At 39.3% G+C, this 101,467-nt stretch overlaps 1 protein-coding gene across 3 annotated transcripts; it reads right to left on the bottom strand.

Annotated features, from left to right (window-relative positions):
* Positions 1-5,988: 5,988 nt before the first annotated feature.
* Positions 5,989-81,918, bottom strand: LOC132142566 (neuronal membrane glycoprotein M6-a-like). 3 transcript variants are annotated; one of them, XM_059552526.1, is made up of 7 exons: positions 81,835-81,918; positions 13,735-13,927; positions 12,482-12,638; positions 11,954-12,107; positions 10,913-10,989; positions 10,197-10,262; positions 5,989-8,128 (listed from the first exon to the last, which is right to left on the bottom strand). In XM_059552526.1, the coding sequence occupies exons 1-7, from the start codon at positions 81,836-81,838 to the stop codon at positions 7,976-7,978; spliced, it is 804 nt and encodes a 267-aa protein (XP_059408509.1). In that variant the 5' UTR covers positions 81,839-81,918; the 3' UTR covers positions 5,989-7,975. The 3 variants fall into 3 exon arrangements, with proteins under 3 accessions (XP_059408509.1, XP_059408508.1, XP_059408510.1); XM_059552525.1 differs by lacking the exon at positions 81,835-81,918 and adding an exon at positions 51,089-51,531; XM_059552527.1 differs by lacking the exons at positions 5,989-8,128; positions 81,835-81,918 and adding exons at positions 8,135-8,629; positions 51,089-51,533.
* Positions 81,919-101,467: the final 19,549 nt, after the last annotated feature.

The following is a 101,467-nucleotide window of genomic DNA, read 5'->3' on the forward strand; positions in this document are numbered from 1 at the left end:
TATCCCTCATACAAAGAAAATATATTTATTTATATATTAACAATGGGTATATAAATGAATGTATTTGGAATATATATTTTGTTAATAAATTACAATATACTGAATAATACACAAGGAATTTACACTTATGACAATAAATGTACTGTACTGTTATGTATGTGATTTTATATTCTGTAATACACTTCATAATACTGTATATAGATGTGCATGTGATAAAATACTGTGTGTATAAATTTATTTGAACATATATGTATTTTATATTATCATAATTATAATGAAACATTTATGTGCAATATATGTACAGAATTATCAGGAAGTTGAAAATATTATATTTTGATATTACACTGTTAGGTTTTAAAATCTCATTTTCTACCCACCATGTTGCCATGATTTTAACAAGGCATGCAATTGTCCAGACATCCTAAAATGTTATTTGTTTTCAGTAAACACCCCCCCCCCCCCCCCCACACACACACATATTTTCATATATCAATTGTGTAACTATGCAACAATTAACAATAAAATGAAATAAAATTGTATGACTATGTGTTTAGCTTTATGCAAACTCATGAAAGTAAAATGAATTAATTATTTCAATAAAGCTATTATTTGTAAATAGATAAATAAATAAAAATAAAAATGTAGCAGTTTTTGTCTTCATTGCTATATATTTTTGATCACACTTCATATTAAGGTGCAATTCTCACTGTTAACTATTAAAATTTTGCCTCAATAACCTGCTAATTTGCTGTTTATTAAGGTTGTTGTTAAGTTTATATGGGGTAGAATTAAGGTTTTCAAATGTGCATTATAAATACTAATAAAAAGCCGATTTGCTAGTGATGTGCATGCTAATAAGAAACTAGTTACTAGTGAGAATTGGTCCTTAACATATATAACCATAAATGGTCCATGCATATATTACAGGTTTTTAATATAAGCACTAGGTTCCCGTATATGTTAATGCATTACTTAATACAATGCATTATATTTTCCAGTATATTCCCATGTGTTTTTGTTTAGTAAGGATAATTTTAAATCAAGTCCTTGAACTACCATCTTCATTTGATAAGGGAGCTTGGAAAACATGCTGGTTTGCTTTGTAGAATATAAACATGCCTATGCAGTGGTCTTCAACATTTCATAAGACGTTCCATTAGAAATAACTTGGACTGGGGAAATGGATCCCATGGATAGTCCTATAACACCAAAAGAGACTGTTGCCAATCTCAGTTGCAAATGAACATGCTAATTAGGAATACCAACATATATTATTCTCTGTCCTGCTGTTGCTCACAGGTGATCCATTAGAACATACACGCATCTCTTTTGACTCAGTATGTCTTTTGGCTTGAGGGATGAATGGCTAATCAAAGAACTAATGAAGCAAATTCCCAGAAGAGATGCAAGATGTATGGTGTACGTACAGTTATTACACTTAATTATGTCTGATTGTCCATTTAAATGGGAAGACATTTTCACAGTACATTACAGTAAGTGACTAGTCAGTAAATCTGAAACTTATGTTTGGTTCTAACACTATGCCATTTAAAAACCAAACTATATAGATTCACCAATTTTGCCTACACAGTGAAATTGCCTGTTACAGCTTATCAGGTGCTCTTGTTTAGAAAATATGTTTCTCTATCTGTGTGTATGTGCATGTGTGCGTGCACGCAAAATCTTTACATTTCAGCTAAATGCTGTTCTTTTGAACTTTGCTCATCAAAGAAATCCTGAAAAAAAAGTTCACAACTGTTTTCAACATTAATAATAAATGTTTCAGATATCAAATCAGCAAATTAGAATGCTAACTGAAGGATCGTGTGACACTGAAGACTGGAGTAATGACTGCTGAAAATTCAGCTATGACATCACAGGAGTAAATTACATTTTAAAATATATTCAACTAGAAAACAGTTATTTTACATAGTAAGAAGTGTTTTTTGCTGTATTTTTGGATAAAGATCTTTTTCTTAAAAACAATCTTACAGATCTAAAAGTTTTGAATAGTAGTGTGTATATACTTTAAAACTGAAATAAGTTAAGGAAATATTGTGCTAGTAAATTGGTCAATTAAATTAATGGCCGTTACCACACACAAGCATTGTTTTATTGTAGGTATAGTTTCCTTAAAAATAAAAATTCAGTCATGAATTACTCACCTCTTTATGATAATAATCAAAAAAGGTTTCTTTATACAATATCAAAACTGCTCTTTTTTCAATATAACGCAAGTGAAGGGAACACTGGTTCCCTGGCGAAGAGACAATGAATATTTGACACTGTTAACGTTGTAGAAAAAGAGCAGGCTGGTTTTCTGGTTCTGACATGTACATGAAGCATGAGTAAAAGAAATTCGCCATTGATCTGACAAATACTCGTGGATTAAGCGCCAGCAGCAAAGTGTCTGCTTCCACACTGGAGAGATGTCAGAGACATTGCTGTTAGTTCCTCCACTAGCCAGCAGAGGGCGCTCTCAGTGGAATCCAAATGGCTCATGGCCATACCACATTTGTGCATTCTACATTTGTTACTAAATTTAATTATTTTTATTTTTTTTAATTTACAATAATTTACAATAACATCACATGAAGATAAAGAGTAATAAAAGCTGCTTTATATTACATTATGGGCAGCCTCATTTGGAACATCATCTTGAGATCACATGATCCAATAAATTATTCTTAATGATTGAACTGATCTGACATTTTTTTGGTGACTAAATACATTAGAACATATAAAACAAAGAACATTTCTACAATGGGTCTCTTTGCCAAAAGCTTTGCTTTGTGTCATATGGAATCCACACCACTAGCACTAGGTTTCAGAATGAGTACAAGTATGCTGTAATATTACCTTAATATACCTGTCTGCATCCGAAATCACATACTTCCTGACTATATAGCACGCAAAAAACAATAAATGAAAAGACGATGTCTGAATTCACATTATTCATAAAACAGTAGGTAAAAGGTCCCCAGATGACCTTCTGAAGTGGACATCTGATGAACACTATCCATGAGGTCACTGGAGAGGAATTTTGAATGGCAGTCAGGAAACTGACATTGTGAGTCACATGACAAAGACAACATGGCAGATGTAATACTTAAAATTATACATTTTTAAATGTTGTACCTTCTCAGATGGTATGCGATTTTGGATGCAATTGTTGAGATGACTGAGTTGTCCATTTAAGGAAAAGACTCCCTGTACTGCAGTAAAAGTGATTGTCCTCTGACAGGTGAAGTACATTAGCAATAAATAGTGTTAGCACTAAAGATCCTGTTGGCTTCAGTTGCACTTACAGACTGAACTGTAATGTCTCCGCTTAAATGATTGAAAACACATGTCCTTTAGTTTTGCTCTTGCTATTGTTGTTAATTCATTGCTATAGAAGTGAGGGCTATTCTGACAGAATGCACCCAAGGCATTTCATGACATGTTCACTCATGCAACAAGATGATGCAACAAGAATCTGCTGTTGTTTTTTTTCTCCATTTCAAATATTACACTCTGTATTCAAGTTAAATGTCACTCAAGAACATATGTGGCTTCTGTTAGAGAACCATTGCTTTTAGTATCAGTTGAGCAAAGGACAAGCAAATGCACATTGTTGACTCCTTAAATGTTCTAATGCTGCTATTAATAATCCTGCATAGCTGTTAATGGATCAAATTGACCTGAAATAACAAACCACAGTTCAAAAGTCACAATTTACTCTGAATTTGTGTTCTGCATTTAACTGCATTGTTTTTACTGTGGCATCCCCAACCTATACTATCCCTGCAGATGCCGAGACTCGAACCCAGACATTTTGGGTTAGAAGTTCAACTCTGGATAAATATGTTAAAGTCTAAACCATGTTCCATATGACCCACAACAACTGTGAACCCACTTGATAAAGAAAGTGATGCATATTATTTATGAGCCTCTTTAGTTGCACAATACATTTGTTATGGTTAACTTATTATTATGTAATTTATTATATTGCTCAGTGGGCTCAGTAGTCTGATATCAATGCATGTTTGTATGTGCCAATGAATCTGCCATGTGTCCAAGCGCAATAGAGTGAGTGAGAGCACATTTATGAATCTGTTTAAGTAGGCTGTGTCTTATACATTTTTCTTTCTTAGACTTTTTCACACCTGTTAAACTGGGCACTGAGGAGTCTGGAGACATTCAGTTTGTGTTTTCTGACCGGTGTGCTGTATGGCCAGGTACAGTACAAATTGTGAGCAGAGGTCACTGACAGAATACAAAATGTTCAGTGTTTTGCAAAGGTAAATAAACATTTAAAATGTTTATTTTTTTAGACATCTGGTAACCCATACTTGGAATTGGTGCTCTGTATTTAACCCATCCAACAAGCACACACAGGGGAACACACACCCAGAGCAGTGGGCAGCTATTTGCTATTTTTGAAAAAACACTAAAGCAATATTTTTTAAAATTAGATTTTTGTATCTCGATTTTCTGTGTGTCAGTCATCAACAGTGAAATAAAATGTTATCTGCCGCAGACCATAGGTTAAAAAAATAAAATAAAATAAGATTTTTAGAACGTCACTGCCACCTACAGGTAAACGATTAAATTGCAGGCTCTTAGAGACATTACATTGTCACGTGGACAACCATTCAGTGTTGTTCAGTATAGCGCAGCTGGAAAACCTATGTTGAAGGAATAGTTCACCCAGAAATGAAAATTTGCTGAAAATGTACTCACCACCAGTGTATAAAATCCCTGTTGAACTCTTGCTCATGACATGCACAGACAAGTTCAGTAAAAAGACCGTTCTGCCGCTGCAACGAGACAGATTATAGTTTGTTTTGATATGTGTGCGTTCATGACAACGTAAGTTTGCCTCTAATATACATTATTATGTGAATGTATATTTATATAACTAATGATTTCAGTCTGCATGCATCAGTTCTCAATTTAGTATTGCTCTTTATATTGTGATAGTTGCAAGCATTGTACTTGATATTTGAGAAGTTTATTTAATTGATTATTGTTATTTATTTCAGAGACCACGCACAAACACACATCTATGCAAACTGTATCTAACCCAAACTGCTAGATTATTGGATTAAATCAATGCTTGAGAACAGAAGCTGTCTCGAACTTTTGCCTATAAACCTTCTGATCGAGGTTGAGGATTAGATGTTGTAAAACCAGTGCATCCAAGCACATATATCTTTAACAACCAGGCGTACTCATCACAAAGAGTTTTATTTATCAGAACAGATTTGAAGAAATTTAGCATTACATCACTTGACCACCAGTGGATTTCAGTTCACAAGACATTAATTGATGGGCTGGAGTTGTGTGTGTTCTTTTTAATTATTGTAATGTTTTTTTCAGCTCTTTGGGCTCTCAATCTGATGGCACACATTCACCGAGTATCCATTAGTGAGCAACTAATGATGACACAAACCCATCCACATTTTGGCTGTCCTGTGAATGAGTAAATGGATGTTAGATATTAAGTTTGCATTAAAATCTGTATATAGATTTTTTTAAATTCTGCTTTCATGTTCACAGATATAGATCTGGTTAGCACAGACTATAGAACTTTCAGTCCCTCCTTTACATGCAATGACTGTCCTTGCGTTAATATTTATAATAATAGTTAATAAATATTAATTTATAAATATGTTGTTAAATTAATGATATCATAAAAACAGTTAATATTTGACAAATTACTTTAGCTAAGAAGATTGTCTTGAATGATTTATAGATTAATGGAAAGACTAACAATTTTGGTCAAAGTCAGGTTAAAAATTCACAGACATGGGTGTCCCTTTAACCATGCTATAGGTCAGCATTTCATTGTGCTGTAAAAATCAATGCATTTTTAACTATGGATTGTTTTAAACTATACAGTGCATGCAAGAATAACAGGCTTTATAAAAGGTCACTTACATGACCTCAAAATAAAGTACATACCAAACCCATAACAAACGAGAACGATTTAAACAAAACGAATTAACAAGTACACAAGTGTCTTTATTTACGCAAGCAAATTTGTTTCTACAGTTCGAAAAGAAAAAAGCCATTGTCAAGCTGTTGGCACATTTATGTACAAAACCAGTTAATTTCACTGCCTGCTACAAAGCATTCTCAGTGAAAGTACAAAAAACTAGTAAAGTATGTGGATAAATCTGAAAGCAATGTCAGGGTAATACTGGATACGCAACATCATAACAAGAATAGGTTTAAGACATGGTTTGGAAAAATCATCACAAACTAGAAAGGACAAAACCCAAACACTACAACCTAATAAGATATTTAGCTTAATATTGTTAGCTTAGCAACTGTAATACTGCACATTTAGAAAAAAATATATATAATCGACCCCAGCAAGACATTCTTAAGTGTAAAAATCAGTTTATTTTTTTATTTTTTTTGAGTTAGTTAAAACTATTACCATTGGATGCATAACCATGCCACAAATAACAACTATATTTTTATATAACTATGTTTTTCACTTAATACAAGTTTCTTTTGTGGTTTTAAAAAAGCTGCAAGACTAATAAGAGTACAGGGTTTCAGAGCTGATGCCAAATGCACTTACACCAAAAAACTCACAATGGTCCATAAGTGCACAAAAACTAGGTTTTTTTTCTTCTTTTTTTTATTATTATTTTAGTTTTTTGAGACACTGACAAAAGTACTTTACTGCAAAAGTAGGGCAACTGAAGTTGGCAAGACCGAGCCAAAACACTGAGTTTTGAGAAACACATGCTGGTACATCCATATCTTTCTTGTATTTATTCGGAACGTGTTCGATTTTTACGTAAATACCTTGTCTATTTAACCTTCCACAGTGTTTGGCAGATTCATTGCAATCAACTTTTCCACTTAGATTTATACTTCTCTGATATGAACGACAATCTCAAGAATATCAACTAACACTGACTGCCGAGATGAATGGACATGAAATGTGTAAACATTTAAAGAGATATATACAGTCCAGATGAATGATGAAAAAATTTGTTTTTGTTTGAGTACTTGCATTTAAAAAGTTAAAGCTAAAACTAAGCAATAAAACGCCTGTAAATATTATTTGCATGTGAGAGTATGGCTTGAGATGGATGAGAGAAAACAAATATCCCAAGACAAATCCTACTTGAAAAGAGCGCTCTAGCTGATTTCTGTCCATCTTTCCCAATCAGCAGCCATCTCTGTCAAAACTAAACAAACGTTACTGAGCACCAGTGTTACATCTTCCATTAATACTGCGCGCTGCTAGAATATACAGTTAGGCCAAGCTACAGTATAGCAGTAAAAGTCACTTTAAGGTACTTTTTGAAATCCCTGGCACTCCAAAACTGAATTAATTGTTAAAAGAATCTGTACATTGTTTGTGCTGTTGCTGCTGTAAGTGTGGCAGCTTGAGCAATTAACCTGTAAATCATAAGTTACAAGTTTGGTCACATTTTGGTTTTTAAAAAGTCTAAAGAAAATCTAAATCATGACTAGCCATTTATAGGGTGAGCTTGTAGAGCGCAAATCATCAATGTGTAATACAAAAATGTGTAAAGTGTTCTTTGATCCCTTTCGCTAAACCCAAACCCCCTAACAAGACCCATTGAGACCTAAAAGTATGTGATACAAAAGAGGAGTCACTCAACTTAGTGTGCTCTCAAACATGTCAACAGAAAAGGGAGGTAGAGGAGAAATGAAATCAGAACAAGGACAAAGAAACAAAATCTAAATCCTGGGTAGTCAAAGACGTTGCCATTGAGATGATAAGCACGTCCCTAGACCAACATTCTGGGTCACCCCCGTACATACCAAGTGGTACAGTTATTTACCACCCCATCCCATCCAATCCCTTACCCCTGGAAACCATGGAAATTAAATATAGTTAAGTTTAGTTAAGATGTGTGACTTCAAGGAGGGGAAGGGCATGCTTATGTGTGTCTGTGTGCATGTGTACATATTTATATGTGTGCGCATGAGCGCTACTTTATGTGTATGCGTTCAGACGCTCTTTAGAGCGAGTAGAGTGGATATCATGAAGCTCCTGCTCCTCCTTGGACTTGATGTCCTCGTATTTCTGCATCCGGCAGGCGTCCTTCACGTAAGCCCAGTTAGCCGACAGCACCATCAGGTAGTGCACCTACAGCAACACAGTGGTTAGAGGGGAGGGTTAGTGTTAGTGCTGATGACCCATCTGTACCCACAAAGAGGTCAGAAGGATTACTTTGGAGACTGAGGCATTTAGACTGGAGATCAACTAGATCAGTTGTTTCGCTTGTCAGACGATGTGGCGACCAGATCAAGCTGAATATAAGCCAGGTTAGGTTGTTCAATTACACTTGTTATCACTTGTAACTGGTGGGTTAACTTGGGGAGACGGGGGAAGAACAGGGACTGAAACGATACTGCAAAATGGAAGAGCCTGGGTGTCATTTTAATCAAGCCAATTAAGGGATGTCATTATTAAAGTCGCTGTCGTGGTTGATGGTGGTGGGCTCCTTGGTGGAAAGAGAGCAGTTTGTCGGGAGGTAGGGAGGGACACCCAGAGCGGGAGCTGGCTTCAGAAACGCGTGCAGTACCTCCCCGTGATCTTTGACGTCAGAATAACGTGGTTATGGATGAGGATAGACACGGCCACCACCTGTCACAGTAGGGTTAGTCATTGAAAAAGAGAAAGCAAGAAGGTTACATGCTGCCTCCTAACAACCCTATTCCTAACTCCTGTTCACCCTCATATCGTTCCAAACCTGTATGATATTCTTTCTTCTGTAGAAAAGATTATGAGATGTTTTACTTACACTGAAAGTGCAGTGAAAGTGAATGGTGAACAAGGGCACAAGAGCTGTCAAGCTCCAAAAAGCATACAACTCAAAGTCTTCTGAAACCATATCATACCTTTTTATTTACAGATAATCTTGTCCTTAAAGCACTTAAATGTTATTCACACTATTTGTATATTTGAATATGTGCACCACAATAAAGGGCCGTTGGTTCCTGTGTGTCTCATAACCATCTGTGATGTGCCACATTTCTTCCATATTGCTCCATATTCATGTGCATTGTTAAATCATACAAACGAGGGAAAGACTTATGATGCCTTTTAGTATGCGTTTTAGGAGCCTTTGGTCACCACTCACTTTCATTGTATGGAAAAGAACTGCAAAACATCTCTGTTTGTGATTGTTTAGAACAACAGATTAAATAATTAATGCCAACATGTTCATTTTTGGAATAACTATCCCTTTAAATTTTGTCTGGTACAGAAAATTGTGCTACAATTATATGCATTTCCTGGACAAAAATGGCTCCTGCGGTTCCATTGCAATGCCACACTAGTTACTTTTTTCTGAAGTTCCTCTGAAAACCAATGGGTGGCATTATTGCTGCACAAACCAGCAAACTGCAAGCATTCAGCAGTATTCTCTGAAAGGTATGATGTAATTATATAATCAAAAGAGCACAAATTATGTAGAGGTTTTTTTTCTAAGTACTTAATGTCCAGGCTGTTTTCTCATTTCAAAACCAGTGTGTAATGCAATTAACTCACATAAATCATGCCGGACTGTTGCCTCTGCAGAAAACCAACAAATTGTGCTTTTCACACACATTGCAAGCCGAAAACAAAAGCACAATGCAGTGCAAAAATACTTAGTGTATTGACCACATCAAATGAATTTAATGCTATATTATTTACCCTCTACATAAGCTTGTATATTAACCAATGAAAAACAGCTTTCCAAGGTTCAAACCAAAGGCTAGAAAAGCTGCCTCACAGAAAATGGTGTCTCACAATCACTTATCGCCGTTCCAAACAAGCTTCTCTCCTTCCTTCCATCTCCTCTTCTGTTTCCATGGCAACAACACCTCCTGCAATCTACAATGATGATGAGCATTCCTTTCCCTCTCTCTGTCGTCTTCTCTCTTCGCTCATTCACTATGAGGCCTTGGATGTATATTGCATTTTAGACAAGCCTGCACATTCTTTCCTGATACACTGAAATTCTGTAATTCACTGTAATTACACACTTGTTGTGCTTAGATTTCATATTACTTGAAGGTGTCACTGGAATCATATGATTAATGAAACTCATAAATCAATCTAAACTTCATGTATTGCCCTAAATATAGATTTAGGGAAAACTTGTGCAGTGTAGAAGCTGAGCAATCAAGAAAGAAAGGCAGCAAGAGACAGCAGTGGAAATGCTCACCATGGCGATAACGGCTGCTCCAGCCCCCGCAAGTGCACAGACAAACAAGTGGAATGTCAGATCCAGCTGGAGAAAAGACAAAAAAAGATTTTGAAGAGGAGAAAACGTGGATGGATTTTCACCGACAAATAATCAAGAAGTAAAGATATACCTAAGAGCCAGATTTACTAAACAAATAAACTACCGGTAAACTGACTACCACAAACCTTAGTAAATCATGTTGCATGATTCATTTATATGCACTCTGTAATGGAAAACTCCTACAAATGCATCTGCAATAAGGTCAGTTGAAAAAAATAACAAAATAAAAAATGCATGCCTTTGGTAAATTCTGACAGTAAGTGTTTGCAATGGTGCAAGCTGTAAATTTGGCACTAGATTGCCAAAACAATTTAAAATGCTAAACTCCAGGCTGTAGTGACATATTTATTATAGTAATAATATTGCATATGACTTGTGGTACTGTCCTTACAAGGAGCTGCAAGATCTTGCAAATAAATATTACATTTTAACTATTACATATTTATATGATGGAAACCCCCGCTGCACTGTATGACTACAGTCATAAAAGCATGGAAATGTTCACAATTTATTCATATTCTCTCCCTCACTTCCCACCGTTCTTTAATGCTATAGGTCACTGACTGTAATGGCAGACTGAAATCTGAAAAAGGCTAAAAGATAAAATAAGCCCATCTTCTGAACTGGCAACTGACCTCATTAGATTCACACATCTTGATGAAGTTCTCAGAAGCAGTGCACAGTTTTTTCTCCTCACCGATGGACACAATTCCTGCAATTTAAAGAAAGTGAGATGATGACGATGATATTGCTAAGATAGTACATGCATAAATGTAAATTAGGTATGTCAAAGCTGGCATTTAGTGCCTTATCAGGCAATGACTTTGTAGGCAGCGTTTATGCATTAAGTCACCTCACAAAAATAATTTCAGACAGGTTTCCAAGGCAGCATAATGGTTTAATGATTTACAACAAAGTAAAGCAAACTTTGGTGATAACTAAGCAAGTTTAATTACAAAATTAAATTTATCACTGCAAAAAGTGCACATTTATATGCAAACTGACCACCAAATGCAAATTTCAAACACCACCTTTATTTTATTTTTTTTATCTCAACCATCACGGAATGGAACACACAGGATTGTGGGATATCAAAGGCAGCAAAGGAGACATCTATGTTACCTTCAAAAATCAATCAGATGAAGTTGCAATACTGTTTTAAAATTGCCTTATTATATTTAAATGTTATAATGGTGCTTCCAGCAGTGATGATACACCATGGTGTTCTGTAATATGTAAAAAGAGTGTTTAATGATGTCTTAATAGTCTATATATATGCGTTCTGTCATTTAGATGTTGCAAAAAATCAGTTTTTATAATAAATGTGTTATTTTTCAATATCCTCTGCCCTTGGATGTCTAATGCATGTAGTCTGTCACATTCAGTAATTTCCGCACTAAAACATGCAATAAACTGCAATACAAAACAACTTCTAAGTTGTTTTAAAAAATCTCAGCCATTTACAGCCCTACAGCCAGCTAGACTTGGTATTCATTAATACTTATTTAGTAATCCAGATCCACTTGAATGTGACTAAAAAATAGCAGTCCTAGGCAACGCTCCATGGATCCATATTTTATTTTGCAGGATTAAGTATTTGGTATTTTACACCAGAATGCATGGAACATGAGAAATGACTGAAAAGGTGTCAGGTGTTGTTGAAATGAGCTACACACCATACTGACGCAGGTCGAAGCAAACGTTGGAACTTTCCACCAGTGTGGTGTTCTGACAGGTGTTCCAGATGTTGAAATACATGAAGACTGGCAGGGAGGAGAATGCTGTAACTCCCAGCCAAGCCAACATGAAGATATAAGTAAGCATGATGAACTGAAGGAAAGAGAAAGAGATATTTATTTAGAGATATTATTTGAAGTTTAAACTTCAAATGTGGCACTGAAGTGTCTTTACACAGATTGTTTAAAGCTGATCAGAGGTGGCATAAATGCATACACAACAATTACAAATGTATGATCTGATATTAGCATCTAAGGTTGGTCAGGACAGGCATAATTTTGCCTTGCTTTAATGCTGCATTTTGTCTTCACACTGAATTCTTAACTGGCACAGAGCAGTCTTATCTTGGCTGTGTAAAGACACCTATATAATTTCCATAACTTCAGTAACTCATAAATTTTGGGATGTATGGTATGCATGATCTCCTGCCTATGCATTAGTTATTTTAGATGGGTGGTTGATCTTACCCAAGCACTGACGCAGCGTCCACAGGTGGTGATCTTAAAGTCCCCATAGAGGTCCCGAATGGCCCCAGTGGTGAAAAATCCCTCCACCATCAGCAGAATACCATAAACGAAGAAGGCTGCTGCCACTCCATAGATCACATACTTAAAGATGTCAATCCTGAGGAAGCAAAACAATAAATAATTAGTCATTTCCTTATGAAGAGTGTCTGTGCTAATCTTGCACACAATGGCAATTCAATTAGACAATAGAGAGCATATGAGAGGCAAAGTATTTTGTGAAGGTAAAAGGGCTGAAAAATGCTGCTCCACACACTGCAACTATTTATTTCTCCACTCACTCCTTTCTCTTGTTCTCTCTGTCCATCCTGCTCTTCCTCACACCAGTGGGGTTCTGGGGAGCAAGTGTGCTTGGCTGATCTGGTGCGATTTCAGAACACTTAATTCTCTGAGTGGGACTGATGCCTTACATGGTAGATCAGTAAAAAAAAATATATATATTTATTCTAAATATATTTCTAAATAACACTCTCCTCAATCTCCACTTCCTGGCTGAGTGAAGGCTGAATGATGGAAACACAAGGATCAATGAATTCAATTTAATTCATTATAATAATTATAAAGTGCATTTCTTTACTCATTCTAGATATATCACACAGACATTATTCTGTATGATCCCTATTAATTAATCCTTGAGCTGTGCTGAAAATCCTTTACCTAATTTGATGGCACCATACAAAAATGACCAGCCTTCTAAAAATTGCTTGTACATCTCTCATTATGCTCATTATCACCAAATCTCAGTCTTTAAAACAGAGGTTCATACGCCTACAGAGGCCTACAGTACAATCAATCACTTCCAAAAAACACCACAAATGTAACAAGGTCGGGGGAGTACAAGAATTTTATATATATTAGACCAATGCGATGACATTAACTACTAGCATGTTCAGGAAGAAGAAAATCCTCTCTGGGTCAAAATGACTTGATGACAGCATGAGGGCTAAATAACTTGAATGAAGGCAAAGTTTATGCAACAAGTCTGCATCTTGCTTAATGGTAAATATAAACCACAAATGATCAATAAATTGCTTTCAGCACAACATTGTTAAGAACTGGTGACATAAACTGAATTAGATACATGTACATTAGAAGTAGGGTGCTACTAAAACATCATATAAATTATGCTCAACAGACTGCAAAGCCTGACTGTTTGTTCTTTTTTTTTATTATGATTTTAGTATTGTGACACTCACATGGTAAAGACATCCAGGGCATCAACAGGTGACCGGACAACATCAAAATAGGTCTGCAGAATGGTGACCGTTCCAGAGAGAGCCTCATGACCACAGCCACAGAAGAGCGCCACCCCGGCATACAGCAGGATGGTGGCAATCAGAGATGCGTAGGGAATCCCACTCAGGCATTTGAGGCAGCATTCAGAGCCCCCTGGGAACAAGAGTAAGAGTCAGTCCATAACTTCTTCATGAGCAAGTGTGTATAACAACCAATAGCTCTGCTTTTGTGTAGAGGTGCGAGAGAAATTCAAATCAAATAGAATCAAGGGAATGTGTTAAAAATGTAATTATTTAATGTTTTTTTTTTATTATTATTATTCATCAGAGAATCAAATAAAAAAAAAAGCTTAATGGTTTACATTCATGCATTTAGCAGACGCTTTTATCCAAAGCGACTTACAGTGCATTCAACTAAACTAAAGTTGCTAACTAATGTTAACTAATGAACCATATTGTAAAGTGTTAACAACAATATACAACAATGTATATTTGTTGTATATTAATTTACTGCAGCAGCACTGCAAAAGCATTATTCCTTGAGGGTTATAAACAGCAAGGTTTAAGTAAAACACATGAAAATGATGAATTAGAGTACGGTCAGTCCATTACCTAACTCAGAGTGGTAACAGTTTTACTGGATGAAAGTGCAAAGCAATTTCTATTTGCACAGTCCAAGAGAACATCCATTCCCACATATGTCACAGGGCAGGAAGTTTACTGTGACTCTAACCAATCATAACTGCCACAGCTGAGAGATTCATGGACACACTTCAACAGCACACAAGCAATATTGACTGCACAATTGCAAGCAAAAAATGGCACCAATGGTGTCTATTCTGCAGCATGGAGCAGCAATGATTTATGGGTTATCATAATCAAAGCCCACCAGTACAGGAAAACACAAAGAGCAGGTCTTCAGAGGATGTCCAGAGGATCATGTATACCTTAGAAGAAAAATAAGAGTCCTTATTTTGCAACTCAGTCAGTCAAGCAGGGTAAATGTTCACTGCACAAACTCTTAAGCCCTGATAATACAGCTGATGTTGAACGCTTACGGTTCTTAAGCTTACATCCCATCTTCCCATTGAGCGGAGTTGTGATTGGTGCTGTGGCATTGTATCTGCTTTCACCTCACTCCTTGGAGCTGTGCCCCAGAACCTGTTGTTTACAAGTGTGTGGATATTGTGTATTTTGGTGCACTGACCCAGCTGTTGAGAAGACCCTGCAGCTCTGAACACAGTATAAATGCTCTAGAGAGCAGGCGACTGTTACTGCATCAAAACGTGCATTATGTAAGCCAGACTGATTTTTAGTATTGCACAGATGATAAAAAAAATTATAACAGTATTTATTTATTAAACACACAGTGCATTAGTAAAGTGTACTGGAATTTCAGTCAGTGCTCAGACATTTCATATCCGTCGATCCTTCATGTTTTGTCTTCTATTCAAACATGAGTTTAATATGAAAAACAATTCAAATAAAAATGTACGAATAAATCAAAATGTCTAAATGTCAGAACATTTAAAAAACATTTACGTTAAAAACTTAATAAACTTAATAAACTCTTTTCAAGCTTGATGATAATAAGAAATATATATATATATATATATATATATATATATATATATATATATATATGTGTACATATGAACTGTAATAATATTTTCACAATATATTTTTTACTAGATAGTCTTCGTGGTGAGCATAAAAGACTTCTTTCAAATACATTTTAAAATCTTTTGAAGGATACTGTACCTGTAATTTGATAGATTTTGGCCAAAATAAATTATAAAATAAAATAAAATAAAATTTGTACCATTATCATGCCAATGAACAGCAGCAAACTTCCATCCCTGTGGTGTGCTTAAGATACAGTGAGTCTTAGGATCGCTGACACAGATTAATGAGGAAGCCAAAGTATGTTCTTTTATCTCAGTGGGAAGAGGCATGAGATCAATACTCAGATTGCTCATCAAATGCATCCCTCTCAACTCATATGTACTGGCAAGAAATCTATAATATTGACACAGGTAGGAATCTTGTACGGTTGATTCAAGCTCCAGAAACAATAGCTCAAAAAAGGCTTAAACCATCTCTCTGTTCTTGGATCACAAACAGATTGAAAGTCTCATAATCAAAAGTGACTTGAGTCAATAATGCCTCAGTGTGGATGTGGTTCTTTCACTGTTATTTCACATTCAAAAATGGTGGAGAGTGTTTTTATCATTATAGATGCCCGCAGGAGGTAAGTCTGCACAGCTAACGTCTGCAATTGAAAGTGCTTTCAGTTATAAGAATGAAACAGTATGTTTGAGATAAATCAGATACTGCTGAAAGTCCTCCTCGGATACAATAATGATTTTGGTGACACTTTAGCAGGCTATAGGGACCGATTCTTACTATTAACTAGTTGCTTATTAGCATACCTATAATTAACATATTGGCTGTTTATTAGTATTCACAAAGCACATATTCTGCATGACCATATTCTACATCCTTAGTCCCTAGATTTAGAAACGAATTATTAATAAGTAGCAAATTAGGAGTTTATTGAGGCAAAAGTCATGGTTAATGGTTTGTTAATAGTGAGAATTGCACCTTAACATTAAGAGTGACCCTATACATACATATATATATATTAACTCCTTAGAGTTAATGAAATTGCGCTAAGGGTTCAGTGGTTTAGTTGATGGCAATTTAATTCTGCTACAGTTACTACTGGCAGCTCATATAAATAATTGTAATTAATCATAATTAATTGTAATTATTTATATACATTTCCCTTTTGAGCTACATCCATGATCCTGATAAGTTAAAAAATACATTTTATCATTAATTAATCAGTCATTATGTGACACCACTGATAGAAAAATAAATAAAATAAAATAAAATAATAATTACATTACAAATAGTAAATGAAGCATTATAAGAGACCTGGTGGCAGGCACTTTCATGTGAACACTAATGGAGGAAGACAATATTAAGGTTAAGAGAGGTAGTGAGCATTTTCTAATGCATGAAGAATCTTTTCTCTCTTATAGATGAATTGCTTTCTGCTTGGTAGTTTATAAGCAATACCATCTGCCTGCTTGTCCACCTCGTCCAGGAGATCAGAATCAGAAACCATTAAAATGGTAATCTCCTTTCTTTCCTTACACAGCCTTTCCTATGTTTAGTCCAACAGTTATTATAGTTATTTGATTTGTAATAATAATAATAATAATAATAATATAAAGATTGCATCAATTATTTTCTCATAAATATACAGTGCCCTCCATAAGTATTGGAACAGTAAAGACCATATTTGTTCTCGCTGTGGAGTCAAGAAATCTGTAAATATGATTAAAAGATGAATATGAGACAAAACTACAGAATGTCCCATTTTATTATTGGGTGATTCAAGACAAAGATGTTTTACCAGCTAAGAACATCAGCACTTTTAGAGTTCCATCTCCCTGTCTGATGTGTGCATAAGTATTAACAGTTGCCTCACAGGTCTTTCTAAGTGTTCAGCTGTGTTATGTTGCATTAATTCTTCATATATTAAAAGCAGGGAATGTGTCTTATCAGGTGTATCCATTGCTTCTGCATTCTAAGTCTTGCATTCGATGATGAAACACACAAACCATGGTGAAGACGAGGAAGCTGACTCTGAAAGAAAAGCAAGCAATTTGGATGCTGAAATAAAAGAGGAAGTCCATTAGAACAATAGGAAAGGGCAATGAGAAATCAAGGGATATGAGAAATCAAGAGTTTGGAAACTACCAGCGACATCAGCAACCAACGACAACCTGATCGTCTGAGAAAAACAACAGTAGTTGATGACAGACAAATCATAAAAGCTGTGAAAATGAACCCTAAAAATAAATGTCTGTAAAATCACCAACAACCTCTAGAAAGCTGGGGTGATGCTCTGTAAATCTACAGTCCGCAGGGGAATTTGACACAGAATTACTGAAGCTACACAGCAAGATGCAAACCTCTGATCTCTGATTCCTCACAAATGTGAGCCAGTAGAGTTTTAGAACTAAGTTGATGGACCAATGAGACAAAGATCAACCTTTATCTAAGTGATTGGAAAACAAAAGTGTAGAGAAAAAGAAAGGGAACTGCAAATGATCCTACGCATACAACCTCATCTGTAAAGCTTGGTGGAGGTGGTGACATGGCATGGGCATGCATGGCTGTCTCTAGAACCTCTTAATTTTAATGATGACTTAATGTATGATGGAAGTAGCAGAATGAATTTGGAAGGGTACAAAATCATCTTGGCTACCAATATTCAAGAAAATACCACCAAACGCATTAGAAAGCAATTCTTATTGGATTAGGATAATGACCCAAAACACCCTGCCAGTTGAGTCGAGGACTTTATCAGGGCAAAGAAATGTAAAGTCTTAGACTGCCCAAATCAATCTCCAGATTTAAATCTGATTGTACATTCATTTCACCAGCTGAAGAGGAGGGGAATTGGAGAAAAGCATTTCAAAGCATAAGACCAAGAGTCTGGTCCTGCGCTGTACTTTTTATTTGGTAAAACATGTATGTGTCAAAAGACCTAATAATAAAATGTGACATTCTGTAGTTTTGTCGCATATTCATCTTTTAATCATATTTGCAAATGTCTTGACTCCACAGCAGAGGAAGCAATTTTTTCTTTACTGTTCCAATACTTATGATGGGCGCTGCATATTTATTTAAAAATCATCTTAAATCATTCCATGTTTGTACAAAAAAAAGAAAAAAAAACATTTGTGTGATTTAATATTTAAAATGGGTTAATATAATTGTACTATAAATGAAACGTAATATCCAAACATTTAATTTGTAAATACAAACAGATTAAATTCCTTTCAAATGGAATGAAACCATAGAGCAGCCCAAACCTCAAAAGCACATTAGAAAGGCCATCAATGCTGATGAGGAAAAATGATGTAACCCAAAAATAGACAACACACTTCCAAGATGACTTATTTCAACATAGTGCAGCACTGTTGGAATAATGTAGGTTTACGACTGGAACACCTGTCTCATTTCCTCTCTGTCCAGTGTCTTTAATCCACTGTCAGAGGAGAGAATGTACCACATCTATCAGGCTAGCAACAGGGCAGATGTGAAAGATTATTGAGAGTCGCTTCTCTCTTCGTTTTATCTGGTCACATTTAGTTTAAGAAAGCATCTTGTACTTTCAGCCAATGTTCCAAATCGAGAGAAGACATCTTGGGATGCTTAAGTGAGAAACTGAAATTAAACACACCAAAGGCTTCTGAGGAGAAATAGCATATTTTCCCCATTGGAAAACAACACTGTATAATAACTTAAGTTTTTAAGTTGAAGTAGCTAGAATTAAATACCCCAATATGTAATATAAACCCCTGAAATATGCTGCTTGCATTAGTATTCAGAGTCTGCAAATTCACACTGAAGAAAAACTATTGCCCTAATGAGAATGCAAATGGCTTACAAATGTGAATCATTAAAATGAGCACTTTATATATTTTGATTTATGAGCTAATCATCCTGGAATGCCACGATATAGCATTACAAATCTTAAGACAGATCGACTGAAAAGTGTACCATTACTGCTGCCACTGATGCAAAGCAACTATCCTGATAGCAGACAGTCCATAATCCACCTCTCCCTTTCTTTACCTTATAAAAAAATCAGGTTTAAACAGTTGTTTCTATGAGAGTTGTATTTGTTGTAATGCATTTCAATGCCCTCTCCCACACTCAAATATTAAACAAAACAGCACCACATGCAATACTCTGAACGGCTCTGTTAGCCGCAGCCAGCTGCTAGCCTGACCAGAATGTGAAGCAGTTCCCCAGCATGCAGCTAATGGCATGTTAAATGACCGCAGATCAACCAGAGAGAGATAGAGCATGAGCTGATGCATCACATCTGTGTAAATGACTCCAGCACCATCAGACAGATGTGGGTGGAGTAAGTCAATGCTGCAATGTATTACATGTTTATATGAGCCACTCAACATAGAACATTTATAATTGATCTTTCTTAGATTTTACTTTGAGCAGGTGTGTGTTTGACAGACTGCATTGTGTTCCATCTCTTGTTTGTGGCAATTTGCTCTACTGGATAGGCATGTCCAGGCTTGATGTATTAGAAAAGACAACAATTAGAAACAAAGAATGAACCATCTGGACTGCTTGATAAGAGATTGCAGCTCTTCACAGAACATTATTTTAAAAGATCAGAAATTAGAACCAACAATGGCTGTGTTTCCTTCAAAACTTGTGAAATTAAGTTCTGCAAAAAAATGTGAATATTGCATTAAACATGTGCGAATAAAGCACATATTCCATCCTAAATATTCAAGACAACATAATCAGTAGTTTCCTGGGAAACTACCACAAAGTATAAATTAAAATGATAGTTGCTTTCTTTTTTAAAAAACATAAATTACTTAAATCAAACAGACAAAACACAATAAACTGCATCATGTTGCTTTGTGTTGGGAGCCCAATGATGTTTGGGAACACAACTATGCAAGAAAGTTCTGGGAGGTAATTATACCAAATCATTTTGATTAAAGACTTTTACTCAGGCTTTTCAGACTGATTGAAACAACATTTGAGATTTTGTGCAATGATATTGGTTAACTGGTTAGTACAGTTGTTCAGATACATTATCTGTTAAGGCACAGTTTTTTTTGTGCATCAAGGAATCTATTCGGTAAATGTGTTTCACCATAGTTTTCACATACATGTTTTCTTATCGGACAAATAAATAAATAAATTATAAAATTGTATTCATTTATTTTATTATTATTATGTTTTATTTTTATTTTGCTTCAATTTTTGCTTGGTGTAAAAGGTTTTTCTGTAACCTACACATAGCACTCTACTGCTGTGTGTGCATGTCTGATAGTGAGCTCTTTGCTAACCACAAACATCTGAAATCTGAAACCCCACTCAAAAGACATCAGGGACCAGGTAGTGTTTATCCCCTCTAAAGTCTCTCCATTGCTCCGTTTCTATTAAATCAAGCAAAGGGGCGACCCAGAGGGAGGCATTTATGATGTTATGGACAAGGGGCACAACTTAGGGCTGGACGATTATGGCCTAAAGTCAAAACCTCGATTAATTGAACATTTTACCTCGATTACGATTATTGAACGATTATTTTGTTTCTGTTTTATTTTTTTTTGCCCTCATAGTTCACTTACAAGGATTGTACTGTAAACAGGGCCGTAGCTGGGGTTTGCGGGGCCCCACTTCAGGTTGTACCAGTGGGCCCTGTTTGAAAGTGTTTAATTTGTATGTTCGCTCTGTTTATTTGTTCATCAACATGCCTGCCACGTCTCAGAATGCAACGCGGCACCCAAGCCCTATTAGGGGCGGTCACTTTAAGAGACAATGAATGCATCCAATATAATACTCATAAGATTTTTTTCTCAACTGTTTACTTTAACTTAAGACATAACTGACAGTTTTTTCGAACATACTATCCAAAACGGGTATTTTCACATATTTTATGTATTTGTCGGTACAAGAGCAAAAACAGACCAATTCGCTGTTCAAGTGTTTTGAGACGCCTCTCTCTGCATGAGCCTGAACACCAGAACACCGCGGTGCTGAAGTGGGCTCTTACACATATTTTCTGTTTGTTTAAACCGCAATTTGTTTTTGTTCGTTCAGGTGCAGGAAGAACTTAAAGGAAAACTTTGCAAACGAGAGCTCGGTTTAGTGTTGCTGTCCGTGAGACGCGGCTCTCTCTCCCCGTGCGCACCGAGCACAGCGCGTGAGTAATAAGCTACTCAGTTCAGCTTTTCCGCGTCTTGTGTTTGAATGCTTTAAAGTCTTTTGAACGGTTACATTTGCAAGTGGCAAGGCTTAATAACACGTGAAAATGAAACGCTTTCGTGTCGACACGCAGCAGCGTTCTGTCAACTGTCCTGAGCGTCTTTTTAGACTGGCCTCAGCCAGACGGTTGAGATCGACTATTAAAGGTGGGATATTTTTTCCTATTGAAAGAGCGATCATTGCTCACTATCAGCAGTTATTTTATCTATGTTTGTAACATTTCTTACAGATTATTGCTTGGTGTAAGAGATAAATAAAGATTAAAGGTAAACAGTACCAGTACGAGTGATTGCGTGTGTGAATTAGTCATACCGTCTCTATATTATTGTGAAGCTGGGGGTTGTAAATGGCCTAGTTCCTTAAAAAGTAGAAAAATATGCTATAATAAGTTTTGAGATTCTAAGATACTTTAGTGATAAATCACAGGACAGCGCTGACAACTGTGTTCCTCTGTGTGCGCGATCTTCACAGCTATGAGTTTCCGTGCCACAATGCAGCTGCGTGAACATGGTAGCTCGATATAATAATACACATCCGATCGTCTAATCGCTTGCATGTCCAAACCATAAAACAAATACAACTGACAAAGTTTAGTGAAGACACAAGGCTCACTGTTCGCGCGCCATCACTATGTGTTGAACCAGCGTTCAGCTCCGTGTTTTGCTTTTATGCCACTGACTGGCAGAATCATGTGGCTACACACGCTTTTAAGGGGGAAGTATTAACAGGAAATAACCGAAATAACCGACATGGGAAAATTACATCGGTTAGAGGTTCTAAATTTAGGTTTTGATTACTTTTCGATTAATCGTACAGCCCTAGCACAACTCATTTGATTTAAAAGAGTATCTACCAGTAAATATAATTAATTCTAAAGGATAAAAGTACATACAGGTACCGTATAATGTTTACTGTGTTTTGATTAATATATACATAATGAATGGAATACTAATCATTGCTTTTGGTGTTCAAAAAGCAGTTTGGACTATTTCAGCTGATAGCTAAATCCATAAAGGCCTCTAGGAGTGTTAAACAGTGTAGAAAGAGTCTGGGATATTCCTTCAGAAGTGATACCCAGGTTGCACTGCTCTCTGATGCAACTTGCTTTAATATATTCAATTAGTCACTCTTACAGCCTTTTCAGCATTAACGCTGCTAACACTGCTACTTTATCATGACAGCTAAGCTAGCAGTAGCTTTAATTTTACGCAAAGGATGCTCAAAGTTGACCAAATACATTTCCTCACTCCACTAACTGTACACAGTGATTGTAATTATTATTATTTTCTTTTTTTATAGAAATATGACTAATATCACTCTTTAATTTCTGCCTACAATCAATGAATGAACTTGTAGTTTCCTGTGGCTCCAATGAAAAATCATATGCAATTCAAAGACTTGCCACAAAAATTTACTGAAAAAAATAGGGCATGTCACACCAAACGTCTTTCGCAGCGCCCTCGCAGGTCATGAATCAGAATACAGACTCTTCATGTTTAGATAATGTTTGTAAATTGCATTTACATAAATTAATTTCCCCTTCACAAAAGAATGAGTTTGAAATTGTGGACTGAAGCAGGCTGTGATATGGTTTGTGCTTATTGCCCACAGGCTTACTTCTAATCACCACTTCTTAAATGATTTATCATCATCTTGGAACAATAAGGTTGTATCTGCAATATTTTTTGGGGTGAAATTGAGTGATTCACATATTCTTATTCTGTGATTTACATTGATTATATTTTGTTTTTTTATTATTGTTTTTGTTTTTAAAGACTGGTGTATTTGTATTTTCAGTAATATAAATATCACAGCTTAGAAATATTAACAGAAATATTCATCTTTATCCTTTTTTTTATCACATCATTATTTAAACTCAAATAAGCATTGTTCCCCATCGAGGGAGAGACGATGCGTCGAAAACGCTTTGGGAACACATTCTGCGTGAGTGCGTCTGAAGCATCCATGTCAACTAGTCCAATGGCGAGAGTGAGCGTCAGGAGTGACGTCACGACCAGGAATTGATAAAAACCCCAACCGGAGCAACCGGTGTTAGCTTTCTGTGCCTCAGCAAGCGATCTGTGTCAAACCTGTCTGTCATATTTACTGTTGTCTTGTTCAAAGTTTATATATCATGGTGAAGCAACTATTCAAACCGTGTGCTTCTCCCTGCCCGCGTTATTTAACACACGAGCTTTGTGTAGTTTGTTTGGGAGTGGAGCATGCGTTATCAGCCTTCGAAGAGACTGATTGCCCGCATTGTGAGAAGCTTTCGCTTCGCATGCTCCGCTCCCGCTTGTCACTCTTTGATGAGAAGAGCGGCGAGCCTCGCGCTCCTCAGGGTGCAGGACCCGCTTCTGCCGAGGCAGAACGGAGAATTCATTCCTGGGGTTCGCAAATGGATCTCTCAGGGGGGGTTGGAGACGGGTCCGAGGGCTCTTTCTCCTCCCTTACCTGGGAGATCCATAGCTCAAACTCCGGTGTCGGAAGCCCGCCCCGCGGCTTCTTCCGCCCGGGGGGAGAGCTCATTGCTTCGTTGCTCTAGCTCCAAGGAGTTAGATGTAACGGGCAGTGAAGGTGACACAATCAGGGGGGAAGAGGATTCGCCATCTCTTTCCCCAGCATATGAGGAGTTGGTTGATGTATTAACACGAGCTGTAGATAAGTTACATATATCTTGGCCATCTGAAAAACAGAGCGCTCGTCCTAAAAGCAAATTAGACGAGCGTCTTCTGTCTTCTAAAACATCTCCTACATCACGGGGTCTCCCTTTTTTCCCTGATCTTCACAGTGAGCTGTCTAGATCGTGGAATAAGCCATATTCATCACGTCTTTTCAGCCCTAAAGGTGCACCATTTATTCTGAAATAAGAGGGCTGAAAGAAAATGGTTATGAAGCGATGCCCCGGGCGGAACAGACGCTCGCGAGCTATCTTTCCCCTGGTTCAGCGTCATCTATTAAGAACCCGACTTTGCCCACGAAGCCTTTAAAGATCACATCTAATTTACTGGGTAAAGCTTACACAGCAGAAGGTCAGGCTGGAGCTTGCCTTCACTCGATGGCTTTGCTTCAGGCTTATCAGGCTGAGCTGTTAGGGGAGTTAGATAACAGTGAGGGAGTCAGGCGTGACGAAATTCGCGAACTTCGTCGGGCTATGGATTTATCTCTCAGGGCGACTAAAGAAACAGCACGTGCTATTGGTAGATCTATGGCTGCTTTGGTTTCTACAGAAAGACACCTTTGGCTTAATCTTTCAGATATTAAAGATAAAGATAGATATTTTCTTTTAGACGCTCCCATTTCTCATGAAGGTCTGTTTGGTGATGCTGTGAATGAAGTGGTTGAAAGATTTCAAGAAAAGTGTACAACTCATTATATGGTGCCCGTCCGGTCTCGGTGCTCTCACGGGGCCATCCTGCCAACCCCGCCACCCTTGGTGCCTCGGGGCGCAGCGGTCTCCAGCGGGTCTCTGGCGCTGTGTCTCTCAGACGCTGCGTCGGGCTCGCTCCCTCTGAGGGGGGTTCAAGAGCAGTTAGCTCGGGTGGTTCCTGCGTTTCGGCTTCAGGTCCCCGCACTAGCTGTTCAAATTACACCAGAGGCCAGCCTCGAGAGGCTGGTTCCCTTAGTAGAATGTCTGACAGAATGGAAAAGTCTGCCGAATATATCTCAATGGGTCCTGCAGATAGTAGAGAAGGGTTACAGAATCCAGTTCGGTTCTCGTCCCCCTCGCTACAACGGGGTGTTGCTCACAGTAGTGCATCCCGAGCAGGCTCTGGTCATGGAGCAAGAAGTGAAATCTCTTTTAGCGAAAAATGCTATAGAGCAGGTGTATCCTCCCGACAGGGCATCGGGTATTTACAGCCGTTATTTCATTGTTCCAAAAAAGGATGGAGGGCTGCGTCCCATTTTAGATCTTCGTCTGTTGAATCGTACAGTTCAGAAATTAAAATTCAAGATGCTGACACTCAAACAGATCGTGACTCAAATCAGATCCGAGGACTGGTTCATCACGATAGACCTAAAAGATGCGTATTTCCATATCTCCATCCTCCCTCAGCACAGGAAGTTCCTAAGGTTTTCTTTCGGGGGCAAAGAATACCAGTATCGGGTACTTCCCTTCGGTCTAGCTCTCTCACCCTGCACATTCACGAAATGCGTAGATGCAGCTCTGGCCCCGCTCAGGCTGCAGGGCATACGTATTCTGAATTACTTGGACGACTGGTTGATTTTAGCGGAATCAGAACAGTTGGCGGTTCGGCATCGAGATGTCGTCCTCGCTCATATGCAGAAGTTGGGTTTGAGGCTCAATACCAAGAAGAGTGTGCTATCTCCATTACAGAGGACCACTTTTCTTGGGGTGGTATGGGATTCGGTCACGATGCGAGCCACTCTTTCGCCCGCTCGTGTAGCCAACATCCTCACAGCCACATCAGAGCTAAAGCTAGGCCAGTCACGCACTGTAAAACAGTTAGAGAGATTGTTGGGTCTCATGGCAGCAGCGTCCAATGTGATCCCCTTTGGCTTGCTGGGCATGAGACCTTTACAGTGGTGGCTCAGGACCAGAGGGTTCTCCCCGAGGGGAAATCCACTTCGTACAATCAAGATCACGCGGCGGTGTCTCGCGCCTCGGTCATATGGAGAGAACACTGGTTCCTGTCCCAGGGTCCGGTATTGGGAGCTCTTTGTCATCGGGTTACCATCTCGACAGATGCTTCCCTTACCGGCTGGGGAGCGGTAATGGAAGGCCGCTCAGCTCAGGGTCTGTGGGAGAGCCATCATCACTCTTGGCACATCAACTGCCTGGAGATGATGGCGGTCTTCAAAGCTTTGAGGCACTTTCTGCCAGACCTGAGGGACCATCATGTGCTGGTCCGCACAGACAATATCGGTGGTCTCTTACATCAACCGTCAGGGGGTCTGCGCTCGCGCCCACTCTGCAAATTAGCGCACCAGATCCTCCTGTGGTCCCTGGGGAAATTACGCTCTCTGAGGGCAATGTATATAACAGGGACTCAGAATATTGGAGCAGACACCCTGTCGAGGCAGGTGCTGAGGTCAGGGGAATGGAGGCTTCACCCCGAGGTGGTGGAGCTCATATGGGAATCTTATGGCCAAGCAGAAGTGGATCTGTTTGCGTCTCAGTACACGACGCACTGTCCACTATGGTTCTCCCTTACTCATCCAACCCCCCTGGGGTTGGACGCTATGGTACAGACGTGGCCGAGGCTACGTCTGTGCGCCTTTCCCCCTGTTGCTCTGCTCCCAGGAGTTCTGGAGAGAGTCCGCCAGGACGGAGTAAGTCTACTTCTCGTAGCTCTACACTGGCCGAGTCGAATCTGGTTTGCGGACCTGATTCATCTCCTCGACGGTCCTCCCTTGGAGATCCCGATCAGGAAAGACCTTCTATCTCAGGCCGGGGGCACTATATTTCACCCCCGGCCAGAGATTTGGAAACTTTGGGTGTGGCCTCTGAGGGGGCGCAACTCATAGAGAGTGGTCTCTCAACTGAGGTTGTGGAGACCATTCTTAGCTCCAGAGCTCCAGCTACGAGGAAACTTTATAGACTCAAATGGAATGTTTTTTCTTCTTGGTGTTACCAACATCAATGTGACCCCGTCCACTGCTCTGTTGGCTCAGTTCTTGAGTTTTTACAAGACCGCTTCACTTTTGGTCTATGTCCATCCACCTTAAAAGTTTACGTGGCGGCCATTTCGGCTTTCCACGCCCCAGTGGGTGGTGCATCTCTGGGTTGTGACCCTCTTATCTCTCGTTTCCTTCGTGGCACCTTGATTTTCGTCCCTAAAACGAGTTGGAGACCTTCAGGCTCTCTCGGTTTCTCCCACCTGCCTTGAATTTGCACCTGGGATGGTCAAAGCATTTCTCTACCCTAAGCAGGGATACGTCCCTAAGGTACCGACCGTTGTTCCAAGACCTATTGTTCTGCAGGCTTTCTGTCCTCCCCCGTTTGGATCATCGGACCAGGAAAAGTCTAACCTCTTGTGCCCGGTGCGAGCATTGGACACTTATGTTCATCTGACTTCTTCTTTTCGGAAATCCGATCAGCTGTTTGTTTGTTTCGGGTCACCTAAGATAGGTCTTCCTGCCACTAAACAGACACTTAGTAAGTGGATAGTTGGGGCTATCCTTCTTGCCTATGAGTCTTCTGACTTACCGTGCCCTTTGGGGGTCAGAGCTCATTCTACTAGGAGTATGGCGGCCTCTAGAGCCTTATTATCTGGGGCCTCTCTTCAGGATGTTTGCGATGCGGCAGGCCGGTCCTCGCCACTCACATTCATCAGGTTTTATAGCCTAGACCTGGATGCTACTCCCGGGTCTCAGGTTTTTAATTCTTGAGCCTTTGTTTTTTTCTGGCTGACACTCAGGCACTTGTAATATGGCGGTTTGGGTATTCTCGTTCCCAAAGCGTTATCGACGCATCGTCTCTCCCTCGATGGGGAACGTCTCAGTTACGTCTGTAACCTCGGTTCCCTGAGAAGGGAACGAGACGATGCGTCTCCCTGCCATACTTCCTTCGTTCCTGTGATCGACTTGCTTCAGCACTGTCGAAGCTAACACCGGTTGCTCCGGTTGGGGTTTTTATCAATTCCTGGTCGTGACGTCACTCCTGACGCTCACTCTCGCCATTGGACTAGTTGACATGGATGCTTCAGATGCACTCACGCAGAATGCGTTCCCAAAGCGTTATCGACGCATCGTCTCGTTCCCTTCTCGGGGAACCGAGGTTACAGACGTAACTGAGACGTTTTCCCTGTTACCAAGTGAATTAACTGTGGGACAATTATTAGGGGCAAAAATATTGTTTTCCCCCACAAAATAAATATTTTTTCACACTTTGTTTACATTAATATTGCTAACATTTTAATTACATTGCATTAGAATTGTAATAATTGTCTTTAATTTTCGAGAGTTTAAGACAAAGTCTAAAGCTGGTATTGTTTAAAAAAAAACCTTGCATTTAAAAACTAATCAAAATAAAACAATTAAAATTAACTTTTTTTTTAACAAAAAAGCAAGTATGATTAAAAAAAAAAAGAAAATTATGTGACCTTCAAATAACCAAATAAATCTGTTCATTTTAAATGTTTTGAATATGAATTCACATTATGTGCATTAGCCAATGATATACAATATGAAAGCTTCAATAAAGAGGATGGAGGGACTACAGCGAGGCCCACGAGCAGACCAATGCCATGCTCCGTTATTCTCCTGGGATTGACAGACGTTGGATCTCAAAGAGGCAGGCCTTCATTAAAACCTGCGAATTAGCAAGCAGTCTTTGTTTTGATTGCTTTGTGCACTTCTTATAGTCACACCAAGGTCGTTAATTGGACAGCTCCATAAGGGAAGGGTGAATAGAGCCACCCTCTGAGATTAAATGAATTAGTGAAATATATTTAACAAGCTGCTGTTGCACCATTGACTGAACTGCATGTGTATAAGAGCAGCTCTTGCAAAATTTATGAACAGTCTGTTCCTTGATGGACTTAATATAGTTGCATTCATTACAGACATCATGACATACTGAATTTTATGACCTGTAAACGAGTTTCTAAGGAGTGCTTGACACAGAGTAGTCAACAATTTACAGAGACTAAGTGCTCAGATATATAAAGCCATAAACCGGGACCAAACTTTCACTTTGTAAGTAAATCAGTGGCTATATGCATTTGCTGATATATTAAAATAATATTTTTTCTCCCCCTCTTTCCTCTTTTCTGTCCTTTCCTCTCATTCGGCTAGTGAGACAGCACACTACTGCCAGCTGCCAGGCATCACAGGCATAAATTTGGCTCAGATGGCAAAGGGTCATAAACAAGGGCTGCGCTGAACTCAGCTGACATCACCTCAAAAGACACATGATTCAGTCATGCACAAAAATCTTTTAAGTCCTTAAACTTTAGTAACCTCAACAACTAGGGCTGGGCGATATGGAGCAAAAAATATATCTCAATATATTTTGCTATATCTCGATATACGATATATATCTCGATATCTTTACAGGAAAAATAACCCCCCAAAAACTACTGTAAAAACAAATATGCCAAATATTACATGTTTAGGGCCCTATGAAATGTTTTATTTTTTTCTTCACCATATGTTTTATTGTCACCTAATTCTGTGTTTAAGCAAGTGTAATTATTTTAATGCATAAAAACAACTTAATTTGTTACATTTTTTCTTAAAATAGCCTTATGTGAATTTTTTTCCCCCACTGAAATTCTGTATATTCAAATTTTCTGGTTATCAAATGAAGGCATAAAACATTCATTTAATTTATCTTTTAATTAATGAAAATTAAGCAAACTTTATTTTTTGGTAAACAAATTTGGATTTTAATAGTAGTATAAAAAGTAGCTTTCTACATTCTGCTGAACAATAGGCTAATAGATTTCTGGCAAATACTTTTATTTTGACGGGTTTTTATTTTGACTCAGTGCAGTTCTGGAGATGTTGTTCATGAGTTCACGTCTTTATTTAGTGAGAGGACAGAAGCTGAAATCACCGGAGCGTTACGCGTGCTTCAGTGTGTGTGTAATAAAACAAAGACGCGCTATTCATTAACACAGACATGCAGGATTCATATTTAAATAGACTTTTCCGGCTTAATATTTGTAGATATTAGTCCATATCGCGATTTGACGTGAGTGCAATGACCTACTTTTGATAATTCATTTTTGACAAATTCCGTGACATTCCACGTTAAACTGTAAATTCTGTTTTTATGACTGGATTCCGCGATTCCGTCCGCGTTTTTTAAATCGCGGAAATCATAGGGCCCTACAGTAGACATCTGCCTGCTGTTCACCCGACGCCTTAAAACCGATGTATCTCCATATAATGGAGCCAGTTGTCTTTTTTTTTTTACTAGATCTGTAGCCTCTGGGCTTGTTGAGGACACCGCCATGTTCAATGAGACAACACGCGAGGGGATGGGGAACAAAATCAAGGAGGCGGGGGCGAGCACAGCACAGCACAGAGAAGACAAACAAGCAAAGTGGCGGAATCAGAATTAAATATAAACAATATATCGATATATACGATATGTCAAAATCCATATCGTGTTTAAAAAATATCTCGATATATTTCAAATATCGAGATATCGCCCAACCCTATCAACAACCCAAACACCCAGCTGAATATATATGACAAGACAGTTCTGTTTTAAATAAGTGCTTTCTATTAATCAAAGAATCCTGAAAAAAAAAAACATTGTAACATTGTTTTCGACATTGAAATATTACTGTTTGTTCATTGTTGTATTTTTTTTTTTTGTTGGGGGGGGTAAAAAATATTGATGTTTTATTTATTTTTTTTATCAAATAAATGCATCATTGGGGTGCATAGACTTATTTCCACAGCATCTTCAATAATCCAAAGCATTCCTCACTAAAATTTGACAATTAAGTACAATTACAAGTAATTGAATTAAATGTAACATTTTGAAGAACGACTAAAATAGAATTTGCTTGTAAAATGTACTCCAATCACCTTTTGTTTTTTTTACTACTTTGATCATTTTTACAGTGTATCACAAAAATAAATGCTCCGCTAGAATACATTTTGATTTCGTTAGGTTATAGAGCTACTGTATTTGTCTACAATCACTTATTTTTTTATTATTTGTTGTTAAGAGTTGAAACTTTGATATTAGCTATACTTACAGAAGTTATGATACATTCATTAAACCGACGCTAATTTAGTCTAGTCCAAGCATACAACATTAATACAAGCATACAAAAAATAAATTATTACTGCTAATAATAAATTGTCTGCATATTTGAAATATTTGAAATCTGACCTCAATATATCACTATATAAAAATAAAACTGACACATTTTGTGGGTTGCTGATAAACCTGTTGCACCTTCACTGTAATCTCCATTGTCTAATTTAGTAAAGTGGTTTGCCTTGTTTTTTTTTTGGGGGGGGGGGGGTTGGATAGCTGAAGTATTCTATGAGAAGACTCATCTGTTCTGCCCATTAATTGTGGGCCATAAACCAAACAATCTGCGGCTAATTGCTTGCAAAGTTCCACAGGCTAAACTTAGAAGATTGCCGAAAGGTGAACCCCATTGTTATGAATATGTCAGCAGCCACTCGGACGCACTTTAATCACTGACCTGTTCCTGTCACACAGTGACCATATGTTGATTGTTCAGTGTTCAGCATTTCATTTTCCCACCAATGGGCTCAGATGAGCATACGTTACAGTGGCAAGACAAATGGGTGAGTGAGCCTGTGCACATGCAGGAAGCTTCATCCATTATTCAGAAGCAGTGCAGTGCGTCGCTGAGAGGGGCCTGCCATCACTATCAATAATTCAACTCTCCCACCACATGCCCCCTACATTTCTCGCTGTCCTTCCCTTTTTTTCTATTTGTCTGTTTCTTTCTCTTGTCTCCTGTAAATGAAGAGTGTCCACGGATGCACAACGTGCAAAAGCAGTCTATTAGCACTCCCGACAACCAAAAAACAAAGAGTGCGCCTAAAAGAAGAGTGACAAACAGACAGTTATGAAGAGAGAATAAAGGTGATTTTGAATACAGATCGAAGCATCACTGGACAGTGTGTCCGTTTCAGCTGGCATGGGACAGTTGCAGTGTACAAAGTAGATTTTCACTGAATGAAAAATTTTAATATATATATAATTTAATATATATTGTGATGCATTTGTTAGGATTTAGAAAAAAAATACTTTTTAACTCTACTGTACACCACTGTTCTTAAAGTCATCTTTCAAGTTCAATATTGACACACTAGTTCAAATTTCATTATATAATTAAACATTTACACACGTAACCATCTAAAAGTTTGGGGTCATTAAGTTTATTTAGAAGTTTTAAGAAATTAATACTTTTATTCAGTAAAGATGCATTACGTTAATGAAAAGTGTTTTTTAATGATTTTTGATTTAATGATTAAAAGTGATTTTTAATAAAAATTTCTATTTTAAATTCTGGCAGTTTTTCTTGTTTTAAAGAAATTATGTGATTATTAGTTGTATTCTTTAAAGTGCATTTATCTGTTTAATAGCTGTTTAATATTGTTACCCTAATTTTATTAATTTTACCCTAAATTTAAAATATAAATACACTACCATTAGTAAGATTTATTTTTATTTATTTTAGTTTTTTAAAAGATAACTTTTGTTTAGCAAAGACGAATCAAAACTGACAATTAATTCATTTGTAAAGCTACAAAAGATTTATATTTCAAATAAATGCTGTTCTTTTGAACTTTATATTTTTAAAATACTCCCGAAAATACTCCCGTTTAAAAAAACAAAACAAAGATCAGCACATCTGTTTTAACATTGTTAATAAGAAAAGTTCCTTGAGCAGCAACTACGCATATTAGAATGATTTCTGAAGGATCATTTGAAACATTTTAAAATATACTGTATTATTACAGAAAACAGCTCGTTATTTAAAACTAGGGATGGGATGGTATGAAAATTTAATATCACGATTATAGTGACTAAAATTATCACGATTATCAATATTATCACGGTTTTGTTGAAACGAGATGAAAGTGTTCAAAAATAGTTGATGCTCACACTGAAAACATTTCAGCAAGTTTTATATTTAATAATCAACAAACAACTAATAAAACAAGCAACTCTATGCACTTAATTTAAAGAAAGATTAAATTCTGTGGCATTTCCTTCCTTACAATGAAAAGTGTAGAAGCATAGAAAAGCATAGAAAAGTCACTGACTTTCGCCATTCCTTCTCGGAAAAAAAACAAAAAAACATTGTGCGCTGCGCTTGCGTCAGACTGATGCTGGCTGGACATGATTTAATAGCGAGTTATTAAAACCACGATAATCAAACACGGTTTTAATGATAATTCATTTTTAAACGATATTACTAACCTTCAGCACATTTTATCACGGTTATCGATAAAACCGGTTATCGTCCCATCCCTATTTAAAACTGTAATAATATTTCACAATAATACTGTTAATACTTATAGGTATTTTTGGTTAACACAGACTATAAAACAAAACAAGCAAAGCTAACCAATTTCCAAAAGGGGCTTGATGAGTTGAGAAATAGCCCATTGTCCCACTACAACCATACAACAAGAAAGGGACTCCCTATCGATCCAGCCCCTCTCATCCATATCTCTCTCGTTCATTTGCTCCAACTGCCAGACTCTTGTCAAATCCAATCCTAGCATGGGACATGTATAGAGGGTTCCAAATAGCAAAGCAAAGATGATGACCCAGTCTCCATAGGAATATTAATAAAATAAAACTTCTACAATTTATTCTAGCAATAATATCTGCAACATGGAATGGCAAACAAGGGCAGATTGTTTCTTTTTTTTTACTTAAATGGCCAAAACTGTTTTTTAAATATTTTAATTTAATTTTAAAACCATAGTCATTAATATGGAGTAAGTCCACTCATCTGGGAAGGCTTTCCAGTTGATGTTGGAACATGACTGCAGGGATTTGCTCTCATTCAGATTCAGTGGGTGATTGGACCTGGATCACTGAAGTGTGTCATTTCTTTATGGACATTTATTTGTGCACAGGTATGCCAGTGAAAAAGAGCAATGTTATTAATGACTGCAGCCACAAAAGTTGGCGTCCAGATCATTTTTGGCCATGAACTGCTTTTTATCATTTAGCATCCTGCAGATTTTTGAACCGACTCATCTGCACATTTAATTGACCAATGATTTTACCATGCCAACCCAAGCAAGTTCTGCTTGAGTGCAATGACCCACTTACTGTACATCAACAAAATCAGTGGGACAATGGAGAATCTGACACATCTCTCATTCACACACAGAGCTCAAGGGTTACTAGCGGAGAATCAAGGAAGGAAGCTGAAGAATTCAAGCTACGGCTCTGGGTTTCAGGGTTAGACTAATATTATTTTGTTCCCCAATGGGCAACTTCTACAAATGTAATGTTGGATCAGCCCACAAAAGGAAAATAACAAGTGCAAGGACTTAGCAGTAAGCATTATTCAAGGAGATGAAGAAGAAAAGCATGCGATAATTGTGGAAAATGGTAAAAAAAAAAACTGTGAAAACACAGGAACAAAGAAACATGATAGTGGTAGGAAGGGACAGAGGTGACCCAGTGTTTTTGCTGTTAGTTTGTTTCTTTTGACCTGCTCAGTAGCTCTGCTAATGCGGTTAATGTGTTTTTAAGAGCGACTTCTGAAGATTCACACAGCAATACACATATACTGTACAGACAATCACACTGGCATAAGGCCTGACAGGAGCATTTAACATGCTGAAGCCCACCCTTTAAATGAGTTATAATTCAATCTCTGCTACAGTGTGCAAAAATTCAGTTCAGCACACCCTATTGAATAAATATAATTCTCAGACTGCTTCTACGGTGTGTTAACAATAAACCCATTGGCATCCATCACACTAGCTTGGTTTGCTTGGCAACAGCGGAATACAGTCTTAATCATTTACTGAGTGTATCTGAGGCCATGGTTTCTTTTATTTGGCAGAGGACCCTCATCCAGTCATGCCTATTCAGTGGTGAACAGTTATCCAAGACCTGGCAACCACATTTGAGAGTGTCTGCAAGTGTATGAGTAGGCAGGGATCAAAATTATGTTTGGTTTTGCTGCAAAGGGCTTCAGGATGTTGAACATCCATAAGTGAATTCTAACATCAGTCAGTTACACTCTTAAAAATAAAGGTTTCACAGGGGGGTTTTAGCATCAGAACCATGGTTAACCATTTTCAGTTTCACAAAGAACCTTTCAGTGAATAGTTCTAAAAAGAACTATGTTTTATAGTGTGAATTAGAACATTTTAATAATATGAAGAAACCTTTTCCACTATAAAGAACCTTTTGTTCAGTGAAAAAAAAATTCCAAGGATGTTATAAGGTTCTTAATGTAACCATCAATGCCAATAATGTCAGGCACTCTAAGTCTTTGAAAGAATATAATGTAGGGTTGGGCAATATGGTAAAAAAATATAATCAATATAGGGGTGTCCCCGACTAAGGATTTTCATAGTCGAATCGGACATTTTCGAATCTTGCTGATATTCGACTAATAGTCGAATCATATTGAATCATATCACATTGAGTCAAGTCAGACATTCGACAGCCTTAATTACTGATGTTAAGACACAGGGAAAATGTGTAACAAATGCCTATACAAACGCGGTAAATAATGTTTTCATGTTTTGATTAAAAGATAGTTTACACTAAACGTCAGCGAAACCCTGACAATTCACAATTTTTACAATAGTGCTCTCATTATAAAGTTAGCCTATATGACAGTAGTTATTAATGTTCTGCATTTCTGTTTTGAGCTGCGCGCGCTGAAGATGACCAGTAGAGTGAGCATTATAGCAAGTTTTTAATCAATGGGATTAAACTCATAATATATATATATATATATATATATATATATAATAATGTAGAATATGCTTTGTTATTTATACAACAGAACGTTAATATTAGGACTCATAGGGTATCTGCAAAAAGAGCCCGAATGCAAATTAATGTGTCTTCGCGGCTCTGAATGAACTACTTTTGTGGACTCGTTCTTCACGAAACAATGTGCTGAAACACAGCAGTCAAATTCAAAAAATTCACAGCGTTTTATTATAATGGTGTTCTCGTTATAATGGTAAAGGTGTGACAGTCCAGTCATAGTTATTTATATTCTGCATTGTAGTTTGACCTGCTCGCGCTGTGTGCTGAAGAGATATCACCATAGTACTACAATGAAGCACTTGACTCAAAACCAAATGCATCTTATATCAGGTAAATAATATATTCACGATATACATACACCGGCTGAAATGTTTTGAAATCACTTGTAGCCTACCTCGTGAGACTCAAAAAAATCCAGTCTCTGTCTGTGTCAGTTTGAGTCTTGGTAAAGTTTTAAATCCCTGCCGCCAAGATGCTCCTCTGTCGGTCACGGATTATGCAAAGTGAAACATAAATCTAAAGGGGTGGTTGGATTTATTCACGAACTTTAAATTATTAATTTGAAGCTCATTTCTTTTTTTAGATTCTTATTCACTGCTTTATCATAATAAACTGTATATTAACTTATTGAAAGAAAACCGCAAGTTCTATGTGAAATCAGACAGTTGAGCGCTCACATACAGTACACATACAGAATGGCATAATCATTACAGCCCGCGAATATTCGACTGTGAGATAGGTAGTCGAATCAGGCTCCTCGAATCGAAGCATCGAATCATTGACTATTTGGGGTCACCCCCAAATAAAGGTTTTTTTCCAGAACGTTTAACCGATTCACGATTACGATGTAAACAACTTAAAATGTAACTACAACATTCTCTTTATTAAAAACTTACAAAACCATCTGGTTAAAGAGAGCTCTTTTCTAAGTGCAAAACACATGAAGTGTTCAACATGGTGATGACGTAAAACAAATTCACTTGGTAATTATCTTTGCAGAAAAAATGCACGAAATATTAAGGCAAATACTTTACAAACTGTTCTATAAAATATCCTATATGTTCAGAAAAAATATAAAATAAAAAATTGCTAATTATTTCTTAGCCATAATGTAGATAAATTTTTAGAGGTAAACTAAACAAAAAATTACAAAGTACCAGTAGTAGGTTGTTGTAAAAAGTACATGTTTTGTAAAATCAATAAAGAAAATAGCAGCACCTTTTAGCTCATCCTGTAAACATGAAATATCAAAGATACAACCGCAGTTCTTTACAAGTCGTTTCTTTTTGCATTCCGCTTTCCACTGTGTTTTCTATGTGAACCTGCATTACATGGATATGTTTGACCGTCGCACTTGCATCTCGCACATGAAGTGGCATTCTAAAAATGCGGCTTTCAAGTTTAAACTCCCGTCTCATAACCTTGAGTTTTTCCTTTTCTACTGCCCAGGTCTCATCTTATTTTTCAACGCATTCTGTGTGTATAGCCGCTTAGGATTAGCGATATGTTCCATGTTATGGTTTTTCAAAGAGCGTGTCACATGTGAGCGATGTGACCATCATGTGGTTGGATAATTTTTTTTCTCCTAATTTTTATCGTTGGTCTATTGTATATATATATATATATATATATATATATATATATTTTGCTGTACTTTTTATCAGTATGTTTATTCATAATCACAAACTCCAGGATTTTCAACATCAAGCAGAAAATTCTGATTAAATTTTGTGTGTGTGTGTGTGTGTGTGTGTGTGTGTGCGGCCCCATCATCCCAGTGGGTCTGAAGCAATCGGATCAACCCTCAGCTGAGCTGCCCTGGCCAGACAGAAAGGAGGGAGTTTATGGTGGGAGGATGATGGGGGAGGGGTGTCCAAGAGAAAGTGGCACGCATACTCCCTCCCGCATTACCATACAAAGGGCTTGGGTCACCCATGACATCACACCACCACCCTTATACAACGGGGCTTTGTGTTAGCTGTGAGCACCATGTGATAAGATCACATGTTAGTGTGTTCATATTGGCTTATCACTAACTAATAAGTGAGTGCCAAAACAACATCACAGATCAGTTTCTGACGTAAACAAACATCCCATCTCTCGGCTTTGCACATAATTGTGTTTGCTCTACACAAATTTTAATTATAAAAAAGCAATCCACAACATGGCTGCATTCTAACACTCTTTAAATCGCATTGTTTGTGCATGTTTTAGTGCTGCAAGAAGAGTATTAAATTGCTTGTCTGGTAGGAACAATGAGGATTAATTAATTGTCTAGCTGGGCCAAAAGAGAGAGCAGGATGGTTCATCTCCTGATTCTGGAGAAATGTGTCATGCAGTCATAGTTGGAACTGGAGCTATAAAACTGTAGCCGAAATGACTCGAACCAGACAAATTAAAGAGTCGATCAGGGCTGTGTTTGAAAAACGAGCCGAATTCCTCAGGAAGTCATAAAACATTCTATGCCACAAGTCCCAAGCAAGATAACCAACCAACCAAAGCTTTCACAGAACAGCTTTCAACATTAACACCACTAGAACAATTATTGACAATTTCAATTCGGAGAAGAGATTTGTCAAATTTGTTGTTCGTAATTGAAATGCAACGCTGGACATCACATGTAAACCCATGAGAGTTTAACACTTGCATTGACTCCCCCCCCCCCCACCACCTAACAGAACCAGACTGAAATTCCTAAGGGGGAAGGGGCTTTGAACCTCTGGTCTCCACAGAAGTCTTTGTGTTAAGAGAATGGCAAATAAACTGTCTTTTGTACATATATATGGACCAGAATGAACTCAAAAAGACTTATAAATGAATCAGTCCATCACTTAACTCCATATTCATTTATATGTAACCCACACATTTGACTATCATCTTATAATCACTTATTGTGTATGTCTTTTAATAACTATGGGATAGCTTAAAGATACATAGTCATGTCTAGTATCTACGTAATTGAATCTGCTTGCTTGAATTAGTCCAGACAATCAAATATTTATCAAATGTATCATATTCGTGTTATAAGAATAATGTCCAAAATTATACCCTACAAGAGCGGGAAAATTCGGACCACATGCTTGGTAAGATAAACATATGATTTATGATGCCCCCGAGCCAAGACAATATCTGATTGGTCAAGACAACATTTGAGGTGTGGTCAACAGGCCAGTTTAAATACCCAGGACACCATAAAATATCGCTTTTAGTCTTCAGCTTTGCTTCTGCTACTAGTCATGCCTGTTTTAGTTGTTAGCTTTGCTTCTGCTTTTAGTCATGTCAGCTTTTAGTTCTAGCCTTGCTTTGGCTATCAGTCATGCCAGCTTTTAGCTTTGCTTCTTAGCTTTAGCTTTTAGCCATGCTGTTTGTCATCACTGTTTTTTGAGCACGGTGCCAGCGTGCTTCAGCCTGCACGCTGATGTTAAACGGCTCGTTCAGTGAATTGCAGGGCGTCTCAGTGATCAGCCGTGAAACAGTGATTCTGTTCAAATTTCCTTTAAAATCTTAAATGATTCCCTTTGAGCTAAATTGACCTGTTTCCTTTACAAAACTATTGTCTATTAATTAATTAATTAAATCTTCAACTACAGAAATTTTTAATAAATATATATATATATATATATATATATATATATATATATATATATATATATATATATATATATATATATTATATCTCTGTTTCCCTGAGTCTCCGCTAGTGGTCTCACTTCCCCATAGGCACCTCACCGTAGGCACTACGATTCCCACAAAGCCTTGTCCCTTCATCACAGTAATTGCACTCCTGTTAATTGCACTCAGGTGTATTCACTTGTTAGTCATTATCCTCCCTATATTAACCAGTCCTTTTCTGTTTGTCTGGATGGAGTCCTTTCTTTCCGTCACCCAGTTTCCTCGTCTTCCGAGTTCCTGTTCCTTTCCTGTTTGTTTATTTGTTGGATGGATTTATGGTTTTGACCCCTGCTTGTTGATTTCTCTTTGGATTACCCATTAAAACCCATACTGCGATTGGATCTCTCGTCTCCTGCATTTCACTGGGTCTCCGATCATAACACTTATTAAAAATATAGCCTTTTTTAAGTTTATTTAAGAGTCACTTTAAGTTAACTTAATGGTTAGTAAATAAATATTATAGGTCAAAGAAAATTAAAATGCTAACAAATGTAAAAATCTGTTAAAGTAGTGTTAAACACAGAAGATAAAACTATATTTATAGTGTCGTTTAGTTTGGACTATTGTTTTATCTGGAATGCAGAAAACTTCACTTTTGGTGCAGTAGGCAGTCTGAAGTAGTTTGCCTTTAGTTTTCCTGCCTATAGGAGATTTATTTTTAGAATCCTATAGATGCATTAAAAAAACAAAATGCTGATTTTCATTGTTAATTCACAACTGTATATCACAAGGATTGTTACATATTCTGCAATGCTAAAATGCAAATTAAATTACTATTTAAACTGATCACATTATATTTATATTAAATCTAAACTTGTAAGTACATTAAATAATCTGTTCACCATGAAAGAGAGTTCAACCATGTACTGTGGGCAGCTTCACTCTCTGCTGTATTCCATGTTAGACTGCCCATCAATGAAATCTCACTGTCCCCTGAAGCAATAAACAACACTGTTTCTGGTTCTACTATCTATAAATGTCCTATTTTTCTGCCCATAGATCCTGCAGATCCTTCAGTGACCCACACTGGGATGTTATCTGCTGTATATTCCCTACTGTATTACAATTAAGCAACTGAGACACCGGGACATATATCAGACATTTTAATACAATAATATACTGGCAATGCAGTCTGCTGTGTATGCTTTCCCCACAACTTGTTTGTATTCATTTCTTTAATGCTATTGAGGAACTTCTGAGGGCTGGGCCTGCTGTATGACAGCTCAGTGATTCTAATTGGGTGTTAGCATTGGCGTGAGAACGTGTGATTACAGCTGACAGCATCTCTGCCAGGCCCTTTGAAGCTCTATACAGCACTCATGCACTGAGATGCACAAACCTGTGAAAATTCATGCTGAGATCTCTGGGTCACTTCTAAGGAAGTGCAAGATCTGAGACTCTGTGATGAGGGTCTGAACACGGTCTAGACAGACTGTATCTACTCAAACTGCAATGAGGTTGAAATGTACTGTATTAGTTGTTGATATGATAATGAGCAAGGCACTGTTCTTCGCTGCCTGTCATGTTCTTCCATCCCACTAGGGCTTTATTTTATTTCTGACTAAATAGATGCAGCATTTATTCACAGACAAAACTATGGATTTGATTTGTTTATATGTGTGGATTAATTTACTAGTATGACAAACAAATGTTATGAGTTAACCTTAACTTTTAAAGGCATAATCCACCCTAGAATGAAAATTTTGTCATTAATCACTTTAAAGCTCCGTTCATCTTCGGAACACAATTTAAGATATTTTGGATGAAAACCTTGAAGCTTGAGAATGTCCCATAGACTGCCAAGTAAATAACAGTGTCAAGGTTCATAAATGGTATGAAAAGTCATCGTCAGAATACTCCATTTGCCATCAGACATGCAATCTGGGTTATATGAAGTGACAGGAACCCCCCCAAAAAATAAAAAAATAAATCACTTTATTCAATAATTCCTTTATTGAAGCAGAGTGGACTGCCATAATGCAAAACATTTACTGCAGGCTTCAACATGGCTGTGTTTACGATTAGAAACAACAACAAAAAATCGCATACATACTGTAGGCGATTCTAGCCCCAATCTGTATCTGTATGCATGAGACTGTCTGAATACCGGCAGAATTCACATTTCTGTGAAACACTATGCAGAAGTATTATTTGCTGTTATGCGTTTGTGTCCGAAGCTGCAGTTGCTGTGTCATGCGTGTTCCAAAAAAAAACTAAAAACCTGGATGCACTCCGAGAGAAGGCCGTTAAAATCAATTTCTTATTTTCGTTTTCGAAACTTGTGTTGGTTGGTCCAATCGATTCGTGCAATAGATTTTCGAAGTTTTAGACTAGACGGGAGAAGGGATGGGAAAAGATCTGGGCACAGTATTTCGAGAACTTGCCGAGTTAAATCGGTGTCGAGCTGTTTTAATGAAATTTTTAGATGTATTATGGTGCCCGAACCTGTATGACTTTGAACGGTGACTGCAAACATTTTGTTTACTGCAGCCGCAGACATCATTACCAAGCGCGAACCATTGACTCTGACAATGAATGAGAGTATGAGACGAAGCGAACGAACAGGCCATAGTGTGACATCCTTGTAAACATAGATGATGTCACAGGTTTTTTTTTAAAGAAAGAACGTAGTCTTCATTTGTATGTAGGCCTAAGCGATTTATATATTTACAATACCTACTAAAATATAATTAATATTAATTTATAGATTTTGTATTAGTTGTTTGAAGAGTAAAAAAAAAAAAATTGTCGGTCTTAACGCAAATGTACAATGGCAAGTCGGTCGGACTAAAAGTAAAAAAATTAAATAAAAATAAAGTCGGTCCTAAATTGACAGGGTCGGTCGGGTTACGGCAAACAAGAATATTTTTAAGGATGGCCTCAAATGAATGTTCAGAAGAATTTTTCATTGGCAGTTCATGTTAACTAATAAATTAACTAATGTTAACTAATGAATTAACTAATGTTAACTAATGAAGCCCTAATGTAAAGTGTGAATGAACAATAAAGAATCAAAACACTTTCAAACATATCTAGGGCATGTTGTAGTCCAGATTCAAATGGAAAAACTTTTGAAAATAAATAGCTTATTAAGTCTAAATACTTAAGTATTTGTGACTGTGACATCAAAGCGAATACACAAATCTGAATGGCTATTTAAAATTATTTAAGATATGTTTTAGAAAGTAGCGCAGCTGCTTTATTTATGGGGTTTCCAGGGTAAGTATGGGCTGAAATATGTGCCACCAGAAACTGAATTTGAATTGCTAAACTTGAATAATTGCATTGAATAACTGAATTTGAATAACATAATTTGAAAGTGTATTGTTTAATTTGAATCATTGCATTGAAAATCTGAATCTGAATTGTATAATTTGAAATTGTATTTATTCAAAAACTGAATCTGAATTGTAGCCGAATAAAATTTGTCCAATAAAATTTGATCCTCACTTAAAAATAAACTCTCTATATATCTTCACATTCACTTCTCACAATTCAGATTCAGTTCTCAAATTCAATTTCAAGTTACTGAGACAGACATCCGGGTAGTTGGAGGATGAAGGAAGAGCAATCGAGCACAGATCGATAGATCGCGTTCATTGGCGCACAGGAGCCAATCAGAACCTACGTTTTGAAGCATAGTACGTACCCACCATGAAACAAGGAAGAAGTGCTTGCCTTGCCGACTGACTTGACCACCATGGATCCGGTGTGATAAGAGATCACGAGGTCATTCCACCAGCTGGGCACAGTCTAGGAAAAGGTCAGTGAGAGTGATTTTGAACTTCTTTGGGATGGCACCACGAGGTGTCGTTCACTTGCAAAGCGCAAACTTCTGGAGGGCACATAAGATTTAACCAGTGAGGTTTGGTATGTTGGTGCCATGCCAGTGGTCGTAATAAGTGTAATAATTAATTACGTTGTTATATATGGTTTTGCTTACAGGCAGTTAATGTACTGTAATTACTGATTGTCTATTATTTAAGAAACTATCATACAGTAATTATCACACTATTTAAATTATGATGACAGAAATTACAATTGTAATTGAGTTTAACACATATAACACAGTACATAAAAAGGACATTATAATAATAATTCTACTGATTTTTTTTTTTTTACATATAAATGTTCAAGCAATATGCACACTATCAATGTAAGCCATTTATACAGTTTTCGAAATACATAACATTTTAAAGAATCTTTACAGAAAGACATACTGTTGTGTCTATATGGTCAAAAACACCCTCACTATTTTAATAGTTGGTGCTAAATGCTTTAGTCTTCATACATACAGCAAGCAAGCCATAGGCAACAGTGGTTAATAAAGAAAAATCTGCAAGATGTAGATAATGGAGTAAAAAACCTTTGGAGAAACCAGACTAATCAAAAACACTGGTGACCAGTTCTCCTCTGTATATTCAGTTTGAACATTTGGTACAATGTCAATAGTAGTTCACAGTGTTACTGCATTGATTCAGCTGTAAGGTTAGAGGTTAATTGTGCTATGTACAGGCAGTAACATTGTTTTCTCTGTGGCCCAGGTGATGCAGGCAGTGTTAGTGAAGAGTTCTAAGGTGCAGTCATCCATCAATGAATTCTTGCTGTTTTGCTGAAACTGGAAACAGTTCATCCTATGTGAAGTCCATTGTGGAAGATTGGGGAATCATCAGTCTCAACTAGCTCCAGAGTGTCTCGGGACAGAGCTTCTGTGGTAAAGAAAAATATAAAAATGTTTAGGAACTGTAATATAATAACAATAATTATTTCCTCTCTGCCGGTGTAATATACAGTACAGTATGCTGGAAGACTTTCTTGACATCATGCAGAACGGGGTCAGAAGACATCAGAAGCAGGAATCATCAAAAATCATTGTTAACCGTAGAGCATCGGTTTACAAATCTTTCAAAATCAAGTTATGATTTATGTGTATGTTGTTATAAAAACAATTAAACAGACATAAATATAATCTGTTCAACTCAGTCTATTTTGCATTCAAACATTGCTTTAAATTCTTTCACCTTCCTCTTGTTTCTCAGAAACTGTGGTGTATGTACGTGAATTATTCTTTCTCTTGTGTGTTAGTATTTGCATATTTTTGCCATTTACTTTTTTGTTGCTTCTGTAGGGTCATCGCTTACAGGTGATCCCTGGATTCTTTGACATGATATGAGGTACTTGGCCCCAAAAGTTTAAGAGTCTTAGGTTATTTACATTTGAAGGAGAATATAGAAGCGTACAAACCTAGAAATGCTCACTTTTGTTTTGAAGTTGAAGGAATGAAGTCAGCTTTGCTGAAATGACAAAACACAAGAATGAAATATAATGTAAAATTAAAATGTAAAAATGTGTACAATAAACTCAGTACAGAAGCCACATATAAAAGTTTAAGTTAAAAGGTGGACTTTTGAGAGAAAGTAATTTTGCTATGGTCAGGACAAACTGATCAATAATAATCATATGGGAACAGTGACAACCAAAAAAAACCCTTTGTACTGTTGAAAATAAATGTACATCACACAGCACAGTGAACCTTTATGGTAACAGCTCAGTCAATTTAAAAAGCATTAAATCTAACTGGTCAATGCATTAATCCATTGGTGGGGAGACAGATGCTTGGAGGGATAGATCTAACTAAAATGCGACAATATATTGACTTTTTTTATTGACTAAAAAAATATACTAAAGTTTGATGTTGGGCACTGGGCCCAACAGGACCATGGGAAGGTATTGCATCTGTGAGCAAATATGTTGAATTGACTACTTCTGAGTTGTCTCCTTGTCAAAACATAGTGAGACATACAGGCTTACTACTCTCTCTCTCCCTCTTAGTAAGCAGTACCCTGACAATGACAATCACGAGGAGTAGTTATCGTAAATAATCACGCTGAAGACATGACCAGTCTACTTGGCGGCAACAACATTTTCACCGGAGGAAGAGGCAAATGCTTAGAAATAATAAACACCAAGCAAAGATGTTGTTACCAGAGCTAGTACATAACCACAAAAACGTGGGATAATAGCTACTGTGTTTGCAACACATCGAGAAAGATGTAATTTCCCCCGTTTCTACAAAACAGCTACACCATTAAACTAAAGATCGTTAGATCGTGAAAAAAAAAATTGTCATTACCATATTTGTCCCAGGCGGATCCATGGTGGTCAAGTCAGTCGGCAAGGCAAGCACTTCTTCCTTGTTTCATGGTGGGTACGTACTTTGCTTCAAAACGTAGGTGCTGATTGGCTCCTGTGCGCCAATGAACGCGATCTATCTATCTGGGCTGGATTGCTCTTCCTTCATCCTCCAACTACCCGGATGTCTGTCTCAGTAACTTGAAATTGAATTTGAGAACTGAATCTGAATTGTGAGAAGTGAATGTGAAGATATATAGAGAGTTTAACTTTAAGTGAGGATCAAATTTTGTTGGACAAATTTTATTCGACCACAATTCAGATTCTGTTTTTGAATAAATACAATTTCAAATTATACAATTCAATTATACGATTCAATTTAAACAATACACTTTCAAATTATGTTATTCAAATTCAGTTATTCAATGCAATTATTCAAGTTTAGCAATTCAAATTCAGTTTCTAGTGGCACATATTTCAGCCCATAGGTAAGGACTGCATTTTCTGCAGTTAAGCGTCATCTGCTGTCAGAGAGTCAATGTGCTTTCATCCAGTGCGTCTCTCACGTTCCCCCATGTGCTTCTCATGCGTGCTTGTTTACATCAAAGCCACACACGTCTTTCAAGCAGCATACAGCAGTGTTGTGCATTTTGACCAGTCGATGGGAATAGTATTCTTAAAATGCATTCCAAATTCTGAATAATTTGTAATATCTAATTATTCACGGTATTTAGAAGTGCCCACGATAACAATATCATGCATATTCATTACCATGATATATCGCAGTAACAAATACCCGCACATGTCTACTGATGGCAAATGGAGTATTATGACGGCAACTTTTCATACCTTTTATGGACCTTGACACTGCTATTTACTTGGCAGTCTATGGGACAGTCTCAAGCCTCCAGGTTTTCATCCAAAATATCTTAAATTGTGTTCCGAAGATGAACGGAGCTTTTATGGGTTTGGAACGACATGGGGTTAAGTGATTAATGACAAAATTTGAATTTTGGGGTGGAGTAACCCTTTAATTGTCAATTATCAACAACCATTTCAACATTGTTTAAATATCAAAATACTGTTCTTACAACCAGTGTTTGTTGTATCAACTATGATTTGACTGCTATAGGGCCACTATTAGCATTGGTTAAGTACTGACAACTGCCATTTTATATTTGTATTTATATTTGATTAAGAAATTAACAAAAACAAGAACTCTCTGCTCTGTGAAGTCACCATACTAATTCAGCACATTCATGCCAGAGAGTGAAATTTTTATAATAATGAATTGTTACTGTAAAAAGAAGAAACTTAAATTTCAAACCCATAAGGTTACTAACCATCCCCAAATGCACTGGACACTTCTATTATTCTTACACACTGAGCTACAATAAAAATATGCATACATGCACAAAATGCTGTAATTATCCCAAGTAGTATTAAAATTGACTGACAGCTTTAAGAATTACCTGAAATCACAATGCCATTGGCATGACATCGTGCAAAAAAGTGGTTTGACAGTATAAAAATAAGAGTAGAGTCAGATAGCAGAAATTTGCCCAGCAGCTTCAGATCACATTTTCTCTGAATCTTCTCTGAACAATCCCAGAACCCAATTTAGATCACTTGCATTGTTCATTAGCAAGGTTTTCTTTGTAAAAAAAAAAAAAATTATGTTCATGTAGTTTGATGGCACTGACGTAAATTAGAATAGGGTTAGCACTTCTCCTCAAGAACAGCCGCAACAATATGTGCCTCAGATGGAGAGAGAGCATGTCTGACAAAAACATACAAATAAATAAATAAATAAAACCAACAAAAGCATACACAAAAAAATCCATCAAAAATTTCTATGACACTTTAAGATTTTATTAATTTTCATGACCATTCCAGGCCTCCAAAATCAGCCTTAAAACATCAGATTTTTTTAATTTCCATGACTGTGGTATCCCTGTACATGATTAGCAAATTATTCTACTGTTCTTCACAAAACCTTTAAAATCAATGAAGCTGAATAAAAGCTTTCAGTGAGATACTCTATTATATTGTGAGCAGTGACTGTCATGCTTGTTGAAAACAGTTTTAGGCCATTCTGACAAAGCAGTTGCTAATTAACAAACTCTGATTACAGTATCTTTCATATTTCACACACATCTGAAATGGCTTTAGGGCACTTGAGATGCACACTGCTAGGTTGCTTCAAGAAGTAAATATTAAGTCACATGACAATATTTAGTCATCCTTGTTCTTTTTTTTTGAGTGCCCTGAAAAGTAACCTATAACAAATAAATCATTAAAAATGATTAAAACAGCTTTCAAAATGATCTATAAAAGTTTGACACAAGCACCCAACAACGAACGTTTTAGTGAAACATGAAATGTTTACACTGAAACAGCTCAGGACATTAATCAGAGGGTTTCTGGCCCAGAGGACATCATTGATCAAGAGACAAGAAGTGACGTATTTTTGAATGAGTACACAGAACTATCATACTTTTGAAGGTATGTGGCAAAGAACACAACAAAAGAAGCAAACGATTAATAGTACACAGAGAATCTCATTCTGAATCCTACTTCAAAGTCCTTCTTCTGTCACTGCATGATTACATTTCTGAAAACAAATCTTCAGTTCTATGACATCATGACTTAAAAAAAAAAAAAACATTCAATGTCTGCATGGTATTTATATTATTTCTTAAGAATTGCTGCTCTCTGTAGTAACATGAACAGACCCTTTGGTTTAAATGCAGGAACTTTGTAGTACAACTAGTTTTAATAGTAGTTCAACTACAGTGCATAACGAAATTAGGTGATGAACCTTGGGCCATTTATGGGCAATAATTTAGGACACACCTACATTTAATTTTCCTAAGGAGAACATCTCAAGTTATGCATGTAACCATGGTTCCTCGAGGGAACGAGATGCTGCGTCAGAGAACACTTTGGAAAAGCCCTTCAGCATGACTGGCTCTGAACCACATGTGTAATCAGTCCAATGGATGGCCGAAATGTCATAGGCAGGGTGACGTATCGACCAGTAACCTTAAAAGCACGTGCTGTGAAACCAGCGTCAGTCTCCAGGAATGAAGCAAGCACTGACAGGGATGCCGGATGTATGGCCCCGAGACGCAGTGCCTCGTTCCCTCGAGGAACCATGTTTACATGTGTAACCTGAGACGTTCCTCTTCAGATACTTGAGCTGTGTCAGAGGACACTTTGGGAACGGCTATGCCCACACAACCAGATTTCAGAACCAGGCCCTGAGACAAGAACCAAGGTCTACTCCACATGTCTAAGGCACGTAGGACCTCCGCGTGAGCTTGAGCAGATCATGAGAGACCTGTTTGAGTGCGAGCATACTGAACTTCAGTCCCCTGACTGAGCGATTCAAAAGAAGCAGATCTAAAATAAGATGCAACCCTTCATCCTTTCTCGGAACAGTAAAGTACTGACTGGAGGACCCGGACTCTGCAATGAGTGGAGGGTACTCTGCCATCTGTTGAAGATGAATGATTTATGAATGATCTTACCCCCCACAACCAGCCAGTTTTCATGTGATGCTGCCTGTGTTACAATTAACTGTTCAAATTGTTGATATTTTGCCTAATGAATTTTCTATATATCCACAGCAGGTATATCTTATAACTCCTTTTCATGGACCTTCTGTTCTAGTAACTACTTCCACACTAATTATTAAATAACATTTTTATTCCCAGTGAGAACAAGACATTACAGAATATCAACAATGAGGACTGGAAAGCTAGGGATGAAATTCATTCACAGACAGAGACAAAGAGAGAGAGAGTGTGAGAGAGAGAGAGAGAGAGAGAGAGAGTGCTAAGGAGAGCTGGACTGGGTCTGAGAGAATCCCCATGGGCAGTCTTTAAACACTGTTATTGCAAAGTGCTTCCTCACATGAGGGTAGTGGAAATAATTGATTTCCACAGAAAGCGCTGAAGTACTGTACATCTGTTGAGCCTCTTCTGTAGGCTGTGTGTAAGGCATTTCATTGTGGGTGTTCACACTGACAGACCAGCATCAGCAGAAACCAACGCACCTTCTATTGGAAGTCTATGTGAATTGAATTAAAATGATCTCATATCAAGCCTTTAGCAACCTAAACTTTTCTAACACATGGTGTTTGATCAACAGCTGATTATAATTAATTCTCTGAGGCAATAACAATGCACAGGGGTACAGTACGGGTTAAAAAAGTGAATTGTGCATGCTCAGTGCTGCCCTGATTTCCTTTCTCTCTTACCCCAGCCTCTCTCTCTCTTATCTCATAAGTGGGTCACTTATTGCAGGAAAGCAGTGCCATTACTTAAAGAAGAGCTGTGTTGCTCATAAGCACCATTTTGATGACACATATCTACTCATGCCATGGCAGCCAGTCTTATTCTTTAAACTCCCCCCTGCCCCACCTTATATTTACCGCCTATTGTTCTTCAGCAAGTCCAACTACAGCAATAATAGAAAAACGAAAGCATGAGAGTGGGCGTGTGAGTGGGAGAGACACTGCAGGCTTATTTAAGACTAAACAAACCATTTTTATCAGAACTATTGGACACCTCCTCATCTGAATAAATAAATAAATTGTATCTTAATAGATCCAAATCAATATTCTTGCATGGAATACATTGTTCTCATAACTCATTTTTAATACATGCAGCAACAGAGGCCTTCTCCCACATGCCTCCCAATCCAAACACCTTATGATGTTAGCACAAAAGCCCTTTAAATCAGATGAGTGACAATCGTGTAAAGTAAACAGTTTAACAGACAAAAGGCTGTAAACAGCCGCGCTAATCTAATCTGACCCTTCTGTTTTTGTAATGGCTGCACTGTGGTGATAACCAGAGCAGCCCAATGATGGAAGGAAAGAATGAGCGAGGGGAAAGAACAGAGAGCTGTGACAAACCCTCATTATCCATTAAGACAAGCACAAAAAAGCATGACACAAATTAGTATACTGACAATTGTCATTCCCAGCACCAATTAACAGAAGCACTGGTCTTTATTAACATCACTGCAAATTGTGCTGCAGCCTTTAACAATACAACTACTGATTCTGAAGGCTGTAAAACTGTCATAAAAGTAATTAATGGCCGTCGACATTAAGTTTTTACTGATTGTAAACGCGTATGCATCAACACAAAGACAAGCGCGCATGATAAAAAGAAGGGGATGATGGCGAAGGAAAGCAATCGGACACAATACCTTTCTGGGTTTGTCCTTCTTCCATGTTCTCTTCCATTATGGATCAACGCCCGGATTGCAAAAGTGGATAAAATGTAATAATGTCTATACCGGACCGGTCAAGTGGATGCGCGTCTGTGCACGCGGTGAAGAGATTGAGCGCGTGTGTGTGGAAGAGCGCGAGCGGGCGTGTGTGCGTGCGTGCGGTGGATCCGCTGCTCCCGTTCTCGACCGCAGATATCTCTCAAAGCGATCTTCAGCTGTCGGTTTATCTGTCTTTCAAACACTGTCCATTGCAAAAGAAAACAGGCGCGTTTTCAAATGTCAAATATTCGTTAAATTCAAAAATAGGTGCGTGGTAATCATCTCTGGGCTGTTTGATTTTAAAAACGAGAGATTTGAGACACTTTGCACGTTGGTAATGCAGGTGTTTTGAACAAATTATCTCTTTTCTCGCACTGATGTAAAATGCACCGCATTGAAAACAACTACCCGCACTAACAGATGGATGGGTGTATCCTAGTAACCAGCAGCCCCCCCCCCCTTCATCATGCAGACTCCAACATACAGTACACACACACACACATACACACACATGAATGAATGAACAGACACAGATAATTGGTGCACTAAATCAATCTCAACTTAATTCAAGAAGATATGTCATATTTATACAAACAACATTAGCCTGGATGTCTTGGACATAATCAAAGTACTCAGGAGTTATCCATTACCTTATATGAATAGGAAAGAATTATAATTGTTGATAACGTTTAAGTAAGATGTCCATATGCATTTGTCTAGCTGTCTGGTTTCAGTTCCTCACCAAATAGCATCAGCACAGTGTGTTAATGAAGCCTAAAGTAATATTAACAATATAAATAATTTACTCACAGTAGCAAATGCATGTTATTTTAATCTCAATGTTGAAAATATAAATTAATTTATTCCATATGTAGTGAATTACTCGATACAGTAAATCAACAGTGTTTTGACTATAGTGACACAGCAGAGCGCTTTCTTTGTAAAGGTTCCTGTCACCTCCAGCTCTTCTGATCTGTGTCAATGACACTCTCGCTATAGCAGCTTGAAAACTGCTGTCACAATGCTGTCAACAGACTTGAGAAATAGCAACATAAAGGGGTCTGAGATGGCAATAAAGCAACTTTTAAGCATTTTAAGCATTTTGAGTCAGCAAATTGTATAATGTGAGAATATACTCGTACATGCTTATTTAACTGCATAAAGATAAACTGTTTATTTGATCGAACTCTCAGAACCTGCTCTTGAGAATGTGTATGTTAATGTGTATGTTGCTAAGAGCACTTGTTGCTGAGTTATACTGCTGAGTTAGACATAAATATGTGCATTGCTTCCCTCATAGTTCACTTAATCACTATCATACAGCAATTCCACTTTTCCCCACAACCTGCCATTTGCTTTCTGATTGGCCGAATTGCTCACAGGGGATGAGTCATACATTACAACCTCTCAGCGGAACAATAACTCATTAAATAATATATATATATATATATATATATATATATATTAATAATATATATATATAACCCTAACCCTAACTTTAATACTCATTTAAAACTCATTTAAAAACTAGAACAGTTCAACATGAACACATGATGTTACAGGAGTCAAAAATGGATGCTAGCTAGGCAAGTCATTACTGTTGAAATGATTTTTGTTATCGCCAACCTAGGGAGGCGAAATAGTGTAGTGATGGGTAATCACGTCACCACTGATGTTATGATATTTGGATCACATCACTTAAAGTGTGGTTATGAGCACATCACATAAGAAAGATTGATAGGATCTCTAACCTGTAGAACCTCTTTCTGTATCGTCAACACAAGGAAGGCGCAAGCGTAAAAATAAGTATTTTATTAACAAACAATAGACGTAATCAACAGCTGCTAAATGAATAACATACATTAAATAGGAATAAAGTGCACAAAATGCAAGTGATTATGTTGGGTGTTGCAATGTTAGAGCTACGTTATCTTGAAAGATAAAACTGATGCTACTCTGAAAGAAATAAGGTGAAGAACTCTTTTATGCATCAAACAAATACATGAAGGGTTTGCTATAACCTGCATCAGATAAATAATATTTAATGTAAATGATAATAATCATATACTGATAATATCAAATAATGCCAAGGTCTGTGGAAGAGGTTTGGATAAGTAATATTTATGCTCTCTGCGGTCGAGTGAGCAGTCCCGTAGCAGTGACTTCATCCACTGGTTGTGCTGGTAGCAATGCAGTGGGGAAAGGAGCAGGAATCCATTTCGACAGCCTTGAACATGAAGCACCGGTGGATGATGATCTCCTGAAGCACCAAAGGGTCCTAGAACCTGGAACACACAGATCTGGCCCTGGAGTAGGTGCCAAAGGTCCTTAACCTGGAACATGCAAGCAAAGGTACGCTTTTGTCTGTGTGTCTCTCTTTGGCTCTCTCTCTTTGTCTTTGTGTCTTCTGCCTCTCTGGGCTGAAGAATTGTCATAGAAGAATCAGAACTTGGCCGAATCGCTTTGTCTCTCTAGGATGGAGGCTCAGAATGTGCTGAGTCTGTTGTTGTCTCGCTGGACGAAGACTCTGAATGACGTAGATTATCTCTTTTGTCGCAGGCTGACTTGAGGGCGTGGGATAAGTGGATATTTCATTACTGCAATATTAATTTCTCGCTATGAAATTACATAAAAGTGGAAAGCGCTGTTCAGAAACATACATTTACATTTACGCAACTTTCAGACGCCATCTTTATTTTTTGGCTTAACTGTCACAGAACGGAACGCACAGGATTGTGGGATATCAAAGGCAGCGAAGGATACATCTATGCTGCCTTCAAAATCGGCCAGATGAAGGCATCTCTGGAGACAGGAAATGAAGCTGACATTGATTTTGGACGTGCCTTGATGCCTTCCTACCTTGAAATGCGACCTCCGAAAGCAGCATTTTTTCAATTTTCGGATGCAGCCAGAGCTGGCATACCACAACTAGGGCCCTATGATTTCAGCGATGCAGAAAACGCGGAGGGAACCGCGGAATTCCAGTCATAAAAACGGAATTTACAGTTTAACGTGGAATGGCACGGAATTTGCCAAATTTTGAATGAATTAATCAAAAATAGGTCATTGCACTTACATCAAATCGCAGTATGGAATAATGTCTGTAAATATTAAGCCGGAACAGTCTATTTAAATATGAATCCTGCATGTTCTGCGTGTCTCTGTTAATGAATGGCGCAGAAGCGCTTCTTCGTTTATTTACACACACTGAAGCGTGACGCTCGCGGTAATTTCAGCATCTGCTGTCTCACTAAATAAGAGTGAACACATGAACAACATCTCCAAAACTGCTCTGACCGTTTGATTTGAGTAAAACTAGCGTCACATCACATACACAGAACTGTAAAGGTATGTCAACCCGTCAAAATAAAAGACCGGTTTAGATTAATGTTTATGTGTTTAATGTGCATCTCAGAACAAGCTTTATTTAAAACCCCAATTGAATGGCACTTAAATGCACTTAATTCATCTGTCAACTTTATTGTCATTGTTCACAGTACAAGAACAGACAGAGAAACAATCTGTACTTATTAAATGTTTATTTTTGATTTATGCATTGCATTCTATGCATTTAAAAAATAAAAACATTTTTTTTTCTAAAAAAGGAAACTTAGTTGTTCATTTTAAGAGACCCAGGAGTCTTGTTTTCTCTTGCATGATTAATATTGCACTTTTATTGTTATTGTTCACAGTACAAGTACAGACAGAGAAACAATGGGTACTAATTAAGTGTTTATTTTTGATGTATGCATTGCATTCTATGCATTTAAAAAATTAAAATATTTTTTTTCTAAAAAAGGAAACTTAGTTGTTCATTTTAAGAGATCCAGGAGTCTTATTTTCTCTTGCATAATTAATATTGCACTTTAATTAAGCAAAAACACATTTTATTCGATTACTCGATTAATCGATGGAATTTTTGGTAGAATACTCGATTACTAAAATATTCGATAGCTACAGCCCTACTCAGAACTGTGTATCTGTTAATGTCTCACCCTCAGGAGACCTTCAACTTTCTGCTGCTGAAACGCATCTCCACAGCATGACGTTCACTGTGAGTATAGTTTGTTGTTGTTTAAAAGCTCCCCCATCCCGGCAAAGCATCTCTCCATCTTAGAAAGTAATTGGGTTCTTGGTCACCTCCATGACCAAGATCTTGCTGATTTCAATCAATACAAAAGTGAACAGTCTTGGGGTTTTCAAACTTCCAACATCTGACATTTGTAGAGGCCATTTTCTACTCCTCAAATCCTTGATTTCATGCCTTTTATATTGGCAGCTTTTTCAACCAGATAGGTGGCATACAAGCTAAGATATGCTCCAAAGCCCATCCGATGAAGTGAAAAGAACCAAAACCAAACAGAACCATAACTTCTTATGAGTGCAAATATTAGCACCAATTTATATTATTCAGTATAATGTTATTGTATTTGAACAATAACATTAGTTAATCACAGGTTATGATGAATTATTAAATTAAATGAATCATGTTTATAATTATTATTATTTTTACATTTATTGTTGTGGGAAACAAGCATCACTGAAAGGACAAGTGGCTTCTGGAGTGTTTATGATGCCATGCATATTTAAATTACAGATACTGTGTCCACTGTGTACTTCAACAGCACTTTTTCAACACAGCATTTGTTTTTGACAAACCTTTACAACAAGAGTTGGTTGAATGTAATGTAAAGGAGTTTCACAGCAATCTTTATCTGATCGCTCACTACACTATAAGTGCAGAGCGTAGAGGATGAAATGTTAAGCTCCATAGGGTCTTGCTGCTAGGGCCAGCATCCAATCAGAATGCCTCGAGCATTAAGGAAGTGACAGAATTGGGCCTGCACATTTATTACAGAGCTGAGAGCAGTCATCCAGTCCAAGATACGGAGAAATGGGACTAGGATTTCCTATTGCCTAATCTTTTGTGAGACAACATTCTGATAAGGGGGTCATAGTTAATTAAAAATAACAATAATAATAATAATAATAATAATAATAATGATGATGACACAGGATTGCTGATTAACTGCTCAGAAGAAAACATTTACATTCTTGATAAAATGCTTTGTGATCATTGCTTGAATGATTATAGATTTAAAAAAAAAAAAATTAGATAACCTGCTTCCATAGTTAAAATTCTTCTAAAGTAGATGCAAAATAAGTTATATATATTATATAAATTCACATGCGCAGGCTAACTGCACAATCCAATTCATTAGTCTCACTACACACTGGACAAGATAGACTGCAATTACTCTCATCTGGCAACACAAATCAATTTTGACCATAACTCGATCAATTAGCCCACTGTGTATAATAATATTTAATGACATATTTACATTTACATTTATTCATTTAGCAGAATGAATTAAATGAATAAATGTAAATGTAACGTGATTGATTTCGGTTTGAGAGGAAGCACGAGAAAGCAAGAGAGGAAAAGAGGATTGTGTTAGACACTAATCGGTTTAATATGCCAAAGATTCCCTGATTAATTACTTTGTTGATTACATTCAGAAAGACCAAGAATGTAGGCTGCAATAAATGAAGGATGCTTGAAAACATTTCAATGTAATTGACTGATGTTACCTTGTCTTCATATTTAAGAAGTATATACACATTTGATATTTCTATACAATTTCTAAAAACATTTTATATATGTATAAAAATGTACAAAAACACAAGACTCATTCATACCCCCCATCCCATATTCTTTCATCTCATCAAATACCTTCACTACATCTCTCATTTCAGAGGTGCAGGTGCCAACTGGCTTTATACAAATGGCAGTTCATTGAATTGTATGGTTGGACGAGCCATAAAACCGCATGTGTGTCACGATGTTGATCTTGTTTCCAACATAATGGCCTAGAGGAGAGGACTAAATGGATTTTTAATGCTACAATAAATGTGTTGATCATTCATGCTGAATTCCATCTATTGATTTTCCCCTGGATGAGCTCATGGATATAGTGTTGTCACGGTACCACAATTTCAGTATTCGGTACCGATACCAGTGAAAATTCACGGTTCTCGGTACCAATTTCGGTACCAAAGCAAAACACAAAAATATGCTAATTAAAAAAAAAAACTTTTTAGCACTAAAAATAAAACCAACGCCAATCTTTATACTTATTTACAATTGTGTTTAAAGTTTTTCTACAAGTTATATAATTATGAAAAACAGTAAACAAGTTTCACCCAAATTTAATTTGTCTTTTAATTTATGAAATTTAAACACATTTTATTTTTGGTAAATAAAGGGGATTTGCTATTAAAATTAAAACATGGAAGAAATATTGTGATTTTTCACAAGTTTTATAAATTTTTTCAACAGTAGTAGCAGTATCACATACATTTTACTAAATAATAGTAATATTTCTAGCACAATGCCTTTATGTAAAAATTAACTTTTAGGCCTAATGAATGCATATTTGTCATTTTAACTGAACTTAAGACTGGTGGTGATGCTTAAGATATTTTTGGTCATTGAGGGTTTCTGTAAAAAAAATAGTAATAGATCATATTAATTATTATTAAAAGATAATACTGCTACTAATTCTACTATCATACTAATGTATATAAAATGCACTATGAATTGATGAGCTGCTGGGTTCATGACTATTAATCACGTTGTCTGCGTTCGGTCAAACTGATTTGCTGAAATAGATCAGCGCCAGCCAATGAAATTGCCATTTGCGCATTAGCTCCGCCCACTACCGGAGAAACCGGTATGTCTTCTGCTTGTTCGAAAATGAATATGAATAATTCTAATTGAACTCCATTATTTTGACAGGAAAAGACAACAAAGAATGGTTTACATATAGCGTGTCGATTCAGCGTGGTTAGAGTATCGCTCTCTCTCTCTTTGCATGTCTGAGAAACAGCGCTATCAGTAAAGCGACGGTGAGTCGTGCGCCCTCACAAAGACTTTACAGAGCATCAAATACAGGTGCGCTGTGCGTCCATTGAGATGAACTGAAAAGCTCAGATCGCTTGATGGAGAGAGAACACTGAAGCTCAGATGCTGAAATTAATGCAAGCGTCATGCGCTTCAGTCTATGTAGTAAACAAACCCACACGTCTGCCATTCATTAATTCACACAGAGACGTGCAGAACACGGATTCATATTTCAAACAACTTTTGCGGCTTAACATTCACAGATACTGGTCCATATGGAGATTTGATTTGATAAATTTATGCTAACTTTGACAAATTCCATGACTGTCCATATTAAAATGTAAGTTTCATTTTCATGACTGGATTTTGAGATTCCGTCCTCGTTTTCTGCTTCGCGGAAATCATAGCGCTGAACCGGGTTTGAACGGGACCTCGGTACTACCGGTACTAAAAGAAACCTGGTACCGTCACATTTAAATTTTTTTATTACCGACTTGGTACCGAAGTACCCGGTCTTTTGACAACACTACATGGATACACTGGTAATTATTTAAATGTTATGCAGATTCTCTTTAGCACACATAAAACATATTTATCCATTTTATTATTTGTTGCCATTGACTTTAGACCAGGTTTGAGCTGGTGTATGGTGCATTCTATTTTCAGTTCCTCAAAATAGCAATACACCAACAATGCACCTGAACACACCTCTTTTTTAGACCAGCATGCACATGGGCACAAATGCATTTACTATTTAAACTACACAGCACAGGACGGGAAAATGAGAACTGAGTCAGGCTGAAAGCACTTGCGCCATGCCTTGTGTATGATAGGGCCCAGAGTCGGCAAATGTGTCTCTAAAGATGGTTAATTTACCTTTGAATGCCTGAGATTTGAGGCCAGTGGAATGACTGACATAAATATGGTATCATATATTCAAATGGACTGAAAGCATTGATGACCTATTTTAGCATGCTATAGATAAATTGCTTAAGCCATGCACCTGCCTTAAACAAGCTCTCCTGAGCACTGTATTCGCCACATGCCACTCCCATTATGCTGCATTCCAATGATGGATATTTACTCTCCCACCACAGACACACACACACAATAAATTTCAGATAGGTGGTATTGGTCATATAAGTGTCACAGTGTCTGGTCTGTGTTTCCCTGGGTGCCACTAGTGGTCTCACTTCCCAATAGTCACCCCAATGCAGGCACTACATTTCCCACAAGACTTTGTCCCATTCATCAGCTGTCTCCACTTTCATCGTTTTCACCTGTCCATATAAACCAGCCTGTCTCATTCTGTTTCATGGAGTCCTTGTTTTCCATCACCTGGCCTTTTCATTTTCCCTTGTTTTTTTTTGTTTCTTGTTTTGGACTGACCGCCACGGTCAGTGACACACTTCTGTCTTGACCGCACGGCTGTGGTGGTCCTCTGCACCACCCTGGTGGGCTTCTGTCTCGACTGCACGGCTGTGGTGGTCCTCTGCGCCGCCCTGGTGGGCTTCTGTCTCGACCACACGGCTGTGGTGGTCCTCTGCACCGCACTGGTGGGCTTCTGTCTCGACCGCACAGCTGTGGTGGTCTTCTGCGCCACTCTGGTGGGCTTCTGTCTCGACCGCACGGCTGTGGTGGTCCTCTGCGCCACCCTGGTGTGCTTCTGTCTCGACTGCACGGCTGTGGTGGTCTTCTGCACTGCCCTGTTGGGCGTCAGTCCCGTCTGCTCGGCTGTGGTGGGCTCCAGTTCCATCTGCGCCATCCCGGTGGGCTCCAGTTCCACCTGCTCCACCCTGGATTCCTGCCCTGTCGGCTCTGCCCTGGGCCCCTGAACTTTCCATTCCCTCCTGGTCTCCTCGTTGTTGTCTTTTTTCACTTCCTGTCTCTGTTTCCCTCTATGGACCTGGCCCTCTGCCCCCCCCCCCCCCCCCCCCCTTATCCACCACCAGTCCACCTCACTTCTGGTCTCTGTGTTCCTTGGTTTGTTCTTGTGTTCGGTGGAGCATCTGGTAGCTGCTCCTTAGAGGGGGGGGGGGGGGGGGTAATGTCACAGTGTCTGGTCTGTGTTTCCCTGGGTGTCCACTGCAGGCACTACATTTCCCACAAGCCTTTGTCCCATTCATCACTGTTAATTGCACACCTGGTATTGCACTCAGCTGTCTCCACTTTCATCGTTTTCACCTGTCCATATAAACCAACCTGTCTCATTCTGTTTCATGGAGTCCTTGTTTTCCCGTCACCCGGCTTTCTCATGTTCCCTTGTGTTTTTCTTGTTTCTTGTTTTAGACTGATTTTGTAGTTATGACCTCTTGCCTGTTTTTTTGGGGGGGATTTTGATTTGGATTACCCCATTAAAATACTGCAATTGGATCTCTCGTTTCCTGTGTGCATTCATTACAATAAGTTACATTTAAAAGGTCTAAACATCCCATTGTCTTCCTTTTAACAAATTATGAAATGGGCTGTTTTTTTTTTTCAGGTAGCTACATTTTTTTTTCAGAATTTATGAACTTCTATCCCAAGCTCATGCATCCAACTGTGGTGATGTCCATAATAATAATTCCACTTCTAATGGAAAAATAAAATATAAGGTCGGCAACACCAAAGCTCCAAACTTCTAATGGCTCAGTTTATGACTGTCCTGACAACAATAAAGCCAAACGAGGTAGGTTATTTTGGCAGAGGTTAATAAGAGTCCAGTTTGAGACTCTAACTGCATGTGAAATGCGAAAGTCAGAACACACACTGTATATACATATAATGCCTTGTAAATGGCGATGTTCAAAGCTTATGCACAAAATATATATATATTTTTTTTTTTTTTGAGAATGAACATGCTGCAGTCAGATGTCACAGTAAAAAATGCTCAAGTGATACTGCCTATAACAGTTTATGAAGCTAGGGAATACAGTTAATAAATTGAAAGTAAATGAAGTCTTTAGTAATTATGGTTGAGATTTTAACCTTAGGCAAGAGAGAACACCTTAGTTATTAATAATGCAGTTGCTATTTTAAAAAAAAACTATAAAAATCATCTGAGAGCTTCTTCCACCAGGCGACCTGACCTGAATACTGGATGGAAAAGAGTACAGACAGAAGTACACGTATTAAATTATCAATTTAATCAAATATTTGTACTGAAATGTAGCAAACCAAAATTATACAGATTTAAGAGTCTAAAATGATTAAAATTACAGAAAGTAATATCTAAAAACTTGGTCTCCTGCAGGAAACACACTTCTAGTAAAGTTATTGTTGACTTTATTACTACTTTATAGGGACAAATGATGATGGTATTTACATCTTATTTGTAGCTCTGTCTAGGTCACTGTGACGAGTGGGGCGGGGCCGAGGGACATGGGAGCGAGGCCGGGGGAGTGATTGGAGATGAACTACACCTGTTCGTCCCACCGGTCTCGAGGCCCATGGAGGAGATGGAAGGATATAAAACTGGAGCGACGACAGTGAAGGACGAGAGAGGACCAGGCCTGGGCTTTTAGTTGTGTTTTGGTTTTTATTTTATGCGCACCAGTCGTCCGTGAGGGGCTGGTGCGCTGTTTTGTGTTTATTTTGTTATTAAAATGTTTTTGATTGTCCGCCGGTTCCCGCCTCCTTCTTCCGGATGAATATGAAGGTTTTATCATTACAGTGGTGCCGAAGCCCGGGAGAAGGAGGGACGCGCTGCTGAAGATCCCTCGCCGCTGTGGTGAATCCGCGGTGCCATCGAGCTGGCGAGGAGTGTGCCGCCATGGACGCTCGAGGCGGTGGACTGGAGCGAGTTGCCGGGGACGGGCGAGCTCGCTGCCGGCCGCCCACGATGTGGAGAGACGGCTGCCGTCCGTGAGGGAGCGGAGGAGTCGGCGCCGTTCGCCAGGTGGCCGGAGCCTGCTGCCATCCGCCGGAACGGGGAGGAGCAGGGAACGGGGGACTCCTGCCGGCTGCCCAAAACCGGAGGAGCCGTCGTCGTCCACCGGGCGGCGGAGGAGTGTCGTGCCGTCCGCCGAGGGCCGTCCAGTGCCACCGCCAGGCACCGCGGAGGAGATCACCCAGCTGGTGGAGGGCCGAGCAGCGGTGCGTCTGGGAACCGGAATTCTTTTTTTTTTTTTTTCTCTCTCCCCTCTCTCGTCTCTGTCGCTCCTCCTTCCATCTCCTTTTCTCTCGCCTCGCCTGTCCTACCCCCAGGTTCCCGCAGGTCCCCGGGAGCGGCCCCCCCGGAGGGAGGGGGGGGGGGGGAGTAGAGCGCAGTCTCGGGAGTACCCCCCGGCCTGCGAGGGGCGATGGGGGTATGTGACGAGTGGGGCGGGGCCGAGGGACATGGGAGCGAGGCCGGGGGAGTGATTGGAGATGAACTACACCTGTTCGTCCCACCGGTCTCGAGGCCCATGGAGGAGATGGAAGGATATAAAACTGGAGCGACGACAGTGAAGGACGAGAGAGGACCAGGCCTGGGCTTTTAGTTGTGTTTTGGTTTTTATTTTATGCGCACCAGTCGTCCGTGAGGGGCTGGTGCGCTGTTTTGTGTTTATTTTGTTATTAAAATATTTTTGATTGTCCGCCGGTTCCCGCCTCCTTCTTCCGGATGAATATGAAGGTTGATATCGTTACAGTCACCTGTTTCTTTGGACGCTGCTCATCTTAGATGAAACTAACAGTTTTCATTTGTTCTGGTTGGCAGCTGTTTTTAGCCTAGTTTATGAACAAATATATTAAACATGACAAACAGACAGCAGTGAACTGACTGAGATATACTGTATCATCCAGCCATCCATGAAACCACAAAGCTCCAATTTCCATTTACTGCTCTCCCATATAGTGAACATATCGGAGTCCACTATAGTGAATAGAAGTAGTACATTTCAAATGCAGCCCTTGTCCGCAACATATCATGCAATCAGCTGGCTTTGAATACTATAAATTAGCCTTAGCGTACCACTTGCTGATCACTTGCTCCAGTTTTAGTATGTAACCATGGCAACAGACTGCTTCACAGATCTGCACTTTCTAGAGAGATATAGAGACTGAGAGAAAGAGGAGGAAACACATAGAAACAAACAGAAGATCTGATTCCACCTCACGACCTTATTGCACTGCAATTGCTGATAAAAATTGACTTAGAATACAATAAACTGGCCAAGTAATTACTGTATATGATTTAGCCCTAGCATCACAATCTTGCTCAACATTAGATTTATATGTTATTAAACTGCTACGTACCATAGCACAACTGAATTCTAAAATGAATAAGCGGGCTTAAGGCGGTAGCATAGATTGGATACCATGGTAGGGCAGTGTTAACAAGCAGAGATTGTGCTATTTCATTTATACAAAGATTTGTGCTATTGAGCAGGACAACTTTACGTTATTTACACTTGAGAGCACTAAAAGAACAGTAATGCAAAAAGCACATATCCCAAACAAATAAAACTAAATTTGTTACTAATCTGTTTTTAGGCACAACATGAAGCAAAGTTTAGTTGTTTATGGTGCCGAGCAACAAAGCAACTTGCAGCATTAATACAGAATTCAATGGATAGCAAAGGCATGCAATAACTTGCTGTTTTACAATGGCTTTGAAAATGGCTCATCCAATCAAGAAAAAATACTATTTTACAATAATGGTTTTACAGTTTGAAGTGTCGAAATTAAGCTGTTTTGCAAATAGAGCAGACTTATGGGTTATGAATAATTACATGATTGGTTTATGTCCATGACATTGCAAATAAAAAAGAAAATCAAATAAGCTTCAATGAAATGTAATTATCTTAAATTATCTTTAATCAAATTAATAGTTTTTAATTGACTTAATACATATATAAAAACCGTATTTGTGGTGCTGTATGTACATGACCTTGTTATAAAATGATAAATTACTCATACCATGAAGATTTTGTTCATACTACCCACTCCCAGGTGGGCTGTAAAGCAAAAATAAGAATGGGTCGACAAAAGGACGGTAGTCTCTCTATCTCACTTATCTTGTTTGACCAGATCAGCTAGTGATCTGAAGATGATGGTAAATTATCCCATTTGTTCCTAGTGTTTACCATGTTGTTATCTCCAGATGACACTCTCTCAGCTGAAAGGCCACAATGTTTCACTGGCAGCATGAAACATACTGTATTGACCCGAATATAAGACAATGTTTTTCTCTTGTAAATACAACTGAAAAAATGCAGTCATCTTATATTCAGGGTCTATACTTTGACATGTCAGTAATACAACCACAACATTGGGCCAAATACATGTAAAACGAGTGTGCCATGAAATACATAACGTAATGTGTGCTGTAAAGTTTGCAAGTGAAAACAAAAGAATTATGATTGGCATGTTAGCGTGCCATATATATATATATATATATATATATATATATATTTTTTTTTTTTAGTAAAACACGAGATTTGGTTTTCAAAAAGGTTCATCTGGAAAAAGGGGGTCGTCTTATAATCACGATCATCTTATATTGGGGTAAATATGGTAATTTTAATAGCAATGAATGGTTTAAAAAATTTTTAGCTGAATGTAAACTATATATATATATATATATATATATATATATATATATATATATGTATATATATATATATATATATGTATATATATATATATATATATATATATGTATATATATATATATATATATATATATATATATATATATATATATGTGTATATATATGTATATATATATATATTTCATAGTGTACAAGTGAAAAGGATTCTTACAAAACACAAATGTGGAGTGTTTCCTTTCCAAATTCAGTAAAGTGAATTATATGCATCATGCAAGTAAGTATGAACATTTGAAATTACAGATAAGAAAAAAACATGCCTGCACTTATGAATACCCTCTGCTTCAAGAGATTAGAAATAAACACTCTAATGATGTGTGATACAACTCGTTTTAGTGCACACAGTGAATGTGAACAGAATAGAAAGTAGTAATGTGACATTTAAAATAAATAATGACACAGTCCTTTTGTCTGACAGAACGAAACGGCAAATACTGTTATTCACAGTAACTTACAGACAAGGATTGTGAAATAGACAAGGATTTTGACAGCATGCTACTTATAAACCTAGCTTATGTTCTGAATTCCACCTACACACCTCAAGACAGGCAAGTCTACTAGAGCAAAGAAAGCAGTGCATTTTTCTTTGCAGATCCTTGGTTTGTACTTTTTAATTTGTGACAGGCATTTTGTTTTGTTCTCCCCATTGGTCACTAAATACGCAACACCGACATAATTCCACATCCGCCGGTATGGTTTAACTAACGAAAGACTGGACATTGCGTTGTTTTCATATGGATGACTTTATCACAGAATATTTGTTTTCGGTAGCACTTGTTTAGTTTAAAAGTAGACATGTCAAGTTTTCTATAGATATATCTCTTATGTCTCTTCGTTGAGTATTCACTGAGTTACAGTTAATTTTAATGACGCGTTTCTAAATGAAGATCACTGCAGACAAAGTCTACAGACAGCACACCTTGTTTGTTATCTTTATTTTATAAATGCACAAAGTTTTGTTGTTATTATGTCTGTATACAAATAAAAGTAGACCCTTTACAGATTCGATTGATGTATTGCTCTTATCTGTAAACTGATCAAAACTGAAAGTGTAATTTAAGTTATCAGGAAAAAATGCCTCATCGCGTATACGCGTTAATCGACTCCAGAGGGTTAAAATTCTGTCAGTTTAATGCCTACAAAAATGGCTGGTAGGGGACTACAACGTGCTTCTTCCCAGGTCAGTTACGTAACAAACCCAGATAAACCGGGAACATGCAACAAAGGGGGCATGTTCTGCTGCTTTAGAGAAGAGTATGGGTGCACGTAAAAATCTGTTCATATATGATTTGCGAATTGATATGTAATATGGAGGACTTCATTGTTTACAATATAACCGGAGCACATTCTGAGCTTGAGGAGCGGGATGTTAAGACATGCTCGAGGTGGTTTAGCGAATCACAACACACTGAGCCAGCTGACCAATCTCAGCCCATCGTGTATTTCTGAGGGTGGGGATTTATAATAACAGGAAATAAATTGAGGCGTTTGTCAGAGAAGGGACAGATCAGTGTGGAATAAAGGCAAATTATGTGAAAAATTATGCGTTTTTTTTTTTTTTAACGAAGCATGAACACATGTTAGACTGCACCCCATAAACACAATCAAGACTAAAAACAAGACTCTTCAAAATCTAATTTCAAATTCTCCATTGTCAAATTCTCCTTCCATTCCAATGATAAATAAAAATACAATGGGACATACAGGTTATGGCCAACAAAAGGGTTAGTAAATAACAGAAGCTACATATAACAATATGATACAATAAAAGGAAAAAAATAAATGGACTAAGCTGTGCACAATGCAAAATAGTTGTCTTTAAAACAAAAATACTGCTGAGCAAAAGACTTATGTGCTCCCAGCACAGATGTCTGTATTTCCCATCAGCAGTTGATACAGCTCCAGGGTCTAGTTTTCACTAAAGGCTTTGCATCACACAAATATTGCATCTCCTAATATTTAAATGGTTTAGACACTAACAAAGTCGTATAAGTGTCTAAAGTACATCTTTTTTATCTAATGTTCTCCTCTGAGGTGATGGATTTGAAAGAAATATGGCTTTTAGGACACAATAAAACGTACTCGGTTACTAAACGTAACCTCGGTTCTCTCTAGAAGAGCGAACAAGTACTGCGTCTTAGCTAAGACGCTACGGGAAAAGTCTCTTTTCACGAAATACTGAAGCAAAAAATTATCCTTAATTTTGTATTTTTGTAAAGCGCATTTGCAGCAGTACACAGCCATAGGCGAGACGGCTCGTTCGCTCATTGGCTTGTTCTGCGGCAACTGCACAGCCCTTCGCGCCCTTCTTGCCACTTCCCGCCGAAACAGGTGTGGCCCAACCTATAAAAGGAGCTCGAAAAGGCTGACTCACCTGATTTATTTCATCGCTAAAGCGAACCAGAGTGAATCGTGCGCACGGCAGAGAACGCAGTACTCGTTCGCTCTTCTAGAGAGAACCGAGGTTACGTTTAGTAACCGAGTACGTTCTCTTACGAGAGCTCTCTCGTACTGCGTCTTAGCTAAGACGCTACGGGAACCCAATGCAAAACGCCGTGCGCGCAGGGATCACTCACCAATAAACCTGACGCAACGCCCAGGATTTACAGTGCACAGTCACCTGAGGGACTCACAGAGAGTCCAGGACAGAAAAAGGGGGAAAGCCCTCCGTCCCATATCTAGCAGCATCCGTAGATGCGGCAATATGACATCACACAGCCGAGGCAAAGCCTGACCAATGTGGCAATGTGGGTCTTACGCAAAACTGCCCATATAACAGTCGGCAGCGCATAGCGCTCGTGAACTCAGAATTCCCCTCAGGGCCCTGATTCGACTATACCGACAGCAGCCTTGCTTGCAAGGCGGGAACCTCCAGGTTATAGAACCTGTTAAATGTAGACGGCGAGGCCCAACCTGCCGCCATACATATATCCTGCAAGGAGATCCCAGTAGACCACGCCCACGACGAGGCGACGCCTCTTGTGGAGTGTGCTCTGACGCCCAACGGGCACTGAAGGCCCCTGGAAGCGTAAACTAATGCTATGGCGTCAACTATCCATCTGGATAGAGTCTGTCTCGAAACAGCCATTCCCTTGGAAAGTCCACCGAACGAGACAAACAGCTGCTCCGACTGCCGAAAGGCAGCAGAGCGAGACACATAAGCTCTTAAAACCCTGACAGGGCAAAGAAGACTTCAGTCTCTATCCTCTCCTGACACCGGCAGGGCAGACAGGGCAATAACCTGAGCCCGAAACGGCGTGTTGAGGGATTTCGGCACATAACCGTGCCTAGGTTTGAGTATGACCCTTGAGACATTAGGCCCAAACTCCAAGCACGACTGGCTCACCGAGAGCGTGTGCAAATCACCCACACGCTTCACCGAAGCGAGAGCCAACAAGAATACTGTCTTGAACGACAGATGCTGAAGGCTAACCGATTGGATAGGCTCAAAAGAGGTACCCTTCATGGCCTCCAAAACCGCCGCGAGGTCCCACATAGGGACTGACGGAGGTCTGGGAGGATTCAGCCTCCTAGCTTCCCTGAGGAACCGGATGACCAAAATCATTCCTTCCTATTGACTGACCGAGCGCTGTTTCAGAAAACGCTGCGATGGCCGCCACATAAACTTTGAGCGTGGATGGGGCTCTGCCCTTATCCAACAGCTCCTGTAGGAAGGAGAGAACCTCCGTCACCTCACAACTAAGGGGTGAATATCCTCGAGCTGTGCACCAGCTGGAGAACACCGACCACTTCGAGGCATACAGACGTCGTGTCGACGGAGCTCTAGCCTGAGTGATGGTATTCAGCACTCCCACTGCGAGATCAGCGGGTAACCGTTGAGTGCCCACACATGGAGGGACCACAACTCCGGTTGAGGGTGCCAAATCGAGCCCCTGGCCTGCGAGAGGAGGTCCCTCCTCAACGGTACTGGCCACGGGGCGACATCTGCTAACTGCATCAAATCTGGGAACCATGGTTGGTTCTTCCAAAGAGGTGCTACAAGCAGTATTGAACATCTCATTTCTCTCACCCGTTCTATCACCTGCTGAAGGAGGGAGATGGGAGGGAAAGCATAAAGCTGGCAGCACGGCCATTCCCGTGACAGCGCGCTTTCATTCTTGGAAAAGAACGCAGGGCAGTGAGCGTCGCCCTGGCGATTTATGTAGGACACCACAGACATGTTGCCCAAACGGACTAAGATGTGGTGATCCTTGATTTGGGGACAAAAGCGCATCAGCGCGTTCTCCACTGCCAGCATTTCCAGACAGTTGATATCATGGAGCTTTTCCCGTTCTGACCATAGGCCAAAGAACGGTCTGCCCTCGAGCAGCGCTCCCCATCCCGAAGTGGAGGCGTCTGTCGACACCATCTTCACATTCGGGGAAGTCCCCAGGCTTACACCTGATCGGTACCAGCCGTTCGCTGTCCAAGGTGCCAGAGCTGTGACACAGCTCTGATTGACCTTGAGATGCAGCCGGCCAGACGCCCACGCTCTGCGTGGCACCCGCGTCTTCAGCCAGAACTGCAGGGGGTGCATGCGGAGCAGGCCCAGCTGCAGAGCCGGAGATGCTGAGGCCATGAGGCCCAGCATCTTCTGACAGTGTTTGAGCGACACGGTCGCGCCGCAGCGGAAAGAACTCGCTGCGCGCTGAATGCCCATCACGCGCTGTGGTGACAGCCGCGCCGTCATGGAACACGAGTTCAGAACTATACCCAGAAACAGAATCGTCTGACTGGGGTTCAGCGAACTCTTCGCCCAATTGACACTGAGGCCGACCTTCTCGAGTAAAACGGCCCTGTGGTCCACGAGCTCCGCTCGTGATCGGGCCAGAACCAGTCAGTCGTCCAAATAATCCAGCACTCGCATGCCTCTGAGTCTGAGAGGAGCGAGCGCTGCATCCATGCACCTCGTAGACGTACGAGGAGCCACAGAGGACTGTAAACTGGTATGCCTGGCCCTCGAAGGCGAATCTCAAATATCGCCTGTGGTTTGACGCTATCTGTATTTGAAAATACGCGTCCCTCAGATCTATTGACATGAACCAGTCCCCTCTGTGAATCTGCGCGAGGAGTTTCCTGGTCGTAAGCATTTTGAAACTGCGTTTCATCAATGCCTTGTTCAGCTGTCTTAGATCCAGTATGGGCCTGAGACCCCCGTCTCTCTTGGGCACCAGAAAGTATCTGCTATACAACCCCCCCTCGCTTTGAGCTTGAGACACAGGCTCTATAGCCCCTTTGCTCAACAGTTTTGATATTTCGGCCCGAAGTATGTGTGCTACTTCTGTTTTGACCGTAGTTTCGACGCGCGCTGAAAAGCGCGGAGGGCGTCGAAAAAAACTGTAGCGAGTAGCCTCTCTTTATAATGCCTAGCACCCAATTCGAAACCCCTGGAAGCGCTGACCATGCATTTGCATGAATGGCTAAGGGCTGGATGCGAAGCGCGCTCTGTTGACCGGGCAACGGCAGCGCTCGGGTGTGCTGCGCATTTGAGGCGGGGAGCGCGCTGATTACAGCGGGAAGATCGCTCCTCCTCGACCCCGTCCCGGCGCTAACCGACTGGGGGAAGGCTGAGCAGGTCCCGTGGGACTCGATATGTCTGCGAGTAACTGTGGGCTGCATATGTGCACATTTACCACTTTCAACTCGCTGTCTGCCTGTGCAGAGCGTACGTGCACGGGCCTCGTTTTTACAGAAGCCACGCGCCGTATGTGAATGTGGGCACTGAGGAGTGGGCACGTTTACTATGCGGCGCGCTCGACCGATCTGTGCCGATCTTATGTGTGCGAGCCCTGTGTGCAGGGCTGTGCTTACATGTGGAGATGGGCACTGAGGAGTGGGCATCGTCACTGCATTTATAGCACCATCGGTCGTGGCCGGACGAGCGTGCACGGGCTTTGTTTTTACAGAAACTACATGACGCGTGTGACATAGTAATTGTGGGCACTGAGGGGTGGGCACGCTTACTATGCAATGTGCGCGATCGACTTGAGTCGCTTTTATGGGCGCAGGTCCTGTGTGCAGGGCCGTGCTTACATGTGGAGATGGGCACTGAGGAGTGGGCATCGTCACTACATTTATAGCACCATCAGCCGTGGCCAGACGAACGTGCACGGGTTTCGTTTTTACAGGAACCACGTGACGCGTGTGACATAGTGATTGTGGGCACTGAGGAGTGGGCACGTCTACTATGTAGTGCGCGTGATCGACTTGAGTCGCTTTTATGGGCGCGAGCCCTGTGTGAAGGGCTGTGCTTATGTGTGGAGATGGGCACTGAGCAGTGGGCATCGTCACTACATTTATAGCACCATCGGCCGTGGCCGGGACACCAGAAATTACACCCTTTTCGGGAAATATCTGGGTAGCCGTGATAACGGTTTTTGTGTGCAGGCAAGCGGGCAACCGTACAGGCTTGCGCATTGCAAAAGACGCTGAAACAGTCACAATCTCTGGAACTGAAACAGCGGCGCGCTTAGGTGAGAGCCCGGCCACAGCGGAACTCGTACACCGGCGCTTCGATGAAGCAGCCATCGTTAGTAGTGCAGACGCAGCGTCATGCAGCATGCATAGATGGCTTTCCTAGGATGGCTTCGGGGCTCCCGGCCTCACCGCAATCCTCTGCCGCGGTCCCCGCGGCGCGGGGCGACGGCCGGTAGAGCGAGAACGGGGGTCTCGAGCTGCGTTGCTGAAGCTGTTGTGATAACGGCTTTTGTGTGCAGGCAAGCGGGCAACTGTGCAGGCTTGCGCGTTGCAGAAAACGCTGAGACAGTCACAATTCCTGGAACTGAAACAGCGGCGCGCTTGGGTGAGAGCTCGGCCACAGCGGAACTCGTACACCTGCGCTTCGATGAAGCAGCCATCGTTAGTAGTGCAGACGCAGCGACATGCAGCAGGCTTTAGATGGCAACACCGCTTTTGCCGCCGTCCAGCAGAGGGCGGACAAAGGTGCGTCGCTATCGCCTGTTCCACCGGCGGAAGTGACTGGTAGTTCCTGTTTTTAGCATCATCAGTGTGGAGAATGCTAGTGAGACAGACGAACGAGTTCGCGCTGAATATGGAGCGTTCCAAGCCTTCGCCACCTCTTTGTGAAGCTCAGGAAGAAATGAGGCGGGCTTTGAGAAGTACGCTCATCCGAAAGGGAAATACCATCCAGCCGGGAACGAGAGGGGGGGGCGCTGGTGCAGACCACTCGCGGCCGAGACTCGTCGCGGCCCACGCGAGCATTCGCCCCGGCTCCTTCTCGATGTCAGCTCGTCTGCTGGGCTTCTGAGCAGAAGGCGCGAGATCCTCGGAGCTCGCCCAGCCCTCACTTCCCGAAGCTAGCAGAGAGCACGTGTCCTCTTCCCCCGACGCGGCCCTGAGATCGACTTCCTCGGACGACGCGCCGGCAAACAGCGATGCAGGGGGGGCCGGTGAAGCAGGGCGAACCGGCGAGCTCGGTTGAGCTGAAGACGGTTCCGGAATCCGCTGGAAGTGATGCTTTTACGGCGCCTCAGCGCAGCGGAGAATGCATGCTCAGTGAAAAAGGCCAGGCGAGTCCTCAGAGTCACCATGGCAACAGCTCACAGTGGGGGCATCCGCCGTCAGCGAGCGCGAGCGCTGCATGATCTTCACCCAGGCAGGAGACACAGATGACGTACCGGTCTCCCTCGCTGAGTGGGGCTCTGACGAGCCACAGGAAGGCATCTTAAAAAAGACGCAAGCTCTTTTACGAGTGTGTGTCGCAGGGCAAACACACACACACATAAAGAACAGCTGAATATAACAGAATTGAAAGGATATAGGCGCCGGATAGCGCAGCAGGAACGGCAGTGGAAGGCGGCGATGCCAGCAGCTTCAGAATGGCTCGTCCTGCTGATATGCTTTCTCAGACGGCGCTTGCTTCCTCCGTGATCCAGCGATGCGTGAGCTTCGCTGAAGAGATGAAAAATCAGGTGAGTCAGCCTTTTCGAGCTCCTTTTATAGGTTGGGCCACACCTGTTTCGGCGGGAAGTGGCAAGAAGGGCGCGAAGCGCCCTTATTGGTCTGATGTTGCATCAGCCCGCGCTCCATAGGCTGTGCAGTTGCCGCAGAACAAGCCAATGAGCGAACGAGCCGTCTCGCCTATGGCTGTGTACTGCTGCAAATGCGCTTTACAAAAATACAAAATTAAGGATAATTTTTTGCTTCAGTATTTCGTGAAAAGAGACTTTTCCCGTAGCGTCTTAGCTAAAGCGCAGTACGAGAGAGCTCTTGTAAGAGAAAGCCAAATTCGTTTGCATTTATTAACAGTTTATCAAACACATTCCCCAGTTTTCTATTTGTTGTCTCGTCTGAGATCATGGTGTTTTACTGCTCAGGGACACAGAAAATCCAGAGTTTCCTATTAGACTACCAGTGGGTAGATTTCAGGAGGAAGGTTCTAGCCACACTAGAGAAATCACTCACAAGCCCAGGATCCACTGCTGTGATCGCATAAACCAGCAGATTTATTTTCTACCAGAATAAATGAAAATAGTCTCAGAAGGGGGAATGAAAATAGGGAAACGTGAGGGTGGTTCAAACCTAACTGAACTCCAATATCTTCTGAAGACTGTTTATTATTACTTTGGAAATGTTAAATGACATGTCTCAGAAGAGAATAAAGAAAGGAAAATATGTAAGATTCAAGCCAGTTTTTGAAGATTTGGCCATCTTTAAGAATATATTGTCTGTTTTTGACATTTCTACTTTGCCATTCCATATAAAGGAAATGGTGAAAAAAAAAAAGGGGGGACCGTATCCAAAAGTCACTTACCATATATGGAACAATGGATTTCCCAGGTCTTAAGACCTGTTCACACCAAGAAAAAAATGACATAGTAACTATATAAGTGTAACTATCGATATTACAATGATAATGCATGTTTATTGTGCACATCTGCACATTCTCATAGCACATACTTTGTCAGACTGATTTTGATTGGATGCCAATGTTTTACCATTCATTACCTGAAAAGAAAAAGTTCTCAAAAAAGTGATTCTAAGGATATCGTTTGTCTATGTTGTTGTTGTTGTTGTTATAGATGCTCCTATAATAAGATCAATTTTTAAAACTTTATGGTTATCGTTTTTAGAGTGAACGGGCCTTTAAGCAGCACTAATAAACAGAATTCCAGTTGAGTGAATATACATCGTGCCATCGGGGTTAAATTATTAACATAGATCAATGGTTTCTGTTCATCTGCGCTTATTATGATGGTCTGCTTTTTCAAATATATAATTCAAGATAAAAAGTGTTATTTACAATGTGAATTATTCCTGAATTATTAATTGATAAATATCGGGATCATATGATGTTGCTAAAAAGAACATTATTTTGTGTAGTTGGTGTCACGAAATGTGTTTATGCAGTTTAAGGTTAAAAAAAAACGCCTCAAGGTTACGTATGTAAGCCTAGTTCCTTGAAGGAACGAGACGCTGCGTCTAGCGATTTGGGGAATGTCCCTGACGAGACCGACTCTGAATATCGTGTGCAATCCGTCCATCGGAAAGGCGTGACGTCACGGGCGGGGTGACGTAGCGACCAGGAAGCTATAAAAGCACGTGCCGTGCAGCTGGCTTCAGCTTCGAGTAGGGAAGCAAGCACCGGCAGGGGTGCCGGGAGTATGGCTTTGCGACGCAGCGTCTCGTTCCTTCAAGGAACTAGGGTTACATACGTAACCTTGAGGCGTTCCTTTTCAGGAACTCGAGCTGCGTCTAGCGCTTTGGGGAACGATGTGCCCATGCTGCCAGACTTCCAAATCCCTGCCTAGTGTGTATCCGAAGAGCACGGCTGAGGCGAGAGAACAGAAGAGCCCGGAGTGGCTCGCATATCAAGATCGTAGAATCTGACAAATGTAGAGGGCTGTGGACCACTCCGCAGCGTTGCAGATGTCCAAGAGGGACACACCTGCTGAGAAGGCCTTAGAGGCCGCCATACCCCGAGTAAAGTGAACCTTGGCCCCCAAAGGAGGGGGAAGACCAGAGGACTCATAGGAGACGTTGATAGCCTCAACTATCCAACGACTAAGGGTCTGCTTGGTGGCAGGAGAACCCTTGTTAGAAGGACCGTAGCAAACAAGCAATTGGTCGGATTTTCTCCACAGGGCAGCTCTGTGGACGTATGCGTCCAGAGGCTCGCACTGGACACATACAGTTTAGCTTCTCTTGGTCTGGCTCCCGAAAGGGAGGAGGACAGAAGGTCTGCAGAACGATAGGTTGTGGTGTGACAGAGGGAACTTTGGGAACATAACCCGCTCGAGGGTATAAGAATGCTTTGGCCATACCAGGGGCAAAGTCTAGGTAGGTAGGGGCCACCGAAAGGGCCTGGAGATCTCCAACTCTCTTTAGAGAGTTGATTGCCAGTAACAGGGCAGTTTTAATTGTCAGATGTCTGTCTGAGATGTCTTGTATTGGCTCGAATGGAGCTTTGCAAAGAGCCTCTAGAACCACAACCAAATCCCAGGGGGGAACACGGGACCGTACTGGAGGTCTCAGCCTCAGCGCACCGTGGAGGAAACGTGTAACTAGGGGGTGTCTACCCACTGACTGATCATTGAAAGGGACATGGAAAGCAGCTGTGGCCGCCACGTACACCTTTAAGGTGGAGTGGGATAACCCCGCAGAGAGCCTGGCTTGTAAAAACTCCAGAACTGTACCAACTGGGCAGTTTGCTGGGTCAAGCTGGCGGTCTCTGCACCATGAAGTGAAGAGTTTCCACTTCAGGGCATACAGTTTCCTCATAGAGGGAGCTCTGGATTGGAGTAGGGTCTCAACAACCTCGGTTGAGAGACCCACTGCTAACAGTTGTGCCCCCTCAGGGGCCACACCCACAGCTTCCACAACTCCAGGCGAGGGTGAATTATCGTGCCCTGCGCCTGTGAGAGTAGGTCTGTCCTGATCGGTATCTCCCACGGAGAGCCGTCGAGGAGCGAGACTAGATCTGAGAACCATATTCGGCCCGGCCAGAACGGGGCTACTAATAACAGATGGACCCCGTCCCGGCGTACTCTTGCCAGAACTCCCGGGAGCAGAGCGATAGGGGGAAATGTGTACAGACGAAGCCTCGGCCAGGTCTGTACCATAGCATCCAGTCCCAGAGGAGCTGGATGAACTAGAGAGAACCAGAGGGGACATTGCGATGTCTCCTGAGTCGCAAAGAGGTCCACCTGGGCTGTGCCAAATACTCTCCATATATCTGCTTCACCACCTCGGGGTGAAGCATCCATTCCCCGGGCCTCGGCCCCTGCCTCGACAGTATGTCTGCTCCCACATTCAATCTCCCAGGAATATACACTGCTCTGATCGAGAGGAGTTTGCCCTGGGACCACAGAAGGATCTGGTGTGCCAGCTTGTACAAGGGGCGTGAACGCAGACCCCCCTGGTGATTGATATAAGAGACCACTGATGTGTTGTCGGTGCGCACCAACACATGGTGACCTCTCAAGTCTGGGAGGAAATATTTCAATGCTCGATAGACTGCTAGCATCTCTAGGCAATTGATGTGCCATGTCAGATGGCGACCACTCCACAGACCGCGGACAGGGTGGCCACTAAGGCCGCACCCCAACCGGTGAGGGACGCGTCTGTCGCTAGCGTTACGCGGCGACAAGGAGCTCCCAGCACAGTGCCCTGATTCAAGAACCAAGGTTTCTTCCATATGTCTAAGGCACGAAGGCATCGCCGCGTGACCTTGATAACTCGAAGTGGATTTCCCCTGGGGGAAAAGCCCTTGGACTTGAGCCACCACTGTAGGGGTCTCATGTGCAGCAGGCCAAAAGGTATCACGTTGGACGCAGCTGCCATGAGCCCTAACAATCTCTGGAACTGTTTGACAGTGAGTGACTGGCCTTCTTTGACTCTCTCGACTGATGTGAGGATCGACTCGATTCGAGCAGGAGACAAACGTGCCTGCATCGTGGTCGAATTCCACACTACGCCTAGATAGGTGGTTCTCTGAACTGGAGAAAGTACACTCTTCATGGTGTTTAGTCTCAAACCCAGCTCCCCCATTCGTGCGAGAATGACATCTCGATGTCGAACCGCCATCTGCTCTGATTGAGCTAGGATCAACCAATCGTCGATATAATTTAGAATGCGGATGCCCTGCATACGGAGGGATACCAGAGCCGCATCTACACATTTCGTGTGATATTGATAAGCTTTGCCCCCGAAAGCGAATCTCAGAAACCTCCTGTGTTGTGGAAGGATGGAAATGTGGAAGTATGTGTCTTTGAGATCTATTGTGACAAACCAGTCCTCGGATCTGATTTGAGCTACAACCTGCTTGACAGTGAGCATTTTGAACTTCAGTGGCATGACTGAGCGGTTCAGGTGACGTAAGTCTAAGATCGGACGCAACCCCCCATCCTTTGGAACTATGAAATACCGGCTGTAAAACCCGGACTCCCTGTCTAGAGGAGGGACCACCTCGATGGCCTCCTTCCTTAATAGGGTATTCACTTCTTGTTCCATAACCAGAGCCTGCTGGGGGCCGACCACAGTCGGTGTAACCCCGTTGAACTTCAGTGGTGGATGACCGAACTGAATGCAATAGCCTCTTTCTATTGTATGCAGGACCCACTGAGATACATTTGGCAGTAGCTCCCACATTCAGAGTTTCAGGGCGCAGCGGCTAAATAATCTACTAAGGGAATCAGTCTCTCGAGACTGACCTCTGGTGTAAGAGGCCCCCGAAGGGGCGGCGAGCATCCCAGCTCCGCTGCGCTCACGGGCGGAAATAACTGGGAGTAACGCTCGCTGGAGGCCGCTGCGCCCTGAAACTCTGGCAGGGTTGGCAGACCGACCCCCTGAGGGCACTGAGGTGAGGCGGGCACCGTGTAATGAGGTGGACACCGCTCTACCCCAGTAAGGGCTACCCTCAGGGTCACTGCGCCTCTGGCGTCAGGACAGCTTCGTCGAGGACTTCCGGGCTTCGATGACAGATCTTAAATCGGACTTAGCCCTAGAAGTCCCCAACTCAGAGCGTCGCTGGGGCCCTCGGTCCCGTCGTGGGGGAGCACGAGCGGCGACACTCTGTTTCTGCGCTTCCCGGTATGAGGAGCCGGTATGTGGCATGGTCATCTCCCGCCCAGATGCACCACGAGAGCGACGAGGGAGGAAACTCTGGAACGCCGCCGCCTGTTTGCGTGCCTCCTGGAACCTGTCGACGACAGTGTTGACTGTGTCGCCAAACAGGCCCGAGGCTTGAAGCGGGGCGTCCAGGAGGCAGACCCTGTCTCTTTCTTTTATCTCTGACAGGGTCAGCCACAAATGCCTCTCCGCGGCCACTAAGGCTGCCATAGACCGCCCAATTGCGCGAGCGGTCTCTTTAGTGGCGCGGAGGGAGAGATCAGCGGTCTTTCTAAGTTCTTCTACATCTTCAGACTTAATCCCCTCTCCCTCATTAATATCTCTCAGCAGGTCAGCTTGAAAAGCTTGAAGGACTGCCATAGTATGAAGGCAAGCCCCAGCCTGACCTGCTGCCACATAACCTTTGCCTACTAGCGATGATGTAACTCGAAGAGGCTTAGTGGGCAATGTCGGAGCCTTTAGAGACGATGCCGAGCCGGGCGACAGATAGCCCACGAGCGTCTGTTCGACCCGTGGCATCGCTCTATAACCCCGCTCTCCCAGCCCCATCACGTTGCCATAATATAGTGAATCAGGGCCGAAGAGGCGGGTTGAATATGGATGGTTCCACGATCTCAATAACTCATCGTGGAGATCGGGAAAATATGGAAGGCTCCGACGTGGAGGTGGTTGCCTCAGCCGCAGAAAGCGTTCATCTATTTGCTTCTCTGCGGCTTAGTTTGTTTTTCAGCAGGCCATTCGATTTTTTATTTATCTACTGCTCGCGTAACCACCTCCAAAAGCTCCTCATACTGGGGCGACAGGGGTGGCGAATCCCCAGCAACAGTCTCCACATCGACCTCCTCGGAGGAAGAGAGGTGAAGAACTGATTCCTCACCCTGGGGGGAAGAAACCGACGAGCGTGCTTCCGAACCCAGGGTTTGGGCGCCGGATCTGGCAGATGAGGAAGGAGATAAGGACTGGCCCGTCTCCATTCCCTCTGACAGATCCACCTGCGAACCCCACGAGTGCAGCAGCCGCTCTGCCTCGGCAGAAGCGGGGCCAGCACCGCGAGGAACGCTGGTGAAGGCTCCCTCCTTGAAGAGAGCCCATCCCAGGCAAGCCACGCACAGACTGTGTGTATCCCCGCTCGTAATGTAGCGAGGGCAGGGAGGAACACACAATCTATAACGTGGCTTGGAATCGCCCTTTATATGTTTGGTCTTTTGCTTAACTTTAGGCATATTGAGCTGTTTTAGCGATCTTTTTAATGGCTAAGGGACAGACAACAATAAATAGGACCAACGGGACAGACTTTTGACATGCACACACAGAGCGCTTGACAAACATTTTTTAAATATTAATTAGGAAACAGTGAGTTTCAGTATAATATTTGTACGTTTTTAATATATATATATATATATATATATATATATATATATATATATATATATATTTTTTTTTTTTTTACTATTTCTCTACGAAATAATAATAAAAGACTATGCCAAACTATTTAAGATTTTCCTTTAATTATTTAATGAGGCTTATTTTCATTATGAGAAAATATGTATTCAAGTCACTGTATGAAATGTTAATGTATTTTTGAAAGTATTATTTGTATGTGTTTGAATATTATTCCCCCACTATCATCACAACACTGTTTCGGTGTTTCAAAACACAAACTGAACAGCAGTGTCATGCAGACAATATACTTCCACAACATATGGAGCTTCCACCTCATACCCATATGGGAAAAATACAGATATTTGTGAGGCAGAGCACTTGTAACCTCATACAGAAACATACACACGCCAAAGGCACTGGCTGACCTTTTAACTTGACATCTGTAGTAGGACATGGCTGCCACCTAGGAGACAGCATTCCAGTTCTAAGTTCATGAATCCCTTAAACCCAAACCCATGTTCTGCTCATTAGACCAATCGACAGCCAGTGAAAGATGAGTGAGATCAGGGCGGTGGAGGGGAGGGCGATCTCACAAAAACAGAGGAGCTTGTCAGGATTATCAAAGGCCCCCCCACACAAGAGAAGAATGTTTGGAGGCGGCTAACAGAGACATAATGTGACTATTTATCCCTCATGTGACTCCGTGCATATACTAGACAGAACACACAGGGGACAGGCCATCAGCAGGCACCATGAATGAGGGCTTCAACAAAATCAGTCTTTCTTCAGCATAAACGAGTGTTGTCATTCTTCATATTCCAACTATAACTGGTAAACAGACCATGGAGTGAGAACCCCAGAACAGCAGTGCCTTTCAGATGCCAAGACCTAGATCTAAAATACACATAGTAAGAACAAACTGTTTTGTGCCTTAGAAAGAATCCATTCAATTTGTGCTCTGAAGCAGGTCTAAGGGTTTTTAAAGGAGCTATGATTGACGCAAGGTTCGTTTTATTACGGAGGTAACCATGAACGTCTGCACCTCTACTTTCAACTGTTCCATGGCTGATGTGAACATTTCCTGTATTTTTTATGTGTTTTCCTGACAATAATAAGCCTATTCCCCTGTCATGTTTGCATAGTGTCTGAAGGGAAGAAAAAAACAACAACAGGATTTGGGGACCTGAGGTTTTGCCACTGGAAAACATATTGTTTAGGTCACAGTTGTGTCTTGTCACGGATAAAGGGTTGAGAACAATTGTCAGTTAACCATTTGGAAGTATTGTGAAATATGTTGCTGCAAACTCAAAACATTAAAAGGCACAGTTGGTTCATTTTATCTGCACCAGGTACAATCACAGTAATCTGATTATGAGCTTGGGCAATTTACTAGCCTAAAGGGGTCATATGATGCGATTTCAATTTTTCCTTTCTCTTTGGAGTGTTCCAAGCTCTTGGTGTATAAAGAAGATCTGTAAAGTTTAAAAGGCAAAAGTTTCTAACACGCACACACATCTCTACATCACTATGTGGGAAGATTTGCATAACACTGCTCATATATTCAAGCAAAGAAAGAAGGTGTACCTTTTATTCTCATTGTAGTATTGTTGTTACCGCTGCCATGTCATATAGACGCGGTGTGTTCACTTGTGAAAGCGGAACTACTTAGTTTGGCCTTCCAAAAGAGGACACAACTTTTATATCATGTTTATAATGGGGTTTAATGTTTATGTCTCATCCCTCTGGCCAAACAGGGGATCACAATATGTTAAGGCGCATAACATTTCAGTCACATGCTTGAGGTATTCGGCCAATCACAATGCACTGTATAGCTGGCCAATCAGAGCACACCTCGCTTTTCAGACTGATGAGCCTTGTAAAAAACTATGCGTTTCAGAAGGCGTGGCATTGAGGGGAAACAATAATGTACAGTATGTGGAAAACAATGCCTTTTTTGAACCTTAAACAGCATAATCATTTTATTACACCAAATACACAAAATAATGCTCCTTTTAGCAGCATCATATGACCCCTTTAAATCGGTATCAATAGAGAAAGGCATGTTTGCTTACATACAGTATACCAGATACATTGCTTACATATTCCACTACAAACTGAAAGGAAGACAATCCTTAATGATCTTCCTAAAAATGCTGCTTTATCTATGTCCTTTTCCTAAAACTAACACCTTACCTTTTTGTTTCTAATTATTATATATATATATATATATATATATATATATATATATATATATATATATATATATATATACATAAAAAATTGCCATCTGTGGAGCACATCATTCGTCATTCGTCATCATTCACATTAGAGCAAAGATGCAATATGGTGACTTAAGTTGTCATTGTTCAAACATCTTTTGTAAAAGAAAGCCAGACCGTAAAATTTTAATAATTTACCTACATCTTCCAAATGTAGATAAATTATTATTGCAATCACTACATTCCTGTGAGATGCTTAACATATTTCAGTTTACATTATATACAATCTCAGCGCTTTCTCTCAGTAAGTGGCAACTTGTTGAATCAAAACAGTTCAATCACACGGCGGCAGCTGCTTGACAACAAGTGTAAAAGTAGCAGAAAAAGACCTTTGACATTCTGTCATTCCCCCTACTGAGTGGTCGTACTTGCACTTCACACACCTCGGTTTAATCTCGGCAACTTTTCGAAGTCGAGTTCCCGACCTCAAGTTAAAACGACAAAGCAAAGACTTACCCATGTTTGAGACTAAGAGCTTGACAAGGCGGTAAATTCCACAGATGAAGAGTTTGACAGTGAGAGCTGGTAGTGCGACCGTCAGTATATTCCTGAGGTGACGTCACCATCACTAACGGGCGTGGAGAATTTATCAATGGCAAGTTGTTTAATAAACCTCATGAACTCTCAAAACGTACTCAATTTAAGAATGTAAAAGCTATCTAAAGAATTATTATATCATTATTTGTTCTATTTTATAATTGAAAATGCTTTGTTAATTATATTATGCTTTGACTCCTAGTTATGGGTCCTGTTATACAGTGACTTTTATGTCTCGATTTATTTACTCATATTTTCTCTAAAATGAGTCACATATTTATAAAATATGGCTTAAATTGTATATTTAGGTCTTCTTTATCACTTAAACAGACATTATAGATACTACTTTGTATTTTACACACCTTTTCATTGATATATAGCCTACATTCAATTTTATTATGTCCTCAGTGCAAAGTAATATACTTACACAATAAATATAAACTATGAAATGTTTGGCACATTTTTGTCTTATTTTGTGAGGTGAGGAGCACTAACAGAATATACTGTATATGTTTTTTAACAATTATTATTATTATTTTTTTTTTTTATTTGCCACCCTATTGGCAGAAATGGGGACAAAAGTACATTTTCTTAACAATTAAGACATATTCTATTCATCAATAACAGTTTTGTTATAGTTTAACACTGCCAAACAAAAACCGTAAAATAAAAATACAGTTTTTTTAATGAAAAAATATAGTTTTTGCACTTTATTGGATTTAAGATATTTTACTTTAATTGTAGTTTTTGTTTGGCAGCCATAGCTGCCATTCATTTGACAGGTTATTTACGTGTTTATTTATTTATTTATTTATTTTTTTCAGTGTATCTATATGTTTCATGGCCAGTGTCTGAACAATCTACCCATAATTTTTATTTTTTGAGTCCCCGAGCTTGACCAATATGTATTCCTAATAGTTAAACATTTACTATTCACTATTTTGGTAGAATACAAAAAACTTAAAAATCTTTTGTGTACCTGTGTACCTGTTTTTCCAAAACTTATGAAGCCAATATGTTACAGCCTACCAGGACTGACCCTTATATTAGATTACTGATAGATTATAATTGTATGATAATATATATATATATATATATATATATATATATATATATATATATATATATATATATATATATATATATATATATATATATATATGTATATAAAATCTGCTGATTACATGGAATGCAAAACCTACAAAAACTTAATAAATAAATAAATACACATTGGCTACATATTTGTGCATTGATATATGAGGAGATAACTACTACAAAAATAACTAATTACAAAACTAGATTATGTCAACAAGAACTAATTACAAAAATAAAAGTTTAATTTAATTTTTAATCAATTTGTTTATTTCTGTGTGTAGTTCCATATTCACATTTTGAAAATATTTACTACAAAGAAATTTCCATGACATTTCTATGATCTCGTTTTGTTTTGTTTTCCTTTTTTACAAATGTTCCAGGTGATATTTTTTTGTTTTTCCATGGCCGTGGGAAGCAGTTACTAAGTTGTGAGGTCTCATTGTTTTGCCTTTTTCCCCCCGACAATACTTGCTTTTTTTTTAGTATTTACTCTGAACACACCCATCTATGGAGTGCAATGGTTCACAGAATTATATAAGTAAGGTTAGCAGTGCTCTCTGCTGGTATAATACAGGAGTTGCACTCTCCATGAGATAATAGCTACACTGAATAAAGAATAGTCCTTTCTTACAGTAACAGTAAGCAGATATAATCTTTATGTAAAACTGTTATGGTTTATTACCGTTTGTGTTATAACTGCCATGTGCAGCAATCGGGGGTGAAAGTCCGCTAATGAAACTCAATCTCTTTGTGAAAAGATTGGCTGATAAATAATGGATCATAATTCTCCCTTACGCAGCCTTCACAGGAGGATATTCTAGCCATACAATTAGTTTGAATGAACGTTTGCCAAATTACACAAAACTGCAACAATTCCTTTATTTAATTATTTATTTATTTTTATTATTATTTTGTTGACGTTGTTGTTGTTGTCAACGAGAAGTGTCCAAACCATTGGACTACAAATACGAGAAAGCACAAGCACCTGAGCACCTCCTAGATTGAAGATTATATGGAAATGGGCTATGATTTGCGTTGATTGATCAGGCAAATACGGTGGCCCAGTAATGCACAACACAACGACATTAAAAAAGCAAACCTAAGCTCACAACACAACGACATTAAGCCACAACACAAATATATTAAGCCACAACACAAAGACATTAACCCACAACACAACGAAATTCTCACAACACAACGAAATTAAGCCACAACAGAACGAAATTTTCACAACACAACGAAATTAAGCCACAACACAACGAAATTCTCACAACACAAATACATTAAGCCACAACACAACGGAAATGCTCCCGACCACTAGGGGGCAGTTGGTCTGCAGAAACGGGCAATAGACTACATATTTCCTGTGAAATCTCTGGGCGAATAAGAGAGTGCATTACCAGCTGCAAACTTTTATCCATAAACGATGAATATTACATAATATTTATACATTTTGCTATAATACGACAAATTAAGTATACCACAGCAATATAATTATTTAATGAAGAGTTCCATAGACATCTGTGAGGGTGGTTTACACCGCTATTGCTGTGACCCGTTTTGTGAGGCTCCTCAAAGGTTTTTCACACTTCTCCACTGGATGTAGAAACTCGAAATAAGTGGATTCAAATTAGTAATGTAAGATTTAAGGATTTCAACATCACTTCTGATACTTCAGTCTGCAGGCGCCTCTTCAAGAATGACAACAGCATGCGAATCTACACTAGGTAAGATCTAAACCTTTATTACTATATTAACGAGCACAATGTAGGCCTATTGTGAATTTTTTAATTGTCATTATTTATTTTTTTGTCGCTGTGGTTGCCTGTTTGTTTAAAAACCTCTTCCGTGGATCAAGGCAATACCTGTTAGTAGATGATTAACCCAAAAATAAAAAAATAAAGCTGTCATCATATACTCAACATTATGTCGCTGTAAACCCATATGGCTTGCTTTGTTCATTGGCATACAGAAATGTTGTAAATGTTACCGTCAGTCAGCTATCTAGATAGACCCCACAGAATAAATTCAGAACAGTTTAGAATGACACGAGGGAGAATAAGCTAAAACCCCAGCTAAAATCTTTTTACAGACCTACCTTTTTTCCACTTGTATGTCAATACATTATACATTTTTAAGTATCCTTCAGGTTCAGTGTAGGCAAACAAACTTTTTACATTGTTTGGTGTGTATTTTCTGAAAACATGTCTCATCCAATCTAGATTTGAGAAGTAGATCCATTTAATGGCCATTTGGAGAGTTATTGAACCTGCATTCCACATGGTTCGTGAGACCAGAGCAAGGACAGCTACAGCGAGGAGAGAAGTTGGAATAACAAGCAATGCAATGGTAAATATTGATATTGTATTGTTTGTGACAGAGAAAGAAAATGTTGATGCACACATTACATGCATGTATCATAATTATTTAACATTTATTTTGACAGTGTCAGTCTCTGCAGCCCTTCGATGAGTTCCCCCTCTTCATGGTCCACCTTTCAGTCGATCTTCCACAGAGAGATCTGGCCTTACACAAAAAACTTGGGATGGATTCATTTGGTTTTATTTGTACAGACTACAATATAAAATGTAAATTAAATATTATGTAAGTTTAAATATATGTAATTTTAATATGTTTTCTTGCTCACCAGTGTAGTGTAAACATGTAAATATCCACAATTAAATTTTTTAAACTTTGATACAGTTTTAATAGTTATGTAAAATGCAAATACTAATAACTATGACAGTGTAATGGTGTGTTACTATATTTTTATAACACTTCTGCCACTTGGAGGACTGCTAGGTCAGGCAGATCACTGGTGACATCACTGTAAACATTCTCCTGAGATGAAAAACAAAGGTATAGTGTAAATTGACCATTAAGAAAAATAAAAAATTTCCACCATCATTACAAGTTGCATGCATAATGAATAGAGCCATAATCATTATGATTGTGTTTTTGTCTTTTTTCTGTTAGGGCTAATCAAATAGGCATGTTATACATTATGAATAAAAGCAAGATATGAAAAGATGATGTATTAATATTAGACACTTTCCTCCTACCTTAACCACTCAGCGAGTTTCCTCTCTTGAAAACAGGACCACCATCCCACTGACAGGACCTGGCTTAATTCTCTAAGCATACCAATGGGGCGTGTTAATGTTATTAATCAAAGTTTATTAATTATGTCATACATTAAAGAATTTGATAATTCTCTTACTTACCATTGTTCTAGGTTTGTGCCAGCTCTGCTCCCTTCAGTGCAGCTCTGTACAGGAGGAACTGCACTGATTCTCAGTTCTGAATAGTGTGCTGTCTGCTACAGTGCTGCAACAGTATGAATGGGAGTCCGATAAAACAATCTGTGAAGATAATAACATTGGTTTACATATTTAATTGATTTCAGATACATTTGGAATTACTTTCAGTTGCATTTTAAATTATTACATTGTAAATTACTCTATATTTAAAATAAATTGACAAATAATTAATATTTTATATAATGTTACAAACATGCCAATAGACTGTAAAGAGATCAGTAATATTTCAAAGGATGTCCCTATCTCTCTTAACCATTTCTGATCTTTTTTGCTTTTTACTGAATAGCTTTATCATGCTTGTGTTGGGGATCCCTGGAAAACTGCTATATAAATGTGAACAATTAATTCAAGCTTCAGGTTACAGATAATATAATTTGAAAATATAACAATAACTGTCAGACTAAAGCCCCGTTCACACAATGAATGATAACTATTAAGATAACGATAGAGTCCACAGCAGCGAACGATATAATCTGTTTATTCTAAGCGTGCACACGCTTGTCAGCTGCTTTACATTCTCGAGCTCGTTATAGCAGGATTCTGATTGGCTGCAGAGGCGGCCTTACCTATGTTTCACCCGTTTCAATTGAAACAGGCCCCGCCCTCCAAGGGGGGCCCCCAACAGAACAGGAAAATCCCATTCATTTTCTCCCTAGGATATTGATTTTCAGACATAATGTCTAAAGTGGTCTCCAACACGTCGCTCGCGAGAGTAGCTCGTGACCTGATTGGAGGTAGCTCGAGGGCCGTTCAATATCGCGTCTTTTGCACGCTCAAGTTCATTATTTCAAATAATTGAAGCGACGCAGCAAAGCGTTTTTCGGTGGTGGAAATCCATTAGCTATTAAAACTTCTCCGTCGTTGTGGAGAGCGCATGGTGCATAGCAACGACAGACGCCACGGGAACCGAATTTTACTATTAATAATAAAAGATAAGCTAATAATGTGCATTGTAAATGTCAGTATTTTGTCTTTTTTTGAATCATTCTTTCTATAAAAATGATTTAAAGGCTGAAATATGCGAGGTTTATCTTTTTATAAAAACTTTTTTGTCAAAACTTTATTTGAACGTGTACATGTTAGATAACATGTTGCAAGACACTCCTTTCAAATTTGGCCATCATTTTTAATGTTACTATTTTAATGTTCATGTAAAAAAAAAAGTGCATATTGATGGTAAGTTTATTTGTTATTTGGTTTTCTACATAAAACTTGGTGAATTGATTTTATTGTGTAGTATTAGTACTTTTTGAACAGGATTATGTGATAACCATGCTCATTTTGGTCACTATAATCATGAAATTACATTTTCATACCATTTTATCTCTAGTTATGATGCACTATGAAATCAACAATAATTATGTGTTTTTACAGTATAATATTTTGATATATATAGCCTATGTCAATTAAGGGGGACATATATAGGCCTACAATAACTCTTTTAGGTCTAAAACAGTTAGCATAGTTGTTAATATGAGAGTTATGAGACATTATTTAAGAGATTTAATTATTGCATGAGTAGCTCTCGGCCACTTTCATTTTTAAAAAGTAGCTCTCAAATGATCTTCTAAAATGAGTGAGCCACAAACCCGTGGGAACGGATTGCGAAAGCGTGGGCACGGTTTATGAATTCGTGGGTACAGATTTCAGAAACTGCAGGCACTGTTTACAAATCTGAGAGCGCGGGTTAGAAACTCGTGGGTACGGTTTATTAATCCGTGGGCACGATTTGTTAAACCGAGGGAACAGTTTGAGAATTCGTGAGTACGGTTTAGGGCGCACGGATTGCCAAAACCGTCGTCACGGATTTTTTTTTAATTATTTTTACTTACACAGGTGACTTCCCGGGCTCCGTAATACGGCAAGTTGAGGGGATGTTTGAGCTGTTTTTTTTTTTTTTAAGTCAGCCCAGACAGCTGAAAATATAGCTACTGCGCAAATCAAATAAGCAGTGATGTTGCCCTGCGTGAAAGGGCGAGGCTTATTCCAACGTAAAACGCTGTATTGTATATAGTTTGTATAAAGCTGCCTTTTAATGAAGCTGAAAGTGCGAGTAATAAAATAATATGATGCAAACCAACAGGAATCCTTGCTTTTTCTGCTCTATTATGTTTACATTTTATGTGGGCAGGGCCCCATATTAGTTATTGAAACGGGCCCCCAGATGCTTAAGGCCGCCCCTGATTGGCTGTCAATGTTTTTAATCGTTCATCAGCTGGAAAAAAATAGTTCTTAATTCCAATGATATTGTTTCTCTTCTTTATCATTATAGCTGTGGTGTGGACTCTTTTTTTAAATAGTGAGAATGATTTTTAAAACTAAATATCTTTATCGTTTTCTTTATAGTTTGGTGTGAACGGTCCTTTAAGATTTATTACGATACATGGCAATCTAAAAATGGCAACAGTATTTAAAATACTTTATATCAAGTGAAGAAGTTTATATCACAGCAAACACCTATCAGAACCACCGATGCAAATCAACGTGGATTACCGGGAGTCCTGCTGTTATTTCTACTATCTCTTACGAGTTATAAAAAGATGAGGTGGATGGAGTTTAAAGCTAAACTCTAACTTAGCCCTGCTATTTTTGAGCTGATCAAGTCAGTGCAGCAGCGTTATCCAGCCTTATTAGCTAGATTTGCTAGAAGACGATAGAACAATACTCACCCAAAAGTTGTTGATGTCACGTTTAATGCCCTTCTCCGCGCGATGAAATTCATTTACAGTCATCAGGGGACGTTCTTGTAAGATGAAAAATCTTCTCCTCTTGTCAATTTGAAAGCTCTACGGAAAGAGCAATGGTTTCCCCGCACAGCACCGGATTTACATAAGCCCCCCTGAGGAAAAACATTGTGTACAAGAGCAGAGCTAAACGGTCCAAATATTATCAATTTATTTTTTGCTCGATTCATGGAATCGATACATTAAGATTATCAGGATATCAAAACATTAAAAAAAACACGTTTTTCATTTAAAAATCGATTACACATATTAAGTTACACATACGTCTCGATGAAATATCGGTGTTTAACTTTCAACACTGCCCCCTAGTGGTCGGGAGCACTTCCGTTGTGTTGTGGCATAATTTCATTGTGTTGTGAGAATTTCGTTGTGTTGTGGCTTAATGTATTTGTGTTGTGGCTTAATTTCGTTGTGTTGTGGCTTAATTTCGTTGTGTTGTGAGAGTTTCGTTGTGTTGTGGCTTAATGTATTTGTATTGTGGCTTAATGTCGTTGTGTTGTGAGAATTTCGTTGTGTTGTGGCTTAATGTATTTGTGCTGTGGCTTAATGTATTTGTGTTGTGGCTTAATTTCGTTGTGTTGTGGCTTAATGTATTTGTGTTGTGGCTTAATTTTGTTGTGTTGTGGCTTAATTTCGTTGTGTTGTGAGAATTTCATTGTGTTGTGGCTTAATGTATTTGTGTTGTGGCTTAATGTCGTTGTGTTGTGAGAATTTCATTGTGTTGTGGCTTAATGTATTTGTGTTGTGAGAATTTTGTTGTGTTGTGGCTTAATGTATTTGTGTTGTGGCTTAATGTCGTTGTGTTGTGAGCTTATGTTTGCTTTTTTAATGTCGCTGTGTTGTGCACCACTAGGCCACCGTAGGCAAATGACCAATCAGCGTTCAAAAACAGGGACAGTGTGTGACGTCTTGCTTCGACTAATCGTCGCAATGAATCGGAAGCAGCGTTGACAAACTACATAAAGCAAGAGTTTGTCCGTCAGCGATACACCTAATCTCAGCACCAGGGCGCTGTCCACTGACACAGAGAGAGGTAAGCGATCTTCATCATTTATGCTCACTTTTCACTTCTGATTCCAACGCAAAATTCAAGTATATTCGCTCATTTTCCACAAAAAGAGACATTTGGATGCATGCGCAGCTTATTAAAAACTACTTTTGCCAACCCTGCTTAGACGGACCGGCCCGTGATCACAATTGTCCATAATTGTTGCTGTGAGAAAAAAAAGACAAGAAAACAAGACAAAATAAATAAATAGCACTGTAAAGAACATAGAATCGAGTTTTATGTACTTTTGAGAGGACTTCTGTTGAAATGCATTTACAGAGATTTTACGTTTACAAAGCTAGTATTCTGATTATCTCTTGTACTGTCCGTGTTGTAAGTTTTCTGAAGGTGATTTGGAAGAACTCCAGAGAAACTGTCATTGAGGGATTGCACCAGATGCTCTATTAGTGCTGATAGTTGTCTGCTAATACATATCAGAGCCTCGTCACAGATTTCATTATGCTTTTGAGCATCTGAGCAGACAGTGGGCAGATTAGACACAGTGAGAAATTAGATACATAATCAGCTTTCTCTTGCCAAGACGCATAGACAAGCAGGACTAATGGCCAGCTGCAGCGCTTCTTGAGACAGGTGAAACTGGACAGGCAGCCACGCAGATATCCACTTGACGTTGGCTCACTTGTGAAACACGCTATGAGACCTCATGCACGATTCATGTTAGAATAGTTTGCATGCGTATGTTTGGTTTTTGGCATACACTGTGTGCGCAGAATTGGTTGTTCTGTTGAGTCACTTTATTAAAGGTGGGAAAGTGTGCCCTCTCTGATATATCGTAAGAGATCTGCTTGATGCAATCAGTCAGATTCTGGAGAGTTTACACTGTCCCTTGGGAATCTTATATCCTAGTCTCTATGGGGTGATTAGAGGAAAATATTTACTGATTAAGTAATTGAAGATGTGCACGTGGTAAGGGTGATGAGTATTTGATTATAAAGGGAAAACAGGCAAGATTGTGTTGTCCAGGGTGTATTAAAAAAATAATAATACCTTGTATAATGTTCAGTGAATATGAGTGATCCTGATCACAAAATATCACATATGCAGAATACCCAGTGTTTCTTTCTTTGTCACTATTTTTTTTTATCCTCTTTAGGTCCCATGTAGAGAGAGTTGGGATTGTGTGCAAGTGCTCAATGTAGTAAGTTTCTCATTGTGGTAGCATGACATTCAGCAAACATTCAGTTTTGCTTTATTAAATAATGTAAAAAGAAGGTATGACTTAAAAGTAAAATGGTTAGGGCTGTAAATACAGTACATTCTTTTTTATGAATTAAATCTCTGTTAATGTCATGCGTTTGTAGTTAACATGCTAACACTTTCAATTGTGGGGAGAAATATCTTTCTGTATTTGTGTAGCTAATATTCTTGCACAAAAAATAAATAAAAATGAATACAGTAAATTAGTAAATCAGTTGTAATAAAGGTTGGGATATATAAGACAAACATCTGCGAAACAGTAACTTTGCATTGTTAATACTCAAAAAAAAAAAAGTTAAAAGTTGCAAATAAAAAAGATTTCCGGGTGTGTGTTACAAGAAAATGCTATTTCAGTTTTTCTATTTTGAACATTTCACATTCAATTCAATGTGTTACTTGACATTTCTTTGTAATTATTTGTGAAATGTAATAACAGTTTTAGAGTGAAAATTGTTTCACCACCAAAATGTACATTCTAAGAACATAATTTAAAGGGATAGTTCACCCAAATAGCAAAATTATGTCATTAATAACTTACCCTCATGTTGTTCCAAACCCGTAAGACCTCCGTTTATCTTTGGAACACAGTTTAAGATATTTTAGATTTAGTCCGAGAAATCTCAGTCCCTCCATTGAAGCTGTGTGAACGTATACTGTCCATGTCCAGAAAGGTAAGAAAAACATCATCAAAGTAGTCCATGTGACATCAGAGGGTCAGTTAGAATATTTTGAAGCATCGGAAATACATTTTGGTCCAAAAATAGCAAAAACTATGACTTTATTCAGCATTGTCTTCTCTTCAGTGTCTGTTGTGAGAGAGAGTTCAAAACAAAGCAGTTTGTGATATCCGGTTCGCGAACGAATCATTCGATGTAACCGGATCTTCTTGAACCAGTTCACCAAATCGAACTGAATCGTTTGAAACGGATCGCGTCTCCAATACGCATTAATCCATAAATGACTTAAGCTGTTAACTTTTTTAATGTGGCTGACACTCTCTCTGAGTTCAAACAAACCAATATCCCGGAGTAATGCATGCACTCAAACAGTTCACTGACTGAACTGATGTGAAGAGAGAACTGAAGATGAACACCGAGCCGAACGCGTTTCCGAGCTGATTGTCGCACATTTATTTCCACATATGATGAGGAGACAAGATAATGTGCCCTTTGAGCAAGATTATACCAGTCCAACATCACCTCACCCACCTCCCTAAGCCAACATTTGCTGCCATTTGCTTATCTTGTATTTACATGAATGTTACTTAAAATATCCTTTTTTATCCAAATTTTGCATATCGATATCACTATGGCCCCTGTATTTACACTGTAATATTGTATTTACACAATAGTCTCCTTTGGACCTTTAACCCCTCTGGCTTCCTTTATATTTACATGATATGTATGTTTATGTATAATACAATACTCTTGATATAATTTCTGTATGGGAATTATACCATACGGCAGCAACTGTCTTCTCTGGACAAAGTGCTTTCATTCTAACAAATGGATCTGTAGCTGGGGCGATAGTGACAATCTCTAACCTACAGACATGGCTTTTGAGTTCTTTGTTTTACCATCACACAATAATAGCCTGGACATTCTGGTCTATTCATAGATTTATATGAGGGTAGGGTAATGGAAGTATCTGTGTCAGTCTCGCATTGAATTAACGGCTATCTGTGGCATGCAATGTGATTTCTGTGGCCACAGCATTGTCCCAATATCATACAAAGCAAATTCTTCTGAGAATAGGCTCCAGTGCTTTATTTATTAAAACTGCATTTGCTTCATTTATGCAGTAGGCTGTTTGTTCAGTTCCAGTTCTTACATGTGCCATAATATTTTTGGATTTGTACTCAGGCAGCAGAAAACAAAGATAGGCCTGTAGGTATTCTTACTTTTGTGATGAAAGAGAGGTACTTACCGAGCTATCTAAATTATGCAAATGGTATTACAGATCTCAGTTCAGTGCTATTTGTATGGAAATACATTGTCTGGGAAAGAAATTTTAAAGGACTTTTCTTTTGTGTAATATCATGTCAGAACATCACATACGTACATATATTAGGGCTTGCATAGACTAGTCGAGTAGTTAGTCACTAGTCTGCGCTGTCGGAAACAATCGACTACTCGAGCATGCATTAACCATAATGCGCACAAAGAGTTTGCAAGTACGACGTGAATTTTAGGATTACAATATTGCGTGTAGCTTTTAATTTCTATGACCTTACCCACATGGAAAGAACCTATATGTGGATATATGCGCATGAAACCTATATGCAGTGTATATGCACATATATGCTGCATATATGCACATATATGATAATATATATATGCTGCATATATGAGCATATATGCTGCATATATGCGTATATATATATATATATATATACTGCATATACGCTGCATATATGTGTATATATGCCACATATAGGCAAAATTGAGATGCATATGTGTGCATATACAGGAAATATAGGTCTCCTGTATTGCTTCTTCATATCCACATATAAGCCCTATACATACAAGATATGTCTTCTATATAGCTAATGGCAGGATCTGGTCATTTTGTAGCTCATATCTCATTTTTGACTGTCATACATGATGCCTAGCTCATATTTTCTATTATTAAGGCAAAAACTAAGAATTAACGAAAAAAAATTATGCAAGAGCCTATGTATGTGCGAACACATGTTGGTATCACATGTAATTGTCATGTTATGGAATTTAACTATGGCAATATATTAACATGATATACAGAGCCGGACAGTAACGGAGTACCTTTACTTGAGTACAGTACTTAAGTACAATTTTGAGGGATCTGTTAGGGCTGTGCAAAAAATCGAATGCGATTTTCATGCACATCTCATCAGTAAAGACGCTCCTGTAATTAGAAGTATATCTCCAGCACGTGCGTTCAGATCAGGGTTGCCAGGTTTTCACAACAAATCCTGCCCAGTTCCTTCTCAAAACTAGTCCAAAACTAGCCCAATCGCGCTTCCAGAAGGTTCCCCGACAAAAAAAATTGCTTCCCGGGGTTAAAATATAAGTTTTTAGCAGGGTTGCCTTGGTAAAATTCGCATTTTAGGGGCTAAATATCCCGTTATTTTTATTGGGGTAGCTTTTCATGTCCGCGGTTTGAAGCAACCCCAATAGCAATAACGTGATATTTAGACCCTAAAATGCGAATTTTACCAGGGCAACCCTTCCAAAAAATGTATATTTTAACCCCGGCAAGCAATTTTTTATCGGGGAACCTCCCGGAAACGCGTTCGGCTCGGTGTTCATCTTCAGTTCTCTCTTCACAGCAGTTCAGTCAGTGTACTGTTTGAGTACATGAATAACTCGGGGATATTGGTTTGTTTGAAATCAGAGGGAGTGTCAGCCACATTAAAAAAGTTAACGGCTTAAGTCATTTGTGGATTAATGCGTATTAGAGATGCGAACCGTTTAAAACTATTCAGTTCGATTTGGTGAACTGAATGATTCGTTCGCGAACCGGATATCCAGACTGCTTTGATGTGAACTCTCTCTCACAACAGACACGGAAGAGAAGACAATGCTGAATAAAGTCGTCGTTTTTGCTATTTTTGGACCAAAATGTATTTTTGATGCTTCAAAAGATTCTAACCGACCCTTTGCTCTCACATGGACTACTTTGGATGATGTTTTTCTTACCTTTCTGGACATGGACAGTATACTGTACACACAGCTTCAATGGAGGGACTGAGAGCTCTTGGACTAAATCTAAAATATCTTAAACTGTGTTCCAAAGATAAACGGAGGTCTTACGGGTTTGAAACAACATGAGGGTAAGTTATTAATTACATAAATTTGCTATCTGGGTGAACTAACCCTTTAATGTCAGTTCCACGAACTGAGAACATTAATTACGCTATCCCCACATTTTCTCCTCCGTGATCTCCTCTCACTCTGAAAATAAAACATGAATTTTAGATCTCATCAAGGACACAATTATGCAGAAGTGCCAACAAATAATACGTGATTTTTTTTAATTTCCCTGCATTTCTGCATAATATTGTAATAAAATATGTTCTGACAGGTCTGTGTACTGTAAGTAGTACAGTACAGTAAGAATACTGGGCCCCATTTCAGAAAGCAGGCTTAAAACTGAGCCTGATATGTGAAACTCAAGAGTAGGGATGGGTATCGTTAAGGTTTTAACGGTATTACTACTCTTACCGATACTGCTTAACGGTCCGGTACTTTAACGGTATTCTTATCGGTACTTTGTGTTGTGTTACTTTGTGTTGTGTTAGGCAGTCGAAAACTCTGCATTTCTCTGTCTGCACATAATGCACTTTTGAAAGATGCTTTGACAGATTGCTTGTGTTTCCGCCCTTACATGCAAAAACTTTGTTGCACTTATGACAACCAGCGTTGTCTGCATCAACTCTAGTGAAGTTTAACCACACTTTGGAACGTTTTGCTCTCTCCGCCATCATCACTCTTTGTATTAAGCAGGAGTTTTCGTACTGTAAGGGGCCGTTCACATATTGCGTCTAAAAATGCGTGGAAAACGCTAGGCACGCCGCTTTCTGATTTTTTTCCCCAAAGCCTTCGGGCACTTGCACTCCTGAGGAGTCTGCCGTTGCTAAGCAACCATGACCTGCTCTCTCCATGAAGATGCGGAAATTTCAGCAATGGATAAATGGATTTGCTGCACTAAAAACTGCTTGCAGCAGCACTGCTACTAAATTAATTTAAAAATCCACATACAGCTATCAGCTGTTCCTTCATCTTGGCTGAGCTTTCAACGTTGTTATGGAAAAGGTGAGGAAGTTACATGACCTGCGGTGCGCTTGAGGCATTCTGAAAAGTTGAGATGTTTTTAACTCGATGCGGTTAACCGATCTCACAGACAAATGTCTTAATATGATCGCACATTAGAAATGTTTGGTGAGATAAAATGTGCACGATAACATTAAGCAAAAATACATAGTACATTTAATTTTTTCCCCTCCAGTACCGAAAGCAGAACCGATACCGTCAGATCTTACTGATACTACGGTCTTTCATAATTTAGCCCCGGGGCCATTTTAATACAGGGTTTCGGTACCCATCCCTACTCAAGAGTTGACTGAACAAATTCTGATCTGCTGTTCTGGAACTCTAATTATGTTTGTGTATATAACTAAGTAAGTATGTGTGAGGTTACAGCATACTGTAGTTGATTCATGTTAGAGACAACAATTGAAAAGTAGCCCATGCCATGTGAAAGAGCAAGACCATTGAGAATTCTGTAATATCATCTTTAACAATTGTACATAGATGTGCTAATTAGCGTATGCAAGTTTCAGATGCAACTAGTGACCTGGAGGGGTTTGTGATGCTGATTATTTCCACTTGTAGGTCCAAGCATGTGTTCAGACTATGCTACTTTGAACCAACTGCAAAGCACTACTATATCTGCAATAATAAGTTTGAGTGTTTTTTTTTTTTTTATCTAAAGGAGCCGTTTGAGGGAAGCATCAAATTTACACAATTACAATAATAATTAAAATTAAATAACATCACTACCTCAGAGGAAACCCAGGCTCTAAAAAATATTGGGTTGTTTCAACCCAACCTTGGATCAAATATGGACTAACCCAACTTTTGGGTTAAAAATTTAATTACAAAATTTAACCCAACAGCTGGGTTAGTCCATATTTGACCCAAAGTTGGGTTGAAACAACCCAGCATTTTTTAGAGTGCATGCTCCTTCACATCTTCATTGAAGAATGCCAGGTGGGTATCAGATAGGTTGTTGTCTGCTGCCTTAAGGTACACCCATCTACACATACAGGAACAAATATAATAATACATCAATACTGTCAAGAATTTATTTTCCCCTGTAAAATAAGTCAGCTGACAAAGTTCTGAAGGGGTAAAAACAATGTCTAAATTACAGGTGGAACAGTAAGAACTATTAAATCATTCAATTTACAACAGATCTTTTGACATGAGAAATCAAAAGTTAATTTTAGTTCAGTTCATAATAAAGTGCTCAGCACTGATAAAACTGCATTGGCATGAGGAATAGTTCGTTGAATGGGACAGATGTAAACTTGACAGGATAAAGGTTAAAATGACACCCTCAAAGTTAACATAGAATAATACGTAATGGGTTCAATACGACTTTGCAAAGCCAAGTTCATGTAATTTACTTTCCTGAAACCATTCAAGTGAAAAGTCTATTAAAATCAATGGGACTTAGGAATATGCTGTGTATGCCAGTATTTTTTATTTGTCATGAACATCAAAGAGACCATAAGCACATTTGCTACACTGTTATAAAATATAGCTGTGGTTGCCAGAATTATACCGTAAAAAATATGGTAAAACCGTTTTTGGTTTAACGGTTTTATACCGTAAAAAATTACACTGTTGTAGGTTTAATGGTTTTACTTTATATTTACAGTTTAATACCATAATTTAACTGATATAATATTAATATACGAACTTATTGAAGCACTGAAATCTGTTTTGTACATTTGTATTACACTGGTAACCACCAAAAGCAGGTGGTGATGAGAGAGTCATGTGGTGAAACAAAGCCCATCACAAGCAGCTTTTAAATAATAAGATACATAGAAGGTGCAGGGTGTCATTCACACAAACACTAAACACCGTCATGGTGAGACTCATTAAACTGAAATATGCAATAAACATTAATTTAACAACATTTTATGTAACATACCAGACCGTTCTCATCCCAAGGCGTCATGTACTGACCCTTTTGACATTTCGTCAACATCCTACGCACATGGCACCCTCTAGCGTCAATATTAGAAGCAGATAAAAATGGGCCAGAAGGCGCCTCCTAGCGGTCTAACCCTAACCCTAACCCTCACCCTAACCCTAACCTTAACCCATAATCTGTGTCTCATATTGACGCTAGAGGGTGCCATATGTGTAGGATGTTGACGAAATGTCAAGAGGGTCAGTATATGACGCCTTGGGATGAGAATGCGTTAAACATACAACCCTAATAAACATAACAGATGAGAAAAAATTAAGAAGAAACATAGTTATTTCAAAGAAAAAACATCATATTCAAACAAAATTTGAAATGCAACGCAGAGAATTCTGGGAACGTAAGTTTACGGTTTTTCCCTGTAAAGTTTACAGGAAATTACCGTTAACCAGTAAACAGGTTTGTACTGTAGCATTTTCACAGTTTTTTACCGTTAAAATCACAGTCATTTTTTACAGTGTACATGTATTCATGTAAATAGCCTAATGCAAACAAACTAGGGCTGTGCAAAAAAAAAAAACGGATTCGATTTTCATGTGCATCTCGTCAGTAAAGGCATTCCTGTGATTAGTAGTATATCTCCAGCACGTGCGTTCAGATCAGGGTTGCCAGGTTTTCACAACAAATCCTGCCCACTTGCTTCTCAAAACTATTCCAGAACTAGCCCAATCGCGTTTCCAGGGGGTTCCTCAATAAAAGTTGCATCCCGGGGTTAAAAGGCATGTTTTTTGGCAGGGTTGCCTTGATAAAATTCGCATTTTAGGGGCTAAATATCACGTTATTGGGATTAGGGTCGCTTCAACCCGCGGACAAGAAAAACAACCGCAGACTTGGCAACACTGGTTCAGGTGGAGCGGCATTTACTATACAGAGCCATAGTTCACTGACAATCTACACAAAATCGCTTTCAAAATTTCCTGCTTTTTTCTAAATCGATTTTGTGTAGATTGTCAGTAAATTACGGCTCTGTGTAGTAAAGTCCAACCAGTGTTGCCAAGTCCGCGGTTGTTTTTCATGTCCACGGGTTGAAGCGACCCCAATCCCAATAACGTGATATTTAGCCCCTAAAATGCTAATTCTACCAAGGGAACCCCGGCAAAGAAAATGTGTATTTTATCGCCCGGAATGAAACGCGATTGTGCTAGTTTTGAGAAGCAATTGGGCAGTTTTTGTTTTGAAAACCTGCCAATCCTGATCTGAACGCTCGTGCTGGAGATCACTAGGAGCGCCTTTATTGACTGGATGCGCATGAAAATCGCCTTAGATTTTTTTTTGCACAGCCCTAAAACAAACAATCTTTAAATTTTCAAAGATTAGTTTCTCCACTTGTTTTCACATTTCAAAAATACATACATAATGTTGCAAATTATCCTAACTGTCTCAAATATATTTGTTTCTAAGGAACACCATCTGTTTGTACAGAAAATAAACTGAAACGTATGAGAAGAAAACATCTTCCATGTTTAAAATGGGGTCTATCAGTAACATTTTGCCGTTCTTTGTCCTTGACAGGTAAAATTCTTACCTTTCTTGAATAGCCATCTATTCCCCCAAAGATAACAAAGTTGTACCTAGGTTAAAATAAATAAGACAATAAGTCCAAAACACACTACATAACATCTCCAACAGCCTATGTCTTACAATACAATATCTCTGGGAATGTAAGCACAATAAAATCAGTTCATGGCACTCTAATTCAATGAAGTTCACTTCACTGTGATCTATTACTCTGGTTGATGTGATACAATATACACAATGCCAGATACACAGCTAGAAACAAAAATAAACTACACAGATAGATAGTGTGCAGACATACCTGACGAGCTTGTGATTGGTGTCAATGTGCAGCATGTACTTTGGGTAAGGACCCGTTTACGTCCTCCTCACCACACATCTCAGACGAGTCATCCTGAAAAGCACACCTACACTGTCCACGTGATGCATGGATACACTCTGTCCCATTGCACTCTGTGTCCCTGTGCAAGTAGAGCACCTTTGATTACTCTGCATCCAGCATCTGGCATTGTGCTCTTAATTCCTGTGATCAATGAGTCCAATTCATCATCACTGGAGCCACTGTATGAGGCAGATATATATAGATTATTTTCAGCCATTCGCCTAAAAAGCGTAGCTCTCGACACACCGAGGAGTCTAGCGATGCATTTTGGTGGCAGTCCAAGTTCTAGAAGATGTGTGAGGGTCCCTACTGACGTCGTCAATCGTGGACGCCCACGAAAGCCCTTCTGAAAATCCAGTGTTATAAATGTCTGCTCATTCTCCATCTCCTGTTGGATAACAGTACTTAAATTTGTAAGTGCAGACAGTAATTCTTCTCCTACATTCACTGCGTCATCCAGAGCACTTAATAAAACTAAATTCTGATGGCAAACAAAATGTAACCCTTCCATGGCAAGGCTGCCTCTCCAAGATGTTTAGCAGTCGGTCATGCAATCTCTGAAGGATTTCACGCTTCAGTGATTCCTAAGGGATAGAGAGAAATAGACATTTAATTTTATTCACTTGCTGTCTGTAAACTTTTTCTGAACTTTTCCCTTAAATGCAGAATCAGAAGCTGTGAATTGGGAGGCCAACTTCAGCTTCATCTTATGCTGGTTTCACATAAGTTAACGTAACAGCGCAAGATTGGGGCCGAGGACAGCTCCCGGGGCAATAACTGCACAAAAGCCCGAGCTGCTACCTCGGCTTGGGGCGACAGTCCCTGTCAAACAGTCACTTAATTCACAAGAATTTCAACTTTATAGAAAGATACTAGCCTGCCACTATTAGCATGCAGACGCGCTAGCCTAGCTCGCTAGCTTATGTTGATAGTTGCACAATTAAACCGGTTGACATTAACAATTAAACAACATCTCATAACAAGGAGATAACTAAACACTTTAAGTTGTACTTACCGCTCCCCTCTGATTGGTTGCTGATCATTCCCTGTTTAAAAAAAGGCATTTGTGTGTCGAGCCAAGTCAGGGGAGTCTCAAAATTCCCACACAAATGCAGTCAAGCAGTTTGTAAATCACGATATATTTGTGTGTGCATCAGAAATACATTTCTGAATCTTGTCCTGTGAATTTCTGATTTGTGTGTGTATTTATGAATTTTGTGTGCATTTCTGAATTTTGTATGCATTTGTGAATCTTCTGTGCTTTTAAAATTTTGTGTGTGCATTTGTGAATTTTATGCGCATTTGTGTATCCTGTGTCTGTATTTATGAATCATGTGTGTGCATGTATGAATCCTGTGTGTGCATATGTGAATGTAGTGTGTGCATTTATCTTTTTTGAGACTCTTTTAGCTCCATATAGTAAATTACATTAGTAAAATATTTTACGTATGCCAAATTTAATTACAATACA

The sequence above is a fragment of the Carassius carassius genome, chromosome 6 (genome assembly GCF_963082965.1).
Source record: "Carassius carassius chromosome 6, fCarCar2.1, whole genome shotgun sequence".
In the NCBI taxonomy this organism is placed as follows: domain Eukaryota; kingdom Metazoa; phylum Chordata; class Actinopteri; order Cypriniformes; family Cyprinidae; genus Carassius; species Carassius carassius.

What these genes read in the sequence shown, in the direction of transcription:
- LOC132142566 (XM_059552525.1), bottom strand. Translation starts at nt 51,125, where the DNA reads ATGGAAGAGAACATGGAAGAAGGACAAACCCAGAAAG. An exon ending in AGAAGGACAAACCCAGAAAG is followed by an intron (nt 13,928 to 51,088) that starts GTATTGTGTCCG and finishes TCTTGTTCCCAG; the next exon opens with GGGGCTCTGAATGCTGCCTC. An exon ending in GACGCTGCGTCAGTGCTTGG is followed by an intron (nt 12,108 to 12,481) that starts GTAAGATCAACC and finishes TCTTTCCTTCAG; the next exon opens with TTCATCATGCTTACTTATAT.